Genomic DNA, 142,668 nt, shown 5'->3' with positions numbered 1-142,668 from the left:
TACAGGATGACATAACTTGAAGGTCCTGTAAGGGTCACCAGGCGTGATCCAAAGCTTGTGAAGTTTGATAGGTTTTGAGGAATAAAACAGTAGAAGCCCAAAGTGTGTTTTTGCTTTCCCTCTCCCAACTTCATTTACTTGCTCATTAAATCCAGAAGCATGTAGCTACACCCATAGAAAATTACTGCATTTCGTAACCTTTAATTGATTTGCGTATTTATGGGGAAACTGGTATTTCGGGACTATCCAACTGTGCCATCACTATCACCTTTTCATGGGTCTCTGTCTGTTTGGTTGCTGCAGTGAAGCCTTGATATATGTCTGCCTGGCACAGACCTGGCAGCTCCGTAGGGCTGAATTCTTCACTGCAGGTTACTAATACTGAAATCAGGAGAGCTCTTATTTGTAGATAGGGCAGATATTCGTTGCAGCATGCTCTGCTCTGCTCTGTTTGTTTGGCTGGGTGTTGGTATTCCAGCAAAGATTCTGAAATGCATAAGTGTGCTACATGCTGCTATTTATCTTCCTTTTCCATACCATTAGGAAAGGCAGGGACACTGCAGTGGTGGTCAGTTACAGAAGCCCACAGTTACTCACATGGGTGTTAATTTCTCACCACGTCACCACTGAGCTTCCCGAGTTTTTCAGCTGTTGTAAATCCAGGGATGCAGTAGATGTCCATATGAGATGGACATCATGGTTCCCTTGACTGTCTCAAGAGCATTATAGCTTAAAACCCAGTTCAGTGGCTCCAGCCTTTGCATTGCTGGTCAGAGCTGTGACAAGGCAGTGCATGACAGGAAAATGTTGCTTCATTTGCTCTGTTGATCTCAGTTTTAACTTTCGTTTCTAATTTCTGAGGCTGTAAAGCTGTGCAGATAATATATTGGCCATGAAGACTTTCATGTGTCCCTTCTGTATCTAATGCCCCTAGTTTTGGAGTTGGTTATACTGATGGTTATACTGCTAACCCTGCTGGTGTGAAAAATGTTGCTTCAGGCTTAGATGTTACCAGAGTCTTGTCCTGAATAAATAATGATAGAGCTGCCCGAGGTAGCACAGGACAAGCAGCATCCAAACCAGAGTTGAGGGTTAAGTCCAGCGCTGGCTAAGGGGTTTTGCAGCCACTCAAATGTGGTGGTGAGCACCAGACCCAGCAAAGCCCTCCTCAGCAAGCCTGGTGGCGCTGAGGAGAACACACTCACAGTGTCTTCTGCTCTGTCTCTGGCAGACAGAAGATATGACTAGTGTGACGCCTTCCATTTGGGATGCTGGGTGATAACAGTGTGATGATGGTAGGCCAGGCCATGGTTTCTGCTGTCAGCTTTGGGAACTAGTGTCTGGCCGTGTTGCAGCACTGGCAGGAGGACAACCACAACAGTCAGGAGGCTTGCCAGAGAGCTTAGGCAGAGAGCGGTGAGGAGAACCAGCTGCAGCCCAGAGGCACCTGAGGTCACTCTGTGGTGGCTGAGATTTACGGAGACTTTCTAACTAAGCTGGTTCACAGCAAGCTAAGGGCACTGCATGACCATAATGTGACCTGCCCTTCTTCTTAACCAGAGTGTGAATACTTATTCAGTGTTCTATGTTTGGTGGAAAGCGCCACTCTTCAGGAGTGAAATGCTTTGTGGAAGGTCATTGCATAGTGTTCATCTGTAAACACCCTGCCCATGCAGTGGGACCCTGCAATGCTGCTCGCCTAGGGCTGCATTGTAGCAGCAAACTGGAGCTATCAGATGGGCAAATGTTCGTAAATGCAAACCAAACAAAATAGACCAGAGAGGAGCAAGAGACTGTATTTTCTTCTATTTCCAAAACTTCAGTCTTCATCCTTTTTTTGTTCTCCCTTGTTCCTCTCTTATCACTACATCTGTCTTCTCTTTCATTTCTCAATCTCTCTCTCTCTTTCCCTGTGTTTTGAATGCAGAGCCATGCGTGTTTGTCCAACCATCTCTGCAAGCCCTACTCTGAAATTGTCCAAGAGCCTCATTTCACTCTATCCAATGGAGTGGTCCTCACAGGGGCCACGCTGAATGAGACCAGAGGATCTGGGTCCTCCTTTTTTTTTTTTTTTTGCATAGCCTAGTCTAGAGTCTATTGCTACATCAGAAGCCATCACACACCCTCTCCCTTGAGAAAAATGACCTCAGGCCAAGCCACCATCTCCATCTTATCGCCTGCTAATTGCAGGACATCCTGGGGAAGATGGTGGCGTTTTCACCTTTGATCCCAATGCTGCAAGGTTGGGTTCTCTCTTCTGCAGGCTCTGAGAGAGTGTAGGTGTTTGCTTTAGGCTACGATGACATGAGAAATACCTTAGTGAGGCGAGGCGTGGGTGTATTGGGGCGTGACTCAGAGGAAGTCAATGTACAGGGATTTGTTTTGTGTGCAATAGATCTATTCACTTCAGTTACCAGCATGGGTGTAATTAACTTTTCTTTTTACATTTTATTATTTTGATTATTAATCATGGCTTAAGAATGGCTGAGCCAATGAAGATTTCATATGCAATTTCAAAAAGTCCAAGATTCATAATACCAAGGGCTGGCTTGAGGGAACCAGGGAATTTGATGACAGTTCACTAGATTCTGATGAGGTACCATACCATCAAAGAGACTGGTAGCCTGGGGCAGGATATCTTGCTTTAGAAAGAGAGAAAAAGGACATACTTAAACCGGGCTTGGAGAAGTCTTGCCAAGACAACTTAGGGAGAGGATCAGTATGGGCACAGCAAAGCAAATTAAGTAGCTGTATTTAACTAGTCCAGATTTCTTTGGCTTCGGAGCTGGATCTTTTTTTTTGCTATTTGTTTTCATTGACAATAGATGAGATTAGTTACAGTTCTTACACAGGGTAAGGATCACTCTGAGGTTACTCAAGTTTGAAGTGTCTTTAGCCTTGACTTAAGAAGCCCAGAGTCAACTTTTCTATAGCAGACAAGACTACATAGTTCAAAAGTTTGTCACAGGTTGGGGTCCTGTTCTGATTCTGCTCATTTGCCAGCAAAGTTGCTGTGGTGTATGTAAAACGAATCTGAGTTGAATGCACTCCATGGCCCTGCTGCAAGGAAACTCTTCTTCGTCACCACCCTGCTGCATTCTGCAGTGAGATTGCCATAATAATAGAACAATTTAAGCAAAAAAGACCCTCAGTGAGCAGGTTTCAATTCCTATAAAAGTTAACTTGAAAAAAAAATACAGCTTCAAAGAAAATGACAATTCAATTTCCAAGAAGAGGAGGGTGGATTGATGTGAGAGGCACGTGAATCATACTGCCTCTGTTGTTCTGCCCTGATTCAAGACTAAAATCCATATGTCAAGAGGTGAGTCAAGGGAAACAGCTGGGGCATCAAAACCAGTAAAGGTTCCTACAAACTCTACAAACCTGTGATGGTCTAATCGTCAGGTTCAGAGCATTTCTTTATATAGGGCATTGACTGGATTCCCTTGTTCTCATCCCAGATTGCCTTGCTGCTATTTTTAATGAGAAGCACTTTTTAAGAAAGGTGTCCATTTTCCCAGTATCTAGTCAATTCCAAGTCCCAATATGCAGCCAACATATTCAGGTGACTGACAGTAGAACTGGAGAGGAAACATTTCTGTCCTCCAGGGAACTCTGAGATTGCATTCAACCTAAGAGGAAGAAATAGTGTCAAGATATTCAGGAAATAATTAGGTTTGGGTTATTTTTTTCAACCAAACACAGTATGCTGACCTTAAAATAGTGAATAAAATGTCTGTGATATGTTTGATTGAAATGAAGCATTTTTCTGCATCCACAGGTATTAAGTATTCTGAAGCAGGTCTCAAAAGTTGGTTTAAAATTAAACTTTTTTGTTTGCTTAGAAATTTCAATTCAAATTACATTCAAGCCAAGACAGGCAAGAGAAAGAGAGAGAAGAGGGGGACAAAGTAGTTTTGCCATAGTAGAGCATACAATGCGGGTCTGACAACTAGAGATGTGAATCAGTAAGTGCAGGCCAGACAAGGGCTGTTTCAGAATGCTACTCCTGTCCAGAAACAATGTGACTGGGATTGCACAACAGTGCCTGGAAATGTGGCCATGTAACCTCCAGACTCAGGTTGGTTTGTGTGCCATCGGCACAGGCATATCTGTGCTGTCCTCATCAATCCTGGTAATCCAAAGCTTGCCACGTGCAGAGCCTGCTTGCATATCTCTGCAGCTATTGCACTGGCACAACTTTGTTTTGGGAGGATGACAGGCTTAATGCATCCTAGATGGTTGTAACTCTCCTCCTATATCTTCTTTCCTCTTCCATTTCCAGTGTTTTCAAACGAGGTGCCAATGCTTTCCTTCTTGTGGCTGAAAGAGTGCGTGTCACTGCTGGTGTTGGATATATTCCCACAGAGTGTTCTCAGCCTGTAATACCGAAGAGGGAGAAAAGGCAAAACTCTCTTATCAAGGGTGAAAAAGGGAAAGAGAAAAGAGAGGCCAGTGGTGGTGAGTGTCAGGCACAGTGAAGACCAGGAAAACTTCCAAGCTCTTTCTTGCTGTTTGTCAAATCCTTGGTTGACTTTTCCACAACTCATTCCTTGTACCTTATAAATAATACTTAAGTCAACACAGACAATTGTGGCTACTGGTAAAACCCACAGAGAGTAGCTAAACACAATGGAAATTACTTATTCCACCATTTGTTTTTACTTTGGAGCAAGCAAAAAACTTTTGAAAAGAAGTGAGTCATTTTTTTCATCCATCTTGGCTTTTGTCTGCTCAACATGTCCTTTTTCTGTGTAGCTGTGGCCTTAAGGTTTCTGTTGGGTATTATTTATTTACTTTTTTCTGCTTTGCTTTCTTGGTTTAGGATTGTCTCCCAGTGACAACTGCTAGCACCACAGGGCTAGAACATGGTAAAAGACAAAGCAAAACCACCATGCCTTTGGGGAAATGACTTTGCTACCTTGCCAAGAAACATGTTTGGCAGGTTTATAAGCCAAGGTGGAGTTGGAGTTCTCTGAGCCCTTCTGCCCTCCTTGAAAGATGTCAGGTGGGAACCTCAGCAAAGCTACTATCTTGAGTAGCATCTCCAAGGTTGGGCAAACTGGTTCAGGTAGAAGAAATTGCAGCTCAGACTGAACCTTTGCCCATTTCTTGATGGGATGAGCCTAAATTTTTTTTTCTTCCACCTCACACACCTAAACCTTGAACTCAGCTCTGCCTGTCCTCAGAGCTGAACTTTCATGTGCATTGTGGAAAGTATGGCTGATATCCTAAAACCTTTCTCTTGCACGACTGCATTTCTACCTTCCCTTGAGGTTAATTATTTGAACATCAGCCAGTATTGGCTCCATGCACACTAATCCAAGGCTGGTGTGGGCTTCTGAGCTCAGTTAGAGACTTAGTTCCCACAGGACCACAAACCAATGTGTGTCTTTGGCTTTGCCAAGAGTGTGTTAGAAAGCAGGGGCTGTGTGGATGCATGTGGTTAGCCTAAGCAGCTACTTGTCATTGTTGGAGGGTCTGTGTGGTTTTTGTGAGGAAATGGATTGAATAGTCTTCCTCTGAGTTGACTCAGAAAAAACATAGCAAGAAGTAATAGAGGATACAGAGATGGAGGGGTTTCTTTTTGCCCTTAAGGCAACCTCTTAGGTCTTTGCACAACAAAGGAGCCCTACCATTTTCAGTTGCATTAGCATAACTCATTGCTGAAAGGGTTACCAGCTGTTCTAGGAGGAAAAAGCAATTAGCCTGGTTTTGTAAAAGGACATTTGGCCCTTTAGGGAAAGACGTTCTGAGAAGTACTTCCACAGGAGTAACCCAAATCCCACCCAGGTCATGTGGCAGGTGACAGCCCAGCTATATATAAAGAGCTCTGCTCAAGTGAAGGACCCTTTGGAGAGGTAGCTGAAGGAGGAATTACAGCATATATGTAAAAGGAATTGCTACAGGAGGCAAAGCAATGGGAGAAGGCGTGGAAGAGAAAAGATGCTTCAGGCAGGATAATCCGAGGCGTTTGCTGGCCCAGCATCTTCTGTTGTTTACCTCCTTTTGGTGAAGATGGTGAGTGATGAAAAGCAGGGATATATACTATATCCCTGAACTCTAAGATGGGCTTTAGACTGGGAACACCTGTGTCTGTTTTATCAGTAAGCCACAATTAGCAGGACATTGTCAAGATTTCTTTCAAATCAAATTAGAGATTTTGGTTTAAGGTGGCTCAAAATCCAGTTCTAATTCTACTGGGTTACCTGGCAGCTGAGCTGAATCTGTAAACTGTCCCCTCTGGCAGAGGCAGCAGGAGAGACACCGCTTTAGACTTGTTCAAACCCATAACATCACTAGCCCTTCTGAGCAGGAAAGTCCTTGAGATAGTGAAATATCACTCCTCTGGCCTTAAACTCAGCCGAGAAGATGCTTCCAGAGCTCTTCGTGTAGCTGCTGCCCTGCAGGAAATCTTCATAAAGCAGAGAGCCTTATGTTTATATTTTTCTTGTAATTGGCAGGAGTTGGCAGGTTATCTGGATACTCTATCTCTGTCTGTATTTGCCTACTTCTATATCTGTTGACAGTATAAAAGTGTCAATATTTTTTTCCTTGTAAGGCGATATAAGCAACTGCCTAACTGTTGTCTCAATTGAGGATTACTAATTTCAATAGCTAGTTAACAAATCAGCCTACACTCCAGGTAGAAGTGCAGTGCCTGCTACTTCTGAAAGGGCCCCGGGAAGCTAGGAGCTCAGGCTAAGCCAGGGGTGGAGATCAGTGATGTTCCATTCGGGCAGTGGTTCACCTGCCCCAACAGATAAGCTGGGCTGGCAGGGACACTCCATGGATGTCTCTTCCTCCAGTCCTATGAATGGTGGCTTCCTGAAATTTAGTTTGCATTTAAATTGTGGCAGGTAGCCATTGGATTTCTTTCCTTCTCTTAGCATTATTTTATTAAATGTATCCACCTAACATGGATCTCTTCATGCAGAGTGAATTGGTAAGGTCAGGCTGTAGTGATGGGCTTACCAGCTCAAATTCCACCCAACTGAGCCATAACTGGTTTTGGGGTGGTCTTTTTGCCATGCATCAGCTGCAGAGTGCATTTAAGAAATAGGTTTGTTCTGCCTTTCTCCAAGCATACAGGCATTAACACTGAATTTGCACAGTGTATAAAAAATTGTACCTACTGAGTAGTGCTCTATTCAGATTTCTACTAAGCCATTTCATGGTATCTCAAAGATGACTGAAAATAAAAATCAATCTACTCAATTTCCTTTAAAATGCTCTTGAGATGGTCATGAGAACATAGGGCAGGCTGTCTCTTTATCTGGCTCTACACTGCTTTCTGTTTGTTCTGCAATTATCTTGTGAAACACTGTGTATGCTTTTAGGCATTATTTTTTTTCCATCTCTGCTCATCCCTTTATTTTGCACATATGCATTAATAGTTCTTTTTTTTTTTTTTTCCTAATGGCAATAATATCCCAAAAATGTCTGGGAAAGGGAGGAGCTCTTGTGTCCTCTTCATTATGTTAGAAATGAGAGTTGATCAAGTTCCACTAGAGTGAATTTACTTGTATTTCTGTGTAACAAGAACCTAAAAAAGACTTTCTGTCTTTTTCATGCTTCCACCACGTGCATGCGTAAAATGAGCTCAGAATCTAAATAAAAGATGCTGTGGTTCAGGGAGATGTCTGTGCTTTGCTGTTACTCAGCCCAACATACAGTGTCTCTAATTTAATTAATGTTTTTGTCAGCTTCTGTGGAAAACAACCCAAATTTATCAAAACCTATTCTTATTCTCTGTCAGGGCTAAGGGGGCATCCCTTGTGCCTACAAAGCTTCTGTTTCAGCATCCGATTACCATCTGAATACAGAGTTGTATGTGAAAAGCTGCTTTAGTTACTGGTACCCCTGCACTACCAGAAACTCTGGCAGCTTTGATTCACAGCATCTTTTACACGTAGAAAGGCTTGTCATCTAGATGGAGAAGATGAAGAGTGGGAGAAAGGATATCTTCTTGGTTTTCTGGTGAGGAAACTTTCCCAGTTTCAGCCATGCAGACACCACCCCACACTCACACCCTCCTCGGGGGGTGGAGGACAGCCATGGTATATTGCTGTGACAGGGAGAGCCTTGCATCAGCTCTGCTGGTAGCTTCTTGAGGTCTTCTAGATCTGTCTAGAGATGAGAACCAGCACCTCCTGCTGACTGTCCCTAGGGCTATTTAGAGCACAGAAGACCTTGGTAGTTTGGACTCGTAATTTCTCTTTCAGCGATTAAAAAGCTCTTCTGGCTGAGGAGAGCACGTGCTCCGTACCTTCTTGACAAGAGTACGCATCTCCCTTCTTATCTCACTTGAAATCACCTATTTCACATTCATCATCTGAATTCAATTAAAAATAACCTGCAGCTGTAATTGTTAAGGGCTGTTTTCAACCGAACTCCCTTCATCCCAGAGTGTGTGGGATTTCCCCCTGCAGTTTCGAGAGCAGGTGGTCAGTGGGAAATTCCTACGAGCTCCTCAGTGTAGGGTTGCTCTTGGGGGCTAGTCACGGCATATCAGATGTGACTTCAGATTCATGGCTACAAAACAGAGGGCTGACTCCTCCCCCCTCCCCCGCTTTCTATCAATACCTGACACAAGCTATGTGAAAAGGGGGGCTGTGGGGTGCAGATCTGCTCCTGAGTTTTCACAGAGCGTGTGATGGCTGCTTGTGATAGAGCATCATTTCAAGATTGCCTGCAAATAAATTTGCAGTACAATGCAGGGACAAGATACCCCACAGGAGCTGTTTTGGTTCGTTTTGAACATATATAATACAAGTTCCCTGAAACACTTGTGTGACTACCACGGTTTATATCATAAAACAATTAAAATGAATGGGTTTGGAGAGTGTTTAAGCATTCATTCGTCATCCTTGCCTTATTGTTAATGGGAAGCTTCCTGTTAAGAACAGGGTGAGGCACTGCCTTGCTGAAACGTTTGCAAGTGGTGTGAGAGATTCTTGCTTTTGTTTCTACTGTGTGGGAACCGTGCAACGTCTGCAGCTCAGACTGAACTTCTGCAAAATCCACACCTCAATCACAGAAGCACAACTTGCTGTAGGAGAGGGCGCTGATTTAGCTGCAGCTCTCAGCGTTTCTATCCTCTGTCCCTGTTTCAGACACCCTGGTAAAATTTCCTATGCATTTTTTTCTTTTTAATTACACTGGTTGTTGGGTTTTTTTTAACTTAAGCCTCAGCAGTTTAACTCTCCTTTCTGACTAATAGCAGAGAAAAATGTTAAAACTTGTTACTCTTTCTTTTTATTCAACTTGGCACGTGAGGAGCAATAGTTTACCCAGAGAAAATTTGGCAAAGAAGCTATCTTGATTTCACACAAGGTCTTTGAGTGTTGTGGTGAAAATGGCTTTTGATTAGACAAAGTCAAAAGCCCTTGAAATCCTCATGTGTACAATGTAAGAAGTGGAATCCTCTTGCAGCTTGTCATCGCTGCATAGACATGAGCTTCTGGTACCTCTTTCAACTGGTTTTGAAAAGGCTTCTGCTGTGCGGTGGTTTATGTAGCAACATGGTCTTTCTCTGACTCATGGGCCAAGAAAGAAATCCAATGTGTGCCTTTCACCCCACTCAAATAGGAGCCTTCAGTGTGGAGTGGTCCCCCCCAGCCCACTCTGAATTTGGGATCTGCTCTTTGCACACTCCTTCATTTTGCACAGCTTGGGAAGCTGTATTTCTACTTCAGCTGAGGAATTCTGTCTCCTCCCCTGCTGCCTTTCCCTTAATGCAACGCTAAGAAATTAAACTAACTTTAAAATATACTTGGCATTCAAAATAACACACCCATACTGTAGCTTACCCAAATTTACACCTCCAAAACAACTAATCCTCCAGCCCACTGATGGCTTTTTTTTCAGTGATAGAGTGGGTGTCCCTGAAGCCCAGGGTACATCTTTGAGGCCATTCCCAGGATCACAGTGCAACACTCAGCCCCTATTCAGATACATGCCCCTCAAAAAGCCTGACGCTGATAGGTAGTTTCATTGCAGTGATGAGGAAGTGGTTGCAGAGCTGCAGAACCACTAAAAAATACCTTGTGTCACTTGGGTTTTGCTGGGCTTCCCCTGTGTATGTACATCTGTGCTGTGTGTCACCAGGCCAGCTCTTTCCTTGCAGCATGGGCTTGGGAGAATGAGCCCAGAGTTGCCTCCTTCTGTAGCAAAACCACCAGCACCATTTCCCTCTCATGCAAGTGGGAAAGAAATGCTTATAAAATGAGTGTGTTCCCAGGCATCTTCCTTCCCTGCAGGGACAGATCATGAAATTTTTCAATTTTAACAATAAGCAAGTGGGTTCTGTGATTGGCAGACAAGTAAAGTTAGATTTCCTAGGGGTTTGTCTGGTGGTTTATAAAGGCTTGGGTTGTTATGGGCTTGGTTTTTTTTTTTTTTTTGGTTTGCCAGAACTTTCTTTCCCTTACTGCATTATATATGCAATAATAAGCATTGTAAATCCACAGCAGAGAGATACCCTGATGAAGGAATGGATTCCCTGCTGTCTGAGAAAACGGTCTCCCTCATTGGTACTTTCCCTACATCCCAGTTTTATAAATGTCCTCATTAAAATGCTCTTAAATCTGGTAAAAGCTGGACCACTTCTGGCAGCCTTCCCTTCAAAAGAGCACAGAGCACTCGTGGTTTCTATCTACAGGGCTATGAAATGGCATAAAATTTATATGAATTAAATGTTTTTCTGAGCATTTGTCAGCAGTAATGGGAACTGGTCAGTTCCAAAAGCAGACAGTAGATGTTGCAGTGTGTTTTTCCTCCCCTCCCTCTACCAAAATATTCCTAAAAGCTTTCTTGCAAAGACAGTACCACCTTCTGCTGAAACCTTTGCAAGGTAAGATGGGAGTGCAGCATTCAGACACTGTTATAGTGAACCAGACCCTAAAGAAAAGCATTTTGACAGCAACAGCTCTCTGGACATTTCTGTAGATGTTCTACAGGGATACAAGTGGGAACACATACTTCTTTTTACTTATGCTTGAGAAAATGTTTCGGTTCTTGCAGATCTGCCTCTCTTTAGTGGCTTACCTTTCCTGTGCTGTTCCCCATGTTCTGGTATTCCTAACCACCATCACCACATTTATATCTTAAACAGAACAGTTTCCATTTGCTGATTTCCCAAAGATCTTAGCAAGTAAGATGAGTCACAGCATCTGGATGCAGTTGGTATACAGACCTTACCTGAGCCAAGGATTCTCTACCTAGTACAGCAATTCTCTGTCCCTTTCTATCTCCATCTGATACCTCTTAAGGGATGTTTGTACATCTCCTAGTGCTGCTTGAATCCCAAGCCACGAGGCTTTACATAACCATCCAAAGCAGTCCAGTAATGTCCCTTTACCCTGTGCTGACCACATGGCAATTTCAAATGACTTGAGCATTTCACATTTTTGTGTAATCTCCTTAATGTGGGTGCACTTTGGGAGCTCTCAGATTGCAGGGAGTTCAGGGTAATTTTAACTTGCTGGAACACTGCATGTTTCCACAGATTTGAGCATGGAGGTTTGGTGGGGTTTGGAGTTGCAGTACTTCCTCAGGAAAGGAGTGTTGGGGGAGGCAGCAGGTCCATTTGCCTTTCTTCTTGAACCTGCATTTACTGAATGAATATTGGTTGGCACCTAAGAGCAGCCTTGGAGAAATGAAGGTGCTACTGTGCTAGGGAGGTGGGCAAGTGCTTGTTTGCACAGGTGACATTTCAAATTTGACCGAATAGTGATGCTGTCTGTGAAAGTTGATGCAATTATTTGCTGGATAGGTGGACTTAATTTTATAAGGGTGGAGCAGCACATTAATGCACAGATTACTATGCAAACTCTCTGAAATGATTATCTGTGGGCTAACACCACAGATCTATAAACAGTTGTAATCTTTCTGCCTATGTATTTTTTCCTTCTCTTGTGATCTGTAAAATATTATGGGAGAAAAAGCTGTTTTGGTGTGGTGGTTCCCCACTCTGAGTTCCTTGAGCATTGTACTTCCCAGTGATTTTGTTGGAAAGTGTTTGGGGATCTGACAATTTGGTCAAACTTCAAAAGAATCAATGGATAAGCAAAGACATGAAGCTGTTTCCATAAAAGAAACAGCTAAGCAGGTGAGGACTCCAGCCTCAAAGTGAGGGAGAAGGGAAGTATGTTAGGAATAAACTAACTAGCGAGTGACATCAAGGTAATATAAAGTCTTAATGCTTGCTTACTCTCAAGAGCTGGAGTATAAAACTAGGCTGGTGGCTGCAAAGTGCAGAGCAACCCAAAGGAGACTGTGTCTGAAACCTGCAGATGTGCATGTTCTTTACCCTTACCTGAGTCACGGCTCTTGGCACATGGAGCAGTTGGATGGTGTAATTTGTTACCAGAAGAAGCTGTGGGTACAAAAAGCTTTCTCCAGAAGAAAATGTGGAAGGTGAATTGTCCTGTTTCAGCTACAGGATAGCGAGACTTGCGAGGCACGAGGTCAGCAAGAAAGATATTGCTGTGATTGAGGCCCCACCAACCTTGAGTTGTCATGCAGAAGGTACCCCGTGATGGAAGACAAGGTTAAACCCCCAAAAGGCAGACTTTTTTGGCCAGGATCAGTGATGATAGGGTGATATAAGAAACTAAACATCTTCCTTTGGTTTTGTTTCTTTTTTTTTTTTTTCTCTTTGTGGTGTTTGTTTGTTTGTGTGTGTGTTTGTTTAATTAGGAAGCTGTATTTGGCTGAGCATAACCTTCATGTCCTTCATCCTCTAGCTGAAGCCCAAGACATGGAGTTTTTTGGCTGCCCTTGGGGAACCTTGAAGAGGACAAATGCTGAACCAGGCTGAGTCTCCTCTGGTCATCAGAGAAAGAGAGTATGCAGGGGTACGTGGAACACCTGGGGCTGAACATACAAGTGACAAAAAGCAGATCATGCCAAAATGCAATGCTGAATGCGTGTAGTCTTGCTGCAGAGAATTTAGTTCTCCCTGAGGCATTAGTTCTTGTAACAGAGGACCTGAAGTCAAGGAGGTTTTCTGAGTGACATCTGCTCCCTGGGGCCTGTGGGCATCCTGGTCATGCTCCACGCACGGTGGGAGGGCCAGGGCTGCCGGTCGCTGCCAGCATCCCTGCCTCTGCTGATGCTTGGGAAAGATGCAGGGAAAAGGAGCTAGTTGCCTTCAATCGCTAGACTGTAGCTGATTGTCAAAGGCAGCCTAATTTAATTAGAGCTGAACTGGATCATTACTTAATGAGAACTGAGACTAATTAATTTTTGGAGTCACAGTACGAAAGATGCTTTGTTCCCTTTGAATAGGTAATTAAGTGAGGCGTATGCAGACACCCTATGCTCTGCTGCACTTGCAAAGGGTTTGTTTTCTTTCTTATCTCCATCTTATTTGTATAAGCACTTTGGAATTAGGAATTAATTGTCTTGTTGCTAATGATGTTGGGTATAATTATGTTGCTTTAGAAGGGCAGACTTTGTCCAAGTGCTTTTGTCCAAGGCTTTGTCTACCAGAGGGTACTGACCAGACCAGAATCACTCTGAGGTGTAGCTACTGGTACAAAAAAAGGATGAGCTGCCCAGGGATGATGAGTTGTATTTGAACTGCTCTGAGCTAAAGCCACTTCAGCTCAAGAACAGAGTGGCTGAGTGGTAGCAGGTGACAGCATTGCACAGTATCATTGCTTCAGTTGGTTTTCTAGCGTAGACAAGTTAGCTTCCATGTGGCTTATTCTTGCCTGGCACTGCCAGAGCAGTACAGTGTCACCACGCTGTTTAGCTGCCTGTCTTTGACAGGAGGAGATTTTGCCTGTTGTTTTGTTTGTAGTGACCCTGTGTGCACCACTTGGCTGTTTTCTGTGCTCCCATAAAAGCCTCAAGGGCTCCAACGTTTGCAAACACAAGTCAGCATTTCATTAATTGAAGCAACGTTCGTTTGCAAGCCATAGATTTTGAGTTTGGATGTTTCTGGAATAATCTTGTGTGACTCATTCCTCGTTGGCACCATCAATTAACCCACAATATCTAATACTTGGCAGGTCATTTCCATTAGAAAGCAAATTTGGTGTTAGAGCCCAGCATTTCTTAGAATGTTCTTGATGAATCCTTTCTGTTTGTGAAGTTCAATCCAGAGAGCTTCATGAGTTAGCACACAGCTGAGAAGAACTTCCTCCCTGATTTTTCTCAGGACCTTCCATTTTTGCACATTTAATGGGTTCTCTTTGCTCCCTCACTGTATGTCATGGAATGCCTCTGGGTGCATCTCTGTGAGTCTGTAAGGAACCCATGTGACGTTTACAAGACTATTCATCCATGCCCATGCGCTTTCTGTGGTGAAGCCTGTTGCAAAAGCTTGTTCTCTGAAGGTCATGGGGTTGATAGAAGATTGTGGCTGTATGCTCAGTTTAAGTCATTGATATAGCGTATGTACTACCACTTCCAACACAGCAGCACTTGCCCTCAGTGTGGCCCATTAATTCCAAAGAATTAAAATTGTAACTCATTCTGTGATCCAACTTTATTGGAAAGAAAGGGAGTGTTCTGGTAATTGGTAGAAGCTAGGCCAATCATCATGTGTGCCTGTCAGTATACTTGCCTGTCATATCTCTAGAGTGAATTTTTTCTTCTCCCATCTGAATCTTTGGAGATCTATTCTTACATTCCAATATCTTTCTAGGATGATAGCAGAGGGCTGTTGCAGAATGGTGCAAGTTTCAGATCTGTTGCACAAATGGGGAATACACTTCTGCCAGCCCCAGTTTCTACACCTACATATTTAGCTTTGGAGGAGACCTGCGCTGAAACACGTCTTCAGAGAGTTCCTATAGCCTTAAACCTGGGACTCCAGCCTATTCTGTCTGCTGGGGTCTGTCTGTGCTGGATGCAATCTCTCCAATAATTATGCTTTCCTATCTTTCATTGCTTTGGGGCTGCTTTCCTAGTCCATGACAGAGTCATTTTTTCCTACTTTTACACATCTTTTTCTACACCTTTCAGGTGGTCCAAACTGCTTTGATTTTCTTCAGAAGCCCCTAGCAAGGTGCATTCTCCTTGCAGGAGCAAGGTGTTCATACGTCTAGGGCTCTCTCTAACCACAGACAGTTGCCTATGTTAACTGGCTGCCAAAATGGCAAGGCAGTCCTTGTAGGATTTGTTTTGTTTCATTGTGACTGGAGCTCTGGGAAGCCATGCTGATGGGCACACCAGTTCTGTATGCTGGGTGAAAACCTTGCTCCATATGGTCCTTCCTGGGCAGGGGATACTTTCAGACAGGGGCTATTCATCCTTTTGGTCCTTTCCATATGGCAATAGGAGCAGCAACCACAGGACTCTCTGCCCTTTCTCTTACCCTTTCCAGCTCCCTGTCCCAGCTCTGCCCCTTTCCCTGCTCATGCTCCTGCACTGTTGGGAATTCTTGGGCTGCCCCAGGCAGAAAGAGGTGCTTCATACTCACCTTGATGTGGCAGCACAGGGAAGGTGAGGTGAGGGTGCTGAGGGCTAAAGCAAGAGAGCCTGAGAGCAGGTGCACTGCGGTTAAGGCAGATGACTCTACCCAGTTACTCATCTCCGAGCAGGTCTCCACTTATTCCTCCTCCTCCTTTTCTGGACAGTTACTGTAACTTGCGTATTTGTGATGCTTTCTGTCCCTGCAGGCAGAACGACTTGTTTACTACTATCCAATCACCTGCAAATCGCTTACTTTAGGTCAGCTGCATCATCTAAGGACAGGTCGAATCTGCTTAATGCCTTCTCTAGCCTGGCTTGCACAGTTCTTGGCCAGTGTGAAATGCAAGAAGTTCTACAGTTTATGGATGATCTGACCTGAGGTGATGCTGAATGAGGCATCAGGAGGGATGTGGCATGCCCTGAGCACACAGAGTCTTGCATGATCAGACCTTGCTGGATGGAGAGGATGGTAATGCAGTGCTTGCAGACAGATGTGAGCCCCTGCCCACTCTGGACAAAAGCCAGTGCTGCTCTGAGCTGCACAGCCGTGACTATGTTGGTGCTGGGTATATTGGTCTGGGCTTCCAGCCAGGCTCACATAACTGCACGGCTTTTGGTCCTGAGCTGAATCTCATCTGGTTAGGGCAGAGCTCGCTATGCATCTGCTCAGAAGAACAGGGCAGAGCAACTCAACATATTTATCCCACAGACGTGCCAAATGTGTCTACAGAAACTAGTAATCGATGCCATTCGGATTCCTCCCCATTAATCTTCATCTTCATCTAGCACCACACGTCTTGAGGTCAACAGTGTTGAGATCAGCCAAAATCAATAAAATTCTACATTGTTAGTGTACCCTCGGTGCAGTGCAGCTGTCCTTGCTATGCAGGGAGCATAACTTCATCTCCCAGCACGACATGTTGAATTTATTGCCTGGCGACGTTGGGTGAATATAGAGCGGTGGGTGGGGAAAATCCTGGCTTTTGATTCAGAATTTGTACTACGCCTGTGAGTAAAGACACACATCTGATGTGCTGACTCAAAGCAAAAGGCTCCTATTGGGACTGCAGTCTTCCCCTGCGCCGCTCCCCTGTCGCTGTGCATACAGTATTGATCTGTCAGGTTCTGGGTCACAGATAAGGGGAGAGGAGGAACAGAAATAGTGAATAAAATCGATCATTGGTGGGAAGAAAAGTAAACAGGTTTTTATCCTTTTGTGTGGGGTGTGTGTGTGGGGAATCATTCAAATTAAAGAGATTGTTTCCCTTTTGACTTATCTCTTGAAAAATGCCACAGTGAATTATTTAATCTCTTTAACCAGATCCCCTAATCTAGCTTCCTTGCAAGCATTTGCTGGCAGTATCGATGTCAGCCTCGTAGCTCAGGGTGAATTGCTCATGATGCTGGCTCCTGTGTTAAGAGGGATTTCTGAATTCCTGTTCCCCAGGCTGCTTGCTCGCTGAGTACTCCCCAGGGCATGGAAACTGGGGAAGTACCAAGGGGGAAAGAGGTAGCTGTAGCCTGTAAATTAAACTGAAAAGAATAACCCTGTGGCAAAAAACCTTAAGTTTGTGAGAATTCTGCTGCAACTTGAATAAGGACAGAGTTTCAGCCCAGATCTGATCCCATGTGTCCTGTTAATAATGTGAATCTCTACTAAAGGTTTGGGTTTTGAACTTCAGGCTGACTGCACTCTTGCCCATGGGCAGCCATTGCAGCTGCACTGGTCACTTCTCAGTTGGTTACTGAATGCAGCATCAGAGTGTAAACCAAAGAAGCATTTGTGGTAGAAAGGGAAGTCACCAGTTTTCAGGACTTTTGCAAAGATAAGTAAGACTCTGGCTTGCCTGAGTGTAAAGCTAACTCCATGTATGATTCTGGAAAACTTTAGTGGATCTTTGGAAAATACTGGACTTTGGTCTGCTTCTTGAGGTGGAAGCAACTGATATTATTCTGCTATTGCTTTTCTCAATGGGTTAAAGTTGAACTAGAATGACAAAGCAGGACTTTTTTGCTTTATCTCTGGGACTAACTTCAAGGAAATCATGGAAAGCTGCTTTTTTCCATGCATGGTGTCTCCTGCAGAGTTATTTTCAGTGTGCATGCTATCACCTTGTGTGATATATAATCACCCAGAGGCTAGGACATGCAAACACATGGTTATGAGTACCCACAGAAACACTGTGATCCCTTGCCCTGATGCCAGAGATAAAAGCTTTGACTCTGGACTCTATTATATTCTCAGAAGCAAACCACTCGACAAACCTGCCTCGTGATTCCACTCAACTCTATCATAATGATTTTAGAAGAAAACCACAAGAAACGTGGTGGTTTTGGGTTCTTGTCAAAGCACAGCAGAAGAGTGTTGGCTGATTACTTTTTAAAATTCATTTTAACATTACATTCAGAGTGAAAGTCTGGGCATATACCTAAATGGACTAAAATGTAAAGAGGGTCTTACATATGACTGTGGTGAGAAACCACTGGATTTAATCTGAAAACTTATGCTGGAGGCAGGAGATGAGATAATTTAAAATATAACTCTGTGAAATCCCACCATGGAAAGTGCATGCTTTGAGGTGCTCTACCCTTTCTTAGCTTTCTTTTTTTTTTTTTCTGTTTTTTTTTTCATTCTAATATACTAAGATATATAAGCATTCAAACTTCAGCTCTGAATTCAACGTTTTCTTCTCCTGTCCACTCTCTTCATGCTTTCCCTGGACACACCTACCCCATGACACATACCTGAAAAGGAGGTATTTTCCTCTCCATACCCAGGTACAACTGCAGTTGCTGACAGCCACCATGACACAAAATCTTTTTGCAATGAGTAACCTCTCTAGAGCTCACTGGGCATCTGACTATTTATTGCTGGTCAAGGCACTGCCTAGGTCAGTGGCGGTGTGTGCAATTACAAAACGCTGGGCAGCTGCCCAGGTTGTTTGTGTAGGCACAAGCACACCCTACAGCTGTAAGTGTGCTTGAAGCTCTGGTCTGGGCAGTGCTGTGGACAAGGGAGGTAGGAGGTGGTGGCATGGTCCAGTAGCTGCAGATGTGTCTTGTGGCAGTGGGCAGAGCTTGTTGGGAAGGTGACTGAGTGGCTCCAGAGCCTGCAGCAAGTTTCTCCTCTCAGGGTATCCACCAGCCTATGGGCAAGGGCAGAGAGTCCAGCTCTGCAGGGAGAGTTGGTAACAAGCCTCACACTAGGTTAGGGTGCTACCACACTTTCATCCAACCCTTCTCCATGCATGGCCACCACGCATGCACCATCTCCATGCATGCACCAGGCATGAAGGGGACAGGATGGGGGCTTTGTCCTCAGTTGCTGCTGTTCACAAATGTGCTGCCCACAATGTCCTGCCTTTCTTGGTGTTGATGAAGTGATACAGCTGAAACACTCAGTGACTCATCCTAGTAGGATGTGCGTGGGGCGATAACCATAGCAAGAGAAGCCAGGTGGACAGCTAGGGGTGGAAGCACCTTTAGCCTCCACAGCAAAAAAAGCCCAGAACTCGCCTGTCAGAGTCCTTCAAATGCTGTAACTGCTGATGCTCCAGGGTAGGAGCAAATGACGTGAATTGCTCATCCCCCTCTCAAGCTCTTGTGCTCTCAGTAACATCTGGGTTAGAGGTCACCAGCAGGTAGCACTAATTTGGCCCTCTACGCCCTGGCAGAGAGTAGTTTGCAGTCCTTCCAAGAAATGTGAAAGGTGATGTAGCAAAGGCCTCCTGCGAATAAAATTGCTCATGGGCAGAGTGTTCTTTTCTCTTCCCCAGCACCTTAGGAGTGTGAAGGGTCCTAATGAAGCCAACCTTGCACACCACGGACTGAGGTCTCTTAGATCTCTTTAACGGTTGGAATTGTGAAATATTTGTTGCATCTATAATTAGGGAGTAGAACAGATGGCTGGAGCTTAGTTATAATTAAAGTCTAATGCACAGTAAAATAACCCAATGCAGCCAGTGATTCAGCGGCAACCAAAGAATTTTAATTCTTTCTTTGCTGGGCTTAAGCTTCAATTGCAGGAATTGGGACTTCAGGGAAAGTCTGTTGCATCACTTATTACATAGGGACATGGCTCTATATTAAAGGATTGTGTGGAAATTTTTGATTGCTACGTATTAAGTTATATTGTGTGGTCTAGCTTACCTTAGTAACTTGAAATCATGTGTGGAAAAGGCATGTGAATTGTTTTAACAGCACAGAATCTGCATGTTGCAATCTGTTTTAGAAGAGGCTTTCTTAAAGCCTGTCTGCCTAGTAATTGATCGCTAATGCTTTAGGATAAGTTATTTAGAAAGAGGCATTAATTAGGTGCACTTAGACAGGAACATATTTTATTTATAAAGCCGTCTGTTTTAAATGCTGCTGTCGGGAATAATAATTTAATGCACATTTAACACTACTTTCAAGCACGGATTGTCAGAGATATCGTGATATTAGAACTGGAGGCAAGTGAATAAGCTTCTCATTTCCTGGGAGACAAGACTAGGAGTTGGCATAGGGAAATGGATTTTTTAATGTTTCTATTTAGTTTTTTTCATGGGTTTCTGTGTTTAATTTGTGGGTTTTGGGGTGTTTTGGGGTTTATTTCAACACATTTTAGTGCAAAGAGGGGGCTGTAATACAACCTGCCAAGGGTATGAGAGGCTAGCTCTCCTGCAAGGAGAACAAGCAAGTTCTGGACCATTCCTGGAGACTGAGAAGACACGAGAAAAAATGTTTTTATGAACAGACTATAGTCATTTTCCCTTACCTATCTTATTGGATGACTTGCTGAAAAAGATTCCCCTGTATCTATTTGGAACATTCACCAGTAGATTAGCAATGTGCCTGACAGGGCTACACTTTCCTGAGAGGTTTCTTATGCGTCCCCTCCTTCCCTTCCTGCAGGCTGGAAAGAGCTGTGTGAAGTGACAGGTTCTTCTCAAAGTTGTGATCAGCCTCAGGTGGCCCCTGCTTCTGCAAGACCTGTCCTATGAGGACTTGGGTGGCACCTTTTGCATAGTGAGCATGAAGGGAATGCTGATTCCTTGATGATTATTGTGGATTACAGGCATGCAGGCAGTCTGTAACTGCTCAGGGTTAATGGTGGCAGCATGTCATGCGTTTTGATTGTCCCTCTAGTGCTGTCTTAAGCTGCAGCAGAGTTGGGTGGAAGAGCTGCATGGATGTTAGATGGGCTCTACAGGACTTCTAAAAGCAGCTACTTTTAGCAGTTAATGCAAATTGTGGATGCTGCCTGGAAATCCTTGAGCAAAAGGCAGGCAGCATTAAGGTTTTCTGAATTGATGCTGTTTGAGCAGCTTGTGCCATGCTCTGGAGCCCTATCATTAAGAAGGTGACTTAAAAAAAAAGCCCACGAAAAATCCCCACAAACCAATAAAAGAACCAAACCAACCAACCACCAACAACAAAAAAAGATTGAAACAAACCAGCAATGCTTCCAGCTTTGTATTTGTCTCAAATATGGGTGTAGGGGTAAAATTCCCTGTTGTCCAGGCTGGTCCACCCCTGCAAGACAGAGCCAACCTCTGCTTCCACATTCACAGAGATCCATGGTCTCTATGTGAATCTGGAACAACCCCTGGAAAAAGGTATGGAAAGTTAAGGGGCTACAGGAGTGGCAGAATTTGGCTTGCTCAGCCTTTTGATGGATGGTCATAGGATGGGGGATGGAGGGACCCAGGTGAGCTTCACTAAAACTCGTACTTGCAGGACTTCTCGGGAAAGCTGGTGGGCAGGGAAAAAAAACCAACCCAAAACCCCAACCCCTCTGCTGTTATCCCTACTTCCAGACTGAGTATTCCTGACCCGCCGCCCCACGGGCTGACAGCAGCGGTGAGACCCTGCGGAGAAGTGTCCACTGAGCACCGCGGAGCTGGTCCCAGCAGGACAGACCGGGAGGTCTGGGCGGCTGCCGGGCCCCGATGGCAGGGATCACCAGGTGGCACTGTTACGTGCGCTCGCAGAAACTCCCTGTCCCTGCGGCAGATGTGCGCTGTCTCCAAACGTGTCGTACCGCTGAGGTGGCTTCTTGTAAATCAGTTGTTGGTTGCCCACCTGCCCACTGTGCTGCGCCTCGTACCAGCACCGCTGCCTGAGAGAGGTTTGATCCCCCCCAGGAGGAGGGACTGGGCTTCTAAAAGTACAGGATCGCCTGTGTGTTGGGTACCTCTTGTTTAGCTGGTGTTACCAAGATGATGTGATGCTTCTGGCAGGTCTGCTGCCTAGTGAAGAGCAATGCTGGCTTCTGCCATCCTGTGGCAACAGGGAAACTACCCTAGTTCGAAAAGCTGAAAGCAGAGTTGGGAGCTTGCGACACAGGGTTAAATCTTTTGGCTGCTTCAAGTGCAATTTGTGATGTGCTCGGGATGAGTCACAGCAGAAATTGTTGCACTTTGGAAAAAGTGAGGTGCAAAGTTTTGATCATATCACATGTGAGGTCCTGGTTGGTTGGTTGGTTTTTTTTTAAGGATGCATATATGGGCTATTAACATCAAAGTGTAAGGATAGGGGTAATGCAAGAGCCTCTTTAAGTCATTACCTTCTCCATAAAGACATGAAACACTGGCTCTTCAGCTTTCCTGAGCTTTGCTCTGAGAATGGAATAAAGGTTTTATTAACTCTCACGTGTTACTTAAGTGGCAGCAAACCTTTGCTTTATGCCCACGCACTTTACTGTCCCTGACTAAATGGGTTTGTGCTCTGTCCGGAGGAGGATGGACTGACTAGCAGAGCTGAGTAAGTCCTATCCCTACAGCTACTCAAGCTGTCAGCCTGGAAAAGGACCCCCTAAATGCAGGTGTTCTCAGGCCATATCTCCAGCAGAGTTGGGAGGACAATTATTACCTGTGCGAACACACCCATGTTAGTGGTAATCTCGGTGAGCTGGGTACTGCTGGCTGGGGAGGTGTGGAAGTGCAGGCTTCAGCAGAGGATGTGCAGGTTTGCACCCAAGGCTTCCACTGCTGGTGGTTAATGCTTTGGAGGATTTTTATTTTAATTGTTACTGGTTCTTGAACTGGCTCTAATCCCATTAGCTTGGGTATGCCTGCAGGAGCTCTGCTTGCACCTCAGATTGCAAGGCAGACATAGCCTTCATGCTGGGAACTAGAGCCCTGCCAGCTGAGCAGTGAGTTTTTGTTGTATCCTGTTTGGAAAGGAGAGATTCTTTTGAGACTGATGCTTTTGCATGGAGGTTTTCTTTCTGAAGCTGTCAAAAGGAGGGAGAGGTTTTTGCTTGTGAGGAATATACAGAAGATGGATAACAGCAGGGCATGATAGCTGCCACAGGACTCAGCTCAGCTTGCTCTGACTCACAAGGAAAAGTTAGAGGGAGTGGAAGATGAGTGATGCAACAATACTCAGTCTACTGCATTTCTGTGTCCTCTGTCCAGGCTGATGGTAAATGCCAGCCCTGCTAGTGACTTGGTGTCTGAGTGAATCACTCCCCAGACAACTTGCTGGAAGCTTTCACTTTGCTTCACATAGAGCAAACCTTTTCCTTTGTTTGCTTCTGGCTGTCGCCAGCACTTCAGAAGGTGAAATCCTCAATGCCCATGCAGCAATGCTTCTCATGTGAAAGCCTGGGAAATGGTAGCAGAGAGTGAGAAAACGCTGGGATGGTCTGGGGGGAGAGGATGTGTGTGAGCCTGTGGCAGAAAACTGCAGGGAGCAAGCAGGGAGCTCCCTGCTCTGCCCTCTGCCACCCACCATGGCACAGCAGAGCCAGGGCAGGCCTTCTCCCACAAGGATGTGGTCACCGAGGTTTCTGCCCCCAACCTGGGCTTGACCCCACAGAGCGCGATGACACCGTGTGTATTTGTGGCGCGGTTCTCACCAGAATGCCAGACATGTCGCGTGGCAGCTGTATAGGGAGGCCAAGCCTTCCACCTACACAGCTCCTGCCACCCCTTTGATATGCAATCCTGACCCCACGGCGGGGTGTTGCCACCTGTCCTGGGGCGCTCCAGCCTCCAGCCCAGCTTTAGCCCAGGCTGTGGCCCCGCTATGTCTCGGAGATGGTGCCGCAGCTGCACTGACGTCAGGGAGGGAAATTCCCTCTGCCCGGCAGGTCCATTGCAGCCTCCCCGCCTTGGGCAGCGGGAGTTTCCCACAGGAGTTGCATGGTGTCCTGCAGCTCTCGAGGACAGGGCAGCCTCTCATGGACCAGAGGACTGCTGAGAGCTGACTGCTGGAAGGATGTCTACTTCTGGCCTTGGTTTTGGTTTATTGCTATAGTCTTGGCTCTCTGCGCCTCCCTTTCTTCTGGTGTGCATGAAAACTATAGGGCTTCAGTGATTCTTTTCCATGGCATGACAGGGAGATGGAGCAAGCAGAAGCACCAATTCTGGCTTGGAGTGTTGGTGACCTGATGCTGGTCTCTGAGCTGGTTCCTTCTGCACCCTCTCTCTAGAGCCTTGGTGTTCAGGAATAGCTAAAAGAAACCCCTCCAGTGTTCATATCTGCTCTTCACTGCAGGCATTGTCCTTTCAGTTAGAATTTTCTTTGATTCCTCTCCATGGTGAGGAAATTAAGACTGCAGCTTCCAAAGTGCGTGTTCAGCTTCAAGCCTGCTTTCATACCATCTCCTTCCTGCTAGGTGAAAACAAGGGGCAAAACTTTCTGCTGTCACTATATTTGAAGAAAGAAAAGACCCACTACAGCCCTCAGTGGTGGGAATGTATCCAGAAGAGTGGACATCTTTAGCTGTACTTAGGCTTTACCATCAGACTGTGGTGTAGAAAACTACATCTCTGAGGGTGTTTGTGGGAGATCAGTGAGGTATAAAGGCTGGTGTATTGGAAGCAAAGCCAGCCTCAGCCCAGCTCTTTGGGTCAGAGCAATCCCAAGGAAACACACAGAGTTGGCAGTTGTGGGAGGCCCCGAGCACAGTCCCAATTAGCCAGAGATGGGGGCTCTGGACTTGTTGCTAGCACTAGTCTCTGCCCTGGAACCCAGGAAACAGGAATACCTGGCACAAAAAATGGGAGCCATGAACTGTCCTATAGGACCTGTGGAAGTCTACATAAATGTGTGGGACAACTGGAGAAGAGTAAGAAGTGCTTTGCTAGAAGCTGCAGGGTTGATATAGAAAGGGAAGCAGTTGGAAGCTCCTGTTGTAGCTGTTCTGGGTCACTTGGAAGTATTAATAGCTTTAGGGTTGCTCGAGCAGAGGACTACAGCATGTCCTGACACACAAAGACCACAAAGTAGGTGATAGTGAGGGGGAAAGATGGAAGACTTCAATCTTACAGTCCCTGTCATTGGAGTCCCTACTGAGACAAGATCCTGGGAACAAATGCTCAAGTGCATTGTGCCTCATGAAATAATTCATTATCCCTGCAAAGGAGAACACCAAACTATACTCTTTGCAGTAAGTGGATGATGCTCTGACACCAGAGGACACCAAAGGCAACCAGGCAGCTCTGAAAGTAGTTTATGTCCCTTTGAGCAAGGCTGGAACGGTGCCATTTCTTTTGTTTCTTTCTAGCTCTACGTAATAGTTGATGGCCAACATGAAGATAGTGCAGAGCTCCAGATGTGTGGTATCACTTGCAGACAGCAGCTTGAAGCTGATGTGTGAAGTCCACAGTTGCTGGCACTGATATGTTCTGATTTAGCTGGAGGAGAGGAGGATGTGGGATGTGGTACAGTGAGACACCTTTGTCAGCTTCTTTTTAGGTGTGCCTGAGGTTGTGCTGTTCTCAGCGTTGTCACTAGTCCTGAGCCCAGACTTGGGCAAGCATGCCCTGGACTGCTGGTATTGCAGCTGCATCCACACAGTTCTGTCCCATTGCTGCTGCCCAGGCTCATCCCCTCACAATCCCACAAGCAGTTCAGGGCTCCCTGAAGGGAGGGGCTGGTGTATGGGTACCCTTTTTTACTGGTTTATGCTTGCAGGAAAGGCAAAAGGTGGTGGGGGAATTGGGAAGATTTCTTAAGTTTGTTGTTCTCCCCGTCCCTTGTCTCTTGGCATGGAGGATGCAGGGAAAGGCTTGTATGAGCCAAAAGCCAGAGATTTGGCAATTCTGGAGCAGTGGGATCAGAGATCCCTGCTGGCTGGAGGGAAAATGTGAATTGTTCTAGAAGCTTTTTCCACCACCGCAGCATTTGGGTAGATCCCCCAAAGTCTGTGAGAGTCATGGTCCCATTGCCTCTTTCCCTTCATTGGAGTTACTGAAAAGTTGTCTTTCCTCTGCTTGATTCTGTGCCTGAAACTCCTAAAACCGTAATATTTTTGAGACCTTTAAACTTCTGTAATATTTAGTTGAAATTTGAAAATATGCTTAAAAGGGATACTGACATTGTGTATTTCTGTTCCCTTGGATCACAGAGTGAAAGGCAGTTTATTGCTGGTGAGAAGGAATTATTTCCCTCTCTTCAACTTTTTTCCTATCAAAAAAATCCCCAAATATCCCACAGACTACTTGCTTTTAAAAGAAATTCATTTTAACTTAAAAAAACCCCAAACAAAACCAAACCAAAACGACCACAACCACTCCCCTTGGAAACCCCAAGCTGCGAATGAAACCTTTCATCCCCTGGTGTGAAGGGTGGAGCTGATTCCAGGCAATTCCTGAAGCCAGCAGTTGCAAAAGTGGCTCAGAGCAAAGCTGGCATCTCCCCTTCCCTGTCTTCCTTAGCTCAGAGCCATTCAGAGGTCCTCAGGCTCATAGATCAGGACTGGAGCCACAGAGGTGTCTGGAAACTCTGTCTCTTCCTTTCAGCACTGGGTCCCAGCGCTCAGGCATTCTGGCACTGAGTTCGGGTGGCGGTGGGGAGACTTTTATAAATCCCCAGCAGTCTCCTCCTGAGGATATAAATGTTTGCCTCTGCTCAAACATAATCTCCTGGTTGTTTCACTGACAGCTTAACTTGAAGCTGCAGAGAGGGTGCACGGAAGGGTAACGGGAGAGTAGCTCACAGCTGTTTCTCTGGCTGTTTTTCTCTCCCAGACGTGAGCGCAGCAGTGGCGGAGCGATGCCCTGCATTCTTGCCCACCTACACACATGCTTCCTCCGCATAGCCCCGTGCCGCCTGCTTACCGCAAGCGCTACAGGCTGGGCTGTAAATCCACTAGCCAGACAGATCCCCGACACCCCGGCTTCCGCCCTGCTTCAGCAGGGCACGTGCCTGCTGCTGTTAGATTAGCATCACCCTCCTTACCAGCGAGGAAACCTCCTGGGAAGGGTAGTGAACACCGAGGACACCACAAGCCCCTTTTTCTCCTGAGCTGACTACCTTTGAGGGCTGCTAGTACAAGAAGCTCCCTTTTACCTGCTTTCCCAGGCTGCTGTGGTGAAGTTTCCTAGTTCTCCTATACCCACTCAGACTCCATCCAAAATCTTTGGCTCTCGAGTGTCTCGGGCTCCATCTCCCAGTAGATTTCCTTTCAGGCAGTGCAAGTGGGGTTGGCCAAATACCGTTGAGCCTCAAGAGCCTCCCAGCTATGCATGGGGTACTGGCGATACACGCCCTGTGGCTTGTGTTTCCACGGCAGGCTGTGCTATGCAAAGGAGCGCCTTGCAGCTGAGAGGAGTTGGACACTGTCTAACTGCAATGGTGGGTATCCCTGCCTAAATTCATGGTGAATCAACCTAAATGTTGACAGTGAGCCAAGGGGAGGGAGGAAGCTGGGGTTGAGGGAGAGAAATTGGGAGAGTTGCTGGCTTTTGCAGATGGTCTTTGTGCCCTGTCACCTGTGGGCTTTCATAGCTCCATTTTATAGCTGCAGAAAGCAAAAAATGGACCTTCTGAGCTACTTCAAAACCTGTTCCAGATGTCTGTGGGAGGCTAAAAATGTCCAGCTCTCTGAGAAAATCACCCAGGTGTTGGTGCACTGCCAAAACAAGCCAAACTGTGAGCCATTTGCATTTGTCCAGCCCCAAGCACGAGGACTGGTGAGGACTGGTAAGGACCTTCGGCAGTTGGTGGCCCCTTTTGAAGTCTTAATGGAAATGTCTTTGCTAGACACCTCCTCCCATCAGAGCCTTGTGAGTGAGAAGGGAGCCCTGCTCCAAGCTACTACTGCTTCTAACAATTATGTGGTGCTGCTTTTTTTTTAATTAATTATGGGTTTTTTTTGGAAAGAAGTTATTCTTTTGGTGTGAATTGCAAGCTGGAGACTAACTGCCTCTTCTTGACTGTGGTGCTGCTAGACGTGTTCAGCCCTAAAAGCAGGAATCACAGGCTCAGGCTCAGTAGCTTGGGCTGTAGCAGGTGTGTACATAATGTGTCTGAGGCACCAAGGGGTACGCTGCTGTGCAGAGTTCAGCTAGAGTAAATCCAGGGGTCAGGCTCATCCTTGAAGACTGAGGCAGCCCACAAGCATCAACTCCAGGAGCTGCATGTTGCACTCAACAAAGCCTTTGGCATGGGTAATCTGGCCACACATGTGCCAGGTGAGGATGCTGGCCAAAACCAGAAAAGCAGGTCCAAGTCTCCAGGTGAGAATCATCCAGCCTTCTGCTGCTCCTGACCTGTCACCCCAGGATTTCAAGTGGACCACTGTTTTCACAGAGCATTTATTTTTTGTGGGGTTTATGCCTTTTAGACTGAAACCTAGCAGGAAAGACAAACCCTTCCAGGCTGTCCGGAGAGCACACAATGTGAGGTTGCTCTTGGTGAAGCCAGGCCTGTGGGGGGTAACAGCCAGTCCCACCACGGGCATGGCAGAAGAAATCCAGCAAGCCTCTGTTCTGTCTCTTGGAGCAACCACATGAGGTCTCAGCCCAGCCTTGTGCCAGTGAGCACATCCCCAGCTGGTTCTCTGCCTCCCCTCCCATGGTTATCCTTGCTCACACCCACAGCTTTGACTGAAACCGGGTCCTGGAGCAAGAGAGCACAAACTCAAGCTCTTGCTCGAATAGATGGTGCAGGGAAAGGACTAACCTACTGTGTGCCCCTGCCTGCTGACCAGAGCCAGGCTAGTGGTGTGGGCCATACATTTTTGTTGGTCCTGGCCCTCCTTCTCCATTCCCTGGAGGTATTTGCTGCCGCGATAGAGGGGGGTGCACAGGGGGACACGCAGCCTCCACCTCACAGTGAAGGGTGTGCAGCTGCTCTGTAGTCGTGCTCCCTGGGCTGCATTGTGTGCACACAAGCTCTGGAAGCCCAAGTGTGATTTCAGCTCCATAGCAGAGGCTGGCTTAGATGTTTCCACGCTGCTTCCCACTGATGCAGGCTCTGCTGTTTGGTGCTTACGCCAAGGCTCAGCCCATATTTCATGTTACTGCTCCTCCATGGGCCAGGCAGGGGAACCAGTGTCCGGCAGCAAGGGAGCCCTTAACTTCAGTTAATTCATAGATCCTTCATTTCCAGCCTCTCTTCCTTGGTGAATGCCGCTTATCGTAATGAAAGCTGCTGTGACTTGGCCGGAGATCAGCCCTGTGAGTTTACAGGATTCACAATTCACAGATGTGAGGAACTGTCAGGCTGAGTGTGGGTGGAGAATGCCGAGTCTGAAATAGCTCCCCTGCCACCCTGGCACAGGCAGCAATGAAAATGTTTCCACATGACATTCTTCGAACCAAAATTTCCTACAAGGAAAACACAGAGGAGAAAAATAAGAGGTAATTGCTGCTGTCTCGGAGGGCTCCTGGCTTCCACTTGGGAGTTGGCTTTTTTTGCTGACATCAGCACAAATGATGCACTGTAGGTGAGCAATAGGGCAGCCCCTTCCCCTCTCTTCATATACACAAACATATACGTCTGCTTGAAGATGCAATCCCACTGGTGCATAGATACACGGACGCTATTTTTTCCTGCTGGAATCCATTTTAATTTAGCTCCTGATTCATATTTCATTCATTCTCCAAAACCACAAAACCAGGATAGGTTTACAGCCTGAAGTATTTGGATGAGCCATTGGGGGTGGGGGGAACAGTGGAACAAAACAGGGTGCTTTCATGAATGATTTCAGTGTGAATTAAAAAAAAATAAGGGCCAGGGGGAGAGGAGGGGGGGAGTGTGAATTAAAGTCTTCCTTCCTGGCCTTTATTTTCCTCCAGGAAAATCACATCTGCTTTTCATCTTTGGCAGTTTGTTTTGGTGGACTTCAGTTTTGTTTCTTCAAGCTTTAGAGGCCTGAAAAAAATATGACTCCTCTTTTCTTCGTTTCTTACTTTTCTTTTCTCAACAAGATATTTAAAACTATTGTTGTTTTTGATGTGGAAAATGTAGGTATTATTTACAGAACACTAAACCAATGAAAGACTTCTAGATCATCTCAATTCTCTTTGGAAAAAAAGGAGTCAAAAGTTTTAGAGGGGAAAAAATAACAATTATATTTTATAATATTTTTTTGGGGGGGGGGGGCAGGCAAAGGAGGCAGAGGAGCAAAAGTTCAGAGATAATTTTAATTGAGGAATTTCCCCATATTTTGTCATTCAGCTTTTGAAACTGTGACCACAACAGACTGTTCGAGCTGTGGTGCGAGAGAAACTGAAAATTTCCCCAGGCGACTTTACGCAGGTACTAGCCACGGAGTTGACAAGGAAAGCTTTTAAAGTGCAACGAAATTCAGCACGGGCACTGCACCCAGAAGAGGAAACGCCTGTCATCTGGAGACGAGGATGACCAGAGGCCACAGCAGTTAGCAAAATTGCAGGAGCTGCCAAAATTAAACTGTGAAGTCAGGCGGGAAGGCAACCAATGATCAGCGAGATCAGAAGTTCAGAGATGCCCCAGATGAGCTCCCAACAAGTGTGGCCGGCGTACACCAAAGTTTATTAAGGATGTTGAGAGGAGGGGAAAATATCTGTGCAGAAGATGCCCAGCTGGCGAGGAGGGACTGGTGGTGATGCTCAGGTCACTTGATGAATCCCATTGGCCAAGTCCCTGAGAGATCCCACCCATTCGCAAGTGTAAAATAAATCTCTAAAGTTGTACCTCGTGTACCACTTGACCTTATTGCTTTTAGCCTGCTGCCTTTATATCTATTTATTTATTTTATTTTGGTTTGTGCCCAAAGAGGGGCTCGGAGGAAATGAATTTTGAACCGGCACCTTTCACCACCTTGCAGTACTACCCTGATCCCTGCATCCAGCGGTGAGTCTCTAAGCGTGACGTAACCTTCTCCTATCGCAGGTTTGATCTGAGTGTCTTGTGTAATTGTTAACTTTTCTGCTATCGTCTGGTGGCAGCTGGGCTGCATGCGGAAAAAATGTGCCGCTCTCTTCACGCTCAGTGGAGCTTATTATTATTTTTGGCTTTCTAACAGGTTACTGTTTAATTATAGGCATCCGTTTAAGATATCTCCCTTTTCCTCTTTGGCATTGGAGAAAAAAATTTATGATAAATAACATGAAAGCTGATAGTATCGTTTCCCTGTGTTTTGGAGCAGAAGGTTACTCTGTGCTTTGGGTAGTGTAGGAATCGCTTTAGCTTTCTATAGTGTGTTTATTTGCTTGGTTAAATGAAAAAAAGCTCCTGGAAAGAACATGAGCTTAGCTATTAAACTTTGAGACTTTGAAATTTAAATGATAAATAAATCATTTAAAAGATTCAGAGTAGAAAAAAACCTGGCTTCTAAGAGACCATTTTCCGAGAGTATTTTTTCATTCTAACAGCCAGCCTCAGAGCCTGACAACCACTCTTATTTTAGCTTTGTTGTTACTCTGAGTTTTATAACTTTCCAGCAGATAAAAGAGCATGTCCGCGCGAGGTATCACAGTATCACATTGTCAGTTTGTTTGTTTCTCCCAATAGGAGGTACTATATTTAAGCATGTAAATGACATGTAGATGGTATTTTTCCAGTCGTAAAGTTCGGAGAGGTGAAATCCTCTGAGCAGAGTCACTTGTCGAGCTGCTTTAAAGGCTAGTTCCTGGCTGCGTTTTGAAAAAGCCCTGGCCGGTGTCTCATGAAGGCTTTTGATCCCCGGAAGGGTTAACTATTAACTCTACATCCTCTGCAGCTTGCTGGGGAAAGCTGCTTGTGTTGCATAGCCTGTCTGTTGAAGGAAGGGCTTGGCCACCGTCACCCAGCCCACGGCACTGCTTTGTGATCTCGCCTGGTGGGTTTTCTTTTCCTCCCTCACCGCTACGGTGATTTGTTGCAGTGTTCTCGAGGGCTTTTATCCCCCCCTTAATCCCCTGGGTTCTCGGTGCCATTGCTGCGTGAAGGTCCCGAGGAGGAGTGTGGAGACCTGGCAGCAAGGAGGAGCTGCATTTGGGGGCCAGCCGAGGGGACGGAGAGGAGGGGAGCTGGGAAATAGCGCACGGTCCTTGGCCTCGCTGCCGTGGCAGAGGAATGTGGAACGAAGCCGGGGGTATTGGTTTCCCCGGCGAGACCTTCCACAACACGAGCCCCGGGGCTGGCCAGGCACACGCAGCCAGGCTCTGATCTCCCGCAAAGCCCTGGGTGCTGTTGATCCATCAGGGATGTGTGTGTGTCCAGAAGAGCCGTATGAGAGCATTGCCCATCCAGGAAGGTGGATCTGGGTTGGCAGCAGTGTGGTCAATAGCAGACTGATAAGTTTCAGTGGCTGGAAGCCAAAGACAGACAAATTCCCCAATGGAAATTGGTAATAATAAAAGGAAAAAAAAAATGGAAGGCATAAAGATGCAGTGGGAAGTGTACCTGAGCTCTGGGACAGCTTCCCGGACCCTGTGAACTCCTGCCAGTCACATCCCGTGTCAAAGAACAGGATTGTAAAATTGGTGCTGCGGGTCAGGAAAAAAGCCCAGCTGGAGCAGGAATTGAAGAAAAAAATTTCCCTCGGCTGTATTCTGTACAAATTTCTAAATGGGCCTTTCTCCTCTTCAAATCTGCATCCTCCAGCAAGGCCTTTGATTAGAAATGCCACTCCTTGATGCATGCCTTAGCAGACTGATGAGTTTTTAAGTGGCCATTGTGGTGTGGGAAGCCTCAGGACAGCTTGGGACAGATACAGTTTGTGACACCCCTCAGTCATAAAACATGATCAAGATGTAGCTTAGAGTAATAACATGTCTCAGCTGTTATGCATGTCTGTTTACATGAGCTGAGAGTGGCATTTGTCCAATTATTAGTGGCTATGCTCTGTCACAGGGCAAAATCAGCGGAAAGCTGGTTATAGAGATACTTTCCTCAGTCTGAAGACATAGATGGTCTTCATCTTTAAGCTCTGTTGGTTGCATATTCATGATGTGGTGGATGACATCCGCCTGACTGATTTAACAGAATTGAATAGTTTCATAATTGCATTTATTTTACACAGTTTGAAACACTTTAGCTTTGATGTGGTCAGAGCACTTTATTTAGCTAATACCAGTGTGCTTCTTTGCAACTTTAAACTTACATCTAGTAATAATCTAAAAAGCAAACTGATAACATTGAGCTGAGGCATGCTGGAAAATTATCAGTAGTGAAAAGTGTTTGAAGCCCTGTTACAATGAGGGAGTGGAGGTGTGTCACACAGATTTCACTGCAGGTCAGTGTTGGGGGGAGAAGCAGTTAAAAATCCCAGTTGGCTCCAAGATCTGTGGCTTAGACTTACCCTCTGCTTCATGTATTAATCTCTACACTTTGGGGGTGTCCGACAGGCAGACAGCGTGGGAGCCAGCTAAAACATTTCCATTGTCAAGAGGTGAACACAGATTGTGCTTAGGAGCATTAACTAATGTGCCATTATAATGCCTGTATGCTTACTGCCTGTCATTTCTCAGCAGCGAAACTATGTGCTGCTGCTATGGTATATTCAAACAACGCGGTAATTCCGTGCCATGAGGAAAAATAGCTGGGTGCCCAGACTCCCAGGGCTGTGTGCTGTTGTTTGGGCCACTCTAGCCCCTCTCAAGAGCCCAGCCCTCTTGTTGAGGCTATTTATTTCTTTGTAAATGTGGGTGTCAAAGCAAAGCGGCCCCACATCACACGAAAGTACAGGCAGCTCAGCTGGGGTGTAGGACAGCAGCTGCCTCCTCTGCAGCCCAGCTTGGTTCTGTTGGGGCCTGGAGTTCAGTGCTGGAGCTGCAGCCCAGCTGAGAGGGGAGCAGAGGGGCACCGGGCACTGATGGGGCAGCACATCCCTGTGCTCAAGTGAGGGATGTAATGGCAGCATGTGAATGTCTGAAGTGAGGTTGGAAAGGTATATCCTGAGTATGCTCATCATTCTTCATTTGAAACAGAAAGAGTGAAGAAATAATGCAATAGCGGAGTTGAGCTAAAACCTCAAAGTTTCTCTACTTCTGCTTCCTTTTTAAAGGCATTTGCATGAAATGCTTGAAGTCATCGATAAAGCAGGCTCAGGGCTCTGGCTTCTTGGCCTGGGAAGGTGCTGCTGTGAGGACAGAAGCACCTGCGATAAAGTCTGTGTAACGCACCTGATGAGTCGCTGACCCCCATGAATTGCTTGTTTGGATGGTACCGTGGGAGCTCCTCCTGTGCTGTAGAAAACCCAGGCTAGCTCTGAGTCATAAAATGAGCTCTCTGAAACGGGTGGGATTTCCACATTCTGAGAAGTGCCCACCTAGCTGCAGTTAAAAGCCGCTAATGTAAGACGAAGAGGACGCTGTAATTATGATCAAAGTCCAGCTGTCAGAGCTGTGTAATTAGTGTCTCTCTCCAAAGCTGCTTTTTTTTTCCAGCTAATGCCTGGTTGGGGGAGTGATGTTTACAGATAAGTTACTGGTGTTCTTGGAAATAATGGTCATTAGGCTGTGTTTTACCCAGGAGCTTTCCTCTTTTGGGGCTGCTGGGGATGCACCTGCTGGTGCACGGGACTATGGTCCTGCCTGCTCTGCTCTGCTTGCCCCTTTCCCCATGCCCAGGCTAATTGCTGGCCTCAGGACTTCACATCACTGATGTGTTGGAGGCGTTCGCTGTGGCTCACTCCTCCCCTTTGAATGAAAGGCTTCTCACACAAGCTGCTCTTTCCTCTTTCATTTCTGGCTTTGTGTTCTCAGCACAATATGATACGGCCCAGCCTCCCAAATCTCAGTAATAACAGAGACTTGAGGAGTAACCCTGAAATCCTCTGTTTTCTGCAGCATCTGTGCTGGAAACATGGTTTCTCAGACACAGTTCTGGGGTTTTGGTGTGTTTGCAGGAAAAAAAGAAATCAAACAAAAAACCCTAACCAGGTATGTAGGAAAAAAATCTACTTTTAGAAGAGGATGAGGGAAATTGTCAGAAATTAGTGTGGCATGGGAAGGGACAGCAGCAGCATCATCTTTTGGGTGCTGGTGCCAAAATCTGGGTGGAGTTTTGGAGAGCAGGGGTCTAGTTCCAGCCAGCCAGAGCTTCTGGGTTCAAAGGGATCTTTCGTCGGGAGCATTGCACATGTCGCCTCGCCTTCCTTCATTGGTTCCCACGCGTATCAAACGGGGTGGGTGAGCGGGCTGCAGTTATCAGATAGGAGTCTGGCCAGTGTTAATGCTTGCAATGCAGCACAGAGGTGAGAAGCTCGCCGTGCCTAGTGCTCATCCTTGCTAACAGGCAGTAATGAAACAGCAGGTTTTCCTCCCTTTGGGATGGGAGGGGGCACACCAGGGTGAAACGTGCTGGCTACCCCTCCTGCTCCCAGGCAGCAGTGTGCTGTGCCCCTTCATGGCAGTAAATCAACGCTGGCGAAGCAGCTCTCCTTTCACTCAGGTATTAGCTGGGTGACATTGTGACAGGGCTTTGCTTACGCTGTCACAGGGTCAGGTCTTCTCGCAGGAGTGTTTCATCCCGTCTGCAGGCTCTGTAAAATCCTTGCATTTGGGCAACCGCAGACTATCTTTTTCTCTCCTCACGCTACACATTGCTGAAGAGCAACTGAACTCCTGCTGTGACAGCATGGACAAAAATTGTCTGCCTTCACCTTTGAGATGGGAGGCCAAATTTGCCGTGTTGGCAGAAAGACCTGAAGCCGAGTAAGGAAAGCCACATGACTTGGTATAGATCTATTTGCAGAAACAGCCAGTCATACAGCAGGTACTTTCCAAAGACTCAGAGAGGGGCAGAAATTGTTCTGTACAGTTTGTGGTGTGCTGACTTCTTGGAGGAGCAGAACTGGCTCCACACAGGAAGGTAAGGTGGAGGGAGCCAGAGAGGGCCTTTTGTAATTGGCCTTGGTGAGCTCTTCAGTGAGGTGGCGGTCACCTTCATGGCTGTGCTGTCACCCCAGTGCAAATCCCACAGGGGAAAGTTCCCCAGCCAGAGCCAGACATGCAGAAGGGGACAATGTGCAGGATGTCAAGATGTAGCTATCTCAGGGGGGCATTGTGGACAGGAGGGCTTGGCAAAGCAGCTCTGCAAGGACCTCTTAGACAACCCCTGGCACCCCACTAAGGACATGTGCTGCTTGTGGTGAGGGGAAGAGGGCGTTTATCTCGTCTTTGAGGTCTGTTCTTTGGTTGATCTCCTGTTACGCTGCAGTCCCATCAGAAGATGGGATTGGAAGATAGGATCTTTGCAAAAAGCTGCTCAAGAGCAAAACGTTAAACCCTCTGCAGATCTGTCCTCCTGGCAGAGCCCCTTCAGCCTGTTCGTCCCCACTCCTCTCCTCCATTTTGTCCCTGCTGGACCTCTTGGCTCCATGTCAGAGTGATGTGGTTGTGCTGAGGATATCACAACCCCTTCAGAGTCATTGACAAAGACAGCAGTTTTCTCTTTTCCTCATCAAAATGGTACAGGCCCCTCAGAGTGTTATAAGAAATTTGTCTGCTTGGAGGCCTTTTTAGTGCTGCTTAAAGGGTTAAAGTAGAACCAAATTAACTATTTTCTGTTTTTCCTAGATCTCAAAGGGCTGGAATGAAAATGTATGAAGTCTTTCATGTGGTCCTTTTTACTATAAGGAGAGAATATCTAATTCATAGGATCTTGCTCAACTTCAACTTCCAAAACCACTGAAGAAATTAAAGAAGCAAGTTCTCAACAGCTCATCTATTCAGAGATGTTTAGGGTATTCGTGATACATGTTATAAGTATAATCCCCTGCCGATTTGCATGGTATCTTCTGTTACAGGTTAACTCTCAACAAATACATGGATTTCAGGCCTGATACAGAGCAGAAGGGCTCAGCTTCAGTTCTGGGGAAAATGAAACCATTTGATATCAAACAAGTTACTAAAGGAGTATTGAACCCTTATTAAAAAATGCCCATAGGTGCCATAAAACATGGGGGAAGAAGGAAACTCTTAGTTTGAGGAAGAATCTCAAGGTAACTTGGTACTTAATTTGGTGTCTGGCTCTAAGGTAGTTATGCACTTATGTGAAAACCTTCATGGTAACTTGAGCGTTGTGATGGGATCTTGATGGTGACACTGCCACTCATATTTATATTTCCATTTAATTTAAAATTTTGTAGCCTGTAACCAAAATAATTTAAAAATAATCAGAAGGAAAATGTTTTGCTATAATAGATTTGAGTTCTATTTGACTAGGCTATCTGATTAATAGATAGGGAATCTCCTTCCATCTGCTTTGTGAAATCCGTATCTGTTCTTAGGGCTTACTAGGGAGTTTTTGGTGCCTGTTTGTAATCACTTACTACAGCATAGCAGACCATCTCACCACAGGATTTTGCTCTGAATCATTTCCAGTCAGGTGTTTGAATGCCACGGGTGGCCCGATGTGATAAACACCGATGCACATAACCAGGGGAATTTGGTTCGTGCATGGAGCTATAAAGAGCATGGTCACCTCCATAAGCGAGAAGGGGGAAACCCTGCAGCAAGTGATCGGCTGTTCAGTAGGCCATTTGCAACATAAAAATAAGTCTGCTTACAAAACCTTGCCCTGGGAGGCTCAGTGCTTGCCCAGGTTGGTAATTCTGACATGCACCTAAGCCAGTGTGTGCTGAAAACACGTGTGGAAAGGATCTCGCAGTGTGCCAGGGAGCTGGGTGCTGCAAGCAGCAGCCGCTCAGCTGTGAATTGCTGCAGTACCCTCTTCTCTGGTGGGACAAAGTGGTGGGAGTGCTGCGCCTGGCTGTCAGCGGGGCCTCTGACAGCTGTGAAATCGTAGGTCAGCTGGCTCTGAGAGTTAGCACAGGCATAAGGTGCTCAAATATTACAGGATTAAAAATCTTAAATGTTAAAGAGCATTAAGACTCTCACAGCACTCCAGGAGCTGCTGCTTTAAGGTAATCATGAGCAAAAATCACAAATCACATTAGGTGTGGCAATGTATTGATAAAATTATAGGGAGCCAACCCTGTAATTTCTTAGCACCAGGCATAGTTGCAAAAGCAAAATCCTGTGAGCGCTCCAGGTAGCGTTCCCTTACACCGCAGCAGTGTTTCTGACAAACAGTTTGCTTGTTCCCGTCTTCCAGGACTATAATCTGCTCTTTAAGTCTCTGTCCTTCATCTGCCCTGTCTTGCAGCTATTATGTGGCACAGGGAAAGGTGTTTCCAAATGCTCTTACTTGTGAGAGAAGGATTCTCTGCCCTTGGGCTTACTGATAGCTGACCTGCCACAGCGTTGCTACGTGATGAAAAATGCAGCCAGCACAATATTCAGCAGAAGGCTCCGTTTTCCCATCGGAGTATCGCTGGTGGCAGGGGTGGGGAAATGGAAGTTACGGTTTATCATGAAAAACGTGTCGGATTTAGCAGGTTGGCTGTGGGGGTAACAAGCTGGAGCTTCAACCAAATTCATCTTACAGGAATCTGTACTGAACATCTGCTTTGCTGGCATTTCTGTTTTGCATTTTAATTATTTACTGAAACACAGGATGTTGCTGTTTACAGTTTCCTGCTTCTAAAGCGTTTTGGGGACTTTCTGTATTATTGTGATGATTTAAGTCCCCTGAACAGTTCACAGAGAAAAGAAGTTGTGTAACTAAAGACTGAAGCAGCTTTCGTAAGAGGAGGTGCCTTAGGGAGCCAAGAGTCTTACCTGGCTCAACTCAAAATGTCACAAGTCTTTTGCAGTAGACAGTCTGAGACCTTCCCGTCCTAAAAAAGAATCACATATTTCATGTTCTCTGTCTCGGGAAGCTGTACCTCTCCTCTTTGGCTATATTTATATGTCTAAATACCCTGCCATGCATAGTATCCTAAGGCTGTAAATCAGTGTAGGGTGCATGGTATCTCTTGTTTTGCTTTCTCCCAGTGGGGGACCATGTTGAGACCCACGTGGGATGTCCCCTCACCAGCCTTTCCCTGATGCCTCCTCACAGCAGCCAGATTTGGGGAATGCCTGTCCTGTATGAACTGTGGCTGCAGCAACTGCCTGCCTGATGCTGGTTGTGCGGGGGTGCTCAGCACCTCTCCTGGGGCTGTAACTGCAGCACCCCAAGAGCTTGGTCAAACAAGCTCCAGGAGCTGCTGGGAAGACCCTGGCAGAGAGAGGATCTGATTCCTTCATGCATCAAAAAAGCTCACACATCACCAAATTTAAAAGAAACTCTGTTCTTGTCAGAGAGTGTGTTAGTGTCCTGAGGAACATGTGCCCTTACCGCTGCTGATGGTGATGCAGCACAAGCAGTGAAAATGCTGCTTGCAGTGAAAATGCTGCTTGCAGGAAACCTGTGCCAGGCTTTAAACAGAGCTCAGCACACGCTACAGGGCTGCAAGCCCAGCACAAGCAATCAGGGCTGCAAGACCAGCCCGAAAAGCTTATCCAGTGTGTTCCTCTGCCGTGCAGCAGAGCCTGGGTATTCCCATTGCTTTGGTCTGGAAAAGCACGTTCAGTTCAGTGGATGGCAGTTGTAGCAGAGTGAGGAGGGAGCTGAACCCTGCACCTCTTATTTTGTTTCTCTCGGGAGTGGGGGTGTTGGATGGTACTAGTTTGGTAGGAGTTGAAATTTCCTTACCTGGGAGAAGAGAGGCAGAAGCCCCTTATTCTCTCTTCTCCTGTCTGGAAACACCACAGAAAGTGTGTTTGGCACAGATAGTGAGGATGAGCACTCAGATCTGAGAGCACAGCTCTAAGCACCTCCCTCCTGACCCCCAAATATACACCCAACACCTTAATCTCAGGGCTATAGAGGGCAATCAGGCATCTGGAGACTTGAGCTGGGTTTACCTGGTTATCCCAACCCTGCAGTCCATGCTACAGAAGTCTCCTCTTTCTCTGCTACCCCTCACAGCCACAGGCACGTGAGGCACACGCGTCTCATGGTCAGGAGCAGCTATAAGCTGTACTGAGTGTTCACAGCCTCAGCCTTGTCAGGACTCCATGTAAATGCACCATATTTAACAGTACAAGTCACACCAGCAGTTCCCATACGCTATAGCTCTGTGTCCATCTGCCACTAAACAGAGAAAACTCTGCTTGTAATGACTCATTATCTGCTCAGCTGGATGCTACCTGTATGCCATGGTCTGGAGCACGTAAATCAGCAGCGTGAGAGTTCCTCAGCTGATGATTCATCCTTACACTCCCTGGGAGAAGCACTGAGCCCAATTTCATCTCTGCACACACGCGCATTGCACGCGAGATGGTGTTGGGTTCTGACTGTGTCTTTTAAAATAGGTTACAAATTAACGTGGGGGTTTTGTTGTTGTTTATTTTTATTTTTCTGGTTTAAGCCTGTTAGTCTTTGGGAGAAATACTGCCCTGAGTTCTGTCTCTAGACTGTAACAGTTGCTCTTTGCACCATATAATCTCATTTTTATTCTGTTAATGCCCAAGACACTGAGGAGCTCACAAAGTGATCTCCCTGGCAGCACAGCACATGTCCCTAGTTTGGGGGACTGGCCGTGCCCATGGCAAACCCTTGATCTGATGGTTTCTCTCAGGTTTGCTTGGTGATGTTCAGCCTGCAGCTCTGATGGTGCACCAGCCTTAGGAAGAGATGAGATCAGGACATATGGTGGTGGACTGGACTATAGGAAGTTCAGCCTTCCTACACATCCTTCCTAGGACCATCCCTAACTTGTCCATGCTATATAAAACAAGAGGTTGGGCTCAACAGAGCTCACAGTCATTTCCTGTCCAGACAGCCCAGAGCTCAGGCCAGGACCACATCTGAAAAACGTGCTTGCATGTAGATAAGTGTTAATACACAGACCAGATTTTGAACCTGAGCCAGACCAGCAGTACAGATGCAGCCAAGGTCTGCCCTGGCTGCTAAAGGAACTTTCCTGTTGGTGCCTTTTACTTCTGCCTTCCTGGGGCTTCGGTCTCTTTCAAAGACTTGTAGTATCTAATAAAAGCCGGTTCCTGACACAACCCCCTGCCTTTCTGAAACTCTGATGCGCTTGGCTGAATTATTTTACTATCTGTAATGAATAAAGTAATTTCTCATTCTGTGTTGTGGTCTCTGTATTGCTGCGATGGTGCAGTAGACTAGTGAAACATGAGAGATGTTGGTGGCCCTCAGCACTGCAAAATTTCAGTGGACAGTAGTTAAAAGCAGGAAAACCTAGGGCTCCTCATTTCCTGTGGGAAATACTGAAAGCAAGCTCCTGGTAAAAAAGTAGTGAAGTTCTGTAGATACTGTTGTTGGGTAAATGCTGTACTCACAGGATAAATGCTGATGAGCAAAGCTCAGAAGGGGGAATGTGATCCAGCAAGCCTCAGGAAGGTGAGATTTCTGGCCATTGCCTCTTCAGAACTTTTTTATTTTCCTTATTATGTACCTAAAATCACTGTGAAACAGTAGCAATGGTAGTGATGAAAGCCCATAATAGCTGTATTTTGTTGTGGCTGTCTTCTCTTGAAAATTACCTCGACCGCTCTCATTTCTGGGGTCATTGTTTTATTTTCTTTTAAAGTTCTCTGATGCTGCAGAGATCTGGATTAACTGGAAAGGATGTGGTTAGCTGTTTTAGGCTGCTTTGAGCATTTCACAGCTACCTTTCCCCTGCTCATCCTCCAGAAAAATGCGGGGTCTCCCCATACTGTGCAGCAGAATGCAACAGCAGAGATCTCCAGGTCGTCTTATTCTCTAGTAGTTTGTGGATGTGGCCCCAGGCATGCGCTGCAAATCATTACTAATGTTGGATGTGATTTTGGGTTAGGCAGAGCCCCCAGAGGCACAAAAGATGGTCTCTGTTCTCTTGAATTGTAGCTGTAGAGGTTGGTGTGAGGCATCAAGACTGGAGACCCTTCAGCAGAAGTCTCTGTGCATCCTCTCCTTTGCGGAGGGGAAGAGACATCCCTCTCTTTATCCCTCCCTAACACTACCAGGGCTGGCTGTCTAGCTGCAAAAAGTCTCATGTAAGCTTCGGAAGGTTGATCCAAATGGATGTTCTCAGCTGGGTCTCCTAAACTGAGCAAATTTATTATTTAGACCAAAAGGAATTTTTTTTTTCTTTTTAAATGGACTTGAAAATGTGCTGTGGTTTCTGAACAGTTTGCCTGCAAAGTTTATCTTACAATATTTATTTTTGGATTAGGCTCAAAAATACCTGAAAATTTTGAGGGCTGGGCCTGGATTTTCCACTCATGTTGCTTTTGAGAAGGCTTTCTCACATACTGCAGCAAAAGCTGCAAGCAGGAGGCAGCTCTTGACTCCTCCCTCTCCAGATGGGCACTGCTTTTAACCAGCGCTGCAAATACGTTGGGGAAAGGGATTGACTGGAAAAGTGAGTTATAAAATAATACAGTTGCATCTGCTTTTTAATTGGGTTTGGTTGTAATGCTTTTTTAAAAACGGAGGTGTAAATTGTGGGTTATTGCTTACAGTTGGAAAGTCTCGGGACCGGGTTTCCCTGGAGGTGTACCGATGGTCAACAGGTCTCTGTGTGCTTTACAGATTTGGTGGTATTGCTGTACCAGAGGAATGGAAAGGTGACGATGGACAGGTCACCCAGGGGTTGAGCTGAGTGTCTTGAGCCCCAGGTTCATTGTCTGTTGCTCTGGGCTTCCTGACGTGGGTTGTTCAGGCTTCTGGGTGCTTTCTGGCGGGTCAAGAGTGCTCTGTACCCCACACTAGAAAGTATCAATTGCAACGGGCAGGTGGGGGATTTGCTGTGGTGGTGCTTTCACCTTACCCAGAGCTCTATGTCTCTCGGCCCCTGCTGAGAAAGGGAGTGGGTGTCAGGGCTGTGCAGAAGGGGAGGGGATGTCCGCGCTTGGGTGAGGAGGTAGTTTCCAAGGATGGGTGAGAAAGGGAGGGTGGAGAAGGGGGTGTCCAAGGTTGAGTGGGAGATAAGAGAGAGGTCTGGGAAAGTTCACAGGATGCTGAAGGAATCTTGGAGGAGGGGAAAAAAAAAAAATCAGGCGTGACTTTGCTTCAACAATTAGGGAACAGTTCCTCCAGTGCTGGTGGATTGATTAGCTGTCTGAAGTCTTGAGGACAATGAAATGCCTCTGATATATAGAAGAGGTCTCTGCTGTTGGGCTGCTAAAGATGACGTGTAGCTAGGAGATGCGATGAGACGTGGATAGGAGATGCAGTGAGTTCCTGGGCTGAACCCATTATCCTTCCAGAAGCCATTCCCAGAAGTTTGCAAGGGCCAGCCATGCAGGCCCCAGTCTGGGACCCGCTTGGCACAGTAGTACTGGGAATGCAGAGGGAGCCTTTTTCTCCCAAAGGAGCTCTGCTGCCAGCACTAGAGCAGGGCACTGGTGTGGGGCCCAGGGCTGCGGTGATATAACGTGCTTTGAGGGGCCACTGTAAAGCTGCATCCACTGTGGGCATAGTCTTACTCAGGATGACTCTAACTGAAAGAAAATGATGAATGGAAAAAAATCCCCCCTGTGTTTTTCAGCATAGAGAATTAGGAGGATCATTCTGTGCAGCCAGTTTCACTTTCTTTGATACAGGTCAGTTTTGCCTGCACATTGAAGACTCGAGTAAAGAGCAGCCAGAAAGCTGAACCATCCCTTTCCAATCTGTTCACACACATACACAGTCAAAAGAGACATTTGGGTCAGAGGGAGATCAGGATGTACTGTTACAGTATGCTCAGCACAGACTTTTAATAAGCCATGCAGTCAGCATTCCTGAGACAGAATTGCTCAAATTCCTATAAATATCATATATGTCACAGTTGAAACAGGGTGTTCATCATACAAGTGTCATTTGCCTGGAGAATAGGAAGAAGCTAATAGTCCTCCCTAGGCTGACCTCAAAGAATGCTGTAGGACACGGGCCTGACCTCAGGGGATGCTGTGGGATAGGGGCAGCGTGGCAGAGTCCTTTGCCACTGTCACACACCTTCTTGCATTCCCCATATCTCCTTGGTTCGTGGCTACTTCTGAGATCAGGTTTTAACCCTTCTGGGCAGATAGTTGTCTCTGTGCCACTGGACCACACTTTCCTCAACTGCCTCCTACCCCTCCAACCATGCTGCCATCCACATGTTTTTCAGAGAGATTCAAGCCACATCTGGGAAACAACTGAAAAATGCAGGATCTGGGAAAAAAACAACCATTGAACCATGGGTGAAAGTTATATTCTGTCTCCAAAAAACCCTGTGTGTCAGTGTTATTCCTTACATTCACCCTTTCAAATCCATGCATCCATCACTCATGTTCTGGAGATATTTTATAGGAGTAATGCATAGGAGCAGTGTTACATGGGAAGAAAATCTGAAGGCTTTAAAGAAGTTGCTGGAAGTCTAGATTTTAAAAAGCTAAATCTGATATCTGGGCTGGAAATCTAAAGGAGAATAAGTATTTGTGAGTACAGTTCAGCACAACCTGCCTCTGCCAGGATGGGAATTGGTTTCTTTGGGCGGTCGTGAGCCAAGACCTTGGAATAAACGCAGGAGGAGGCACATACAGAAGTGTGGTACAGATCCCTGAAATTCAACAGTGATCTCTTCTTTGAGGGGTGTGAGACCCTGCTGTCCCATCCCTCCACCCCCATTTATGGCAATGAACCTATTTGGTTACCAAGGGTCTCTAACGGGGGCTTCCACGGTGTGCTTTGCTAGCCGAGGGTGGCTGATGTGGCCGTGGGGGACAAGTGTGTTCCACGCTTCGGGGAATTCCAGATGACATGGCCTGCCAGGCGCACGCTTGTCCCGTGCTGCCAGACCCAGCTTCCTTCTCCTCTTGCACAGACAGCTGTGAGCTTCATTAGGTAGCGATGTCTACAAATCACTGCAGTGTTAAAATGCAGAGTGGGGGAATTCCAGCCGGACGAGGGCTGCCAAGTTCCTTGAGTTTTAACAGTGCAGTCCGAAGAGGAGCCCCCTCCCCACTCAAGAACTAAAACTACAGCTAACACCAAGATTCAGGCAATTAAGTGTAATGCTCATGAACTTTAAGTCATTTGTTTACTGTCGCTTTTGATGGACTTCAAGGTGTAAATAGAGAATCCCTCATGGGTTGGGATTGCTGGAGCTGAGTCCGCAGACTGTGATTTACTTCTCTATCCAGCCCACGCCCTGTGACAGTTGAGGGCTAATATATTAATCTCTGCGTGAATTAAGGGCTGATACCAGGTTAGTATCCCATAAGCATTCAGTAAGAAAGCTTAGCTTTTAGCCTGGGCATCTGGGTTTGAATTCTCCTTCCATCCTGAACTCTGGCTGTGGCTTAAAGCCGGTCACAGCATTTCTGCAGCCATGACGATTCTCATCATGGGGGCATCAGCATTTTGGTGCCTGAAGATAAATGAAATTTGGGTGTTTCTTGCCCTAGGAAGCACAATACATACTCTACCTGAAGAAATTAAGGCCTTTTTAATTTCTCTTTCTAGACACCCCAAAATCACTAGTTTCTCTTTGAGCAGCACCAGACAGGGACTCAAGTCACCACAGTTGTATTTCTGGCTGTACAACTGGCTTGCTGAGTAATGATGAATAATCCTGTGACCTCCTGGTGCCTTAGTTTTCCCACAGGTAAAATGGGAGTAATTATACTGTCTTCTTTTGTAGAGCACTTTGAGAGCTATGAATGAAATGAGCCATATTAGATATCATTATTTAGACATTAGTAATTATTCTTTGGGTTCATTTGTATAATGTGGAAGTGCTTTCTTCACAGGAGTAGATGTTCTTCTCTTTGCATCAGTTTCCCAAGTTCTCTGCTAGCAGGTCCTCTAGAGGAATGTATCTTGTGAAAAAACAGCAAAATCTGTAGCTGACAAAAACAGACTTCTCCAGTCCCATCTGCTTGTCCACGGACCTAGAGACAGAAAATTGTACACCACTGATAGCCATTTGGTGGGAAAAAAGCAGAAAGCAGCATCCTGTAACTTTGGTAACAAGCAGAGAAAAAGCTCCAAATTTTGCTCATCCCTACTGCAAAAGATTTCATCTCACAAGATTTTGCACTGTGGCTTTATACCGTTATCAAGCCATGAAGTCCAGGAGCTAGAAACAGCATTGATGTTTTCCAAGAGTTTGCACACCACACAGGAGAAGCACAAACCACCCCAGAGCTGCAGCTTCAGAAGGAAGCTAAGGAGAACTGGAGGTGCTTAAGCCTCTTGAAGCCCAGGACAGCAGCTTCATTGAGATACTTATTAACTTCTGTTTTCCCCATAAAGTCTACTTCAAAAAGTCTCTTCTTCCCAAGGGAAGTTCAGAGTGTGGAAGCTCCAAGCCGATTTTGGATTAAAACCCAAATAAATCCATGCTATATCTTGGTTGTAACAGTCTGTTTTTAGAAGGAGTTTCTGGACTCACACATGCACCCCAGTGGTGCTTGAGCTGTGCCCTGCATCAGACCCTGTATTAGTGAAAGCAGGTGGCATCTGCCTGTCAGGTTAAAGCTGCAGAGGAGGGGCTGTGCATGCTCCCTATCAAACCTAGGTCTACCTGTCCTGAGGATCTTGTGTCTTTTCCCCAGTGGTAAGTCAAGCCTCAGTTCTTTGGGTTTAGCCCTTTGTAAGAAAAGTTGTTTGCAGTGAGAGGTGGCTTCTTGTGTGAGAATTGTTCCTGTGTTGCAGTTGTTTAGATTACTAGTGATAGGTCACTGTTTTCTGATGAGGGAAGTCGTTTGGATTCTTTTGTTTTCTTGTTTTTCCATAATGTCTTTGATGTGAAGGTAAGAAGGCAGTAAAACATGGTGAAGAGTGGAAGCAAGTGCTTAGAGAGAGGCAGTGGGATCAGAAGCATCTTGTCTTCTCTCTGCTTTGCCATCGGTCAGGGCTTTTTTTCCACCTACGTTAGGATCCTTGGACCTATGAAAGGCAAAACTGCTTGCTAGGGCTTGCTTGGTTGTTGGTCTTTTGGTGGGGTGGGTTTGGGGTGTCACTTTTTTTGGTGAAGTTTAACACTCCTAGCCTTCTAGGAGATTCTGAAATTGTGTCAGTGCAGCTAGAGGGGTGTGTTGTCCTCCTTGCCACGTTTTTGTAGAGGTCCCATCAGTGTGATGACAAACTGAATCAGCTGGGATGTGGTCCTGCTCAGCCACAGCAGGGGAAACGATCAGGAGGCAGCAGAGCAATCAGTGTGCACAAGGCTTCACCCCCACAGTGAATCTGCAGAAGTGTTTTCACCTGGAGCTGGGGCTGCTCTTGCTTCGGCAAAATAAATAGGATGGAGCTGAGCTGGGTCTTAGTAGGAGTGCATGTCTTTTTGGCTGAAGTTTGTCCTGGGGTTCAGTGGTTCAGGAACAGTGTCCTAGAGCTGTACCAGGAAACTCTGTGCTCTCCGTGAGGCGCTGCTCCTCAGAGGAGGTATTTAACCTGTTGTTTCTGTTAATAATTCCCTGGTGGTTTTTAAAGGAGGGGCTTGTGAGTGCGATGTACCCTTCAGCTTGCAGTTTGATGGGGGCTGGAGATCCCTTTCCAGTTCCAGCCTGGTGCAGTCAGTGTTCTCTGCTTGTGGCAAGCTGCCTGCCAGCTATTTGAGCAGTTCAAGGAGGGAAGTGGATTGTAGACTTGAAGTAGAGAGCAAGCTAGGTGAGGCTTACTACTTACAAGCTAGGTGTTTTGTCCTGTTGTAGGTAGTAGTTTGATGGCTGTAGGCTGTGTTATCACCTATGATGTGCTTTGGGGTGAGTGTTTGTGGGTAAAAGTGATATTGTTTAAGTGTCTGTCGATTAAAAAAGCAGCTGGTAGGAGCAATGTGAACAATGTAAATTCCTCATGTTTTGTGATCAATTTTAGGCATGCTTGAGGGTTGTTTTACTGAAGGTAGAGTATTTGCTGATGTGGGAAAATACAATTAACTGGAGTAATGAAATTTATGCACAGGTCTTGCTTAGGCTTTTTCTGTTAAGTGCCCAAATTTGCTCTTTTACAAGAACATAAGTATGCTGTTCAGTAGACAGGCTGCTCCCCTATTTTGAAAGCTGTTTCTGAAGGAAAATGACACCAGTTTTAGTTTCTTATTAAGATCACAGAGAAGGAAACGGTTTAGCTTGGTTTGTGCTGAACTGCAGTTGGTGTTCTTGTGCCCTGATAGCTCTTTTCCACCTGAGAGCGGGATGCACCAAACAAAGAAAACTGCACTGCTTGCTGCCTCTGTAACACTGTAGCCTTCTCACAGGTCCTTTGCCAAGGTTGGCCACCTAATTTTGCAGCCCTCTGTTAGAAATAAAGCTATCCAGGTAGAAAAGGCATTGCATAGAGAGTTGAAGGAGTCTCTCAAATTTTGATTCCATGAAAGCATTAGCCAGGGAGCTACTCTTGCTTGATAATAGGGGAATGTGCCCTTTTGGCCACCAGATATACTCTGATAATGCTGTTCTTATAAGCAGCAAGATAAGATCTTGGTTGGGTATAGGGATAAAGATGACAGAGCTAGAAAGTGCCTCTCTGTGGAAATTCCAAGTTGTGTTTAGTACAGGGATAGCCTGGTTGTGTCCTTAACTGGAGTGAGTCTTTCCAACAGCTCTGTTCGCTTCAGAGGTGTAGGATAACAGAGTTGGCTTTATCAGTCCATGCTGCTCTATCCTCTTCCTCTGCTGTGCTGCAGACTGTGGACACTGTAAGGAGTGCTGGGTTGGGGTAGGCTTATGAGCAGCAACTCTTGCTCTGCTGCTGAATGTGACTGTGAGGGCCAGAGCACACAGGGTTGCTTTGAACCAGTTGCTTTGCCTTCTTGAGATGTACAACTTTGTGCAGCTGTGAACTGAAGCTGGGGCATGTCATGGCATGCAGAAACCTCACTGCACTGAGATTTTTTGAAAGAAAGAAGGTTTCTGAGAAGGTCTCTTTCGTAATAACTGTTTTTGGTAATGCTGGTTCCCGTATATGTAGTGATAATCTGGTGTGGACAGCTGCTGTTGCTACCTTTGCACCAAATCCTTAAAAAGTGTGTTTTACTGCTTCAGTCAAGAGTAGTTGATAAATGGTAAATGACTGTTAACAGCAAGGGATTCAGTGGTGGGGTTGGCACCCTGCATGGGGTCTGTGTTTAGGGGGACCTGTCCTGGCCTCCCAGGAACAGGCAGAGTGGGTTGAAGAGCACCAGCTCCCCATTGTTCTTTTCCAAAGCTGGTGTTAGCATTGGTTGCCAGCTTATATTGCAGGCTTTAGGCTAGATTGGCTCTTCTGAGCTTCAATATAGCACCCTTGAAAGTGCCTTACCAGACTGAAAGTTTGAAAGGAGTAATTTCTGGCACTTTGTGGGATAACTGCTGTTCTCAGAGGATTTGTGATAATTTCTTCACACATGGTGTGGGTATGTGCTCACATCTGTGGGGCTCAGCTACTCGCTATGACACTTCTGAATTTTATTTTTGTCTCTGACTCTCAGTGAACTTTTAAAGGATGTCAGGGGGTGTTTGTTCATCACAAAAGTGATGAGCAACTGCAGTGGTACTCATCCGTTTTGAGGTGTGCTCAGCCATGGCTCTGGGGGCTGAAACTGCTTTGATTCCTGTTAGCTGAGGAAAACTGTCTGCTCTTGTCAAAGAGCATGCAGCTCTGTGGGCGGTAGAGGTGAGGAAAGCCCTGCTTTCTGCACACCAGAGTCATCCTCAAAGCATATTCAAATTCATGAATGCAAACTCAGCCAAGAGAGCTAGATCCCACTCTGACAGCAGTCAGAAATAGATACTTCAAGAAAAAGTAGAGGAAAAGAATAATTGTAGTTTGGTCTTCCTCCTGAAGCACTCTTTCTTAACTTGGGCAGCCTGGTAAGTTAGGATCTTCCCTGCAATTTGTTCAGACAATTGTGTTAAACAGCACCAAAATGTGCCAAACCAAATGTTAATCCAATTCTTTCTGAGTCCATTTATAGCTTGCCTCCTGAGTGGCTGTTCCCCTGGCAGGGAGTGTGGCTGTTTGCTTGCGTTGTGCCAAAGTAACCTTTCATGTGAAAGGTCTGCAGGATGCTCCCATCCTTCCAGTAGGAAAGGTGCTCACCTGCCTCATGCTTTAATGAAATTGAACTGAGTGGCTTTTTCAACTGCAAATACACTTGAGAAAAATCTTCCCTCCACTCCTTACATCCCCACAGCCGCTGAGTGTTTTGACATGGGTGTAAAAGCTGCTGTGTTTGAATTTAGAAATTGGCCAGTGGGATGAGAATGTGCAGCTGTGGAAGCCGTGAGTGCTCCGGCTTCGTCACTGCTCCTCTTGGGCCCACCTATTTCTGTGAGGCTTGTGAGAGCTTAAGGGGATAAAAATGGCCAAGGTAATTAGCAGATCTGGTGGAAATCAGCCGGTTGGGCTCAGAAATTATTGCAGCAGACAAGCAGATATAATTAGATGTGATGAAATTTATTTCTATAAAAATAAAGAAGGGGGAAAAATTAAATTATTGTTAATATCAAAAAATGCACCAAAACCCCAACTTTATTTTAGTCTAAGACCTCAGCTACAATGTCTGGGTGTAGAAGTCACCTAAATCATTCAAGGGTATGTAATTTGGAGAGGCAACCAGCCAGAAAGAAAGGAGTTGCACATCACTTCAGTGCTTCACCTGCTGCAAAGGCTACCTGCTTCACATGGGAAGTTGATTATTTGGGGGCAAAATAGAAGGTGCCTGTTCTTACTTCTATTATTATTTTTTCTTCCCCTTCTGGGATTCTTATGACACGGCATCACAGTGGACTCTGAGGGGTATATAAATTATTGGGAAGGGTGGACAAATTCTCTCCCATCTAAATACAGCATCTGCAGCAGTGTGGAATGTGTGTTGTACAGCTGTGAATGTTCCAGGCATTCAACGTGTCTCCTTTTTCACACAATAGCTTCTATTTATGGGTTTTCATCAAGTTGGGCTCATGCATTCAACATATCTTTGTGTGTGTTTTTTCTTTTTTTCTTTTTTTTTCCTTTTTTTTTTCCCCCCTTTGCTTTTGTTTTTTAAGGTTTGTAGAAACTCCGAGCCACTTCTCCTGGAAGGAGAGTTACTACCGATCAGCCATGGCCCAGAGCTCACAGCCCAGGGAATTCCTTAGCCCAGAGGTTCTCCAGCATATCTGGGACTTCCTGGAACAGTAAGTATTCCTTATGTGGAGCCTGCAGAAGGCAATATTTTGGGTCAGGACACCTCTATGGTTAGGTTGTTCAGGGGACTGATGCTGGGGGTTTTGAAGTCTTCTGTACCTGTTAATTAGAAGGCGTGGGTATGAGTCTGTGACGACTGACAGCTCTTGAGCTTTCAAGAGGTTCTTCACTCTGGAGAACAGATGCAGAGACGGCTGGTAACGCTGACTCTCTTCAAGACCTTTGGTTGCTGAGCTGACTGCTTTCCAGCACATGGTCACTGAAGGTGGATGGTTGGCATTTTCCCCTAAGGAAATGTGGTCATTACTCTGTCCAGGCTGCATGTTTTCCTCCTTTTTTGATTCCAGGGAGGGAGAGTAGGTGGAGATGGTGCAGAGTTCGTTCTGTCAGGTCCCCTGAAGGAAAAAAAAAAAAACTGACACTGTTCCCATTCCTGACTTGCCATGACCGATGCTGGGATAGTTACTGCTATAAATCCTCCATGAATTCTGTCTATGTGAACTCCTGTGCCCTTACCTCATTTTTCTGGTTGGGCAAGTGAAATGTCCCTCCAGGCCCTGTCCTGTTCAGGGGCTGGTGTTAGCATAGCAGGTGATGAGGTAGTTGTTAACTAGTAATTACTTACTTCGTCCTGAGTTTGGTTTGTGGTCATGGCTGTATCCTGGATGACACCCTGGCACGTGGCGAGTGGACAAAAACACAGTTTGGCCAATTTTAACTGCATTACTTTATCCTTTTCAGGCCAATATGCTCAGTTCAGCCAATCGATCTGAACTTCATCGATGGCCCATCTGAAAATGGCCCAACAAACAAAATAGAGATTAGCATGGACTGTGTCCGGGTGCAAGACACGGAGCTGAACGACCCAATGTGGGTGAGTAGCAAAAAAACCTTCATTAACCTTTGGGGACAGTAAGGAGTATTTTCAAGAGCTATTCTTGCTGTACTGCCCCAGGGCTGACTTCCCTCTCTTGGTGGAGGAGCTGTGGCTTCTGACTGACCAAGGAAGCTCCTTTGCACTTTGTCTGTTGTCCCACCCACAGAAGCCAGTTGGGAGCATGGCTCTGCCAAGTGACTCTGGTGGCAGTGATGTACATGCAGCTAAACCAGACAGCATGTGACCCATGAAAAGGCATCACTCCTCTGTGCCTCCCTGGAGCTCCAAGGTGAAGCAGGCTGGCTCCTTACCTGCTCCTCGCCTGCTACAGCAATGGCAGGAGAGAGGGATGGGGCAGCGAAACTGGCACAAGAGCTCTTGCACTGTCCTGGCTGCGCAACATGGTGTTCTGGGCACCATTGTCATTTTGATGACCAAGGGGTAGGGACTGAGGATGTTCTTCACTGGATTTTCTTTTCTTGAAGGTCAGGTATGAATGGAGACTTGGTTTAAAATCATAGTTGGTTTTCTTGGGCGTGTTTCCCCTCCTCTCCAGAGCCAGAGAGTGTTTGTAACAAGTCTTGATCATGACTGTCCCAGCAGTACAGTTCGAGACTGGAGTGCAGATGAGGCACTGGTGTCTGTTGGGTCATTGCCCGTGGCACAGACTGGCCAGCTCCTCCTTGGCAATAGCTCTGGTGAAGAAGCCAGATGCTAGTCTTGGAGGCTGGAGCAGGAGGTATTTTCAGGAGTTTGAGCTCTGTTCACATGTCCTGTTTCTGTTCTTCCTTGGTTTAGTATCGTTTGGGGTAAAAATCATGTGTGGTGTGAAATGTGTGTTGCTATCAGTAAACTTCCTACTCTAAGTGCACAGGGAGATGTAACAGATGTCAAGTCTGGTTATCATCTGATTCTGCACTGAGTTTGGGCATGGGGGGGGTGGTGTGCAAGCATTCAATCAGCATCTGGTTTTGAAAGGCCACTTCCAGCTTCTTCTACCACTACAGCACAACTCCAGTAAAATGTTTCTTCAGTAGCTGTTCCAAAAGATCCTCCATGTTTGAGGGGCTCTTACTTTTCAAAATAGATGCTAATGTGCCGTTTGAGCTAACTCTGTCCTCTTAAAAAATAAATCCCCAACAGTTTAAAGGTCAACGGCAGAAACTTTGCTCCTTCCATGCCCAAACCTGGACTTGCTGCTCTGAGTATTAGCAAAGCCTCCAGTTCCTCTGAGCTGTTTGCAGAGCACTGAAGTAGCTGACTGGCTCGCTTGAGACCCTTGTTCAGAGTTTCTTTCTCCTGTCTATGGTACAGTGAAACATCAGTGGAAAATCCCTTCCTCTCGCCCTCCCTGAGCACTGCTGAAGTAAGCACTGGGGATGGGAGAGACAGGCAGGCAGCTCTTGTGCAGTTACTTCTTGGCGAGATAGGTTGGGTCCCAGCCTTGCAGGAGGCATTTCTGGAGAGGCTGGGATGCACAGTGACTTCTTAAAGCAGTGCTTGTCACAGATATGACAAGCTGAGGGGGAAATTCCATCCCATCCTCGCCCTTACAGTAAGGCAGCAGCTCGCAGCACATTAATGGATGTACAACAATAAACGTTCCAGTTTGTCTTCAGTGGAAGACAGCACCTTCGCTCAGTTGAGGGCTGCACAAAAGCCTTTACAAAGCAAAATATGTGTCGCAAACCTGTGCAAACAGCCCATCTTTTAAAAGGAGGAAAGCTCTTTTTTACTCCCCTTACCACCACCACCTCCCTATAAATTTGCAAACATCCCTGACAGGGGACAACTCCCCCTTGCAGAGAAGTCTGTGTTTGCTTTGCTGTTTCTGGGGCTCCCAGCCTGCAGCTTGCCTTGGCAGGGAATGTGTAGCCTGGGGCAAGGTGTTTGCTGTTTGTCGGCTTTAATCTGAAATACCTTACAACCCTCTTCCCCTCCAGCTCCTCTTTTCCTTTGGATAGCTTCAGGGCAAAAGCTCCCCTTGCACCTGTCTCTCCTGTAACCTCAGCCATGTCATTGCTAGACACGAGGTGCCGCACGCAGCTGATTGCAGCACAGGGTTGAAGAGGGCAGATAAACACAAAGGAATGCAGCAGTAACAGAGGGGCCCAGGGAGATGAACAGTGAGATCAAGGCAGAGTGCTTTTTATTATTAGATTTGGTTTAGGAAAAGAGCAAGGCCAGCTTTTCTCCAGAAATGTTACCACCACGTGAAATTTCAATAGGTGCATCGCAATTAGGATGGACTTATGTAAAGCAATTGTCCTTCTGTGGACTTTAAAGCAATCTCAATCAGCCTTTAAAGTAAATTCTGCAACATGTGGCTGAAGTGAAAGTTCCAACCTTAAAAGATGTCTGCCTTTGATCCCAAGAGTTGTGTTGGTGAGAGCTGTGATGATTTTTTTAAAATCAGCTTTCAGGGGTACAGTTGCTTGCTCACAGCAGAACTGGCAGTGGAAAAGGAACTGCAATGTTCAGAGAAACACTGGGGAAACTGTCCCACTGATAGGCTGGAAAATGACCATGAGTGCTGCCCTGCTGAACACTCATCAGTTGTGTTTGTGGCCTTAAAAATGTAATTCTCTAGAGGGAGAGCTGGAGGAGAAGGTTCAGTGACAAAGAAACCCCTCTCCTCTGAGCTACAGCTCTGGCTCTTCCTGTGCCAAGACCTTGCAGTTCTCATGTTCTTAAAGAAGAAATATTCTTCCTGTGTCCCATGTAAGAAAGGGGTGAGAGAAACTGGTGATTGTCACAACCTTGGGATGAAAAGACCTGGAGGGGACAGGAAGAGGGTTTCTGGGCCTGGTGTAACATTAGACAGTCAGCAACCTTCCCTGGTCATATGCCTTGTGACCAGCTCTTTCACAATCTCCTGGGTGTCCTGGCTGTGAGGTTGCCTGCTGTGCCCCTTCCTCTCCCATGGCATTAACCACAGACAGGCTGGGAAATCCCAGCAGAGATCTGCCTTTTTCTGTAGCCGGAGTGAGGGGCTGGTGGTCCCTGTGGTGTGTTTAGTCTCTGCCATGGCCCTGGAGTGGGAAGGAGCTGCAGATGGCTGGGAAGGTAAGCTGACCATGTCTCCCAGTGGGCCACCAGCTGTTTGTTAGGCTTCCCCAAAGAAGGTGGTCCCCAGCCTCTTCCTTGACCACGGATGTAGCCAGGAACTGTGAGGTCTTTGGTGGGGTGGAGGAATGCTGGTCTCAAAGCAGTCTCTTGCAGTGCTAGAAACCAGGTGATGTTGTAGGATTGCTTTTTTTTTCCTAACTGATTAAATGCCCTGGAGCTATGGGAGGAGGGGTCTGGGGACCTCTCTCTAGGAACAAGCATGTGGCTGTGCAGTAACCCCTGCATTGCCCTGAAGACCTCACAGCATGCTGTCAGCCTGATGTACCAGGTGTAAAATTGCTTTCTTTCACCATCCCTCAGAAGTCCTTTAAACTGCTCACTGATGCTAAGAGATACTAGTTTGGACCCAAACAAAGCTGCTTTGGTCTGAGGACTGCAGCAAGCAGCAGACTGATACAAGTGTTGTTTGAAGGCCTTGTGGAGTCTGGAAGTCTCCTGCCACCATCCCGGCAGCATGTCCAGGGCTCTGGGGACTTTATGAGTGGGAGCAGGAGTGCTGTCATGAGTGATGGAGCAGCTCATCCCCCTCCCCTATACATACCTTCCTTTCATGCCCAGAGCAAGCTGAGCCGTCCTCCCGCAGCCCCTTGCCTAACCAGTTCAGTGGAATGCCTTTCCCTGCGTAGTCGATGTGGTCAGGGTTTTCTTAACCTGGATCTGTCCTTCCCTGTGAAAGGGAGAGAGAATTCCTTGCCTTTATTTTATTTCATCTGTCCTTCCTCATCTTCTGCAAATCACCGTGGGGATTTGCTATGTGTGGCTGGGTTAGGCACTGCTCAGAGCCCTGTGGGGTGGGTTTCTGCCCTCCAGATGGTGGTGTAGGTGCTTCACAGGGCTGCATCCTTTCAGGTTTAGGTCCTCAGCTTCATTGGTGTCCCAAACCTAGTGGCTACAAAAATTTTGGAGGTGCAACATGTGTTTCACAGCTTTCAAAGTGACAGCTTCAGCTCTAACTTTGTTTGCCTCTATACTCAGAGGTGGAGGAAAAAGTAGGCTGTAGGAGAGACTGGATGTAGGGCATGAAGGTGGTGAGGCTCTTGACCTCAGCCTACACACCAAGGACACATCTCAGAGTTGGTATTTGCTTCCCAATGGGAACAAGAAATGTTTCCCAGGTTTAACCTGCTGTGGATTCGTTCAGGAGCCATCCCAGCCACCTTGAACAAAGTAACTTCCCATGCTGCAGCCCAGTGAGCTGGAGAAGAGTGGGATTGAAGCCCCTACAGAGCTGTCCTCACCCAGGTTCTCAGCCTTGGCACTAAATCAGTTCACTAAATCTTATTTGGTGCACGCACTGAATTCCTGGGTCCCCAGGAGTCCACCACCCGTGCAAGCTGGGAGCTGTGGATCAAGTAAGCAAAAATGACAGACATAAAAACCCAAACCAACCCACTGTTCAGAAGGGACATCTGTTGTCTCCTAGACAGTGCTTTAATATTAAAATGCAGGCTCTGATCTCTGTTAAATTTTAATTGCTTGATTGAAAGTGTTTTGCTGGGTTGGAAGAGAATTGTACTTGCTACAAGGTAATGGCTGAGGCAGCAGATGAAACCTGATTAAGGGCTGGTGGGACCACAGGACAGGGAGGACATCGCTGTGTACTGACAACAGGGCAGGGAGCTGGTGTGGCTGAGTGGTACAAGCAGAGTGTCTGGGTTGATTAATGCATAGTGTGTGATTCCAGGGGCTCTGGCAGGTGCTGCAGCCCTGCACTGTGTTGTGAAATGGTTTTGCACCTGGAGTATAAGGCCGATTTGATAAGTAGATGCTTCCAAAGTGGCCACCTGTTTTCATGCCTAGGTATTCCCAGATTGACCAAGGAAGGAAGGACTTTGTAGAGCACAGGGATGTGATCAAAGCCTTTATTACTGTCTGGTTTGTGCTTGAGAGAGTTTAAGGATTGCCAAGTTTCTCTTCTTTGTGGGTATTTGTTCGTTCCATGGCTGTGCAAAGAAAGTTGAGATTATGCAAAGGCATTTCCATAATGAGCAAATGCATTATTCTGTTGGAAGCTTCCCTCCAGCACCTTTCTTGTTTGCCATTGAACTCATAAACTCTGCTAATTTAGGCTTGGCTTCATAATCCTGATGAGTGTGTAATCTTCTGTAGTGTAAATCCCTCCAAATAATCTAATAATCCCATTTAGGGCTGCAGATCCAAGTCCAGCAATGATCAACCCTTTCAAATAAAGGAGGCAGACGGGGCATGCATTTGTACATTCTGTCTTGCCAAAGCCTGAAGACTGCTCTCATTTTGTGTGTAGTAGGGCCTAAACACATAGTTATGGTGTTTTGAAAATATTTTTTCACTAACACCTTTTCCTGTGCTGCTTCACCCATACCCTGGCTGCATTTCTTCTGAATGTAGTCAGTCAATGTACCCCAAATGTTTTATTTTTCATGCCACTTCCCTGAATTCTCTAAGAGATTGCCCCTTGGTTTTCTTCAAGGCATCTGCTGTGCCATAGGTCACTCTGGAAGCATCTTTAAAAGAATTTTAAATGTTTTCCAGTATTTTAGTATCTTGCTTTGCATTCATTTTAGGAAGGAATAAACTGAAAAGCACAAACTTCCTGGAAGAGAGCCCTGTGTGATGGTGCACTTTGTGTTTGTTCTGGCCTGGCTCTTCTGGAGGGCTGGCTTGAAGTCCCTGGCTCATTGCTACAAGCATTTGGGGTGGAAGAGTGTTGCAATTGTGAATCCTGTCATCTGCCTACATGCAAATACCTCCAAACAAAAGAAGCGGTTGCTTCAGAAAACATCTTCCCAAGGCAGCTAGGCCTGTCTCTAAAGGCTTCCATGGTGCCACACGTGCTCCTTGTTTAAGTGTAGTGCAATAATGCATTAGCACTCATTTTCTATCTTGAAAAGGTCTGTGCAAACACACAATTAAAAGGTATCTTGATCTTGGAGCAACAGATCATAGGTGCCTCCACCTCTGGTGCAAGTGTAAGGTTTATACTGTTTTATGGCAACTTCACTGTATGTTGATAAGATACCTTCTCTCCAGTGGTCAGCCCCAAAACTTATATTTTTCTAGACATGTCTTTTAATTTTTAATCCAAATTGGTGGCAAGAGGGAAATGAGGCCCTTCTCTCTTCCTAGCTGGAGGTAGGGTGATGAATTGAGCTGGTTTTATCCAGTTGAATGAAAACGCTATCAAGCTTTGTCATGCCCCCTTTTAGGGGTGGGTAGAGAGCACCTCACTGTCTCCTTGCAAGCTGCAGTGCTGACCATACCTGGGAGGGGTTGTGAGGCTCATTTCAGGCTAAGACAATTTTGGAGCACAGCCCTGGGAGTGTCCCGTTCCCCTTCCTTGTGCAACAGGACAAAGTGTCTGCACCGCAGCAAGCTGTGGGGTGCAGCTTTTGTTTATAAAGTCTTCACTTGCATTAATTCAGATTCTTGCTTTGAAGAAAATCTTATGCATCCAAAGTCTTGCTATGTATGTTGCTTTGTGGTTCTGCAGATCCTGCCCACAGTCCTGTTAATAACTGTTATTTTTTCCTCCAATATTTTCTGAGGACAGTTTTGGACTAGGTAATGTTTTCTTCTGAACATCTGCCATCTGCTTTCCACCTCACTGTCACTGATTTGATAGCATTTAAATTAACAAGGGAGTGAATAGTCAGGCAGTCACAGAAAATTAAGTCAGTATCCATGAAGCGTAGATTAAGGAGTGGTTTGTGGCCTGGGTTAGTTTGCTCACTGCTGAACAAACCCTTTGCTAATCAGCATTTGAATTTGCAGAGAGTAATGAATGATCAAAGGAGCTCTCTGTAATGAGCATAACTGTTGGCTCTAAAAGCATGGATTTCTATCTCCAGCCTGCTTAAACACAAGGAAATGGTACCCTGCAGCACTCTGCCTCTTTAAGGGCATAAATGGGTATAGTGAACCTCATGATGATGTCCAGACTGGATTAGAATTAAACAAGTCAGAAACCAAAGTGATCAATCTTCTGAGGAAGGTCTCCAGCCAAATAACTGAACCCCTATGGCTGCTGCCATACCAGTGGTGGATGTGGTGTGTGAGGGGAGGTAGAGGGCACCCAAACTAAGATCAGAACTGATAGAGTCACTGTTTCTGTACAGGAAACAAGGAACAAACAGGCTGCTCAACTGCCTCTGCATATATGTTGAGTCCCAGCACACCAGGACAATATTGGATAACAGCGATGTGCTCGTGTGGGAAGTGTGAACAGCCATTGGTTGTACAGGTTTTAACCAGAGGTTTGGGGAGCTGTTCTTGAATTATTGCAAACTGATACCCGTTTTTCTGAAATACTGGTTTATGGTACAAGGGCTTGGGTGTGAGGCAGTTGGCACTGTAGCAGAGGGTGGCTGGAGAGAGCTGCTGTGGTTGTGTATTTGTGAACAGTTGCGTGTTTCCCAAGAGCAATCTGTAGTTTATACAAGATAAGGGAAAAATAACACTTTCCCCTCAGCTGCTTGTGCAAGAACTAACCTGGTCTGCCAACAGTTGCTCCTCTCTTGTAATTAAAAACAAAGACTCTAATCTGTCACTATCTCCTGCTTTTCCCTTTCCCTGGCTGGAGCCCTTTGTCTCATACCAGGATGCTGGTTTGTGCCATCCCCTGTCTCACCTTCTAGCTGCAGGGATGAGGCCGCTCATGCTGCTGAGGAGTAATTCTCATGCACTTTATTGTCTAATTTTGTCTTTCTCTGAAAAAATGTTTCACAGATGTGTTGAGGGAAAGTCAAGCATGCTGTGTTAGACATCCAAAGGTCCTGTGAACTGCAAAAATGCAGTTTGAGTATTAAGGGCTGTTACTCCAGCAGGAGTTGGAGTTGCTGATGGCTGAAGCCTGAACCTCCAAAGTCCCTTAGTTGTATCTCTATGGTTGACAGTCATCTGACATGTGGTTTTCCACTCATTGGTGCAAAAGTGTCTGCTCGAGTGCCTGCTGGCCAATGGTTTAGCAAGCTCATCAGCTGCCTTGCAAAAATCTCTGTCCAGACCGTAATTTCCTTTTATCCCTAAGCATCTTTGGTGAAAGCAACCTCTCTTTAAAGGGAGTAACTAGGGTGCAAAAAAAGTGGGAAAATTAGAATAAAGGACCACCAGGAATAATCAGATAATGCTTTTTGGTGATAAGTCATCTATATGCCAGGTGTCCATCCTGCATTGTACCCAAACTGTGGGAAATGTCTCCATGCCTGCACTTTGAAGGGAATGACCTCACTGGATGGGGTTGGAGTAGTTCTGGTTGTGCAGACAGTAGGGAAGGCATTGGGACCTTGCATCATCTTGGCTGGAGAACTGAATCTCTCCAGAGGAGTGTTTTGTTCTTTTATTAAATGGAGCTCGGCAGCCGGAGGGCAGAGTCCCCAGGGGCTGTGTGTGCCCTTCCTAAACCAATATTGCACAGCGGTTGTGAAGGGAACTGGTTTTGTTTCACAACTCCTTTCCACCTTCCCTCTCCCTGCTCCCCCCACATAGCGTTATCTCCTGACATGATGCCATTAACTCTCTAATTAGCCCTAGGGGTGTTCTGGGGGAGATAACGAGGCTGTAGGAGCTCAAATAAGCAGCGTGCGCAGATGTTTACCCAGGGTCGGAGGGCAGGGCTGTTGTGACAGCCGATTGCCTTGGGGAGGGCATGCTCCTTGAGGGGGAAGGAGAAGCTGACCTGTGCCTGGGGCAGCTCAGGGAGCTGGGCTGTCTTCCTGCCCTTGGTGAGTCCCTGTCTTTGCCCCACACTCTTAAAGTGGGGGAAAATGCGGTTTGAAGTCCTTGAAAGAAACGTTTGATCCTCAGTACCAAGCACTTGCAGAGAGGATGGTTACTGGCTTGAGGGCTCAATATACTTGAGTATTCTCTAAGGGAAGTTCTGGGCATCAGACCCCTGGGTCAGTGGTGGGGAAACCAGGAGGACACTGACTTTTTGTTTGTAGGCACAGCAGAGCACTTAGTCCTGAAATAGCTGGGGGTGCCCATGTCTCTCTTGCATATGTGTGACCCATACATTCTGTGCTCTGGAACAACCTGCCTGGGATGCACACAAGGCTGTAGCTAGTCAGCAGCTGGCAGGAGCTGCCTTTCTGCAGCATCTCTTTCCTTCTTTATTTCTCTTTGTTTTGCTTTACCATAGATGATTTTTGCCTTTTGAAAGGGGAAAGCCCCTGTTTCAGTATGTGCTGTGTGCTTTTTCCCCTCTTCCTTGTGGTTTGAGCAGTGAAGACCAATTCTGCATAAAAGGGGGTTCTTGTTGGTTTTTTTAAAGCATTTTCTTTTTGCTCTTTAACCTGGTTGCCTGCTATTGCAGTCTACACTTCTGTCCCTGTAAAACCTTCATAGGGAAGATTTTCAAAGCTAATGGACAGACACTTATTTTTTGAGCATTCAGCAGTTAGTCAGATGCGACAAAAAAAAATACACCACCAAAACCCCAAACCCTGCATTCTATTTTTTCCCTCCTCCTCCTGTTATCTCTGTCTTAATTTGTAAACATTTCTGAGCTGAGTGAATGTCACAGTCTGTGGTGACGCAGTTGATCCAGATGCTATTTTTAAAAAAGTAGAGAGGACTGAGCTGACTCTTTTTTTTTCTCTGATCTGCAGGAAATTCTGCAGGAAATTCTGCATGAATTACCTAATGCCCAGGTGCACACACCCCCTTCTGCAAGAAATTACACAATCTCCCATTAATACTCCAATTGTGGACCTGGCATTTTTAACTGTTGTGATTTTAGCTTAACTTACCTTGCATCCAGGAAGGATTACTGAGAATTTCTGAATGGCACCAGTGAGATAGGCTGGGATGAACCATGAAACAATATGGTGAAAGTGCAGTTGAACAAAGAACTGAATCAGCGGTTTGACTTGGCTGGTGGCTCATTTTAGGAACTTAGGGGTCTTGTTTGTGTATTATTTTGGTTTTTCAGCATACCAGCAGGAGCCACAAAGTGTCACCAGAAGCTTTCTGGAATATCTGAGTCAGACCTGGAAGGGCTGCAGCTGAAACTTTCAAATCTAGTTAGCAATTATTATTTTTAGCTTTCTGAAATATTGGAGGTGTAAATTACTTTAGAGAGTCCCTTTCCCAAGGCTGACCTGCTGTGGTATTTGGGGTGTTTTTTTTAAAATTCAATCCAACTGAGCATCCAAAGTGTAAAGTGCCAGGCTTTGCACAACTCATGCTTTGGGTTGATTTCTTGATTTTTCTGGCTTGTTCTTTCCTGTTTGTGTCAGGGAAGAGTTTGTTGGACTAGGAGAATAGAGCTAAACCTTGTTCACCTTTCCTTAATATGAAGTAATTCTTTCTAATGTGTGAAAAGAGGGCTTTTCTTCTTTCTGGTTAGATTAACTGACATAATAAGATATAATCATCTCAAGCTCCAAAGAGTGTCTTGCCATGGATTTCAACCTTCATAGTTGCAACAGGACTGATGCTGGTGTTTCCCTTGGAGACCCGTCCCAAAAGCTCAGGCACACGGTAACTGTCACTGTCCTGTTGCTGAAAAGCGAGTGTGCAGTTCGAGGAGGTGCAGGGTATCCCTTTGGTCTTGTGATTCAGCCATTTAAGCATAATCTATTTTGAGGAGCTGATTTTCCCTTTGCAAGCCTTAAGAGATGCTGCCTCGCTGCTTTTAGGCTGTTGGAGACTCATCTATGAAATTTTGTATCTGCAAAAGGAGGGAATCAAATGAGGTTCTGTGAGCTTTTCTTATGGTAAGGTAGAAAGTCTAGGAATCAAGCCTTTACTCTTCCCTTGTGCTTTGGTCCTGTATGAATATTCAAGGCATGACACCAGAAGGCGTCTTAATGAGGTGGGTACATTCAGATCTAAAGCCGGAGAAACACAGTTTGGAGCCCTAGGGTGACCTGTGTCAGCTGCAGGGTGGGCTGTGTCAGCGTTGGTGGGGGCAGTGTCTGGTGCATGTTCTGTTTACCTCCTGCCATCCCTATCAGGGTAGTGGTGGCCTCCTTTGTGTTGCTGATTTGCGTAAAGCCACTTGTCCAGCATCCTCTTCAAGGTGACCACATAGGCTAATGCCTCTGAAACACTGAGCCAGGTTGGGGCTGTGTGTACAGAGGGCAGAGATTTGTGCTGACATGTCAAATTATTCATGCCACTTACATTTCTCCTCATGTTTGACATGCAGATCTCTTAGGATAAACTTCCACATATCTCTGTGTAGTGCATCTGGTTGTTGCTTCACCCACAACCACCTCCAGCCACCTGTGGGACAGAAGATAGCAGGTACCCAACACAACAGTGCTGCATTAATGACTTGGAAAAGGAGGATCTTCTGAGTTTCTTAGCACAGCCAGTAAAAGAGACTTTTGCAATGACTGGCTGAGGTTGGGAGATCTATGTATGTACCACCTTCTCTTTTTTTTTTTCCTCTATAACTTTTGAACTCATGGGTCAGTACCAAAAAACCTGAGTCTACAGGGCTCAGAACAGTCCCCTGAGCGCAGTGTAATTTTTTTCTCCCTATTAGCAGAAAATCCACAGGAGACATCCAGCTCCATGCAAGCTTTGCAGTGGTGCTGTGAAGTGGCCCGTTTGTCTAGCAGTGCTGTGGCTGCTCCCAGCAAACCTTGGCTGTGTCTCCAGATTAGCGCATTGTGTGGCTTTTTGGCTTGTACCCATCTCAGGTGAGATCAGGTAAATGCATGAGGCGTAGCCCCTGGTGTTAGGTGGTGCCAGGAAAGATGGTGAGGAGAGGAAGGGGCTGTGGGCTGTTGAGTTGTTCCTGTGATGTAGGAAACCTGCTATGCACTCAGCAGGCTGGTAGTTTGGGGGGTGCTGGAGATGTGTGTGGCCCCAACCTGAGCTGGGATGTTGGTGATAGGTAGGGCCCTCCTTGGCTGGGGAGGGCTTTGCGCTCCTCCCTGCAGCTGGTGCCTGGAAGCACCTCCTCCCAGCAAGGAGGAATTGGGAAGGTGCACTGGAAGTGCTTGCAAGCTTTTGTGCCCAGCTGTGCTCGCAGGGTTCAAACTGAGACACCTACCCTAATTCCCCTGGCAAGGGGCTGCTGCAGCAAAGGGAGGGCACTGCCATCCTCTGCTCTGTGCTTGCTCTGGTGTGAATTCCTGCACGGAGATGGGTTTTGCACCATTTTCAGTGACAGTTTTGTGAACGCTCTGCATGGCTCCTGCCTGAGAGATTCTGGTGTGAGTTTGCAGTGTCCTTGAATTCACTGGTCGGCAGAAGTCGGTTCCTTCTCTTCCAATGTGCTGGAAAAGGCAGCCTGGAGCCGTTAAGACCTTGAGCAGTACAGGCTTTCTTTCATCTCCCTGTGAACCCGGAGTCCCCACCCCCTCTCCCCCCCCCCCCCCCCCCCCCCAAACTGTGCCCACAGAAGTTTGGGCTAAATGATGCCCGAAGGCGAGGGCGTCGACTTGGTGGGGAGCAGCAGCAGCAGCTCCTCGGCTCCAGGGAGGCACTAAGGTCACGAGTGGGCTGGAGACCTGCTGGGGACCCCAGGCCCACCGCCGCAAAAGCACCCGCGGGGGATGGTCACTCCCCACCCCGGGTTTGCGTTCGCGGTGGGTGCTGCGGGTACGCAGCAGGTCGGCACCGCTCCGCTGTACCCCGGCCCCTCCGAGAGAAGCCCGAAGCGCCGTCCCCGGGCTGGGAGGGCAGGCGGCCGCGCTCCGATCTGGATGTTTGGTTTCCTCTCCCATCCCCCCACCCCCTGGAAAAAGGTGTTTTGTTTCCCCTTGGCTCGATGGCGCTTATCCTGCGCTTTGGGAGCCGGCGAAACCAGCCGGCTTTTGTTCTCGCCGCGCATCCCTCTCGGCCGGCGGGGCGGCGGCGGACCCCTCGCAGCGCGGCGGCTCGGGCTGAGCCCGCTCCGTTGCCGGAGCCTGGCGGTGCCGGAGCGGTCCTACCGCCCGCAGGCTGCGGCCGTCGCCGCTCGGGGCACCGGGCCGGGGGATGGTGCCTGCTCGTTCGGGATGACGTCCCGGCGGGGCCGCTCGGTGCTGCCTGTCTCTCGCTGCTCTCCGGCAGATCGGGGCTCGGCTGAGCGCTTCTCCGACCCGTCTCTTCAAAACCCGAGTTTGCTGCGAGCCCGGAGCCCGGGAGGCTTTGCCCACCAGTACCCGACAACTTCTCCCATATAATTATTCAAAGTCACGAGTCCCTTTGGAAGAATTGCTCTTTTTTTAACGTTTCCTGTTTTAAGCGAGATGATTTTAAGGCTTATTGTCGTGGTGTGAGTGAGAAGCGACTGCAGAGGAGGAAAGAAACGTAGCTGGAGTTGATGTCCTGTGAGCACAGGACCTGTTGGCTGTGAGTGCGGGTGAAAGCACACGGATGCTGCAGCATGTAGCTAGGCTACAGTGTGTGAAACAGTGATTGCTTCTCCTAGAGCTCGTTGTGGGTTTTGTCCAAAACCTGCATCCTACAGCAGCCAGAGGCTACACTGTATGACTACGCTGCTGGTCTCCAGCAGTACATCTTTATCTCTTCCCCAACATTTTGGACTTTTGGTAGTAGCAAAGACCCTGCCTGAAGAAAACCCCAGAGTTTTCTCAGAAAGTAAATAAATAGAACAGTTTCTTGGAGCGGCTCCTTCGGAGCAACTCCATGGCTGTCTTTTGAGTTCTTAAACTTGTAGAAAAGTGACAGGAGATAGTTATAGTTTCTTTTCTTTATCTCCTTCTTCCCCCCCCTTTCCCCCCCCCCCAACTTGTTTAAGACACTCACACACCCCTTCCTTCCCTTTGCTTTTTAGAGATTGGTGATAAGGAATTCTAACTACTTAATGAGCTGGGAGAGGCCTCTCTCCATTGGAGTGGAGGACTCCAGGTGGCACTTTGACAGATTGGACAGGTAAGGCAGGAGAGCCCCACCTCCTCCTCCTTGCCTATAGTTAGGTGTATATAAGGGAAACTTGAATTATGCAGAGAGGCACACTCCGAGTCCTGTTATCTTCCAAATAGCATCACATATTTTTAGGGTCTTCTAGGGGGTGGGAGGTGTTTGTCAAAATCCTGGAGCCAGAAGAAAGAACAGCAGCATTGATCAATTTGACTGCTAACATGTTGTACCTGGAAAACAATGCCCAGTCCCAGTATAGCGAGGTAAGGATTCTAGGTTTGAGCTATCATGTCTTTAATATATTTTTATTTTTAGTGAATCTGTATGATTTATTCACCCCTGCAGTCCTGAAGTTAGGTGTGGAATATACTTTTGGGTTTTGAAACTTTTGCCTTTTACGATGGGAAGCTGAGTTTGCTGGGCTGGGTACTGGAATGAGAGCAGACTCCCAGTCTTTAAGTCTGGTACAGCAAACTTTGGGAACCTGGATCAGCTGAACATAATTTTCTTTGCTTGGAGAAGTAACCCAAGGCAGTTGCTTACTGCGGGCAATGCATACGGCTTGCTGTAGCAGTCTGAGCGGTAGCTGTGGTGACTGCCTTAAAACTCATTTGCTGGTCTTTTATTGCCAGAATTGCTGCTTATTGTTAAAGGTGGATGGTACCTAGGAAATAACCAAAAACACACGATAAAGCCTTTCTTAGGTTACCTTTTTAAGTAAAATAATATGCAAACAAATGTTCTCTGCTGCAAATGCTGTGTTAGTGTCCACACCAATAAGTCTCTTACTTGGAGCTGTTAAAAAAGGTATTAACAGCCTCATGATGTGCAGCAGCAGCGAGATTCATTCTTTCTAGTGGGGTGTTTGTCTAAACATATTATATGAGGATGGATGCGCGTGCAGTGGATGCATTTTACTTTCCACAGCCCTGTGCACCGCATGGGTGTGAGCGGAACGCAAACTTCAGATGCAGCTTGATTTTATTATCATTATTTGTTTTATTTATTTAATTGCTTGTAACCAACCGGTTCGATGCTTTGTAAGGTGGAAGCGGAGAGAATTGCCGCCCGCTGTGCAAACCTTTGAGGAAGTTACCTGGGGTAGAGGGAGATCTAACGACAATATTGGCTTACATTCCAGTGGAGACAGCAGCTGTGTTGACACTCGTCAGAATGGCAACACAGCAAAAGCCCTGTGTGTGTGAGAGAGAGAGAGCGTGCACACGTGTGTGTGTGTGTTCCTGGTGAAAATGCTTCAAGTGGCAGGGTATGGGGTGCGAGACCTGAAGCAGACAGAAGCTCAGCCACTTGGAAAAGAAAACAAAATGGGAACTGGGAGGCTGAGAGCGCAGCTCAGATGTGTTAGCTAGCGAGGAAAAGCCTTTCAAAAGCACGCTTGGGGCTTGCACGCCTGGGATGGTGGGTCTGCAGCTTGGGGAGAGCAAGGGGTAAGCTGAAACCAGTGTGCTTCCCCGTCTGCCTCTCTGCCGGCAGTGCAAACACCCGTGTGCACGCAGTTTCCTCACCGCTGCGCAGAAGACCTGCATTGGTGGCTTCTCTTTTATTTTTTCTAGGTTAATTATAAACTCTCAAATGTGGAGAGAGCACTTCTCAGAGTGTTTGCCTGGCGTTATTTGTCTGCTGCTATCTGATCAACTTTCGCTGAATAGCAGCGGTGGGGCTGTGGAGTCCCTATGCTTGACTTACTGGGCTCATCTGTCAGAAGCAATGCGCTCAGGAGCGTTCTCGCTTCGCTTAAATGCCGCTCATCACCCCTGCTGTCAGGGGAGGTTCTTTTAAAAGGCTTTAGCTCTGATTTCTTTTTTTTTTTTTTTTCTTCCCCCACCCCCCTTTCTCCTCCTTGGGTTTGAACGCGGTGTGCTGCCTTTGTTTCATCCCGCAAACGGGGAAAGAAAACTCAATTAGAGTTGACTTGGCTTCATTTCTGAGAAAGAGCAGACTTTCTAATGACCTGTCTCCAGGGATGGAGACTTGTTAATGCTCAATTAAAATATATTGGTGATGGTGAACCTTGCCTGTCCTAAGCTTGAAAACAAGATGTAGGCTTTGGCAGCATCCTTTCCTTAAAGAAAGGAAGGGGTGTGTTGGGGGAAACCCTCTCAGTGTGGAGATGAAGTAGCACTTTGTTGCAGCTGGTGCTTGCTGGAGTTTAGGTTTTAGAGCTGTTGCTGGTTTGGGCAGAGCCAACACGTGAAAAACTTGGTATAGACTTCAGTTTGGGTTTAAAAAGAGACAAAAAGATGGAATTCAATTCCCTCTCCCCATCTCCCTCCCCTCCCCATTAAAATAAAACTTAAGGCAGAGACCAGGGAGTTCCCTCCCACCCGAAGTCTGTTTCTTGGGGTGGTCTGCCCAGGCACCCAGGATGCTCACTGCCTGCTTGCAGATGCTGTGCTCTGCTCTCCACACCCACTGGTGGTGCAGCATCCTCCACCCTGGGAACTGGCCTTTGTGCAAGCCCCATGGCGGCTGCACAGTTAGGGTGGCCAGCTCCCACCATCACCCATGGCCCTGTGGTGCTCAGTGCCTCTGTGAGATGAGGGCTTCCTCCCAAATGGGTAAACCTGGTTGAGAAAAGCTGCATGAGGGGAAAAGGGTGTTGAAGTGAATCACAGCCCTGGAAAGGTGGAGGTGGAACCTGCCTCAACCACTTTTCAAGCTTAATCTAACCCAACATTTGATCTGGGTCGACTATAAGAACGATTAAGCTCTTTGTTGGCAGAGCACTGGACTTGATGACCCTGGAGATCTGTTCCTGTGTGTTTATGAGTAGGAGATGTGAAAAGGAGAAAGATGTTGGGGCAGTTATAATGGTATGATGAGGTGCTGATGATCCCTTTGGTTCTCACTGCATCTTCCTACCTTGTCTCCGCATCTGGAATTTTAGATGTTGTACACAAATGTTTGAGGAGGAGCATGCACAGAATTGGTTGTGAAGAAGGTATCTGCAAGTTTGGCCAGTCTTGTCCAACTTTTCTGGGCACTGGGAGGGGAAGGAGGATGAGAGCAACTCTGGATTACTCTGCAGTTTGGCTGAGACTATGATGCAGAGTTCGGTAGTGCTTGCTAAAATCCACTTAAAGCATTGCCAAAGGAATAAATGTTCAAACACTGATAAGTAATATGGGCTGTGAGTTGTCATAATATCCTTCAGCCTTCCCAAAGATCTTCTTGCTTTTTGTGGGAGAGAGACAAAGTAAAGAATGTTTCTGTTGAGATTTTTATCATAGTTTGGAAGATGAGTGGGGGAAACTAGTTTTATGCTAAACCATCTTTTGCTCCACTTTTATGGCTTTTTGGCAGCATTCCCTCATGCTGGAAACGAAGAAAAACTGTGTATGGATTGCTGCAGTTATCTTGAGGGGGCAGAAGGATGGTTTTGGGTTTTTTTTTTTTTCCCCTCTTAGCTTTTTAAATAATTCACATGTGTGTGTTTGAGCTGTAGTGCCCTGGATGCGAGTCCTTCCTCTTTGCAGCAACAGGCATGTGGCATCTTGGGTGGCCTGAAAGGATGTCCTGGGGAAGATGGACCTCCTCAGTTCTTGCACCTATCCAGAGCGTTGGTTCAGCAAACATTAGTTTACAGTTAAGGAATCTGGGAACTGAGCTGTAGCTCACTTTTGAGCATCAGCTTCTGGTGTGCAGAAGTGTGGCTGGGGTTTGTCTTTGTCAGCCTGGATTTGGCTGTGAACCACTGAAGAAGACAAAGTTGTGGCCACTCTGGTGCTTCTTTCCTTGGCTGCTTTTACCACATAGCAGTGGTAATCCCAGCTGCATTCAGTAAAGACTTTTCCGCCCTGCCATGCCTTCCCTGTGGCCCTGTGCCAAACCTGGGGTGAAGGGAGCTGCCTCTGAGGGACACTGCCTGGTTGCTACCCAGCAGAGCAGCCCACCTGCTCCCTTCCTACAGTCTGTAGATGTCATGGAGAAAGGCTCATCTGTGCATTACCCCTTGTACCCCACATCTCATCCTATGAGAAGATGAAAGCACTTGGAAAGATGCTATATGAAGCCTAATGAGTTTCTCAATTAAGGCTTTGACTAAACCTGACCTTCTTTCCTGGTTCTTCTTCCTCCTGTTTCTGATAATGTCTCAGGGTTCTGGTGGCTTCAAGCAGGCAAACAACTCCCAAACCTCTCCCTGAGCTGTGCAGGGTTCAGGTATGAGCATTGTACCTTCCAGAGGCCTCTGCTTATACAAATTGTATCAGCACCACGCATTTGAGCACAGTCCCTTCTTAGAAGAAAGAAATAAGGGCATGCACTGGGGCTGTGTTCATGGATGGTACCCAGCTGCAATTCCAGTTATGCTTCTTATGTATCCAACCTTTGTAATTGCACTTAAGGGACTAAAGGTTGTGTCATGTGATGTCTTCTGTGCAGGCTTGTGAGGCATGTGTCTTATCCTTGGGCTGCAAAGATCTTCTGCAAAGATGGAGAGGCCTTGTATTGTATTACCAGGCGCCTTTTCCTCCAAGAGGTTTTAAATCTGCAGTCCAATTGCAAAGGTTTAACTGGAGATAGAAAAGCCTATGGTTAGATACGCCCTTGTCTTTTGTTTGGCAGGACTAATTAGATACTATTGCCATATTTGGCTCTGCTAATGGAGTGAGGTAGTCTAGAGATGGGCAGCGGGAAGCTGAGACCTGCCTCTTCCAGTGAGCTCCAATCTTCCTCCCAGCTGAAACAAGAGGGCTCTGGGGAGAAATGCAGGGAAGGGCAGGAGTTGAGTGTGTTTCCAACAAAGTTCCAACCGCTTGTTACAGAAGGTTTGTCATCCCATGGATGCTCTTCTGTTACTTCATAGTATGTTACTGAAAAGTTTTGGGTGGTATCTGTCTCGATAGTAGAGCTAATGTGACCTCCACACTGAGCAGTGAACTGGGGATGTCACCTGGAGGAAATCCTCTCCTTTCTTTAGATGGAGGGACTGGGTGTCAGCAGTCTGAGCAGCACCGGCTGTGGGTGTACCCCAGAAACAAGTAATGGTGACCTGCATGTGGGTGGAAAGAATGAGTGTCTTTTAATAGACAAAAAAGAAACAGGACGATGTTTGCACAGCTTTAACTCCTCGGTGTGCAGCGTGTAATACTTCTGCAGAAGTCAGGGTGGTTTGGCTTTGTGCAAGGTGTCGTTGCTGCTCAGTAGCACACGTGCCTGGCAGTTTGCATGGTAATGCAGTACATCAGAGATCAGATAGGAAACTGCATCTCCATTATACAGTTTTCAGTGCTCAAAACAAGGGTTAATAAGCAGTATGAAATTAGGGACAGGAGGTGCTGGCAAATCGTTGCCTTGCTTCATTTGTCAAGAAACTAATAGTGGGTGTTTTCTAGAATTAAAAGGCTCTCGCTGAGAGAGATGGAAAAGAGCCTTTGCAGTGCAGTGAGGATGTTTTACATGTTGAACTGGTGTTAGGAACTGATGATCTGTTTTTGTTTGCTGTAAATCGGCCTCAGTTGAGACGGGATGAAATTGTCCATCTACTTTCTGTTCCTTGGGGAATACAAGAACTGCTGTTTTGACTGGTTATTTTTACCAGTCTGATGGTTGGAAACTTTCACCATGTCACCAACACCGGAGTTCTCTGATTTCTGCTGACACAAGCCTGGTTATGTTATTGCCTGGCTCCCTCAGGAGCTGTTTGCTGGTTTCTTTCTTTTAACTCTGTCTTATTTTTAATAATGAAGTAACGGTTTAAGTGAAGTGAAACTGCTTTTCTTTTCTCCCCATCCCTGAGCACAGGGAAGCAACAGAAAGAAGCTTTGTCTGCCCTGTGTGGTGACCTTTTGGGTTGTGTTTGCTAAGTTATGCTAAACAGAAAGGTTTCTTCCCAGTTATGGCTGTTTTTTCTGTGATACAGAAGCTTCGCTAGTTCCATGAGGAAGACATGGCATCTGCAACAGGAAAGCTGTGGATGTGGGAGGGTGTACACCTTGTGTGTTTTTCCTCTGGGAGATGTTGGCTATAACTAGTGGAGAAACTACTTATTTCATTATCGTGAAGGGCTGAATAAAAGCGGGTGTTGCCTGGCTCAAGGCAAATTTTAAATTCTATTTACAAAATGTTCCCACTGGAAAAAAAAGTAATCTGGAAACGCTTCAGAAAGGAGCTCTTGCACCGATGGATTTGCACTAGACACTGTTAAGCCCTGTTATTTTTCTGGCACTGTCTCCAACGCCTCTTGAGAATGTGCAGAGTAGGCAATAAAATGAATGCAACTCTTTTTAAAGTGAGGTTGCATAAATCATCAGAAAGGAAAGGAGCTTCTCATATACCAACAGCAACACTCCACTCCATCCTCTTCAGCAGAGAAGTGAACTCGAGCTCTTCGTTTGTGGCACTTGGCCTGGATTAGTGTCAAGCCACTTTTGGTATGAAGTAGAATTAAGAGGAAAATAATTTCTCTCCAAGGATGTTGAAGTTCATTTTTTTTTTTCCATGTGTATGCATTTTCTGCATTCCCTGCAGTCTCAGAGCCACGATTGCCTTGCAATCCCTTGACAACCAACCAAAGCCATGATCTTTAGAGTGATACATGAGCTCAGCTGTGATTAGGCACGCGGGTGGGTCCTCTCCGAGTGAATAAACCTGCTGTTCTTCAAAAATGTCCCATCTTGTTTTGGTTTCTTCAGTGATGTTGAATGATTTCTGAGAAGTCTTGTGATATCTAGGCTCCCAAATGGACCTTCCCATCAGAGCTTTGCTGTGCTGGGAGAGGATGCTGTAACTGTTGGAGGTGTCAGAGATCTGCTTTCCAGTTGGGGCCAAACATGGGATAAAGCCTTGACAGGGCAGCGCAGGAGAGTCTGCAGGTTGTAATTTGGCCTCAAGCTACTGAGAAGTGTAATGAAATGTTGGGGTGACCCTATTTCTTATGAGCAGACTTACTTCTGGGGGAGAGTCACAGCTCTCCTCTGAAGAAGAGACTGAGAGGCTTTCCAGGCTTAGCTTAGCTGCTTGAGCAAGGAGCAAATAGAGCAGGCTGAGATTTAAGACAATTGAAGTTTGTTTTCTGTAAAATGTCTAATATACAGAGCAAAATTTGTGAGATGTGACTTCACAGGTGGTGTCAGGTAGAGACATGTGAATGCTTTGGTTCCTTGGCATTGACAAAGAGAACTTGGATCCTCTTTGGGGAGCTTGAATCTAAACTTGAAGAATTTGTTTGTAATTAATGACCATTGTTATGAGTTCCATGCACAAGCAAGCAACAAAAAATGGGATATGTTGGTTGCTTTTTTTCATTTGTACTAAGTTTGAGTGATTTGGGAGTCGATCCAAGAATACTCAATGATATCTTGTATTTTTGTAAATCCCCCGCCGCTGCTGTTTCCCCTGGAGTCGTAATGGTACAACTAAAGGAGCAGTGTTTGAACCAGGATGTGTGTGTTGGTATCTAGAATAGGTGGCTCGAGGTGTGATGTATTTCTGGGCTCGTGCTCAGTCGTCCTCTCTGTTTGGAAGTGGACCCAAGTGGCAAGGCTGAGCATGCTTGAAAATTAATGCATTGATTGGGGCCCAGCAGCCTCTTGGGATTGATTCCAGAGTTTGGATCCGGATTAAACTTCCCCCCAAGGACTTTGGGAAGCTGTATACAAGGGGACCTGGTGAAATTTGAGATGAGTCCAACTTCCTCAAGATGGCAAGAAGATGAATGTTTTTACCAAGGGCAAGAGAGTGGGAGGAAACGCCCAGTTTAGGGAGGGAAGGGGAAATATTTTATGGTGGGGTAGTGTCTGGGAATGAAAGGGATGGATTGTGTCTCAGCAGATATGAATCTTTCAGTTTTAATCCACATCTAGGAAGTAAATACAAAGAATCTTACCGACTTCTGGGAATGGGGAGAGGGGAGGAGGTGCAGCGCTGGGGTTTTCGGCTGTGCTGCTGAGGGAGAAGGCCCTGAGCTGCAGAGCTGCAGTCCAGCTGCGTAAGGGATCTGGAGCGCAGGGCTGGCGTGCGATGCCTCGGGAGCTGGGCTGAACAGAACAATAGGAATAGGTGGATACACTCTCTCAGCCTGTAGCTTTATAGGACAGAAGCATGCTGCCAGCAAAGTGTCGAGTCAGCAAGCGGATCTCTCAACTGCATGGGAAATGACTTAAAGTATTTAATTATTTTGCTTGGGTGTCTCTTTTGAAGTGATGTCGTGACGTCTCTGTGTGCATCACCCAATACTTCTTGGGGGTGTGATTGCTCAAAGAAAAGGATAAAATTCTGATAGCTCTGTAAAATTTGGATTCTCCAGACTTATGTCATGCCTCTGAGTTCCTCAATAGCCTCTGCAAGCTTTTAATGTGATTTCTCACTGCTGCAGTTTTACTCTGTTTTTTTGGTCTGTAACGTAAGAATCGACTCTCTCAGAAGGGCTGGTGGTGGCTGGCTAGAGCTAAATAGATGAGTGAATGTCCCTCCAACCTTTTTCAGCAGCAGCAAAATGTGCAAGAAATTCTTAAAAAGGAGATCAGAGCACACACCAGCTAGGTGTGATCTCCTGTTTTGCAAACAGGAAAGTGCTGGGAAAGCTGTTGAGATGAGACTTTGTCAGTCCAGCATGCTGTGTGTCTGAAAAGAACTGCAAATGTTCAGGAAATCTTAATGTGGTATTGGACAGAAATTAGCAAGCATGTTGTTACTCAAAAAATCTAGAAGAAAGCCTTTCTGGTTTTGGCTATCGAAATCACATGCAGCCAGAGCAACTGTGGGGGGGAAATTACTAGAAACCCCTTGCAGTTAGCTCAGCCAACTTGCTTATTGCAAGAAGTAACCACTAAAATCACTGAAGGTTTGTTTGAGCAGAAAATCATTCCTGTCTTGCTGATAATGTGAGCAATTCCATATAAAACAATGAATAGTGAAAGGTCTGTCAGCTGAGTGCCTCGAATGTGACTGTGGCATCGTGTTTTAGTGTTTGCCGAGGTCAGCAGTATTGGACAGGGAGGGAAGTGCTGAGAAGAAGCAGTTTTGGTTCTGCTGGTAGACATTGGAGGGTCCATACCAGAGAAGTCTGTGGAAGTCCTAGGTGTGTGGAATATGTGATGGTGTGATTTAAATGTTTGGGGAAAATGTGCTTGATGGGTGTAAGGCTGATGGAGTAGTCACTGTGGAAGAAGCACTGCCTTGGCACACACATTGTGTCTGCACACACATGTTGTTTTCAAAGGCCAGCTTCTGGGACTGGTGTTGGCACAACCTGGTAGCTTTGGAAAACCACCATATAAAGCTCCAGCCATGTGAAGCTGTGTTTCTGACATGTACTGCAGAGGGAATGGGGTTAGGGTGATGTCCCAGCTTTGTGCATGTTGCTGTACTGAACCCCAACAGATCCTGAGTGCAGGGAACACCAGCTTGGTGCAGATCAGGAGCTGCTCTAATGTATGAAATAGTGCTGGAAGGTAAAGGCCCTTTGTTCTTTGCAGGTGGGGCATAATCAGAATTTGACAGCCAGTCCTCTTGAATCCCTACTCGATCTTGAAAGCTTCTCAGTCCGTTTTTTGGTGTCTCAGGTTTTTGAGAAGGTCATCCAGGAGTTTTCTTGCCTGACTTGGACAGATCAAATGGCCAACTGCAATAGAAAATCCAGCAGATCTTCCTTTTGCTCTATAGGGACTCCCATGCTGCAATGTAACCCTTTTTCCTTTGCTTGCTCTAACTTGTTTTAATTTGCCCTTTGCCCTCCTATAACTCTTCTTATGAATTCTTATATTCTGCCGTTCTACCACGCTTCAAAGAGTGGGTGTGGGGGGTTTATGTGTGTGGCTGCTTTTTTTTCTTCTTTTTTTTTTTTGGTGTATGTTTAACTGCTTGACTTATTTAACTTGCAGATGATCTGAACTTCTTGTTCTGACTAAAATTCTGCTTAACTGGAGTATTTTACCTTGGTGCCTGAAAGCTTGCATACTCTGATTTTGAGTGTAGCGATGAATTGGAGAGCTGATTTCAACTTCTGGTGCTATTCTGGCCCTAATTATTCAAGGTCCTTGTGCCCTGTGACCATATTTTGGTGGTTATGGTGTCTGCAGCCTTTCACTGTGGATGACACGCAGATATCCTGTCCAGCCTAATGCTGCCCTGTCAACACAATAAAATGCTGCATGTCTGAAATAGCAGATAACCATCGACGGTTACTGTCCTGTAAGGAGTTCAAGAAACAAGGCAGCCTTAATTGACTACTGGAGCTTTTCTCTCAAGCTCCTGCCTCTCCTCCCCACCTTCCTCTTTGTATTTCAATTGGTTCCCCTTATTTTTAAAGCCTTTTTTTTTTTTAAGTCTGATTTTTCAACGTTGCTGTACAAACTCAGCACGCAAAAGATCTGGTCCCGCTGCCAAGCTGTAATCCTACAGCTGTTCTCAGCCGTTGAAATCAGGCAAAAATGCCTTGCTGAAATCTGGCAGTCTTTTTTTCTGTTTTCCCTGATGTAGGTCTTTGTCTTCAGTTATGTTTACATCTCTTGGGAGTGTGAGGGGGTGCCTTTCCAAATCGTCTGTACTTTATGGCTCTTCAGATCTTTGTTGACATTGTGTTGTCCAGCTGGTAATAGGAGAACATAGGAAGTTCTTGGCCTCCCTTTTAGTTTTAGAAAGCTGAATGTTTGGGTTATTAATCAATTTGCGTTGTTATAATGGAGTTATGAGGTCTCATGATTTCTGGCTTCTCTTAGAGATGATATTGTATGCTTTTCTTCCTCCCTCCTACCCCCCTTGTTTATATGTTTTCCAGTAACATGCCAAATAAGTTGCTGAGCAGAAGCTCGGAGTAAAGAAATGACTGTCTGTGTGCAGGGGGGTGGATCTTGGACTTTTTTCCTGTTTAAAACGGTCTGAATTTTCAAAATAAGTAAGCATAGCCTAGATACTCTAATGAGAGCTGGCATAAAAAGGCCTTTCAGAAATTGTTTTCTGCACAAGAGCCTGATTCAGAGTTTATTTATCTTTTTTTTGTTGTTGTTAAAAACCTAATGTACAGCTCTAGGGAAGTCATATTTTTATATGCATTGGAAAAGAATTAAATACACAATGTAAGATGTCCAGACTTAATATTTGTGTGAAGTGGGATGCACTGTCATTCTGATAATCCTTGAATTAGACAAGCTCTTTTACATGAACCTATGGCAGGTGGTAGGAGTCAGGAATTACAGGCATTCCTGCTTTGGGCTGTGCTTGTTTTAAAAGGCACCCTGCTTCTGGCTGAAAAATACTTCTTGCTGAGTTAGTAAATGAATTAACCAAGGGGCAAAACTCAAAGTTTGGCTAAAAATGAAAACAATTACTGCTGGAGGGAACAATGCAACTCCAAAGCTTACAGCCTTTCTGGGTGGACAGAAACTTGCCCTCATGTTGCTTTTAATAAAACTGTGTTATTTTCCAAGCCTATGAATACCTGTATATGTGAATTTCAACTTGGACTAGATTCCAACAGGATTAATGTCTGAGTGGAAATACATGAGCTGCAACCTCACTGCATATGGCTATTAACATTTTGCTGCTGTGTTAACCTAAAGGGTGTAGATGTGGCCTGGTGTGCACACTGGAATAGCAGTGAAGATCACCCAGACTCTCTTCCCTTTCCCCAGTGTATGCACCATAACGTTTTCCAAGTGTGGTGGTGTGTGACTGCACACTGTGTGCTGATTTCTCCTATTTAGCATAGGTAGTGTGTGATCTACTAAGCTGTGGCCATCGGGCTGACTGACAGCTGCTGACAAGGAGGGATGCTGTGTTAATTAGGCAGAGCAGGCAATTTTTTGATCTTGCCTATCTGAACCTTTAAATGTGGTGGCATGATTTCAGATGGTCACTTGTTTGGGGTTTTTGACTTTCTGATTTGTTTCATGTTTGTGTCTTGAACACACACACACACACACACACACACCCCTGCCCCTTTTTATTTTTTCTTCCTTCCAGCTGGGTGAAATGAAGAGCCCAGTTTTCTTTATGTTGTGCTTTGTGTGTTTAGGTGGTGTTGGAAGGTGTCCAGACAACATGCTGGGGTTATCTTAATACTTAACATGAAATACCTGTGCAGGACTAGATACATATAGTCCAAGATTATAGTATGTGTAAACACTATTTTTACAGGGGGCTTGCCACCTCTGGAAAGGAGCATTCTTTAGTTTGTTTAATATTCTTGTATTTAGTTTCTTAATATTGCCACAGTCATGATTGTTGCATAGTCCAATCAGTCCCAAAGGGTTCCCCTTGTGAATAACACAGGAGAATGCAGAAATATCTTGCTCTCTAGTTACAGGTAGGATTGAGTCAAGGAGATGTTAAATGTTTGGTCATGCTGCAGCATAATAGCCAGACAAGAGTTACTGACTCCAGGGCCTCTTCTAGCCCAACATACTCCATCATGCCAGGAACCTGTAATGCTGCTGGGGTGTGAAATAGTCTTTTCTCTTCCTGGAAAAAGTGATGACCCAACTGTAAGATTACTCAAAGCAGGCTGACTTTTTAAAATGATTTTTAATAGTGTGCCGTGACACACGGTGATTAGCGCTTAGGAGCTGTAGTGCCTGGGAACCGATCTTGGTGATTGTTCATATCTGTGGTTGAACCCAAGTTGTTTGCTCCCTTGCTCTTTGTATTGAGCATGTGGTGCACGCTATCATTTCACCTGTGGGCTTCCGAGTGTTTGATGCATTTAGCAGCACAGTAACTCTGGCTTAAAATCTCTCTGAAATAGGCCGATGGGATTTGTTTTCCCTTTTAGAAACGGAGCTTGGAGGGGGTGCAGAGGCAGTGAGATCTCCTGCCAGCACCCCAGCTTCCCGCAGGGATCTGGTCCTGAGCTGGTGTTGAAATGACTGTGTCTTCCCCTCATAACTTGGAGAGGATTAGAACAACGTCCAAACTGAGCTCGTTCCTCCTGAGAGGGGTACGGTCCAGTTGTGTGAGCTGGGTGGAAAGGCTGACGCATAGAGACGGTTTTCAGTTGTCTGTCTTTTTTTTTTCTGAGAAAAGAGGCCAGAGATGCGAACCAAATCACACCTTTCATTGCGATGAGTGAGTTAGATATCTCTTTCAGCTTCAGCCCTGATCTTAGCTGAGGGGCATGGGTGGAGCTCTGTACTTGGCATTTCTTCTTCATGGCACAAGCAGTGCACCTACATCAGGTATTGTATCACCTGCCTTCTGAACACCTGGCAAAGCTGTGCAGTCTTGCAGTCAGCAATATCTTGATTAATAATTGTAATAGAAGCATTTCTTGAACTTAGGTGCTTTATTTCCACCTACTAAAATCCTGTACTAGGGAGGTTTGGAAAATCAAGTTGGTTTTAAAAAAAATTTCTTCATACATTTGAGGTGTCTTCTGATTTGGGTAAGGATCAGGCACACTGGAAAACATTTATCTTGGTGCTCTTGAGAGCTGTTCTCCAACATGAATCTAAATCTCTATCTGGTCCAGCACTGAAGTATCCAGTAAGCTGCTTCCTACTAGTCCTGCAGCTGTTAGCCCTGATGCATCAGTTACACAGTTAAGGACAAAGCACAAAATCAGCACTGTGCCTTGCAAAATCTTCTGGCTGCTAACCACCATGATAGTGTGCTAGTTTAATCATCTCTTATCTTTGGAGAATGAGCACAAGTGGTGGTGTTCTGCAAAGCTCTTTGGGTAGCTGGACAATGCTCTCTAGCTGTATAGATACAGCGGTGGAAATTCAGACATGCTTGCATTTCACAGAGCTCTGAGATCTGGAGAAGGGGCTTGACAAGGGTGGAGGCATTGAGGTGTTCTGCATCTGAAGATGGCCATTTTTCCTTGTTTTCTCAAGAGGAAAAACTCTCAAAACACTTTCTGGGAGGTTGATAACTGGGTAGTTAATAGCTGGAGCTGTGTGTTAGGGGATTTTTGGTGTGGAAGTCCCCTTGAGAACTCTACTTCCCTCACGCCTTTGTACTGAGGGGGTGTGTATGTGGGGGGGGTGTCTCTTTGCTGATCTGTCTCATACCCTAATCAATTAACGTGATGGGCTTAAAATCGGGCTGCAGCCAAAGAACCGGAGGCAACAATAACCCGTGGGTTATTGCTGCAGGGCAGGGTGAGAAGGGCCCCGGTTTGGGAGGGTTGGGGAACATTCCCTGGCACATGGGCTCTGGAGCATTTGCATTGCCCTCTTGTGGCAAGTGCCCCGGAGCCAGGAGGCTCTGTCTGTGAGCAGGGCAGGGACATCTGTCCCCCAGCAGCAGAACCGCGATGAAGCAGCGCTGCCTTTCCAGCCTGGCTTAATCCAGCAGCCCCTCCAGTGATGCTGGGGCTCCCCTCGGCCAGGGCCGGCGTTAGCCCATAAACCCGAGAATGAAACTGGTGGGACGGAGGAAATGAAACTGATAGATGGAGATACTGCAGTGAAACAATGTTTCCAGAGACATTATTTGGTACAACAGTGAAACACTGTTTCGAGGGGCTTCCGCCACTGGATACATTAGTGAAACAATGTTTCAAGATCTAATTGTAGGGCTCTAACTTCTTGCAGTTAAACTCCCCAGAAAGGTTTTTTTGCAATGCCTGGGTGATGTTAGTGGTTTCTGGAGCTGAGGGAACAAAATAGAGAACAAAGGTGCTAAAAATTAGATAACCTGCTCTTTCAGTTTTGCATGTGTGTGTCTTCTCCCCACCGAACAGCATCCTCCTCCTCCTGCCGGGAAGCGCTGGTGGGGCTGCATCCTGCAGTTGTGTAGAACACCCCCGCAGCGAAACATGAGCCAGTGCTAAATTCTGGGCTACCTGACCTGGCAATAATTAATTTCTGAACTAAATGTCTCTTTCTGTGAATGGCGGTGGGAGGCCGTGCGGGCGTGTGTGCAAACACGCGCCCTGCAGCCCCCTCCTGCAGCCCCCCGCTCCCCTTTGTTCTCGGCATCCCCACCGTGTCTGGGGCGAGAAGGGGTTTTATTGTGGCGGCGGTGGGTGAATTCCTGCGTGCGCCTTCCCCGGGCCTGCTGCCCCTCTAATTGTGGTGTTGTCAGAAGGCGTGTGCCTCCCCGAGCCTTATCTGATTCCTCCAAAAGCCTTGCAAGCAGTTCAGATGTTGACCCCTTGAGCGCAAACAAGCCTCCGCTGCCTTGGGGCATGGCTTGGAGGAGAGGTTCAGCGCTGGAGTGTGCGCAGACCCCTCTTGCTGGCTTTGTCACCGGGATGGAGCACCTGCCCGGGGAGGGGAGCGAGGGGCCAGGGAAGGTGAAAGGCTGGTGGGACTGGGAAGGGGGAGAAGGGGAGTCTGACAGCTGCTTGTGTCAGCACGGGGATAAGTGCAAGGAGATTAATAGTTATTTAAAGAGCAAATGGGGACATGGCATTCAGCTGTGGCATGCGAGTGTATAAATGCAGTGGAATGGCTGCTCCACTGGTAACATTTAGACAGATGGCCCCTGGACTGAAAGGAATGAAAAGGATCTTTGATTCTCTTAAGGATATCTTAAATTTTAATGGGGTGGTGTTTTGTTTGGTGTTTTTTATTGACTTCTAGGCAGCATCTTCAGTGTTTGCAGGCTGTGCTGTCTTGTTAACACCAACTGCCCGTTTGGCCATCTTTCTCCATCATCTTAAGTAGCCTGGGATTAGAGGATAGTTTTTAAGTGAAAGCTGAAACACTATTGTTTTGCTGTCTGTATGTCTGAGCTGGTTTAGGAGACTGTTTTCATCACAGCTGTCTTTTCATCATTCTGCTGGTTAGGGAGTGTGTCTGATGCTAATCTCCATGAGAAATGAAACAACCAAATGATACCTCTACAGTTTTAAGAAGTCTTTAGGTCTTATTAGGGTATTCTGGGTCAGGAGGGCAAGGAGAGTTTTGATTTCTTTATTACGTACAAAATATTGAGTGGGAAAAAGACTGTTCCTGGTACAGTACACCAGTATTCTGGCTCTTTCACACAGAATTAGCCTCAAGGGAATACAGGTACCAAAAGTCCATTGAATAGGTCTTTAGTTGACTGAATAACCCACAGAAGAGGAGACATAACTGTCATCTGCATTCCCAAAGCTGTGATCTCCTCTTAGAGGAACCAGTCTGGGTCACTCCTTCAGCTGTTCAGCATGCTTTGAGTACAATCACGGTTCCTTGCCCACATAACTGGGGTGCTGGGCATCATAACACCCCTGCTATTATAGATGGGGAAACTGAGGCAGGGAGGGTAAATGACTAACCTGAGGCAACACAGAGAGTCGCTGGTTCACCTGGGATTAGGACTCAATATGTAATTGCTTTTATTACTCTGCTGCCTGAAGGCCTCAGACAAATCAGAGGCCCATTAAGCAGAGTGCTTTTTACATAGTGAGGAGCAATCCTTGCCCTGCAGACCTTGCTGCCTGAAGTAGGCTGAGGGTGGAGGGGGAGGTGAGGCGGCTTGCCCAAGGACATGGCACGTTGCTGGTGGAGCAAGGGAGGGAACCAGCTCTCCCTTCTCTCTGTGGGCCATCCCAGCACTGAGTATGTTCTCCTTTCCACCACAGCTTGGATTAACAAACTGGTCATTACTAATGTCTGATGTACCTTGCAAGACCAAATAGTACCAGGCTCATCTTGGGCATTTGATTAAAACCCTGTAAAATATCAGCCTCTTCCAGTGAGACAGAAACCTATGAGTTTTATTTAGTGGCTCAGATTTCCCTACCTCCTCCTTTTCTGGAAGCACAGCTAAGAGCATGAAGTGTTTTGGTGTAGGGAGGGTACTTCATCCTTGCAAAGGGACCAATCTGTATTCCTACACAGCTAAAATAACAGGAGAAACTGGATGTTAAATGGCTTCTCCGAGGTCTGTGGGAATCTCAGCAGGTAGCTTATGCTATTCTCTTTCTAGTCCTTGGAAGAGTGAGGATGTGGCTGAAGTTTCATCAGGGCTGCTGGGATTCCCTGTATTGGGAAAGCTTTTTTGTTACAGACCTTGCTGGTGGTGGTCTAACTCAGGGGACCTTTTGTGCCTTGGCTAATAATAGAGTTGTCTTTGGAAAAGGTTCCTCTATTGGAAAGAGGGAAGTCTGGAGCAGCTTAACTGAAGCACTGAGATAAGTGAGCTTCGTGGTTCTGGGTGGGATTGAAGATGTGGTATGTGGAGGGATGTGAGGTACTTGGATTCCTGAACAAGGGGAAGAGCCTGAGTCCCTTCTGCCATGTCAGCTGCTCACTGCAGAACCAGGTGTGTGTATTGCTGCATGTTTCTGCATGACCCCAGACCTGATAGGGCTGGGTACCATGAATCCCTTTAGATGCTGCTCACTCTAAGCTGGGCACAAACAGTGCCCTTTGGGGACACACAAGGATGGGACTGTGTACCTGGCTGAACACAATATCCTGTTTACCTGATGCCCTGTCTCCACAGCCAATGCTGGGTCCTTTGGAGGAAGAAAAGATGGAGGGAGTTGTGGAGCTGTCTCATTCTGGAGAGCACTCTTGGCTTTTAACTGTGGCGCAGAGTTTTTAAAATTGGATAATCTGTCTTGATGGACTTTTCTCCAGCAGAAATCACCTGATGCCTTTTTGAACATTTGTAGGCTCTTAGTATCCACAGCATTTTGTGGCAGAAAAATCCATGTTTATTTGTGGTCTCTCTGAAGAACCACTCCGTGTATGTTTAAACCAAAATCCTGCGCTCTCCTCATTGTCTCTTTACCAGGCTGAAAAGTTGTCATCTGCTGCTGTGTTACAGGAAAGCATTGAAAGAGTTTGCTCATTCTTGTCACCTTTCTCTGAAATTTGTTCCCTTATCTCTTTGAGTTGGGGGACAAGAGCTGCACACAAAACTTAAGGTATTAGACATGAGATTTTTCTGCTAACCTCTCCTTGATCTAACCTTTGCCTTTCTGTACTCCATCCTCTAGCCTTCATTTTTGATGTCTACACTTGTTCACATGTTGTTTGTACCTGGAGGCTACTTTTGGGGCACAATCACATCTGCTGATTGAAGTGCTACACACTGTGCAACTGCTGCTGCTTATGTATGTGGGGAAATTGCTTGTGCTGTGAGCTACCATGCTGCTTGATGAGACTTTCAATTCCTCTACTACTGTCTGTGCCCATTCACTGGGAATAGAGTGTGTGGTCCAACCTGGTTAAGGGCTATGAACCTCTTCTCCAGTGAGTCACGCTTCAGTGCAGTTACTACTTGGGCTGAAGGTCCTAAATGTTACCATGCATAGCAGGGTTGGATCCACAAGAGGAGGAGCAGTCCTTGTGTAGAGTGTGAGACCATCAGAGCTGGTATTGCCAGAGGCAGATGCACTGTGATGAACCTGGTGATTTTTTGAAAGGTTATAGCAGTCTCTTTAAAAGGGTCTTGTTGTGGGTCATGCTAGACATAGGGAGCCTGTGTTCTCATGCTGGCCTGATACCCTGCGAATCACCTCCTTGTTATGTGCAAGCTCTTTTCCCATCCCGACAGTAGATCTGCTGTGTGGTTGTGAGCAGCTTCACGTAGTGTTCCAGTCACCAATGTAAAATGGGGTGTATTCTTTGCAAATCTCCCTCCTCTTGGTGTGATGCATGTTTGATGGTGCCAAGATGATGTTGTGCATCCTCTGTTGTGAAGGCCATGCCGTGGCTAACTGGCCTGTGTGAGCATTGCCTCTGTAACCCTTCTGTGCATCTCTCTGCCTCTAGCCGCAGTACACAAACCTGGGGCTCCTGAACAGCATGGACCAGCAGATACAGAATGGCTCTTCCTCCACCAGCCCCTACAACACGGAGCATGCGCAGAACAGCGTCACAGCCCCCTCGCCTTACGCCCAGCCCAGCTCGACTTTTGATGCCCTCTCACCCTCCCCAGCCATCCCTTCCAACACAGACTACCCAGGACCCCACAGCTTCGATGTATCATTTCAACAGTCCAGCACAGCAAAGTCAGCGACGTGGACGGTAAGGACACAGAATCCCTGTTCTCTTTCTCTGGTGCTGGTCCTGGTGCCTGTGGTGACATTTCTCATGTGATACGTATCCAGGCTTGTGCAAGAATGGAGTGACCTGTGTCCTCTTCAGTGCGTGACATGTCACGCAGAAGGGAGAGATTTATCTTGGCTGCTCTGGGAGGGTGTGGTGGGAATTTAACCCTCAATAATATCACTAAATCCCAGGTGAATAAAACACCTTGCAAACAGTCACCAAAGGCCATATGTGATGAATAGTAGCTCTCCATTTTGGTTTAGCAAGTGTGCAGGAGCAAATCATAGGGTGGTGCTCCTTGCTCTGACCCATGGAGCATGGGGTTTTCCCTTTCTCTCTGTCCCTCTTGCAGCTGGTGAGGGAATTCCCATGTCACCAGCTCAGGTCAGTCTTGTGGTATTTGGGTTGTTTGTATATATTGTTGGTTTTGGTTGTTCTTTTTTTTTTTTTTTTTTTAAACTTAATGCTTTGCTCTTGCTGTTACTATAACTCATTGCTGGTTTAAAAACCAAAAGTATGGAGCTTAAATCTTGAAAGCCAACTCTTGATTTTTGGTGGAGCTTTCAAGCTGTAGAAACTTTGTAGCCCAGGTCACAGCACTGCTAGAGCTGTACATCCTGCTGTGGCTCAGGGCTCTAGAGATGTCTACAGTGGAGAACATCACTGTCTTAAAACTATTCAATGTTTTCCTTCCTCTTCAGGCATTTGGAGTAGGTGCAGTGAATAATGCCCTACCTTATGCTACCTGAATGAAAACAGGGACTTGATTTTTTTTTTCCAAACTTTTTTCTTTTTAAAAAGAAAAAATACATTTTGTTTAACAAAAGCTAAGAGCATGAAAACAGTGTGGAGTTTTTATCTTTTTTTTTTTTTTTTTAATTTGAGGTACTACTTCAGTCTCAATTTGGAATCAACCTAGCAGGAACTGCAGCTAACAAAGTCCCAGCCACTGCTGCCAGCAAAGCAGCAGAGCCTGTGTGCTCTACTCCAGAAAAAAGATGCCATATAACAATAAATCACTCTGTTTGCATCCTTTATATTTGAAAACAAGTCTTTGCCAGAAAAATTTGTCTAAACCCGATAACAATAACTTCAGAAAATTGTGCTAAATGTGGTTGAAATACCATATGTCTGCTCAAGACTCAATTTTCATTTGTTTATGTGTGGAAGGATGAAGGATTTTTAAGTGAGGTTGAAATCACACCAGTTCCTTATCTGCTTTGAAAATGATGTGCTGCTGTGGTTCATGCCAGTTTTCATGTTCAGCTTTCCCCCTGGTACCCTCCACACAGTATTTACTTTCATTTTCCTTTAGGGAAGGAAACGGTTGGTCGGTTCTACTTTCCATTTCTCAGAATAACACAGTGCTGCCCTTGGATTTTGGCAGGCTGCTCTGGAGAGGGTCCTTTGGAGGAGATAAGAAAAGACGTTCTCTTTTGATACATACAATACAAAGAATTATCTAATGCAGCTGTGGGGAATCAGTGTGTTTGATGCTGTCCTTTCAACTGTGGAAAGCGGTCTTTTGAGATGGGGTTTGAACATGTGCAGGAGGTTGTTCCAGCAGGGTTGAAAATGAGGGAGCTACTTGTGAGCCTATGGTTAAGCAAGTGCTTGGGATGTTTCACTGCAGTGATAGTGGCTTTCTGGGATAGAAGTGGTGGCTGAGGTTTAATGTAGATCTGGGTAGCAGTCAGTCAAAGATCACATTACATCCCTGCTTTAAAAAAAAAAAAAAACAACACAAACACAAAAGAGAAATGCTCCTTGGTGACTACAGTTCCCAATGTGTGCATCCTGGGGACAGGCACCTTTAGCTTACTCTCCTTTTCTTTTGCCCTGGTGTGGTCCATGATACCAACAGATGAAGGTATGGTCCTGGTACCTGTTGCAGTCTGTCTAGGGAAAGGTCTGTGTATCTTACTAAAGGAATGGGATCCTGAACAGCTCCCTGATTGGGGAGGAGTAAGCAAGGTCCAGGTGTCCCTGTGCTGAGCCAAGTGACCTAGATTTAGCTGCCCGTGCAGGAGCTGGCAGTGCAGGGTATGCTTGCAGTGGGTGATGACAGTCTTGTGGTGGTGGCTGCCGACCTTCAATCAATATGCCTTGCACAGTAGAGCATCTTTCTATCTTCAGAGCTCTGCCCTTCTGCTAATTAATCCACCAACTCGTTTCACATGGGCTCTTGCACGGTTGGTAATATGCGTTCGACAGCTTTATCAGTGGGGTGGGTGGGGAAGGACGTGAAGGCTCTTTCCTCCTGCCATCCTGAGAAATGTGGAAACATGCGTGAAATGTTGATGAAAGGAGGAGTGATTGCCCCATCCTCTCAGCAAGAGCAAGTTCTTGGAGTTGCTCACACACACACAGACACACACACACCCCCATGTGACTTTGTATGCTTTGATTAATGCCTGTTGTCTTTTTTAATGATGGATCAGGAACTTACCCAACTGGAAGAGTTTCTTCCACTGCAGTGACCTATTAAAAGTTTAATTACTAGATGGCCCCACCCTTATTAAGGATCCAAAACTTGAAAGCCTTGTTTCTTCTTCCCCCCTCCCCCCCTCACCTCTTGCTGCTCCCCAGGGCAACAGTAAGTAAGGAAGCCCATTGTATCCCACTTTCCCCTGTTCAGGAGTGGATGAGCCAGGCTGACCCACCTTGCCCTGCTGGGAAGGCTTGGTGGTGACTGGCAGGGGATCTGCTGTCCTGGTTGACAGCACAATTCACTGAAGCTCCTCTGAGCTGCTTCTGGGTTGAGTCATGTCAGATTAGGTCATGGGAGTGAAGGCTGTGGGCTTGGTAAGAGGACTGGGTTATTTCTCTAAAAAGCAAGAGCTGCTTTGATGGGAGGATTAGAGAGCCTCAAAGATGCCTCAGACTTCACTGTCACTTTGTGTGTTTGCTTCCAAAGCAGGTAGATTGGAGCTAATAATCTGAATGATGTGTAGAACTCCAGGTTACTTCTAGAGGTGGGGCAAGTGAGGGACTCATGGAGTACCTAAGTGCCATGTCTCTCAAAACAGCTCTAAATTTATTTTTTTTTTTCCAAACCCTTTTCCTCCCCCAAGTTCTTTGGACTTTCTATGAGGCAGTCTTATTGTCCTAGGACACTGGATGCAATTTGCTAAATCAAAAGGCTGGGGGGAAGAGAGAGAAGCATAATATTAGGACTGCAGCTCTGCTCAGGTTTGCAATGGGCTCTGAATGAGTGGTGGAAGAAAAAAAAAAAACCTGGCCAAAACTGCAGAGAGAAACACTTGCTGCTGCTGGGTGAGAGGGTGATTCCATATGTATGAGCCCTTCGCTTTGAAAATATTACAATTTTTCTCTCTGATGTCTTCCATGACCTTAAGTAGGAATTCCAGTAAAACATGCTGTCTAATCAGGTTTAGCTCTTCATTTGTATGCAATGTTGAACTAATTAATGATGACAAATTGAGATTGGATTGCAGAGGACTTTATAAGCATCCTTGATGATTTTTTTTAATTAATGACCTGAGAACACAAGTAAGAATGTAAAGCAGGTTGATCAGCCTTTTCAGAAGGAAAATTGAAACTCTACTGAAGTGTTTAAAAACAAAAGCCTCAACAGTCAGAACTGAACAAAGTTTCTCACATGCACACTCACAGTACAATAAAGCCTTCTTGAAAACCACACTGTGAGAGATCAGGCAGTTATCATTTTGTAATGCTGAGATGGAGAGTAGGTAGTTGAGGTTGAGTAAGAAGCCTTGTGAGTTGGGTGAATTAAGAACTTCTCCAGAGCTGTGTTGCTTATTGTAGGATATTTCCTCCACAAGAATTCCCCCATTCCCATGCCTTGCAATATCTTCTCTGTTTCTGCAGCAGAAGAAAGTGAGGCATCACAGAAGTATGTCACCTCAGATTTTATTTGTGGAAGGAAGTTGTGTGCCAATTTTCCCCACCTACCCTGAGTGCAAATAAATAAATAAACAACAGTGCTGACTTTTCTCCCTAAAAAAAAAGCAACAAGAAAAAGGTTTGGCAATCACCTGTCACTGGCAGAACCTGTTGCTTGGGGAAGAACACGATTGCAGTAAGCAAGTAAAAATTAAAATTATATGTCAAGGTAAGTAAAAGTTAACATTACTGCCAAACACAAGCTATCAAAAAATGAATCAGATCCACCCATCCCCATTAGCAAGATACCACCTTATAAGTCATGAGACTCTCTTAAAAAGACAAACAGGTTCTTCTTATTTTCCCCTGGGATTTTAAGCCTTTAGGGTGCATCTACTAAATCTTTTTAAATCTTTTCTTGGTAGTCATGAGGGCTAAGGAAAAAGAAGGCAGAAATAGCTTTTTTTGTTTAATGAAAACTGAAATTTACTTGCAAATTTTTGATTCTCCTGAAGACAAGACCCAGCCCTGCAAGACTTGTATAATTCAGGTGTCGGCAATACCTGGGCTTAGCAGTTTATTCTCATGCCCTGCAGTAGGCTGGAGGTCCTTGCAGGGCTTTGTTAAGAAACACAGAGCTCTGCAAGGCTGATCTGTGTTTCAGTGGGGCACATTGGTTCTGTTCAGGGTAAACTCGTCTGCTCCTACAACCGTAAGGAAATGCTGAGATTTCAGACTCTCAGCTAGCAAACCTGGGTAACAGCCCCTGCAATGCACATGAAAGCAACTATATGGATTGTGCTGGCTGGGGTTAGTGGATTTGGGAAAGCTGCATGTTAAGAAAGGTGGAAGGAATTTACTTCAACTAGGCTACATGACCAACAGCAGGTTTCTGTGGTTCAGAGTACAGATTTCTTGTCTGAGGCATCTCAGTAGTTTTGTTTCCAGTTGATTCATTCCATTTTCATTTTAGATATGCTCAGTGTCCTGAGCCACATTGCAACATTGGGAAAACTGTTTTCCCAATCTCTATAAAATGAATTAGAGGATGGTGCACAAGAGAGGGCAATTAATGTGTGCATTGCTTTGACTCAACAGTCCTTAATTACCTTTTCAGTGTTCTCTTAAATAATCTGTTCAAATAGCACATTGTTATGGTAACAGCTGCTTAGGTCCAGCGTTTTTCTGGCTGCTGATTATCTCTGCATCATATGTGAAAACTTATGTTAAAGGCTGGTGACTTTCCCAGTGAACATACATGTGGAGCTGGGCCAAGTGTTCATGTGAAATCTAAGCTTTGCTGTTCCTTGGTGGTGTGCTGGTCAGTGTAATGTGAGCTTTCTGATTTTACCTTTTAATGTTATTTTGAAAGGTGCCAGGAGAAAGGGGAGCGGAACTGGTTTCGTTACAGGATTTTGAATTTCCTTGTCATCAGAAACTCCCAGTCAGCAATGACATAGGCTTTAGCTGTTTGCATGGGACAGCTGAGAAGGGTCCTTGTAAGAGACTCACTTATGCAGAGGGTCTGCAGACCTCGCCAAGCACTGAAATCAATCACCTGCTGCTCTGCTAATCCTTTCACATCTCACCAAGAAGTGCAGGCTTCCTCTTCAGCTCGGCTGGCGGCCCAGCACAGCGAAGGGTGCTGGTGATTACCCCCCTTGCTGCAAGAGTGAGGAAGGGGAATAATGCCTGTAAGCAAAAGAGAGAGAAGAGATCTGGAAGAAGAAGGCAGCAGAGGGAGGAGCTGGGGTCGCAGCCTTCGGGTGCGCTTGCCGCAGGCTGCAGGAGCTGATGCAATGGTGTGAGCTAAGGGCTTGGCTCCCCACTGATCTCGGCAAAGCAGGAGCGTTTCCTTATTTGGGCATTTGTTTCAGGTGAGAAGTGGTTCAGAATTTGGCTTCCTCAAGCTCTCCACAGCCATGCCTGCCTGTGGAGACTGCTGCCAGCAGATGCGAGGCAGGGCGGGCCCTGGTTGCCACCATAGCTCTGGTGTATAGACGGGTGGTGGTTGCACTTCCCTGCTTGAGGAGCTTGTGAAGTGTGGTATTACAGGGCTTAAGCTAAGGCTGTTGAGGCATATGTAACTTGTCCTAGGTCATCTACCTGGAAAGAGAGGAGCCGGGCTTGTTGTCTTTGAAGGAGGTGCCTTTCTCACGGCAGGGAGGTGTGTTGGAGCTAGCGAGGCTGGGAAGAACCAGTTCACCTGTGAGAACCAGCCAGGAGGAGCCTGCTGGCTTCTGTTTGGGTTTTTATGCTTGAGTAGAAGGAGATCTGAGTGTGTTAGGTTCCCATTAGAATGTAATTGTGCTTTTTGCCCCTAATCTCTTTGTCATGTATATTTTGTTTTTATTAGCAGTCATCTTCTGTTACTCCTTACAAGCAGCACTAAGATCTAGGTAATGGCTTTCCAGATGTCTTGTGGTATAAGCTCTCTTGGTTTCTTCTTTTTGTATCCTTTATTGTTTCCTAACATCTACCAAGGTCTTGTAGCCCCGGTATATGACCTGCTGTCACTGTAGTGAGGAGCTTTGATACATGCTGTATTTGGTGCCCTCTATGATGGCAGAGCTGTGCTGTGGTGTAAGATAACGCTGTAAGGGTCAGGCTGTGCCCCAGGTGGCTAACTATGCCTGGGAAGGATGAGAAGGGAAGTTATTTGCTTACTGATTGTGTGGAGTGGCAGAGAATTTGTCCCTTGACTTGCAGTGGGATGTGCTCTGCTCTGCAAACAGCACAGGTAGTGTTGGGCACCAGCATGCCCGATCTGCTGAGACACAGCAGGCTTCAGGTGGTGTGAATGTCCTCTTTCAACTAGGGTTTAGCCTCTTGGTTACTGTGTTTGTGGCTGACTCCCTACCAATGTAACAGGAGACCAGTTAGAGCTTGCTACGGGTCTCCCAGGATCTGCAAGTGAAAACCACAGAGACATTAGGGTCAGACAGGAGACATTGGGGTCAGACTTATTCAGATGGAGAAAGTAGTAATGGAGGGGAGGGTTGTGTATTCCACAGGGGCAGAAGATCCCTATGCTGTTTTGCACAAGCAATGTCCAGTTGCACTGGCATCACGCTTTTTTAAATTATATTTTCCTTCAGAAAGTTTGTATTAAGGTTTTAATTCTTTTTCAGGAAAATTCAGAGAATTAAGCACAAGAAACTTTTTTCATTCTTAATGAGAATTTTTTTTGTCTATGTTAAGAGGAAAAAGTGTTAATTAAACATAATTTTCATCATTGCAACTGGCACAAAAAAAGCCCCACCTACTTTCATGAGAAAGGAATAAAGAGAATCATAATCCTGGATTAGGTATCTTTCACTACACATATATAAAAACAACACCGTGTGAAAAGGGGGAAAATATATGTATACGCACACATACACACACCAAACATACCAATGTGCCTCCAGCAGTATTACCAAAGGAATTAACTTTACAAGAAACAGCCACAGCCTGGAAAGAAGCCACTTTTCAAATAAAAGCGGAATGAGACTTGTGGTTTCTGAGAACTATGAGAAGGAAGGGTTAAAAAAACACTTACAGATAAGAATAGCTGATGTTGGGAGATGAGTGAACATCTTGAAGTAGGGGAGGGTCACTATTTAAATCGCCTTTGCTTTCTTTTTTTCTTTTTCCTCCTCCTGGTTAAAAATTGGCGTCTACTAAGAACAACATGTAGGATTAATGTAGTACTTTAAATCTTCAAAGTGCTGCACAAACATTACTTCCCTAATCAGCAAACACCTTTGCTTAGTAGGCAAATCAAGAGTGCAGTCGCCATTTTAAACAAGGTGCCAGAAGTGCCAAAATTTCTGAACTAGAAGGTTTTTTGAGTGGTGGTTTAGGGTTTTTTGGGGTTTGGGTTTTTTTTTTTTTTAGAGGGTTTTTTTTTTTGAGTGTTGAGCATGGGGACTGTCTCTAAACTGGCTTGTACAAGCTGCTGAGCTCTCCTGGATTTCACAAGCCTTAAGCATGCAAAGCAGCCCAGCAGACCTCAAAGGATGCATCAGCAGCTTCACCTCCTTACCTTCAGAGGTCACGGCAAGTTGTGCCAGAAGTGAGGTAGCCCATTCTGGGGCAAGGAGGGTTTTCTAAAATGTTGCCAGTTTACCCCATGCTGTATAACTTCAACTGTGTCAACTGAGCCATGTTGGAAGCTATTTCAACCCTTCAAAAAGCTTTTAGTGAAATCCCACCTTTGCGTGACTGCTTAAGTTACTTTTGGATCAAGGTTTTTGGGTAGGGTGGTGCAAGAGGTATTGCTCACCTTGCAGCCCAAGACCGCCCTTGGAGATGATCATTCTTTTCCTCAGGTCAGCTGAAATATTGCTGTTGTCATAGATACTATTTCCTTGCCGACCTGATACAGAACAAGCAGCAGCTCAGCAGTGGGCTGAAGCAGGGTTAATTTTTGTCTGTGTGGTGTTGGCCGTGCTCTGTACACTGAGGGTTTGGCTCCAGTGCCTGGCAGATCATATGCTGTGAAGAAAAGTCCTTCTTGGTTTAAAAAAAAAGTGTCCTGGGTAGGGATGGCTTCTCTATAGAAAGAGCATGAACTTTATTATGCAATGGAAATCTTTCATGAGGTTTTGCTATGTGCAGGTGTGTCAGACTTGTTGTTGCAAACACAATGGGATAGCTACCTAAATAAGAGCTTAGATCCTCTTGCAAACAGACCTGATTATTGATACAAACTTTATTCTTTCCAGTTGTTAAAGATAACACTTAAATGTTGGAACAAAACTCAATGGTGCCACAGGAGGAAAGTGTTGTTTCTCCCTTGTTTTTTTCCAGCCGTGTTCTGTGAGAGTGGTGATCTTAAGGAGAGCAAAATATTACTTGTCTCATAAGGAGTGGTTTGTGATCTGATGATATGCTGCTTAATTTTATTGTTCTAGCTACTGAAATTCATCTAAAGTCAGCTTTACAAAAAGCTGGAAAGGGTGCCAGAGGAAACAGGAAAGCAACACTCGAAGGCTGACCTGTCTTTCCCAAGTGAATGAGAAGCGACTTGGGTCTAGATTTTCTGGCTCTGTTTTCCCTGTTAGCCCTGATGGTCATGCTGCCTTGTAGTGCTGAGGAGTGCAACATCCTCTTGAAAGAAGAGGGGAGCATCCCTGCAGGGCCACCCCAGGGGCTCTCCTCCCTGCTTGTTGTGGTGCACCCCAGGGCACATGCTTTCCTCCCAGGTGAGAAGCCGTGCTGCCTGGAGATGCCCTGCTAGGGACCAGTGGTGAGGAGTGTCAGAGTTGGCTCAGAGCCCAGCCTCAGAGCTGCTCCTGCTCTGTGATTTAGATGTAATCTGGGTAACATTGTGCAAGTCATTCCCTCTGCCTCCATACCCTTTCCACACACCCACCCTCAAGTCTGGGACTATGTCACCATGATCCCATGTTGTGAAGCACTTAAACCCCTGATGTGAAATGCCTGGGGTGGACAGCTGAGGACTGCTGCTTGTGGTGCATCCTGTGCCTTTAGCCTTAGCTTTCAAGGTGCCTCTTTTGCCTTATTTACAGGACGCTGAAGTGTTTTTTTACAATCTAACTTTTGAAAGAACCAAAACAGGCAGGATAAAACTTGAAACTGCCCAAGTGTCGGTTGGGTTATTCCTTCCCCTGCTTGAGATCTCAAGCTTTACTGGTGTCATGTCCACCAGGTCAAAAAATCACTGGTGCAGAGGCTGTTTGAGGTCTATGGAGTGAGGGAAAGCCTCTTCCTGTTATGTAGCCAGTGCACAACACTGTACCAGCACGACTACGTTAGCTGCTGTGCCCAGCCTCACCAAACTCACTCTGCCTCTTGTCAGGGCTTATTAGCTCAACTGTGTGAGCTGTGGCTGGGAGCTGACTTGATCCTGACCCTGCATTGGGAGCAGAATGAGCCCAGGTTCGCTACCAAACCTGCACCCGGAGCTCCTTGGATCCCCCTCAAAATGAAGGGCTGGAAGGGATTCCCGTGAGGAAGGGACGGGAGTGGTGCTGCTGGGCTCGGTGCCCAGCCTGGAGGGTGTTCATGGGGCAGGCAGCACACCCGCTCTGTTTGTGTTTGAGCGTCAGCATCGCCATGGGTGGGAGAGCAAAGCTCTTCCTGGGAGATGTTTGTCCGGTGGCTGAGCACTGAATGACACCTGTTTGTTAATCAGCAAGGTGGTGGCTGGTTTTTTCTGATGAGTTCCGTGTCTCCTGTCTCTGCTGCTGCAGACTGCTCATGTTACCCGTACTCAGTAATTTTTTCTTTCTGACTCATCCTCGGTGGGTTCTTGGAGGAGTATGGGCAAAGGAGACTCACCAAAAAACCCCAGGCTCTGCCTTTCTAGCTACCCTGCTGAGATCTCTTATGATACTGGCACCTGTAAAGGAAGTGGTGAGGTCCCTAGGAAAACCTTCAGAAGAGTCATTGTTAGTTCTGTAAAGTTTGACAAAGGCAGAACATGTGGACTGTTCACTTTGTGATACAGTTTCTGAGAGGAATTAATGAATTTGCGCTTTATTTGGCATCCCCTTTGTGTGCTCACCTCTCTAAGTCAACTTTGCCAGTTTTCCTATGCCTCAAAAGGGCTACAGAAGTTAGAGTCTGTCTTTCTAGGTTTGTTTTTCAGCAGGCTGATCCACACAGGATCTGAATGGGGGGAACTGGGTTGCTCTGGTGCTGCTGGTGTTTGGAGGGAGTGCTGCAGCATAGTCCCTGGCCAATGGGAAGAGTGGTCCTTAGGTGAGCAGGCTTCCAGGTTGGATTTGCTGGAACACACTCTGGAAGAAAACTGATGTTGTGAGCACACAGCTGCCTTGATGCTGTTAGCCACCTTGCTAATTGCAGTCATCTTAATGGGGCTATCTTCTTTCAATGTGCTGATATTCTGATTGATGTTGTGCACCTTGTCTCAGGGAAGCTTCCTAAACAGAACTTGTGGGGTCTTTCTCTTAACCGGGGTAGCTTGATGGCATCTTAAAGGTTGATAAAGTACATGGCTGAGATGGACTTTGTTGGTCTGTGACTGGAAGTGACTAATTTGTGACCACTTCCCTTTCCACCACACAGGTCACAGCTGTTGCCAACCACCACTTTGCTTCTGAGAGTCAAACCCCTGGGGTGCATCCTGCCTTGCACTCCCCCTACCCCACATCATACTGCATCTGCAGCATGACCGTAGCATAACCTGCTTGCTAGGAAAGTGATCTTTTCCTTTCCCTGCTCCCAGGAGAAGCAGGGCTGAGCATGTGGGCAGGCATGGGAGTGCCAGGGAGTGGTGCAGGATGGGCACCCTGCATGCTGGGGGCTCTCCAGTTCTGTGCCTGGCATGGCTCTGCAAGGGTGTAACAGTTCACTCAGCTTTTTGATTTTTAATATATATCCAATTATTTTTTTCATTTTCTACTGGCCATACCAATCTGATTACACCTTCGAGGGATCATCTACCCCTAAAGCTTAATTAAGGAGCTCTTGTCTGACTTGTCACTGACTCACCTGCCCCTGTATGAGCTCATGTCTGACTTGTCCTAGGAAGATAGTGAAATATGTCAGGCTTCCCTGAAATATAGCAGGGTTTTTTGTTTTATTGCACCCCTGACATTGCTGTTGGCTGCTGCAGAGGTGAACAGGAAGATGACTGCCCCAACCTGGTTACATTTATCTAAACTTAGTCGCTTGCCTCTTTGTGCCTTGAAAAACCAGATGGGGTTTTGCTTGCACAGCTGTAGGTATGTTAGAGTTAATAAAAAAAATAAAATTAAAAATTAAATAACCCTGGAGTTTTGGCTTCAGGCAAAGTAGGTGAAATGATGTGTTTTGGAGATGAATGCTCTTGCAGGAGGCAAGATGTAGCTTGCAGGAGAACATCTGCAACCAATCCATTCTGTATGAGATGGGGCAAAGACTTGTTTGTATCTCGGTGCCTGTTCAAACATGTTGTAGCACAGCAAAAAGAGGTTTTGAATGTGTTGAGGAAGGGTGGGTAAGAAGGGAAAAAGACATCAAGTTGAATGTTTGCCTAATAACTTTGATTTCTTCATTAAACTTTTAAGCACTTTAATAATTTAATTAGCTGCAGAATTCTTTTTTCCTTTTTTTTTTCCACCTTCTCTTTTAAGGAAAGAGAAGAGAAAAAAAAAACCTTAGTTATCTTCATGCTGCAAAAGGAGCTTATTTTCTGGCCTGGAGCAAGTCTGGTAACCGTTCACTACCTGTGTGTACCCACCCTGAGGACTCTGTCTCTGGAAGGATGCTCTGTAATACACTGATCAAAGGGTGCTCAGAGGTTCAGTTACCAGGCTGACTGCCTGGACTCCAGAATGTGGCTTCCCAGTCAAATGCTTCTTGCTGGCTATGCTCATCCTCTTTGTTCTGTAAGAACTGGATGTGGAATGATCATCTAGGAACTGCAGTCTGCAGAGCTCATTTGCCTGCCTTTAATAGTGCACTTGAAATGCCTCTTTCTCAAGGCTTGTGGCACTGAAGAACAGTTATATGACTCAGGAGCTGCTGAAGTGGTGAGGCTGGTAATAGAGGCTCTCATATGGAGGTTCTCATATCATCATACTGATATGGCTCTCATCATCATACTGAGCTTTGTGGGTTCTTGGTTTTTTGCTGTTGGGTTTTGTTTTTTTCAGTAGTTTTGTGTTCTTTAGCTGACCCCAAAGATGCACATGCAGCTGTATTTTTGGCTTACACATATAATTAATGTGAGTTTTGAATGTGCAGGCTGTGTGTGACTGGGATATGCTGTCAGGGGAGTCTAGCAACTGTTGCTTAGATCATCATCTTTGTCCTATGGGCTGAATGCCTTTCTGGGGAGCAGGGGGACCTGATTTGGGCTGAACAAGGTGAAGAGTGTGCCTCGAATCCTACCAGAAGCAAGTGGCATTCATTAAAAATGCTCTACTTTATGTGGACAGGGATGCAATGCTGCCTGGGTAGAATTTGCCAGTGCTTGAGACCAGCAAGCTACAGTGGTTTTTTTTTTCCACCTTACCTCACACCAAAACCTGCAGTGACTTTGCCAAAAGTGCTTGCTAAAGCAAGGCAGCCCTGGTCATGTGTTGATGTTCTTCAAGGTCCTGACACAAAAGCGGATGAAGGACCTGCAAGATGCAGAAATGCCAGTCCTTTGCCTTTGTAGAAAGGGCTCTTCCACTGTGCATTTGCTCCCCACTGTGAGGTTACTCATGCTCCTGTGTTGGCACATGCTTGTTGAGTCCCCAGTGACTCTCAGTGCTGTTCACCTGCATTCCCTGGCTGGCTACCAGGAAGGCCTCCTATGGCTTGACCACATGTGGCAGGTGGACACCCATGTGAGGGATAGCCTCAGGCTCCATGCCACACTGCACAGGCTTGCCAGGCTGCACCTAGAAAGAGAAATGCCCTGTCTGTGTGGTGCTGCAGCAATGGGTCAGGCTTGTTAGGCTTCTCACATCAGTCTGGGGGCTGTGCAGAGATGGCTTGGCCTGTTCAGAGCAACTTTCTCTTGCATGTCACACACTGGGCTAGTGTGTGGCAAGCCAGCCGTCCCTGCAGCTGCACCACAGGCAAGGCCACTAGTTGCTTTTGTGTTGCCCTGCACAGAAGCATCCTCATCTACAGAAATAGTCAGAGCTGTAGGTTGTACGTCAGATCCCATGCTTGGGGCTTTCAGACAAGAGAGCTTTAGGTGGCTTTCTAGTCCTTCCTCGAGTTTGCTGTCCTGGACTGTGTGAGAAGCCTGACATGTCTGAATGGGTCTCTGTCCTGATGTGCTGGTGACTCATGCAGTATCTTTTTCTGCCTTCAGAGCTGTGTTACCATGGCGCTCTTGAGCAATAGCAGAGCTCATCTGTGGAGAAATCTTCTTTTGGAGAGTTTCAGAAATGGTTTTGTTTCAGAGGTCCTATCCCAAAATCACCAAAGCTACCTGGTGGAAATGACACTCTCACTTAAGTATTGGCTTAATTCTGATCTTCTTTTTTACCCTTTCCTGTGCAAACACTGCCTTGTCCCCAGGTTCTCTAACCACCCTGTGCCACCTATCAAAACCTCTTTTCCTCCTTTCTCTGAATTGTGTGATGTAATTGTTCCTCCCAGCCCACTACTGCAATGTGAAAGTGGGTCCTTCTTGCTTTTGCAAGGACTCTCAAAGCTGCTTTCTCTTAAGAGAGGCATTGCATGGAGAAACATACATCAGCCTGTGTGGGAATGGGGTGGGGGTGTTGGTTTGTTTTGGTTTTTTCCCCTTGGCTACATGAGCAGCTAAAACCTGTAACCTACAGGAGTTGGAAGCTCCATGCAGAAAATTAGCTTAGGCTGGTGGAAGAGTTGAGATCGCATTTTTCTTGGCTAATTAAAGGATTAAAGGTGCAGAGATTTAGAGTGAACTGACAGTGTGCTACAGAAGAGAGCCTTTGATGATTGAATCCGACTTGAGATTAAACAAATTGCATTTAAATAAGAAATATGTGGCAACAGTTACAGTCTACCTGGGCCTCTATCATTTGCTGTCCTCCAGGGTCAGGAACCTGGTGTGCTGTGACTAGGGCTTCTCCCCTTTTACCAGCTTCCTTCTTCCCAAATGTCTCCAGATTGAAACAATCTGTTGCCTCCATGCTGAGTAAAACTGAGTTTATTTCTTCTCCCCCAGTGCTTTGTGCCTGTCATGCTACCTTACATGATGATGATGACGACCCTGCTACCCATCGTAGCAGTATCATGGCTGCATCCTTGTGGCATGTTTTGTCATATCTCTGATCCTATTTTGGGGGTGGGTTGTATCCTGGTGCTTTGCTGTCTGCAACTGGAAAGCTATAACACTTGTCTCCCTAGGACTCTTATGTTCACTTTTGAAGCTGGTGGATGGAAAGGATCTTCTGGGTTATACTGGTAGTTCAATGATGTCTTCCCCTGGTGCCTGATAAAATCCTGGAGGGACAGTTGTCACTGATCTGCTTCTGCCTGTCCATGCTTTGCTTGCTGCTAGTTGACTGTCTTCAATAGGCTATGCTTGCAAATGGCTTGCCAGAGTTGGTCCCAGCTCTCCTCCCTGCCTTCTCAATTAGATAGCAATAAACTCAGACAAGAGAAGGGGACGGTTTTAGGTCCAACCTTTCAATAGCACTTGTAGTGCTGCAAGCTCATGAGATTCATGCTTGCTATCTCAGGACAGAGCTTGCTTTCTGCAAGAGCAGGAATTCATCTGCACAGCATCATGATGTTCTGTCCACAGAGGCTTTACGCCTCTCTGATGCATCATGTATGAGCTGTAAGGAAAACGGGAGTGTCATCCAGTGTGAGCCAATAACTTCTGATGTTGCAAGTCTGTCTTGTTTTGCTCCATTTTGTTTTATCACACTTAAGGGAGGAAGATGCTTACCTCTAGTTACCTTCAACCCATATAAGATTGTGAAGGGGTTGTGGGGTTTTTTCCTGTTGTTACTGAGAAAATGGAGGAAAACCTTCAAATGGGTGAAAAATCTGCTGGGATTCCCATATGGCTCAAAAGCAGGGCATTGCTTGCTAATTGGGTGTGGTTAGTTGGGAAACCTGACTTTTAAAATTATATTTCCCAGGGAACTATTCCTGTTCTCACCCTTATCCTGTAACAAAGGCTGCCTTTTATTTGGGAAAGGAGCCCTGCTTTGGATGGTATAGATCTTCTCGCAAAGCATCTGTGACTTGGGGTCTTCAGAGCTTGCAGTTTGCAAATGGAGCAGTTGCAGAGGTGGTGAGGTCTGTAGGGACAGAGCAGTTTGGTGTTTTTCTTGGAAAGCCATCTTCAGATTGTGGTCATGTGGATTTGCATCCAAATCCACATTCATTTCTGATATGTTTCCAGTTATGTCATGCAGATGACATGATTATCTTTCAGTTACCAAGTGAAATAAATCAATTGCTAAGCATTGAGAGACTTGCTGTAATCTGTTTCCAATAACTCTAGACCTCTAACTATGTCATGGAGTGCTTGGGCAATTATTCCTGATGAGTTTACCTAGCAGGCTTGTAGATTTACTTGTAAAGTGCATCCAGGCCCATGCAAGCTTGCTTTATGCACTTGTGCATTCTTGCTGAAATTATAAAGCAACCTAAGATTCGGGTAAAACAGGTGTGGACTGTGCTTGTGCTGTGTTCAAGCCTTCTACTTCTCATGCAACATGTTACTGCAGATCTTCCTTTGGCTTGCATGTTGACTGGGATGTGGTTTTCCATTCTTCTCTTGGGGGTAGAAGATGCAAAGCAGATGATTTTGATTTCTATAGGAAGCGTAAGAAGGTTTGCTGCTAACAGTTCCCAAACTCATTGCAAACCTTCCTCCCTTTCTAAATGTTCCTCTGCAGAATGGGTGTCTTCCACTGGCTGCTGCAGTTGCATAGCTTCAGGGCTGCTGGTGAGCATGAGAAACTGGAGGAATACCCCAAGCCTGGGATGGGCTTGTTATTCTTCCTAGCACAGAAGATGCCACAGCATTGACCTCGCTAGCTGCCTGGGGGTGAGAAGCTTTGTTCTGGAGCTGGGCACATCTTGATGGCCTGATGGATGCAGCAGTGATATTGCTGTGTTCCTCAGAGTCTGTCTTGACAAGCTGTTTCCCATAGTATGTAGGAAAACCAAGGTCCTGGTTCAGTAAGGCACTCCAGTGAGTGCATAACCTCTAGCACGTGAATATTCCCTATGAAATCTATTTGGAGTCAGCAAGGCTGCTCCCATCCTTAAAGGTAGGCATCTGCTTAAACACCTTGCTGAATCATGTCTTGACTTTGAGAGTAAGCTCATGGGAAACCACATCAGTTGACTCAAGGACTGTGCTTAGTTAGGTCATTGAGGATGGAAGAAGAGAGCTGGGAACGAGGAGGATCTGGGTAAAATACAGATCTTGGATCCTTGCAAATGCTGGTAATAGACAAGAACAGTCACTTAGCTGACTTTCTGGCCATTCATCCTCAAAGCTTAATTGTCTGAATAAAAGGTTTAAAGGTTTGACTTAGTCACCATTCATCCTAAGTATGCTGGAGCTGCTGTCATGCTTTATTGATCTAGCTTAGATCTGAGCTTTATTTTCTCAGTAAAACTATGACTTGCTCAGGTGTGATTTTTGTCTTTCCTAATCCTTATGTTTTCTCTGTGACTCAGGATTAGAGTGTGGCATTGTCCAGTCACTAAATCCAGAAAACAGAGGGATGGTTGCAAACAATGGTTTGGTTCAGTCTCGAGGAGGAGAGGGCCCTTATCAGAGGGTCTTCACAGAGAGGAAGAAAACCTGTCCCAGCTCAGTGTGTGTGTTTTTGGTTTGTTGCCTCTCTCGCCAGCTACTCTGGCCAGAAAAGTTTTGCTAGCTTTTCACTTTAATTATCAATGAAATGCTCTGCAAGCAGGAGAACAATATTTGCATAGATGTAATTCTGGAAATTGAGTGTAATGTGATCAGGAAATGGGACAGGCCCTGGCTGTTATCATGGAAGAGACTTGCTGGTACCTGCACTTTGTTTCAAATGTAATAAGATCTGACTCAGGAAAGTTTCCTGGACGTTAACAGAGAAAACTCAATGCCCTCTTGGCAAGGGACTTGCACTAACCTTTCTGCACGGGAACAAAAGAGTTTTCTTGCAAATTCATAAATCTGCTCTGAAAGGGCTGCCCACAGTATGCTGAAGCTGAAATGGTCTCTTTTTGGAGCAGAAAGGTGGGCGGTGTGTGTGTGTCTGTGTGTTCAGGGCTTTCTTTTTCTGAGATAGAAGCCAAAGAACAAGGAGCTTGTGTGCACTGCCAGTGAAACCTCAGTGGGAAGACATGATGCTACTTGCAAGGTATGCACAAGACAAGACCAGAGGCGCCGCAGTGCTTGATTACTGTCAAGGGCTCAGTTGGAACTTGCCTTTGCTCTTTGGCCTGCAGCATTTATGTAGAAATTGGGGACGCTGCTGCTTGCTTCCAAAGCTTTGCCTTGATGGGTCCTGCCCACATCTTAGGTGGGGAGGAAGGGGGGGGGGGGGCACTGCTCAGAGCCTGTGAAGTAAACAGGAAAATTACTCACCTTAATGATGCATTTCACTGGCACTGCTGCTTTGAGGGCCTGTCAGATTTAATACTTTCTGTCTTTCCTCCCATTGCCTCCCGTAGGTGTGATTTAATACTTTATTAGAAGGATGGAGATGTATCTGTACTTTCCCTCAGGTGGAATAAACAGGGGGGAAAGGAAGGTGAAGAGGAGAGAAAGGGGATCACCTTTTCCCATCAGAGCCGTTCAGCCTTTATCGAGAGCACACATACAGAGGAGAGCTCATTGACTCAGCTGGTTGCCTTTATTCTGTCTAAGCATTCAAGTTCACAGGTGAGAGAGCCCCTTGGCTTCCCAGTGAGCTGCCAGCCCTGCTCTGTGGGGTACAGTGGCTGATTTCTCACTCGAGAGAGCAGTCCTGCACTTGGTCACAGAATGACACTGAAATAGGCACGCCCAGCCAAGGAAGTACCCATGCAGTCATCAACCTGCTCAAACTGCTCAGTCCACTGTAGAGAGAGTGTCCTGTGCTCTGCTTGGGAAAGACCTACTGCATCTTGGCTGTGGATTTTAGTACAGGTAACAAACCCCATGTTTCGCAGGGGGCGGTCTCAGGTGTTTGTGGGTTCTCCAAGTTGGGCTGGGCTGTGGTGTCCCAGAGTGCTCATAATGGCTCTGTCTGAGCTGTGTCTTTGGATGGAAACTTTGAACGAAGAAAGGAGCTACAGATGGTTACTGGGGGAGAGCCCTGAGCTGTCATGTGCACAAATTCAGGATCTGAAGATGTGTGTTGTGTAATCTCAGGAGACAAGAGGTCTCAGTCAGAACTGCCAGATTTCCCTCTGGATGAATGTTGCTGAAAACTGCCCCCTTGAAAATAAATCTGGCATCCCTTACTTGTGTTGAACTATGTTGTCTGGAAATGTCCTGCAGTTTGTGTTGGTAGTGTGCTCACCATCAGGAGGGTTGTTACTGGGTCATCTGGGATGAGTAGGAGAAGCTGATCCTTCACATGGGTTATGGGGGAACATACAAGGGATCTTTAGTGGACATGTGTTTAATAGGTAACAGAAATCCAGCTGATTCTTCAGTAGTGCTTAAGGGGAGGGAAAAATACAAGTTATATCTACGTAAATTTCTTCAGGGATTATTTGTCTTTTAAGTAGTCTCCATTGAATCTAAACCCTATGTCAAGAAAGAGTGAACAGGAAAAAAGATGTATCTGGGCAAAGGTGTTAAGTAAGAGAGTTAGGAAGATGTTAAACCTGGTTTTAGCTTTGAATTTTCTTTCCTGTAGCTGCCTCTCGGAATGAGTGTGTAAAGACAACTAACTTGCATATTCCCTGAGCCTGTCAGTGACCCAACTAGGAAGATGGGCCCGTATTTGACACATACTCTTACCCTTGCAATACGTTGATCCTGTGTCACTTTGCAAGTAGGTCAGCCATTTGACATGAGCCAGAATTTGGGTGGAAATCTGTCACCATCTAGCAAAGTGTCCTGCTTTCCGAGGTGTTGAATGACTGATGCTGTCTGTGGCAGAGTGCCTGATACCTCCAGGTCTGACTCTGCCCCTAAATTGCAGGCTTGGGATGTTGCTGATTGAAAAGACTATGTTGCCACAACAACTTTGGTTTGTTCTTTTTTTCTTCCCCCCCACCCCCCACATGTTCTGTTGTCCAGCTTGGCTTCTCTCTGTTGTTACCAGATACTGTATTAATAACTCATTTACTTTCTTCTGAGATGTTAATGGTGTGCCCTTGTTTGTAGATGAGGGAACTAAAAGAGTTTTGGAGTTAGGTGTTAGATCTGGCATTTCACTGTACCCTGCTTCTTACACCAGATGAAAATCAAGAGTGGAGCTACCTGAACCTGTGACATGCATCTACTGTCTAGAGTGCTGCAAGGCTTAATCTGGTTGCCAGGGGTTCTTAGAGCTGATTTTCATTGAAACTGGGCTGGATTTGGTAGGAGTGGGTTTATTTCGGAGAGCTTTAGGATTTTTGCTTTGCCACTTGCTTATCTTAATTGAGCGTGCACAGAAACAATTGATAGGGAACAACCTCGATGTGCTGCTGTGGTTCTTCCATCCTTATGGCTGAGGTCATCACCCTTTGACTTCCAGCAGGGAACAAAAATGACTGGGAGATGCACTAAAAGTTGTCATCTTGTTACTCCAGACAATGTTTCCTCTGGCTGGTTAGAGGCTTCTGGTGTTAGGCTGGTAGGATGGAACATTCTGGAACGTGTGGATGTGAAACAAATGAGATTTGGGGGGCTAATAGGAAACAAACAAGCTTTCCTCTTTGACTGAACCTGAGACAAATGGTTGTTAAAAGGTTCAATCCTTCACACTAGGTTAGGAGGAGGCTTGAAATGGCCAACCTAGGCTTTCCTTAAAGCAGCCCATGAGCAGAACAGGCCCGTGTTTTATGTAGATGCAAATACTTGTACCTTCAGCATAGTGGTGTGTTTGCAGTGGATTCCTTCCTGCTAGGAGGGTGTGAGACAGTCAGGTGGTTTTGAGGATAATAAAGCTGTGAAAAGGGGGAAGAAATGTGATGAAGTTGGAGCTTCCTCAGTCATTACAGTGAATGCAAAAAATGTTGCTGTCAAATTTTGACTTGCTAATTAATATTTAATAATTGAAGCTGATGTTTTTCAATTCCCATTTTAACTAATAGTTTAGTCTAACTTCATTTACTCTTCAGTATTCTGCCAACCATTAATACTTCCCAGCCTTTAGGTGAGTGTGGATAGTATCAGAGTGGGCTTCCTCAGTGTTTGCTTCTTGGTGTTGCAACTTGATTAGTAGTCAAATGGGTTGCTTAAGTTCGTGTGCATTTGTAACACAGAAGACACTGGGAGCCAGAGATATCAACTTGAGAGATAAAAAGAGCTTGTGTCTATCCCACCCAGCCCCCCTAACCCCAAAAATAGCCCAAATGTTAATGCTTGACATGTAACAATGCAGTGTGAAGCCCAATGCCTGGGAGATGTTATTTGCAAAATCATTTTGATCCTGTGGAAATCAGCACAGCATCCAGAGCCTGGTGTGCTTGTAAAGCACGTGTGCTTTGGCCTGACATTGGGACAGAGGGGACTGTGCTATGGTTGGGATAATTCTTGAGTGATTTTTGTCTGCATATAAAGTCATGTTTGCAAGAAGGTACCTGGGAGTTTACCTTGGATTTTGGGTCATAACGTAAAATAAATGCTCCCTGTGGAAGCCCCTTCATTGAGGGAAAATTCCAGCATTATTTTATAATGTGAGATCCTGCCATCAGTGGGCATTTACTGTGACCCACAGGGCAAGACCTTGTTCAGCAGTGGAGTGGCTCAGCTTTGGCTTCCAGAGCACTCACTCTCATTTTATACCTTCACCTCACTTGCAAAATTTCCGGCGTGAAGTACTCTATCAGAAATGCAAATTACCAGACATTGTTAGCATCTGAAACTTACTCAGTACTGCTAAGGTTTCAGTTTAGAAACTGGCAGGGGAAATGGATACGATGCGCAAGCAGAGTGTGAGCCATACCATGCAAGGTAAGGTCATTTCACTGCTGGAATCTTACGGGTTTGGCTATTAAAGAAATTCATTTCAAAAAGATAAATCAGATTAGCAGGGGAAGGGAACTTCACTTACAAAGTCAAATAGTAAAGAGTTCTGTGATGGCTATCAGTTTGTATCAAAAAAAAAGTCATAAAATAATTCCCAGCTTCCCTCTGAGTTTTCAATCAGAGTTGTGTGGGTATTTTTTTTCTCTCCTGAAACAGGATACTTTTCAGTTCATTCTTTTGTTGTTCATTTCAAGCCAAACCTCAAGAGGTCTTCGTTTGTTGATGAAATAAATCCGTAGATATGAAGCTGAAATGCAAATGCTCTTTAAAGTTTTCAAATTTACCAAGGTTCCGCTGTGCAAAAGTAGTGTGGGGAAACGAGTGTTCCTTCTGCTGCAGCTCTGGCTTTGCTGGCAGCGTTAGGCAGGGCTATTCCTAAAGCAGGTACTATGTCCTGATCAAGGAAGTTTTGAATTAAAATCTCTGGGGAGCCTCAAGTGAGCTGGTGACGTGCTGTGTTATGAAACATCGCCTTTTCCTAAAGGTGAGAGATTCGAAGTCAGTATTTTGGGGAGTGTCAGGGGGTCTCCTACGTGACTACTCGCGCATGTCCCCATGCGCACCACTCTCAGCCCTCTTCAGCGCTGTGCTCCGAGGCGGGGTTCGTGTTTGAGGGGTGGCTGCTTGCGGGGCGGTGGCGGGGGGCTGGATGGGAGCGGGGAGCCGCGGATAGCGCGGGGGGTTTGTACGGGGAGGGGCTTGGGGCGCGGCGCTGGCGCTCCCTGCCAAGGTGAGGGGTGGTCGCGCACTCGGCTACGAGCGGCGGCGGGGGGAGCTGCTTTTCTTTCCTCCTTTCGTTGCACGGAAGCCGTGCCAGCTCAGCCGAGAGCAAGAGTCCCTTTTCAGCGGCTCGGTGGGCAGCACCGCTCCCCACAAAGCCCGCGGGCTCAGCCCCGCCGTCAGCTGCGGCGAGAGGGCGAGCGGCTCCGCGGCGGGGCTGGGCGCGCAGAGCGGATCCGGCGCGCACACACGGGGCATCGTCCCGCTGAATCCCTGTCCGCAGGCTACGTTTCTCCGTTCTCCTCCCTGCCACCCCTCCCCTTCCCCGTTTACCTAAGCAGGTCAGCACACACGCGATATATTTATTTCTTTCTTTCACGAAGGCATCTGAGGTGCAGCACCAGCTGCCGCCGGCGTCCGGTCCGGCGCTGGGAGCGCCGCCCGCCCCAGGGCAGCGCGGAGCTGCACCGACACGCTCCTCGCCGCTTCTCCCGTTTCTCTTGCGGTTTCCGCGGCGCTGCCAGTCCCCACACGGCTCGTGGGTCGCCTCGCTGTGCCCCCTCCCTCCCCCCCCTTTCCTCTCCATCCTCTACCCCGCACCCCCACCCCCCCTCCCGCCGTCCCGTCCTCGCTGCCGGCCGGGGGGACGCGGGGCCCACCTGCCTGATGTCAACATCTCGGAGGGTGAGGCCGGGGAGGAATGTGCCGCTCCCAGCCCGGCGCAGGTAATTAATCCCTGCGACTGACAGGTGGCAACAGGCGGCCTTTGGCTGCGGCTCCTGGGGAAAAGCGCTCGGAGGAAGGATTTTAATAGCTTCTCAGCACCGTTCGTGCGCGTCTGGCGGGACGCGCGGGGATGGGGATGGGACGGAGGAACTCCAGGGGAAAATGAAGTTTAAGTCCCTGCAGAGGTGGACGCCCTCGGCTGAGTCGCTGCCCTTCCCCAAGGGAGAAAAGAGGTTGACATGACTGGGTTTTCTTTTCCTTAGACCCGGGGCTGAGAAGTCTGATAAATGTCTGCAAAGCACTTGTAGGGCTGCACCAGCATCCCACTGGTTCTTATCCTTTCCGGCCATCACATGGTGGTTTACCCTTCAGGTGGGGGGATGCTCACAAGCACATCTCACTGGTGCAGTGGGCTGTGGGGGTTGTCATCATGTGTGCAACTGTAGACACATTGGGGCTGGTGATTGCTGGACCTGTCTGTTGTGTCCTGTTGTTCGAATGTCTGCTGCTTCTGCAGTTACTTTTCTCTGGAGCCTGGTGAGACAGAAGACCTCAAACTGGAGCTGCAGCAAGTCAGCTAGCAAGTGGTAGGGGTAAGGTTATGCTGAGCTTGAAGGTTAAATCTGGCAGGAGATGTCCATGTCGGCAGCATTCCTGACAGAGGTGATCTTGGGCTTCCCCACTGAGTGGCTTCTGGGTACAAGTCACTTCCTAACGGTGTATGTATGCATGAACATGTATCTGGTGTCCTCTGCCATGACCCCAATGGTGGTTTTTGTGGATGAAAAGTTAAATCAGTGCTCATCAAAACAAAACATCTGAAATCTAGATGTTTATTCTTAGTAGATAACTTACTTCCTTTCTTCCCCCTGCCATTTTTCCTCCTAAATGAGTAACTTATGAAGGTGACTTTTTTTTTATTTAGTGTTCCAAATTCTCATTTGCAAATTCTTTGGTGCAAGTAACTGATGCTTTCCCATTCTTCTAACCTGGTTTTCCTCTTCCCACCCCCTTTGTGGAGTTAGTTTGATGGGAGAAAGCACAGCTGACCAACTGCTTTGAAAACATCAAGTAAAATGACTGTAGTGTTTAACCGAGTCGAACTAAAACGTGACTTACTGAAAGAAGTTTGCAGAAAGGTTTGAAAGACCTGTTGATCTGAGCAGAAAGGGCTCAAGGAGCTGTCATGACATAAGCCAGCCTCTGGGATCACCTTCAAGTTGACATCCGTCAGCATTCGCAGAGCTGGCTGAACCCTGCTCCTTTTAAAGACTTAGGGGCTGTAATCCCTCGGCTAGATCAGATGGGAAAACCAATATTATAAGTAGATTTTCAAAGTAGTGCTTGGGGGATTTCACTGCATCAGAGTTTTGCAGGGGTACTGAATGCTCCGTGGAAAGCCATTGCACCTTGTATTGCACCCAGAACTTCTCTCTCCTTTTTAGCAAAAATTACTCATTTGAGATGTGAAAAGTATTTTGTTTTCCCCTTTAAACCCTTTGTTGACACACCTTCTGGAGAAGGGGCTTGCTGAGAAATCAGACAGGTGTTGCCTGATGGTAGCTGGCGTGTGTATTGTGATACTGAATAACCAGCCAGGGTGCCAAGAGTGGGTAATACAGTATGTCTGCACAGGCAGGTGGGGAGGGCAGGGCTGCAGGCGCTGGAATGTTTTCTTCTTTCCTTTTACAACATATTATTAAGCAAAAAGCTAAATTCGCTGTCGTTCTTAGGAATCTCTTAAAGTCTGCTTATTTGGGCATGACGTGAAGCACTCGAACCCCAAAGAAAAGTCTGAGCCAAAGCTCTTTCCTCTCTCTCTCTCAAACGGATAACATGTAGCCAGGCTCTGTTCTTTTGTTTTAAATAACTTTCTGGTCTGTATGTCTGCTAAAAGTAGTGTTCACACCCCTCAGGCACAGCTTTTGTCCTTGCTGCTAGGTCACAACTATTGTCATTTCACTGGAGGACTCAACTGTTGATTGGGTGAAGCTTGCTTTTGTTTGGTGGTTGGTGGGGTTTTTTTTCCCCCATTCCTAATTAATTTCTCTTCATGAGCAAGTAACAGAAGTATGTTGATTGATAGCCATGCTCTAGATTTCTGGGAATTGCTGGTTGTGATCTCTACCCCTCATACAGTGAGAGTCTGTCAGTTCCCATAGCAAGACATGGGGTTGTGGGACAATCACGTTGGCTAGGTGGGCAGTTTGGGGACCACTGAGGAGAGGCACTTGCACTGAGAGGGATGCCCCTTGCTTACAGGCACTCTTTGGATGCACACAGAGCTCCTGCCTTGGGTTTTTTGTTCTGTTTGGTTGGGGTTTTTTTTCTGGTGTGTATTTGCTCTGAAATCTATATACAATATCCTGTCTTGCTCCATGGATATAGCGATTATCACTGATCCACTACGAAGTCACCATGACCTAGTTGTTCACATCTATTTATGCCAATAGATGGTTGGGCATCAGGTTACCCATGGTTGCGGCAAAGTTGGCAGGGTGGGAAACTCAAGCCCCTTACTGTCTGACAGCAGGTACCCCGTGGACAGATTTACACCGGTGTTAAATGACTGGCTGTGCTCAGTGGTTGCACAGTCGCAGGCAGCTGTGCCTGAGGTAGATGTGAAATCATGGCCATGTGCCATGGCCCTGAGCACTGTGTAGTGCCCATGAGGTTTAAAGTTCTCTTGCAATCAGGTGACAAAAAGGCAGCGCACCCTCTTGCTGTCCCATCTGCCTCTGCTGTGTACTGCTGCCTGCCTCCCCATGCCCTGTATCCCCAAGCACAGGTGGGATCCTGGTCATGGTCCCTCTCTGCCATGCCAAGTTCAAGGTGTTAGACCTTTGAGTCTGCCCTGTGTTTTGGGGACATATGCCTACATATATATTTCTTTGGACAGGCTTATACTTTGTAACCCATTAGTCCTTGGCTGTTCACTTTCTGTGAATTGAAGTGGCAGGTCCGATGCCTTCCTTGGTGGATATAGCCAATGGTTTCTGACAGTTGGGGTGCTGAAGCGTTGGTGAGGAGCAGATGCTTCCCTTTGCTGGCAGAGGGACTGCATTGTTTGACCTGGAGCCTTGGCATTCTGACTGGTGATGGGCACCTCTCCTGTCCTTCTTGAAAGCAGTGATTTAATTTAAATTTTGTTTTTCCTTTCTCCTTCCTTCCTTCTTGCAACTTCAATGTTCTGTCTTTGAAGATATTATGCATAAGATTACTGTCAACACTTCTGATCTGTGACTGGGGTGGGGGGGGTGGGGGGGTGGGGGGGCGTGTATCTCCTTCCACTTGTTCAATTCTCTGAATGCCTGCAGACACCGGACACGTTGGCTCCTGGCGTGTGCCGTGCCCTTCCTTTGCCATAGCACTTCCATATCTGTGCTTTCATTTCAGCCCATCGCCTTTGGGTACCCAATTTCTTTACGCTTCAATAATGTTAAGGCATCCAAATGATTAGTTGGCTTTTAGAGATTTTTAGGCTTTCCACCCTTGAAACCTTCATGATGCTATTGGCAAACCAGGATGTGGAAGGCAAACTGTGCTTTCTAATTTTCCTCCTCATTCAAATATAAATGATTCTTTTCCTGCCTCTCGAGATGGAAAGACAACATAGTGAGCTCACCTTTACTTTCAGTAAGGCATTGCTTTTTAATTAAAAAACAATAAAGAATTTCAGGCTAAAAAGATACACGATACAAATCGCCATCTAGATCTTTCGCAACTCTCTTTTTTGTAATTGTTTGGCATGTTCCCCATTTCCGCAGGCTGGGTAAATCCTTTGTGGGTTTAATCTCCGGCCTCAAGGCACATAAAATACATTGCACAATTTGGCCTTTGCATTTTAAAGATTTTTTTTTTTTTTCCTGTAGCTCAAATACCTGTAGCATCTTCTCTGCCATATGGCAGGGTGGTGGTGAGTGAGGAGGGAAGGGACGAGTTTGGCTTATTTTTAATCCCTCTCTCCTCCCCAATGTGTGTCTCTCCCAACTTTAGTTTTTCCCTTGTTAGCAAGGCATACACTTTGAAATGCAAATAATCCCTGAATATCACTAGCTAATCCTTCTCTTGCCATGTCACACGCCACCCACCCATACATGCGCCAGCTCTTCCCACCCCAGCAGGGTGAATGGCCAAGTCGTGCTCCCAACCTGTATGAACCTGCCAGTGCTCTGTCTGAGCAGTTGGGACCAGGGCTGTATCAGCCATGGCAGCTAGAGGTGGTTTTTTAGAAAACATCTACCTTGGGGCTTTCACTTTTCTTCCTCTGCAAGAAGCAAAGAGATGGAAGTGGGGAAATGCCAGCAATTCCTGTGGGTTACATGGTTAGAGTTACTGGGAGAGCTCTGTGCTCACAGATGTCTGAGCACCAGGAGAAAACTGAAAGCCTTTGGAGTGGAGTACTGATGGAAACGGGTGGGTTTTTTGGAACAACCATGTACAGCAGAGGAGATGGGAAAGTCCCATTCACAGGGAGCATCTAGAAAAATGGGTTCAGGTTGGACTGTACTGAACCATCTGAAAGTTCCCTCGTGATTATTTGTGTTAAGCACGTGCCCTTGTTTCAGCGTGGGCTTTTCAAACAGAAACCAATGACTTCAGTCTGAGCCTTGATGTTCTGCTGTGTAAAGGTTTCCAGATGTGAACACGCTTCAAAAAAATGCTGCACAAATGTTACTGCTTTAGGGGGGAACATCTTGGAAGAGGAAAACTAGTTTGCTTCAAGTGAGCACAGTGAATAAATGCATATTGTTCTGCTCCAGGTGTTCATTTCCCACCCCAGGATGGTCACAATCTCCCTTCTGCAGCCAGCTCTAGGTCCCACTAAGGACCTAGTCTTTGGACTCTTCAACTCTTCTGGACTTTGCTACTTATATGTTATTGTACGTCATTAAGACTGTTGCTATTTTCCTCCCTTACTTCATGGACACAAAGCTTTGAGTTTAGAGGTGGGGAGGTTGCTATACAGATGATCAGCAGAGGTATGAGATGTTTTTGAAAGGTGACTGAATCATCAGATTTGGCACAACTTTGCAAAAGTTGGATGAAATGCTTTACGTGTGTGGCTTCCACTACTTCCAGGATTGCAGAGTGGTGTGAAAAGAATAGTGCCCACTTTTTTAGGTGGGAAATGTGTGTCACTTGAAAGAGGGGGTGTGTACCCAAGAGAAATAAGGATTGTATTTGTGTAAAAACAGTGGTCTTTAGATAAAGCTTTTTGCCTTTGAGAAAATCAAGACGTAGATCTATACTCTGCTGTCCTGAAACAGCTAAAGGTGGTCTGGGGGTTTTACCACTTGTCTGGAAGTGTGGGTGTTGTGTGAAAAAATGCAATGCCCATGTAATAGCTGGTGCATTCAGCTGTGTGTGCAAACCCAAATCCATTGTTCTAGCATGCCTCTGCTTTTAGCTGAACACCCTGACTCTCTCTGCCTCTTTTTCCCCATCCAGTATTCCACTGAATTGAAAAAGCTGTACTGCCAGATTGCCAAGACATGTCCCATCCAGATCAAAGTGATGACCCCCCCGCCTCAGGGAGCTGTCATCAGGGCTATGCCAGTCTACAAGAAAGCCGAACATGTCACCGAAGTGGTCAAACGCTGCCCAAACCACGAGCTGAGCCGGGAGTTCAATGAGGGTAAGGAGGACAGAGCTTTGCTGGCAGTTCCTCTCCGAAACTGGTGGACTGATGACTAGGAGCAGGGAGTTGGTGGCAGCTTCACAGCAGGCCTGCTGGAAGCAGACCTCCCTGCAAGGTCTTGTGCAGCTCTTTATTTCCCATGCCTAACAGGAAGCTTTGTAATATACTATAGCTATCCCTGTGCAAGCACATCCTTGGAAGAAAGTACTGAAATAAACTTCACGCCTGTTCAGGTTGGATGGATGTCTGTCCACATGGCAGGCAGTGCCCTTCTGGCACCCTTTCCCCACTCCTCTTTTGCTCCAGCAATGAGAAGCAGCTGTTCTTGTGCTCAGGAATGAGCTTCCACATCACTGGGACAGGGATCCAGTAACAGGATGCAATATCATCTCCAGTCCTTAATCCACACCTCAAAGATGGAGGGGCTGTGTATCTCTGGCAGGATAACACCAAGTGCCAGCATCAACTGTAGGCAACCTTCCTGTGCATTTAACACTATCAGTTCAGTATTAATGTTTTAATCTTCTTCTTTTTTCTCCTTATGTTAGTGAAGTAGCAGCTGTTCAAAAAAAATGTTCTGGGGTTTTCTGCAAACTCATGGGCTGGGCTCTGTTTTGCCCTGACTGCTTAAGTTCACATAAGTTCAGATGAGCATCTGTTTTATTCTACGTGCATTATTTTATCTCCTACTGAAAAAAGAAAGAAAAAAAAAAAAAGCTGGTTGGTGTCAGTTAGCAGGATGTTTTAGGAGCCTGGATCTCTTTGCTGGTTACAGTGCAGCCAGATAGACAAGCCCCAAAATAAGCAAGGACATGGGAGTGTAAAATCAGAGTGGAGCGAGGCAATTTTTGTAGTAGTTTTTAATATTTAAATGCCCTTCTGACACAACTAAGGCTTTTGAAGGTTGATACCTGGTTCAGTGATGGAGTTTTAAGAAAGAAAAAAACAAGCATGCCCATAAATTCTTATTCTGAAAGAATTACTTCTCTAGAAATTTGCTGTGCCTTAAGGAAGTGAACATTTCAAATGCAAACCAAATTATTTGGAGGAACCTGTAATAGGCTTCTCTCCTCAGAATTCAGTTGTATGTTGTAGAAACACAGAAGAAAATTTCCAAGAAGGAAGCTCTTGGGGTTTTTTGGGGGTAGGGCTGGTGGGGTTTTTTAATTATTGGAAAGGGGGCTAAACCCAAAGATGATCATGTTCCCTCCTGCTGCTGCTGAAAGCAAGCATGATTTTCCAAGCTGACTATTAATTAAACGCATATTTCTCTAGCTGCTTGAATCTTTTCTAGCTCCATAAGATCAAGACTGGTGAGAGGGAACAGAAAAGCACTAGCAGATGACAGGGAGAAGAGTAGCAATTGAGACTTAAAGGAATTTGCTTTGTGTCCACATTATGGGGTGGAAAAGAAAGGCTTTCAACTAGTGTGAAAATACACACGGAGTGATCTGCTCAAAGATTTCAGCTCACAGTTGGCTGTGCACTGCCATTAGTTAACATCTGGGCTTGCTTAGTCTGTGACTTTTGGAAAGCCCATGCTCAGGTGTTCAGCTTGAGAAAGTCTGCACTGCCTTTGGTGGTGGGGACCTTGGGAAGGTATGCTTTAAGGGCTGGGAGGCATGTGTATGCTCTAGTAGACCTCTGGGACCATGTGCAGGTGTTTCCTTTGGTGGAAGACCTTGCAGCCATACACATGAGCTTACTTTGCTGAACAGTGTCTCTTTTTTTTTGCTTCTTTATCCTTGCAGGGCAGATTGCACCTCCCAGCCACCTGATCAGAGTGGAAGGGAACAGCCATGCCCAGTACGTAGAAGACCCCATCACCGGGAGGCAGAGTGTGCTGGTCCCCTATGAGCCGCCCCAGGTATGTTGTGAACTCTGGGCGGTGGCATCCTAGCACACCAAGGGGTGGGGGTTGAAATCCTACTTGAAAGAGTTGGGATCTTGTGCTTTCCCCACCCTTTCATCACACTGAATTCTTTCTTCGTCTTTATCAGAAATGAGCTTTTAAACAACCTCTTTATCCTTTGAGAGCAGGACTCATTAATTTAATTAATGAAGCTTTGTGGTGGGGCCTATTTCGTACTGGTCTGACTGCAGCACAGCTGTGGGAGTACAAGAGGAGAGCCTGGAAAGAGCAGAGCTTTCCATCTACCATCTCTTCTGCTCATCCTCTTTGTCTCATCCAGGTTGGCACAGAGTTCACAACAGTCTTGTACAACTTCATGTGTAACAGTAGCTGTGTGGGAGGCATGAACCGTCGCCCGATCCTCATCATTGTGACACTGGAAACCAGAGAGTAAGTAGTGCAAACAGTGCATCAGAAGTGTTGATGCTTTGCTTGAGAGGTGGTCACCTTGCTCCTCTTCTGCTCAGGGCAGCGTTGCACATCCTTAGGGACAGTTTGGTGCAAGGAGCTGTAGGATATTCTGAAATCTTTGTGGGTGGGAGCTGCCCAATACCTTGGACATCCTGACTGGGAAACGGGAGGTTTGCAGTGGTCTGTGTATAGTGAAGCTGGCAGATGTTGATGATGTTTTCCTCTCCTCTCTCCTTCCAGTGGGCAAGTCTTGGGCCGACGATGTTTTGAAGCCCGCATTTGTGCTTGCCCAGGCAGAGACCGCAAAGCAGACGAGGACAGCATCCGCAAGCAGCAAGTGTCCGACAGCACAAAGAATGGTGATGGTACGAAGCGCCGTAAGTAGCTGGCAGAGCTGGGCAGATTGCAAATTGCACTGTCACCCTGTGTAGGTGCTGTGAGGACAGAGCAGTGCTGTGCATGGGCTTGGAGGCAGGAGGGAATTAGAAGTCTGTGTTCCTAGGTGATCCCAAAACAGCATTTGACAGTCTGGGTTTACGGGCTCCCTTGCAGAGCTGCCTGTGTTAGATAACCCCTGCCAGCAGTGGCTGGAGGTGTTGTTTATTTGCTGCCTTCAAGGTACGTGGCTAGGACTCTAAACAGTTTTTGAACCTTTGTCTTGTTTGGGACTGTGCTGTCATCCTCTGCTCCTTCTAGTCACTCTCAAGCTGTGGCATATATTTTCCAGCCACGGACATCTAGATTAAGACTGCCTGTGAACCCTGATGTGCATCAGAGGTGTTCTTGCAGGTGGCATCTGTGCTTTAAAGGGTGCGATGCACTCATCAAACATTCAAGATATGGAAACCCAGCTTTGGTTTCCTGTGTACACTCGGTGACAGTGCTAGGCTGAACAGCAAGGCAGCAGGTTCTAACAGGAGGCACATTGGAGGGGGGGCCTTGGTTTTCACAGTGAATTCTGCATACTCCCTGCCTGTTCTCTTACCTTCATGGGTCACTGATCCATCAACAGCTCATGATCATGGTAATACCAAAGCTCACAGACTTTCTTGCAAAGAGCCAGTGCTTGTCCTAGGTATGGCTTGCTGGGGTTTTGCTGTACATCAGCGTTCCTTGGTTCATGCGTTTCCTCAGGCAGTACAGCCACCCAACACCTGTGAGTCACATCTGCCTTGTAGAGCCGGGAGCTCCAAGTGCAGTTCTGCAGTGGCTCAGGCAGAGACCCTTTCAGAGCACTGCACATCCGAGCTGGCCATGCACTTCATATCTCTCTTGTATCTTTTTCTCTTTATTTTTCTCTTCCCTGCCCTTGTTTGTTTGTTGTGTTTTTTTATGGGATGTTTTGGGGTTTTTCTTCCAGCTTTTCGACAAGGAACTCATGGCATACAGATGACATCTATCAAAAAAAGACGTTCCCCAGATGATGAGCTTTTATACTTACCAGTGAGTTCTCTCTGTATTTGCATTTATCTTATGTTCAGTATCTTCCTCAGTGATGTCAGGCAAGTCTCATCTAGACTTGAGGTCTGTTTGCCTAGGCCAGAGAGAACTGAGGATGGCAATGGGATGTGGAATATATTAAAAAATTTTTTCCATCCCCAAAGTCACCCATTTTAAATAGATATTCTAAACAAAATACATGAAAAAGCTCATTAGCTGCTGACTGAGAGGGGTTTGTGTGAGGTATATATGAATATCCCAAGGGATCTGCATGTCCTGGTGGAAACGTCGCCGAGACATAACTGGGTTTCCTCCTCTGTCATTTCTGAGTTGTGGCACTTGAGCTTTCTCTAGAGATAATGGGTGCTGTCTTACTGATAAAGGTGGATGTTTCTGTGGCTTTTGTATGTGTTACTATCGTCATCAGTGATAGAAGTGATATACACTGAGTTAAGTGCAGGATCAGAAAGGGAAAGATGTATCTGTAATTGGCTGTTTCACTGCTTCCTTGTGAGCTACGTTTAGTTGGATAAATCACAAACCATGGTGTGTGTGTAGGGGAAAAGGGAGATCCAAACCTGACACCCAAATTCAAGTAATCTTTATTTTTGTGCCTTTTTTTCTGCTTACCTCTGAGGCAGATGGACACATTTTCTATCTAACAGATTGGATCAGAATCTTTCTTTTGGCTGGCATAGATTTACATCAAGCCAGATGACAACCCTGAGATGCTCATTAGCCTGTGGTGTCAAATTATCACTCCTCAACATTATCTGCTGTACCCCTAGCACGAGGCTTAGCAGTTTTATTGCATATGCAGAGCGTAAACTGAGTATTTGCATCCTGCTCTGGTTATTTTCTTGACTTTAAAACCTGTGAAGGTGGCTGTCACTCTAGATACAATCCTTTAAAGCTTTTCTTGTCCTCCTTTTTCCCATGATCCAGGTGAGGGGTCGGGAAACATATGAAATGCTACTGAAGATCAAAGAGTCCCTGGAACTTATGCAGTACCTTCCCCAGCACACAATTGAGACCTACCGACAACAGCAGCAGCAGCAGCACCAGCACTTGCTCCAGAAGCAGTGAGTATGAGTGTGACATGCAGTGATCTGTGCAGTGAGTATGGTGAGGTGGGGAGAGAGAGGAGAGACACACAGAAGGTTTCTGTTCATGGGGATGTGGTGCTCAACCAAGGGCCAAGCACTTGGAGTACGGTGTTGGTAACACCATTTCCAATGGCATAGCTGCTTGTTAAGTCCCTGGTTAAGAAACTGAGCATCTTGCCAAGTTTCTGGTCCAGATCATGGGGGATTATGAGTGTGAGATTCAGGTTTCCTGACCTGTGCAATGGGACAAAGCAGTCCTTCCTCAAGTGCAAAGTCCCTTTCTATTCTCTTGTCCCACACAATTCACCTCTTGGCCTTGGAGAGTGTAGGAGCACAGGCTTGGTGCCTGATTTCTGACCTCCAGCTGGAGCCCAGGGTGCACCAAGGCAATGCTCTTGAGCAGCCTGTGGACAGCATGTGTGCCCCCAAGCTGGGGAGTGCAGGGTGAGGATGTTCTTCTCTTGTCTGCTCTGTGGGAACAGCAGTGACCATAGAGCATCTCCACACCTTCTCCTGGGTGTCTACCTGAGCATCTTGCCAAGAGCATATGGAGCCAGGACTGTGAGCAGCAGTTCAGCCAGGTTCTCACCCCACTGTTGTGTATCTCTGGTGTTGTTGGAGGGCTGCTGTCTCAGTGGTTTATACACGTTACAGGCTCTTCAGCTATAAATTGGGAAGCTGAAAACCTGACAGCAAGGATGAATCATGTAAGAATTGTGTGGTGACCAGTGGGCACTTCAAAAGAAAGACTCGATGCGTGTACTTCAATTTGTATTTAAAAACTTTATTCTGTCCCTGAACTCTCCATGTTGAGCATGAGGAACTTTCCATCTGGGCAGGCATAGTCCCTATCTGAACTTGGCTGGCAGGGCTGTGCCAGGATTACTTTGTGTGGTGTAAGTGGCAGGAGGATGGGGAGCAGAAGGGCCAAATAAGTGTCTGGTTTCCATTTTCCCGTCCGTTCTGAAAGCTTTGCAGTTAGAGACTGGGTCAGAGGATGACTTCCCAGACAGACTGTAAGCAGTGTCACTCATGGGCATTGCTTCACCTGCTGTATCAGGTGGCAGAAAATAGCTGCCCGGGCTGTAGGTAGCCACCATCGGTAGTGCTTCGGATCTTATGCGTTCCAGCTGGTAAGCTCACGTGTCAGGAGGCTGTGGGTATAGCTCGTTCCTCTGCAGGGGTTAGCATGAGGCCAATGCACCACATAAGTCCCACTTGAGCCTGTAGGGATTTATTTTGGTGCCTTGGCCTTGTCTCAGGACTTCTGCAATACCATGGCTTTCTGCCACATCTCTGCATGTGTTCGCATTTCGACCTGTGTGTTTTTAGTGTCAGCTGGAGTCTTGTGGAGGTGTGAAAAAAGCCTTGTGCCAAAATGGCTTGAGCATCCAGGAGCTCTGGACTCTTCATCGGGGCACTCAAAATTCTCGTTATCATTTATTTTTATCGGTCATCTGTGTTGTTTGTGCATACCATACCCTGTATTTACTGGCTTCTAGGCATTGTGGCCTTTGTGCACTCAGCTGTGTGGCTTCAAAGCTCTACCTGAACTACAGCCGTGTCAGTTGAGAAGCGGTTTTGTAAGCAGAAATGGACGGCAGCAGATGACAGCTTTCACTTGGCGCTGACAGTTGCTTTGCCATAATTACTGTTTTCATTCTTCCTGTATCAATAGGATGGCTTCCTGGCAACTGAAGTTGGTATTTGTGTTACCTTTAAGACCAGTGTGTACGAGTCCAGCCATTTCATTTAATGAAACTTCTTTTGGCACGTCTCCTGGCACTTTTCCAGTTATATGCTCATTTTTCTCAGTTGCTGAGTGTGCTCAGATACTGGGGAGAAAGATCAAGAGCTTTTAAGGATGCCAGAAGTGGAGAGAAGAATAACTTGCAGTGTTTGTCCAGAGCTGCTGCAGTTGTCTCTGCCAAGAGCTTGCCACCAAGCAAGGCCCTCTGTGCTGAAATACGTGTTCAAGCAATAGCTTCTTAAGTGCAGTTGGATTCTGGTCTTTTTAGTTGATAATCCAGGGTATGAATTAATTTCTCAAGGAACATGTTCAGGGCGAAGAGGCACTTAGGCTGAAAAGACTCATAGACACAATTGCATGCATACACACTTATCCCCTCAAAAAAATAAATGTAAAGGAGCTTCAGGCACCTATGAGAGAATGAGGAGAGAAGAATTGGTTTGGGTAAGAGCAACCTTGCATGAGACCAGCATTGCATTTGGCAGGCCAGCAGATATAACTGTCTGGCTATTCTGGAATGAAAAGGATTAATCTGGTGACAACCAGAAAGCTTTGTACGCCCCAAGATGACCAAAATACTTCTATGCTTCACTCTGTACCAGACCACAACCTTTCTCTGTTTCATCTCCTCTCTCTGCTTGCTCCCTTGTGCATGGTTTTCTCTTATTTACTGTTATGCCAAATACCTTCATGATCATAGGTGGGAAGGTGGGTGTGTTTTCTGCAGTTTCTAGTTTTCCTTTTTCACTGCCAAATCCTGGGGCCCATATTTCTAACAGCAGTGTGCATGTTTATTTAGAAGACTTCCTTTTCACTGCCTGCCACTGTGTAAAATACAGATTTGCCAGGAGATCCCTGCTACCGGAGACACCAGAGCTGGCCTGTGCTTTTGTGGGCTCGTTATCTAAATGAGAAGGAATTCACCTCACAAGTGAGGTATTTTAGAGCTGAGCTACCCAGTGTCTTCAATCTCCAGCAGAGATGGGAGCTGCAGGGATCCTGGTGCTTGCTTTTGTGGGGAGGGAGCTGGTAGGGAAGGTATTCTTCATACCTCCACCTAATTATTCTCACTAGTGGTGCGGAAGCGAATAGTGGGGTGTTTGCATGGCTTGCCTTTGCAGTGCTACCATGCATTGTGAGCTCCAGCCACTTAGGCAGTGTTCTCCCTAGAGAATTGCAAAGAAGTAAGCAAGGAAAAGTGTGGGCTTAGGTATATGAAGCCAGCTTTGCTGACTCCAAGGATGCAGTGCTTTCTCATCAGCGTGTGGCCCCAGGGACCCCTTGGCTGCAGTGCAGGGGGTCCCATGGCTGCTCTGAGATGTAATCAACACAGTCCTTTCACAGTAGGCACCATTCTCTCTCCCTAGCACCAACTTTTGTTTTTTATGTAATTAAAGTTTGAAGCTGGCTCAACAGAAGCAGCTTTGCTTCTTTTCCCCTTCAGCTGGGTGCTTTTTCTGTCCTGAATTTGTCACTGGGAGCAGAATTGGGACACTACTTGCACCTGTGAGACTGGGACACAAGTCGGATTTCCCTATCAACTATTTGCTTCCTCTTCCTTGCCAAGCAGTCACTTGTACCTGGGGCTTTCCAGCTTTCTAAAGCTCCCTGCCACTTTCCCTCATTGTAGGTGCTAAGACAACTGCTTTTCCCCTCCTTCAAAGCCTGTACTGTGATCATGAAGGTGGAAAGTGACACTTCCTCTCTTGGTGGCTGGTGCAGGGTCCTGTACATTCATCTTTTTCTTTTCTCTGATTCCTTCTCTACAGTCTCCTTTCGGCCTGCTTCAGGAATGAACTCACGGACTCAAGGAGAGACCTTCCCAAACAGACTGATACCATCCTAAAACATTCCAGCCCCCCAAACCCATCAGTATATCCATAAACAGAGCTGGTGGTTGCTTTGCCCAGCTGGCGGGACTAGGAACAGTGGGGCAAATACACAGCCTGGTAGCAACCAAACAAATAGCAAGAGCCATCTCCTGAAGGGACTCAAGCTTTGCAAAAACAACAGACACTTCTACAGACCTCTTAGCTGTAGTCTGTAGTGTTGGGAGGTCAGGAACCACGATGTCCTCCGTCTTGGTGTAATGTTTTCTTCCTGTTTTTGTAACCTGTTGATATTCTTTCCTGTTACTTCTGTATTTGTGAAACTCGGTGGGGTTTCTCTGAGCAGGTCTCAATTTTAAAATGCCTCTTGTCTTGTTTAAATTAAGTGTCCATGGGCTGCAGGGTGGGGTGGGGGTGGGTGGTGTGGAAAAGGGTTGGGTGTGTTTAGACAGTCAGTGATAGTCAATTTGGCCTGGTTTAATGCTGGTCATGCAGTAATAGCACAAATGGCTGAAGTGTTTGTACTGCTGGACAGAGGGAGGTAATAATTATGTGAATTGGCACTGGTAAGAAATAATGATTTTTTTTTTTCTTGTAGAAAGGCCTGCTAATTTGGCATCACAAGCTGTTTCCCCTTATTTCTAATCATACAGGGACTGATCTAAAACATAAACTTCAGGAAAGACTGGGGTGACTTTGACTGTACCAGAACCACTGGCGTTAATCCAGCTTTGCTGAGCTTGGGAAGGTCCCCCTGACTCCGAGTGGTGGGCTGAGCAGCTCGAAGTTAATGTGAGGTTGGAGTGTTTCTGTGTGATGATATCCATGTGTGCCTAGTTTCCCTGTCCCTTTGCAGCTGAGGGTGTAAGAGTAGGGTGTCCAAAATTACTCATTGACCTACCTGTGTGAGAGGGTTGGAGCTTGACCCTTTCCTGGCAGACATTTTGCAGATACTAAATGTTGCTTTATTTCATCAACCCTACCATGTTTTATCCCATCATTAGAAACATCACAGTTCAAAGGAAAGTGGTCCCAGTGTATGTTGCAGTTGACTCAGACAAGTGGTCTCAGGCCATGCCAACCTTGTCCACTAATTCTGCAGCCAGGGGCCTTTGCTTTTGCTTGTGTCCATAAGGTGCATTCTGGCTTAGGAGTTCCTCAGGAGACCATTTCTCAAGGGCTTGTAAATCTTCACATGGTTTGTATCAAACTCCAGCTTTGAAAGCTGTTTGTATGGGGCTTGACAAAGTGGATTTGAATCCTAGAATGGTTTCTGTTGGAAAAGACCTTCAAGATCATCTAGTCCAACCATTTGTTGGATCTACTTCAGGTCTTCCTTACAGAGCATTTAGTTTTTTCTGTTTTAGTTGTTTCAATTTTTATACAAAAGCAATATTCACTCAGCAGATATCCCACCTGATCAGAATACTTTGGAAACATTATCTCTAAGCCCAGACCAGCATGAAGGAGGAATGATCAACAGGAAAGTAACATGTCATGGAATGACCCTGGCATTGTGGATAGCATTAGGTGTGGATACTGGCAATGAGGGTGGACATGATGCTTATTGGTGGCTCTCCCCACCAGGAGGTGTTCAAACATCCTTATGTAAAGAACAGCCCCTATTGCTGGTAGAGAAGTGTCCTTCAGCCCACGTTCTGACAATGGCATCTCTCCTGAGGAACCCTCCAGTGTTCAGTGGCTGCAGGAGATAGAAGTATTACTGAAGGTACACCAGGAACTGTGCTCCCTGCAGGCTGGTGTCTGCCAGGATCAGCAGTGGTTGGGGAGCAGAGCTCAGATGTAAATACCAGTGATCAGCAGCCCTTGGGAAACACAGCCTGGATCAATACTGATGGGGACCTCCCTGTACCTGCAGCACAGTCCATGCTGGATTTATCTGGGGCAGGTGCGTACCCAGCTCTGACACACTTGTTAGGCAGCCTGAAGAGAAGGTGACTCCCAAATGCTGAGCAGGACTCCTGGCCACCCACCAAGCAAAAAAAGCCTGATGCAGTGGAAGAAGATTCTTATCTCTGAACATCACATCATCTGCTTCCAGGCAGCAGAGCTGTGATCTGAGCAGGTGATGACTCGTACTAACACCAGCTTTGAAAACCATATCCCATCTCTGGGTATCTCCTTCATTGTCTTAGCAAGACTTGTTCTACCATAGGAGTCTTGAGGAGGGCTGATGGAGCAGAGCCCCAAAAACTATGATTAAATATAAATAACTAATTAAGCATGAGCAGTGACTGTTTCATATGGTTGCAGCTCTACCATTGTTTCTTGTGCAAAGCTAGCCAAATCAAGTGCCTCTTTGCCTGGAAACTCCAGGAAGTACTTCAAGATCTCAAGGCAGATAACTTTTGCTCTGTGCCATCTCAAAAGAAAGACAATACTATTCCGTTCTCTGTGAGAGGTGGGAATCCAAACTGCAAATGCAGTTCAGATATAGGATTATGCTCAGTGCTGTCAGTCTGTCCTTTCCATGGAGGTTTATTCCTGGATCTTGGCTTGTCTGCTTGTGGGTGGCAATACAGGAATACTGCAACAGGTACCTAAAGGTCTGCTGCATGGCCTGTCCACTATCAGGTTTGAGGAGGGAACCCACCAGAATTTACAAGGCATGGGCTGCCTGCACCAGGAGATTCCAGTTTATGCTCCAGTTCATCACCTGGTCTGACCTATAAACAAAAACCCCTCATGTACCATGATGGGCAATACAGCACCTGGGACTTGCACAAAACAAGAACGTAAATTATTTGGATCCCGTTCTGATTTATTTGCCTTGCCTGTAAGACAATGATGATTGTGAAACTGGTCTTAATGGTGACTTGATTTGCTCTCCATCTTACAAGGTGGTTATCTCAGAGGATGCTTATTTTTTTAAACAAATAAGCTGGAGATGGAAGCTTTGTAGTCTGTCCTGTGCAGATAAAAAGAAAAAATTTTCCCAGCTGTCTTTTGTTTGTTTTCTGAAGCCCCAGAGATGACAAAGCAAGACTTTTTCTTTCGAGGAATAACCAAGTGGACTAATTGTGCCTTATCAGTCAGTCAGGTCATATCAGTCTATGTCAACTAGTTAATGTGTATCCACTCCCTGTATTATAGCTCCCTTCCCTGGAGAGCAGATTGCATCCACTACTTGCCTTGGGAAATTCCCATAATTGAAATCTAAGGGCAGGAATTATCACCACCCTTGTCCCTGTGCTGTAGTTGCTGTCTGCCTAGTCACCATCAGGGCTCCTCCTTTCCATGCTCCCAGTTAGTTACCAACCTTACAAACCACTTGTGTGGTTGGAAAGAGACTCCACTGCTTGCTTCAGAATAGCAGCTGTTGGAGATGTGAAGAGAAAGGGCATCTCCCTGCTGCTCAGTTTCCTGCTTCACAGGTATTCCAAGTGGCACAGTGCAATTGAGTGTCATCTGTGTCCCTTGTGTGCCACTACTAGGCTATGTTAGTGACATCCCAGCATTATGCAGTCCAGTGGGGAACCTCACTTGAGGAAAATGTGGTCAGTGGGCATGTTGACCATGTGTGAATGTGGGATGGAATCCTTGCTGCACTTGCTGTGGCTACAATAAGGACAGGCAGGCCCAGGATGGGAGAGCTTTGATTCCACTTGGGTCTCTACATTGTGTCTCTAGGTCTTCAGGGGTAGCAAACTGCTGGCACGGGGCCTTGGGTGAGATCTTAAATTCTCTTGACTCTGAGCTGCCCTATTCTTGCACTTAATGAACCTTTGATATAACTTGCATTAAGGCTGCTTACATGATGGTAAGCTCATCTGTGAATGAGGACTTGTCTACTGAATCAGGTAATTGATCTATCCAAGCACTTTCCTACCTCCAGTGAAGGGCAGGCACATAGCAAGCTGGGAAAGCTCAGAATTATGTGTGACCTCTGAAACAAACTGTGCTTCATATGTGGGAGAAGGAAGCTCCTTCCTGAGCTCTTGAGATGATCAGTACATGCCTTGAAGCATGCGAGGCAATTGCCCTCATGGGAGCTTGCATAACTGAAATTGTCATTGGCTAAATAATTGCATAGTGTCTTGGAGAGAGAAATCAGTTGCAGAATGTGACTCAGTGCCTTTCTTATCAGACTGTTCCAAGAAGTATAATAGGCTTTTAATTGAAGTCCTTATACCTTGATATTAAAATGCATTTCATTGGCATTGATATCAAAGAAATGTTAATGCTCCTACTTCTAATCTTTCTTGAGACATAGTAAGTATAATTTTAATGAAAATCACTGTGCATGACATTCTTATACCTGTTTTTTAAACAAAGAGAAAAAAGCAATATATTTTAAACGAATCCTCAAACACCATGTAGTCTGTGTGTTTAATGCCAAAACCATTTTCTTGTGTTTCTGAGGCTGTTGCTATATTGATGTGTGACATTAATTTTCAATAAAATTTTGCATCTTGGTTTATCTTGGGACTTTTCCTTGGCTAGATGGCTTTCTCTAGACCTTTTACATGTCTGCTTGTGTGATGGAATAGTTGGTGGGTATGAAGAAAAATACTGCTGTTTCCTGCTTTATTTACTTGAGCTTGATTGTCTTAATCTTGATTCTTGTGAGTATGAGTAAGAACAGAGTCCTTAAGGTCTATGCTATAGTATGCATTTGTTTTGTATAGGATAGAGTGCTTTGGATTGGCTTATGTTTGCTTGTTTCCTGTTTTCTTTTTCTTACCTCCTAACTAGGTTTGCTGAGATCATGGCTGGTGGTGCAGAGTACAAGGGTAGGCCCTCTACTGACCTCCCGGGAAAATTTTGTTTCATAACAACAGTGAACCTGGGGGGGGTAAAGCTTTGAGTTGTGAGCTCTCTGAACAAATCTGTCCTAAGCTTAAACAATGCAGCTAAATCACTGTTGATTTGATTTGGACTTTCACTGTGTATGTGGTGACCTCCTCACTTGCATATCATGCAGATTTTGCCCTGGGACACTACTCAGGTGTGTATTAATTTCAGCTTAAGCTCAGGTGTCTGAACCTGTAAAGTAGAAACATTAATTTTGATCCTAAATCCAGAAGCCTCTTAGGTTAAGGGTGGTGTCAACCTGACTTGAATTTCATGGATGGCCTAGACTTCTATAATTGGTGAATTGAAACCTCAGATCTGAATCATTCCCTTCACCCTGAAAAGTTGGGTCTAAAATTCATGGCTTGGTTTCATTTCCCCTTGGGAGCTGCTGCCAGTGTTAATATTAATTTGTGAAGCTTCTTGTGCTTTCCACTTCCTTGAGTCTATGAAGTTTGCTGGATCTTGTCCTGCATCTTCACTGCCAAAGGACAGTTCACACCCTTCTGTACCTCCTGTAATTGTGTAATTAGGTAAGATTTCTTCGGGGCCTTAGATACTCTAGCCTGTTAGCATAGATGTTTTCTCCACCCAACACTGCAAATCTTTAAAGTGCAGGAAGCTGAAGACTATATAATTGTATGAAACTTGACCTTAAGTGCTAAAGGCTTTAATAAATTATCTAGGAATAAGCCTTTTCTCTCCTTTACACTTTGCTTATTTGAAGTAATGAACTATTCTCTTTGCATAGGAGAAAAGCCAGTTCCCAGGAATTGGTGTAACCAGTTATACTCAGACAAAAAAGTTTCCCAATGGGAAATAAGAAGGGAATGTGCCCTTGCACGTTCACTGCAGGGTCACCGTGGTGTGGCTGGGCTCTGGCGAGCCGGGTGAGCACAGTTTCCGAGGGTATGCCATGTTGGGAAGCAGGTCTGCTTCCACGGTGCCTTTGCCCAGTCTTGCAGATGCCCCTGGTGTCAGAGAGAGAGAAAACCTGGTCTCTCGGGGCATGATGGTGCTCTGCCAATTGTGCTGTTGGACCCACTTTAATGATCATTTTCTGCATATCCCACATAAGACCCCTCTCCAGATGGGATACCGCAGCCGTAACTCGATCTGGGAACTGGGCTGCCGTTCAGAAGCTGTCTGGTCTTCAGGCTCTGGATCACTTACGAGGCGGGATTGCAGCTGGGACCCTCGGGGCTGGGCAGGGGGGAGCTTGCCAGCAAGCTGCTCTGGCCCAGTTCATGGATATGCTGGATGGAGTTTGGGGCTGTCTGGACTTGAGGGAGGCTAGGGCTGTTGTCGAGTGGTAGTAGGAATCTGATACTCTTTGCAAGCAGTCTGCATGGTTTGGATACCAGTTTCTCCTTAACACCAACGAAAGCTGCATGTCAGCATCCCAGGCACCTCTGACCATCTCAGTAGTGGTCTCTAAGGTGTATGGAGTCAGTCTGGAGCAAAGCTCCTCTGGCTACCTGATAACAACCTGATTATACAAGTAACTAGGAATCTTGAAGAAACCAAGGTGATAAGTGTGATCGGATCTGAAAATTATTTCTGCAGTCAGGCTTTAGGGGTAGTTAGGATGGTTTGAGATTATTTCCTTAGTTCTTGTTCTTATGAAAAAGGCCTGACCATAAGGAGAGCCTACCTTAAAAATACTCTGAGTTTTGGTAGCTGTTTGCTGGCTTTGCGTATGTTCTTTTCAACTGAGACACTTACATAGAAACTTTTCCTTAAATTAAAATTTTGATGTGTAAGTGAAGCTTTCCTATGATGGTATTTCACCACTTGTATTTTTTTTTTGAATGCAAACAGCTGGTATGATTCCTGTCCTAATGCTTCCTTGGTTTGCAGGACCTCCATGCAGTCGCAGTCATCCTATGGCTCCAACTCTCCACCACTCAGCAAAATGAACAGCATGAACAAGCTGCCTTCGGTCAGTCAGCTAATTAACCCCCAGCAGCGGAATGCCCTGACCCCAACCACCATCCCCGACGGCATGGGAACCAACAGTAAGAAACCCTTGCTCCTTCTCCTGATCTATGCGTGCTTCCTGCTAGTCTGGGCAAGGAGACTTGGCACCTCCAAGTGACTGCTGTTAGTCTGAGGAGCCTGGAGTTGTTTGCAAGGAACCTGCAGAGTCAAATACTGCTTACTGCTGTGCCATGGGGCAGGCCATCTGCCTTTTCCAGGCTGCAGTACTCTGCCCTGAACCTCACGGGGTGAGCAGAGCTACTTTTTGCTGCAGACCTGGCTGGCTGCACAGTTGTCTGTCTTTCAAGACTTTTTTTTCTTCATCCTTTCCCAGCAGAAGAGATGCAAATGTTGACAAACTTGGTTCAATCAAGACATTTCTTAGTTTCAAAGAACATATCTGCCTCTCGCAGTTTTGGAACTTGCTTCTTCCTGGCTGCTGAAGAGTGCCCAGCAGCCGTGTAATTCCAGGATGACAGACATGGTTTTAGGGGCTGAGTTTGGTACTGTGTTTTGGGGATTTTAATTTTTTTTTTCTTGGTGTGTGTGTTTTTGTTATTTATCTATTTCAAAAGCACTGGGCTCTTGCCCACACCTGTTGCTGATCCCCTTTGGGTGCTCTTGGTGTCTCTGAAAACAAAGCTGTTTGGCTTCTGTATTGGGTTACTCTGCTGGCTCCATCCCGCTCCTCTCCCGTGGCAGGGAAAGCCGAGATGCCTGCGGCTTGCTTAGATTTCTCCCCAGCCTGCTCGTTCGGGAAGGCGACACGGCGGCAGTGCTGCCGACAGTTGCCCCAGCAAGGGGAGAGCTCCTGAAGGACTGTCTGTCCTAGTGTGGTCACTGCAGCCCTGCCTGAGATACCCCGTGAGCTCATTCCATGCGGTGCTTTGCAGGGGATTTAAGGCTGCTTCTGCTGCAGGTGCTGTCCCTTGGTGCTGTGCTGAGGGGTTAGCAGGGGTCCATGGATGCCCGTGTAACAATGTGCTGCTCCTTCTCTCCTCCAGTTCCCATGATGGGCACCCACATGGCCATGACCAGCGACATGAATGGCCTCAGCCCCACGCAGGCGCTGCCTCCTCCTCTCTCCATGCCTTCAACGTCCCACTGCACTCCCCCTCCTCCGTACCCTACAGACTGCAGCATCGTCAGGTGAGCAGGAGCAGGCTGCCTGGCACACCTTTCCCACCCGCAGGGAGCGGTGGCTTCGCCTCAGGAGCCTGAAGGGTTCTGCCAGACCTCTCACCCTGTTCTCCTGGAGCCTCAAACTCCCACCTCTGAGCAGCTGAGAGAAATGGGGACATTAGGACTGCAAGAAAGATGTGGGATGCAGCATCTGTCGGACTGGTGGAAATGAGGGCACCAGGCAATCTTCCAAACATTTCTTTTCTCCTTTTTGTCCCCTTTGGCCACTCAACAAGCCGTGGCTGGGGTCAGAAGCCCCTCTGCCCTCCATGAGGTTGAACAGGTTGAAAGATGCTGCCTATAAAGGAAGAATCTTTTACACTTAGGGAGGAATGTGTTGATTTGAAGTATGTGTTGTGTGCATGATGTGTTTGAGCCTTGCTGAAGCCCTCTATCTGTGCAGCAAGCTGATCCACCTTCTGAGTGGAGTGACATAGCAGAAGGGTCCACATGAGCCTTCCTGCCCCAAGATTCAGGTGGTGTGGCAGCAGCTTTTGACTAAGGCAAGGTGCTGTCCTGAGGGTTGTCTGCTAGGAGCCAAGCTGAATGACTCCCTCATTTGTTTGATGTGGTAGTGATGTGGCTTGCTGGCCTGGGATGTCTTGGAGAAGGTCAAGCCAAGGGTGAAAGCTTTGGTTCCTGTTGCTGCAGGTTGGCTGAGTATTTGGTTTTTCTGTGGTTTGGGCTGTTGCAGCCAGGGTGATCCTTTTTTCTTTCTCCTTCCTTCCTTCCTCCTCTGCAGCTTCTTAGCGAGGCTGGGCTGCTCATCCTGTGTGGATTATTTCACGACCCAGGGGCTGACCACCATCTATCAGATTGAGCATTACTCCATGGATGTAAGTAACTCCTCACCATTTCCTTTGTTTGCACTCTTGGCCCTGCTGTAGGAACAGGTCAGAAATCCAGACTCAGTCTTTTTTTTTTTTTAATTTTTATATGATTAGTTTAATTTAAGACTGTTGCATGTAGAGAAGACTTAATGTGAGGTGAAGAGAGGCTGGACTCAGGGCCAGCATAGTAACCGCCTTGCCTGGCAGAGAAAGTGTATCCTCCCCACCACTGTCCAGTTTAGCCCCTGAAGTGGCCCCAGCCCACGTGCCTGTTAATTCTGCAAGGCTTGGTTTCAGTTTACTGGCTCTGAAACACCTCACTTGCCTGCAGACAAGTAGGCTGTCGGGAAGTGATCTGCGTTTTTCACTCCCTGCTTCTGTTCTCTGGCCTTACCTTAACAGTCTTCCCTTGCCACTGGCATCTCAGCCCTGATTTATCTCTTGCATGGCTTTTACTGTAGGGTTGCTGCTATCTCTCCTGTGCCGCTGCTCTCCTTGGAGCTGGCCATCCCATTTTTTTTTGCCCTGACACTTTGCAAGGCTGTGGTGCTTTTGCTTCCTAGCCCAGGCTGCCTTCCTCCTGCTGCTGGTCTAATTAGAAAAGCTGACCCAAATTAACCAAAGCTGGTTGCTAATTTTTTTTTCAGAAGCTGATAGGACATTTCCCAGTGTTAGGTAAAGTTACACCCAGGTGCTGTACCTGTGCAGAGATGGTGGGGCCTCAAAGTCCTCGTTTGCTAAGGCTAGGTTTCTGTTCTTAAATTTTGGTTATGTTCAAGCAATTAGAGGGCATTCCTACAGAGTCAGGCCCAGAGCTTCAGATACTGGAGATCAAGCTTTGATTCTAAAATCAGGCTTGGAAATAAACATGGAAGTTTTCAAAGCTGCTGAGTTTCTGCAGCCCAGTGTCCCCCACTATAGACAACCAGTAGATCTCCCTGAGGTTGTCTTGGAGGCCTTGAATTCCAGCTAAAACTCTAGCTTTAGGTCACCTTCTCTTATGCATGAATGTGTGTTTTGCATAGCTTCCAAACAGACCTTGTGTCACTAGTCCTTACTGCCTCTTGGCTGCACATGCTTGTCCAGAAGTGAACCATCACCTTTGGGATTAGTGGTTTGTCTTCTACAGTACAGCATGACCCTCTGGATTTTAGCAGCTTTTTGGGTTAATGGGCATTTACAGGGTGGCCCAGAGGTTGCTTCTACTCCTGGAACCCAGGTTACCCGGAGTTTGCCCTGTTAATCCCTCCCCCTTGCCTTGCAGGATCTGGTGAGCCTTAAGATCCCGGAGCAGTTCCGCCACGCCATCTGGAAGGGCATCCTGGACCACCGGCAGCTCCATGACTTCTCCTCCCCTCCCCACCTCCTGCGCACCCCCAGTGGCGCCTCCACTGTCAGCGTGGGCTCCAGCGAGACCCGGGGAGAACGGGTCATTGACGCAGTCCGCTTCACGCTCCGGCAGACCATTTCCTTCCCACCCCGTGACGAGTGGAACGACTTCAACTTCGACATGGATGCCCGGCGCAACAAACAGCAACGCATCAAGGAGGAAGGGGAGTGAGCTCCGGACCCTGCTCCACCCTGCCTTGGCCACAAACTGCTCAGCCCTTCATTTGTCTTCCTTCTGCTTGGTACTGCACCCCTGGACAAAGGGCGGTGGGAGTCTTCTTGTTCACTCCTGCTAGTTATGCTCTTGATGGTGTCTAGGTCATGCTCCTGGACTGTGACCTCCACCCCAGCTCTTGTGAGGGGAAGATCTGAGCGAAGGGGGAAGGCGGGTGGTGTTCCCTTGAAAGCTGTTGACCTTCTCGAGAAGGCCACGTTCTTGTTTCGTGTTTTTTCTTTGGGGAGAGGGCTTCTTTTCTTGACTCTTGAATTCTAATACACCTTGTGGGTGTCTTGACCTGCAAATGTGTATCTCTCATCCAGCAATTCCACTTTGAAAAGTAGGAAGGTTAAAATATTTTTTTTTAAAAGCCAAAAAATCCCAAAACCCAACCCCAAGAGCAAAAAGCTTAAAGCTGCCAAACCCTGAACTCTCAATTCGTCCGAAAAATAAATGGGAATCGGTCTGCTGAACGTTGCACTTAAACAGCCTCTTCCCACGGAGCTGAGTGCTCTGTTCATGTGTAATATTCTCCAGCGGAGACAGCACATGCACTTTGCTGGGCAGGCCAGCGCTTAAGGGCCACCTGCAACCCACTTTCTCCTTTTCCCTTGCCTTCTCTGGGCGGGGGGGAACCCAAACTTGCTGTCTCTTCTTGTTTTTAACTCACATACTACATCCTGGTTTGCTTGTTTCAGGATATAAACACAAATACAGCCGTTGTTCACCCTTGACTTCTCTCCCCCACCCAACCTTTACTCATTCTGTACTACTACTGACATTTAAGGTAGAGAATTTGGCTTTGCCACATATGCAGCCTGGTTAGTTTAGCATAAGGTTTTGCCTGCCTAGCCTCTAGTTGAATGGAGGACCAACTGAGAGGTGCACACTTATTTCTAAGGCGTCAGCTATCTTAAACCCAGACAGTCTTTAACTTAGACCAAGCTAGATTGGATTCCTGCCAAGTAAAGTAGAACCATCTTTAGATATATCTGTAATAGGCTGGAACCTGTTGTGGTTTGTTGCTGGTGACTATAGACTAAGTGACAAGCATCTAGAAGTGGAGAATAAGAAAGAAAAATAAATTTACAACTGCCTTGGAACTAAGGACCCACCTCCTGGTAATATGAGCATTGCTACTGCAAAAAAAGTCATGTTTACATGAGAAATCGATTTTTTCTCTGTTTTTTTTTCTTTACTGGTTCTACAGCAGCTGTGCTCTGAGGCATTTCCTCTGACTGCCAGTGGTCCTGTGGGCAAGTAACTAAACGGAGTGTGTGTTTCCACATTTATATTGACCAAGGTAGTGAGACTCTAACATATATAACACAAACCTAAAAGGTGAGAAGCTCAGGTCAGCATGGGCACTTCCAAGTTGGCTTTCTTTTTTTAACAGTAAGCCTGACTCTCTTTTTTGGTTGGGAAAAGATGGAAAAAAGCAGCTTAAATGACTTGTCATTATACCTTACTACAAGCAAATAATCTCGTTTCAATGCAGTGGCTGTTTTCTGGTCCCTGCTGCGTGTCACGTATTTCATTTAAGTCCGATATTGTTAGCATCCTCCTCCATCTGTCGTGCCAGGTCTATATTGTGTTCAAAGACTGCCTTTTGGTAACTGTGCAAGCCTATTTTGGATAGCTCTAAAAGGTAATGCAAGATGGTTACCCTGTAAAGAGTGTGTATATAAATATTTTTTTGTATGTGTAATTTTTGTTTCCTACAGCATAACACGCCAATTTTTATTTCTTCTTGGGCTACTGGATCTGACAGAACCACAATAAAATGTTGTTTGTTTTTCTGTTTTTTTTAATTATTATTTTTATGCAGAACGCTTGCAGTACACTTTGTAATGAACGACTCATCGGAACAAATATATTTGTATTTTTCATACTGAGGTTCCTGTGTTGCTTTGCAGTTGAGGGGGGGGGAGGGGGCAGGTACTGAAAGCCTGATTTATCATTTTATTTTGTAACACTTCAAAGAGCAGCGTCCTAGATTTCAAAGTATTTAACATGCTCAGTGTGAAAACTTCATGCATATCTCTTTTTTTCCCTATATGCTACGAAAGTAGTAAGTCATCCTACTCTGGGCTCCATCCAGGACTCAGTTCAGCGGGGCACTGTTAGTGCAGGTAAAGTGTCAGTGCGGGTACTCTGCAAATCCCTGGAGGTGTGGATTAGGTTGTGCTCTTCTCGCCTGCATGGATCTGCATCTCCATTGTGTAATCCTTCTGAGCTGCTTCAGTATTGTACGAATATTGATGCAAAAATACTGTCATTTTTAGGAACTAGGAAGCTTCTGACTATAAAGGTTAATGCAGTTAATGCCGTGCCTGGAGTCTGGGTGCAAGAGCTTCAGTATCTGCTTTTCTACTCAGCAGTGAGATGGAGCTCTTCTGCTGCATCACTAATAATTAAAATACATGCTGTGAAAACCTTATTTCTACTGTATACCACTATGGAGCCCACTTCTGTATAACTGGAATCTTCAAGTGAGTTTGAACTGCTGTAGCTTTTACCCTCCCCTGTAGAGCTGTGATTTTTTGTTGTTGTTTGTTTTTGTGTTTTGTTTTGATACATCAAAGCATATGGGTTAATTGAGCTGAGAATCTGCCAATGCTTGTAGCAATGACAGTGTTGCCTGCACCAGGACCTGTGTGTTTTGGAACACCTTGTTGTTGAAGTCAATGAAAATAAAAGCCAAACTGAAAATAAGACTGAATTCCCAAGCAGCTTCTTTTCTTCCCTTTTTCTTCCCGTGCGCCTTCTGGGAAATGAAGAGGAGACTTTGCTGCTGCTTTCTCCTCTGAGCATCCAGGGCTTAGCGTGGCCTTTGCCTACATGTGCAGTTTTTTCATTCCCACACCATCCATGTGTGTTCTAAGGTGCCATCACACACCCATCTGCCTTTTTACCAGCAGATCACATGGGTGAGCCCCTGTGAGCTTTCTTGCTGCAGCCCCTGTTTCTTCTGTTTCTGAGCAGGGCTTTAGGGAAGGCTCAGTGTTCAGTGTCCTGCTCAAATATGATGAAGTGACTGTTGTGTGCCCTGGGTGGGAGAAGGGAATACGTGTGGTGAGCAGACAGCGTTGGTGCTGCCCTTTCCCACCTCCACACTGGTGAAATAACCTTGCACAGCCATCTCCTCCATGCACTTGGATCTTAGAGAGGTTTGTCCCCCTTATTTAACTTACACCAAAGCCTTCATGCATCACCCATGCATCTTCTCCCCTGCCAATGTAATTTCCTTTTTCTTTGCAACTCAATGCTTTTTCCACAGATTTGAAAGAAGAGCAGCTGAGTGGCTGCCCTGAAAGTGATGGAGTGGCCTCCTCCAACCAGAACCTTCACTGTGTCACTGGACAGCTTCATTGGCAGCCCAGCTTTGTCAGTGGTTCTTGTATGGGGCCCCATGTGTGTCTCCTACGGTTTTCCTGGGTTATGGTTGGGGGAGGGGGCTTGGAAAGGAGGCAGGGGGGTGGGGGGAAGGAGTAAAATAAAAACCAGCAAAAAAAAAAATAGTCAACCAAACCCACAAATATCTTAAGAGGAGAAGATTTTCCTTGGGAGTTAAGTTTCACGTTTACTATCAGGGTTCTTTAGTTCTGGTCACTGTTTCTTTTCTTTTCTGCCAAAGGATTAGAGAAGTATTTGTCCCTGGATATCAATATCCAGAGGCATCAGTCCCCTGATTCCACTCTGACAGTCAGGCATTGTTGAATGTGATGTTAAAAACTTGTATGTTGCCCTTAAAGAGAGAAGTGCTAACAACTGCAAGGACTTGCTGCTGCAGCTGCTGGACTCCTTGCCTTCAGATGAGCAAACTGGATCAGGTAAAATAGGATTCTGGTTTCCATTAACCAGGTAAGCTTAAAACATGTTTGCTGATGGTTGTAGTTGTTGTCTTCTGTGATCCACTGCTGGAGTAGGAACTTTTGCATTGCTTATCTTACAGCAAGGGGTTCAGTGCTGAGGAATCCCAAGCTGGCATTCCCTGTTTTGCCCTCCACTCATACCCATTGGAATTTTGTCTTTGGATATCAGGATGTTTCATATGCAGGCATGAAGTTTTCAGGGCAGGGATCCATCACTAGCTTCCAGCTGTGTTTTGCAAGCCTGGGTGGGCCCCTGAGGACGTGCATGCCCTACTATGCTGTCTTCTGAGTGTGCTGAAGCTAGCAGTCTCCTGGAATGAAACTTATCCGGACACCACAGAACTTGGCAAATGTCCGATTGGAGCCTGTGAAGGGTGTCTTGCTCATCACGTTCTTCCTGTCCTGTGTGGTTTAGCAGAAACCCCTTCCCTCTTGATGGCAAAACGTCCGTCTGCACTATGGTGGGAGGATTGCAGGACCTGGCCTCCCACTCTGGTTCTTTGCATATTGTTTCTCAGCAGGGAAAAAAATCACATGGGCAGCTGAGCCGTAGCACCGTGCAGGGACCTGGGCTGTGTGGCCGCCTCTATAAAACGTGTAGCTTACATCAATCGCTGTGCGAAGGTTAGGGAGGAGCTACACTGGGCCAGTGCTTTAATCCCACAAAGCTCCCTTGCATGATCTGCTCCATGGGGCAGTGATGCGTGACAGCTATGGAGACACGGAGCATGGCTGCCTGGGTACGGGCTGTGCCTATGCTGGGCCTTCACCAGGCAGGTTTGGCAAACAGCCTTGCCTGGCTGTCCGGCTCAAGAGGGTGGTTTCGGGGTCCTGTGTAGTTTTGTCTCTCAGAGACCCATGGCAGCGGTGAATCATCTTCCTGAGTGCACAGCAAAACTGGAGGCTGGAGTTTTACAACCAGATAGACAGTCCATGAAGGTGAAATAAAGTGGAAGGAAGTTAAACCTTTATGCTCTGTTGGCAAGGGCTGGCTTCACCCCAGCTTGCTTCCCTAAGATTAAGGAGCCAAAATTTTGCTCAGAGGCATATGGCAGTAGTCATTTGCTACAGCTTTGCTTTCCTGATCTGGGCCCCGTGGTCCCTTTTTCTTCTGTGCTCATCCCCTCCTAACTGTGTACCCCATCCCTGCAGCACAAGGCCCTAACATCAGTGCTGTGGAACCAGGTGGTTTTGGGTTCTGTGTGTTTCTGTTAGTAGGTGCCTGCCTTTCAGAAGAGAAGTTGTAGCCTCTCCGCAGCCTTCTCCATCTGCCTGTGGATGTTGCAAGGTGCTGGGCAAGAGTGGCCATGTGCTTCCTTGGCTCAAACTGGAGTGAGTCCTTTTCTTGGGGGGTTGGAGGGATAAGCTGCTTTTGTTAAAATGCTTTGACTTCCTTGTAAACACTCGTACAGTGTCACATGTTTTGTTCTTAGGAAACACCAGCTCTGCCTTCAAGAAGCAAGCCAGGTGTCTGGGACTACTGGTGAGTAAAAGCAAGGCTACATAGGAGTTGGGGTGCAGGAGACACAGGATTCAGGGCAGGGGGTGGAGGGGCCCGAAGCTGCTGCCTCAGCACACAGGCAAGCACCGAGGGCATCTCTGGGGACAGTGTGCAGTGCCTGTGTACCTGCAGCATTGAAGCTAAGGGCTGAAGGGTCACAACTGTATCTGAGGATGTTGCTTATGCACGGCATGTTTCCACCTGTGGCTGCAGTCACAGAAGTATCACACCTTGCTCCCCTGCCACAGCAACTTCGCACAGGTCCATGGACAACGGGATTTCAACCTCATAGCTCCCTCCAAGATGTAGTGTTTGGTGAGGGTCTCCATGCACCATTCCTCCAATGGTCTGTCTGCCATTGCGTGCACTGCCCTTTGCATGCAGTGATAACATGACCATGGCAGCCAGTGGTTTTTTTTTTGGCTGTGCCACTTCCCTGGATGGACAATGGGGATACATGCTACAACAGGAGGTGGTTGCCTTCTGACATGCTCAGCAATTACTCACAAGCAGCTGGGCTGATACCAACCATTACAGCATGCAAGGGAGATGCTTACACTGTCTCTCCCAAATGCCTGGGGTAGGAGATTAGGCTCCCTGCATCATCAGTAGCAAGCAAGTCCCTGGGGAGCCATTCAGAGCATATTAGCTTCCCACTTTGACTCATGCCCTGGAAGATGTGGTCTCATTATTGCCTGCATCAAGGCCAAGGGAAGTGTGTTAATATTAAGCAGGACAGCTCTGTCCATGCAATCAGCCTTGCTGAGTTCCTATGGCTCATGGCTGCACTGAGAGAGACAGGGTCACGGCACAGCCATGTGCAATCCAGTGGGAAGTAACTGGCCGCGGGGCTCCGTGTGTGGCACAGGAGCTGATGCAGGGTCTGAAGAGAGAAAGGGAAGAACTGAAACAATAAACTGGCAAGCCTGGGGAAGAAACGGTGCTTTTCCTTTCCTGCTTCAACTGCCAGCGCTCTCGAAATGAGTGTCTAGAAGCAGACTCTAAAAAAAGAGAAAGAAAAAAAGGTACAAATCCAATCTGGCATTAAATAAAAACTAAAAGCTGAGACAACGGGAGAACTTGCTGCGCTGTAGCCAGGGCGCTTCCGAGTGCGCCATCCCCCACCCGCGCCGGTTCTTTTGTCAAGGGGATTTTGCCTTCGTAACAAAGAAGAAGGATGAGGGCGGCGGCGGGGCCGGGCCGGGCCGCGCTGCCCGGGGAGCCGCTGCCCTCTAGCGGGACCCGCTCGGGCTCGGCGCTGCTCCAGCGCGGGGGCTGCTCCGCCGCCGGCGGCGCGGAGGGGATGCGGGGACCCGCCGCAGCTCTGGGTGGCTGTGGCCGCTGGCCTGGCTGATGGTGCTGACCCTCTCCCTGCCGTGCTTGCCCCCACAGGCGGGGGCAACGCGAATCGCTGAGCTCTCCGCCTACAATTACCTGCAAGGAAGGTGTGGAGAGGTGGGCGATGGTCTCTTCAGACAGGTGGCAGGTGATAGGACAAGGGGAAAAGGCCTCAAGCTGTGCCAGGGCAGGGGCAGATTAGATGTTAGGAAAAAGTTCTTCACTGAAAGAGTTGGCAGGGCCTGGAACAGGCTGCCCAGGGAGGGGGTTGAGTCACCATCCCTGGGTGTGTTTAAAAAAAAGGGTAGATCAGGTACTTAGTGATGTGGTTTAGCATAGGATGGGAATGGTTGGACTCGATGATGTTAAAGGTCTTTTCCAACCTTGTGATTCTGTGTGAGCCCCTCAGCCCCCCGCATGGCTCCTGTGCTCACAGCGTGGGTGCGAGTTTTATCAAACTGCCTTTTTCAACACCTTTCCCCTTACATCCCACATGCAAGAGCAGTGCCAGCAAGTCTCTGTAATTTTGTGTGGCTGGAATGAGCAAGTGATCTATTGGTGTTTCAGGCCAATTTCTACTCTTGGGAAAGCTGCTGCTCTCCTGCCCTTTGCTGTGCACCTAGGGAAGCCCCAGTGTTGTGCCCATGCCAACCAACACCAGCACAAATGACAATTTCAGATGAAGACCAAAAGCCATCTCCTGCCAACCCAGGAGACAACTGCTGTCACTCCAGCCAGCTCTTGGGTGCAGGAAGTGTGAAGCTGTGCCTTTGGCTGGTGAGCTTCTGCACAGAGATATCTCCAGAGCAAGGGTCTACCCACCCCAGAAGGCTGTTCAGAGATGCATTTGAGGCATGAAGCTCTGCATGGTTACCCTGTGCTGCAACACCCTGCAGCCACGGCCAGCGTGCAGCAGCACCCTTGCTCTCAGCACTGTGCCCGAGGTACTCCACCTACCTACCCTCCATGCACACAGAGCCACGGCTGCAAAAGTCCTCTCTGCCAAAGCGATGCACGTCTTTTCTTCCAGCCGAGAAAATACCACCGTGTATTTTGCAGGGAGCACACACCACAGCCAGGAACTCCCACAGCAACACCTGGCTGGAGCATTGGTGGCCAGCTCTGGGCTCCCACACTGCCAGCCAGCTCAGCCAGTCTGGGTGGGGAGCCCGGCACCCTGCCAGGACCGACCCGCCTGCGGCACCCAGCACCCTGCTGTACACCTGCGTGGCTCTGCAGGGTGCTGCTCAAAGAGGGGGGGCTCTGCCCTGGGGCTCCCCACAGGCTATTGGCTCAGAGACCTTGAGCTGACTCTGGTTCAGGTTGCTGGTGTGTACTTTAAAGGCTCGCCCTGCTCAATTGGCTCATGTGAGGTTCTGCCTGGGGTGTGGGGGGGCAAACATGAGAGCAGCCCCCCCCCAGCGCTGGGCAGGCACCTGCTGCAGTTCGAGGCTGTGCCATGGAGAGAGGTTGGAGCTCCCAGGGAGAAGCGAGGGAGCTGGGGAGGATGTCAACTGCCTGGGCTCGCAGTGGGGAGGGGTATACAATGCTGTGGGTAGTGCTTGTGTGGGATGTGGGCTCCAGGGCTGTGCTCTGCCCACACTGGCTCTCTGCATGACACCCAGGTGTCCCAATACTTACCCCTACCCTGGTTTCCAGGTCCCAGCCCAGCTTTCCTGGCTGGGCTCACCACGGTCTGCAGAGAGACCAGAAAGAAGAGTGCCCAAACAGCTCATTTGCACACAAAGGTGTGGGCTGGATGCTTGGTTCTCAGGTGTGGTCAAGTGCTTGCCAGGTGTTTCTTTTTGGCTGTTCAGCATTCAGTCTGAGCATTTCCAACCACTCTACAACCTGGCTGCTTCCACTCTTTATCTGTGCTTTCCTTTCTCCCATCAGCAGCTCCAGCAGGTCTGAAAGGGAAGATACCAGGGTGGCTCATAGTTCCTTTGGAAAGGTTTGGGTTTTTTTTTCCAGCCCTGTCCTGGGGTAGTGAACTCTGGTAAGATGTTTTCAAGTTTTTAAAGAGAGCCTCTGATTTCATCCATTTTTTTCCTGAGCTTCCTAAATAGCACCCCAGGGAATCTGCTGACTTCTTCCTACTTTCTTCCTGAGGTTGCTTTTATTTGTTGGCTGTTGTTTTGCTATGTTTTGTTTTGCTTTCCCAAGCCCCTCTGTGAGCCTCTTGATTAATTCAGCTTCTGAGTCCTTGGAAATCACTTCTGAAGACATTGCTGAAGATTTCTACACATGTGATCCATCTTCTTCTTGGCTGCACAGCCCTCGGTGCTGGAATTGTGTAAGAAATGTTACAACAGAACCTAGTACTCTGTAGCAGGAATGTTAGGAAACAAAATATTGCACAGTGCTGTGTGAAAACCTCTCTGATTAATTGGAGGTGTGGGTGGCTACACAATTGCATCAAATTATCCATGCACCATGGCGAAATGCAAGATAAATGCAAGATAAAGGCATTGATTTCTTATTCCATGGACATGGTCAAACAGACCATGCTGAGCCTGGAGAGCATTGCCAACCTGAAGGTGCGCACAGGTATTTTTGGGGAAGCGTTTTTTTCACAGAAACAAGAGCTAATGGGTCACCTCCAGCACAAAGTTCCTAGAAGATGCTGTAATGTCCGGCCCCAGACCAGAGTCCAGCACCCTTCCCCCAGGGCAGTATTTGGCCCTCTGAAGGCTGTTGCAGAGCTCCTGCACACTGAGCAAATGCCCATCCCTGAGCACAGTGTGGGGAAATCGGTCCCTTCCCTTCTGGAATTTATGCTTTGGCCTGAGCTCAACCCCACATCATCCTCTGAAAGTCCCGAGCGGGGCTTCCACACTCTGGAGGTGGTACCTGCCTGCCTCTGAGGATGACAGCTGCAGGACACAGACCTAGCTGTTTGCTCTCCCTGCAGCAAAGTTTTCTTCCAGCTCTAAGTGCCACGGGTAGCAAGACAGTTACTTCTAGCATAGTTTATACTCTAGCCTTTATTGCTGCTTAATTAGTGACTTGAACAGAAGGAAGCCAGTGTTTAGGAGCTATCAGTGGGTGGGATTGTGCTCTACATTGAAGGCTAAGGGCTCACATGCACCAAAACCACACACAAACTCAATCTGCACACCTCTAACAGCAGTGACTCAGCCTGCCCCAGAGAAGAGATGGCTGAACATGTTCCACCTGGCTTTGAACCTTATCATTTCACCCAAGGGTAAAATATTAGCAAGTAACCATTAAAGCAAGTGTGGTACTGTCATGCCATGGGCAGCAGCTGTCTCAGATTATTTCGGCCTTGACTTGGAGGTGAGGAGGATGGACATGACTTAAAGCCCTGCCAGGGATGCCAGCAGCCAGCTGAAGATGAGCACGTGAGAAGGTGAAGACACTCTGTCCCACACAGGGTGTAATGAGCTACTGTCTGGAGAGGTCTCAGGAGCAAAGAGAGCTGGCTGAAATTTGATTTATTCCCCCCCCACCCCATTGTTTCTGTAGCTGTGTCCCCATGGCCAGGAAGCAGCACAGACTTACTGCAGAGTTACCCAGGAAATGAAGCCCAGCAAGAGTCTGTCTAGGAAGACATGGAACACAGACTGCAGTTATTTAACTCTTTTTCACATCTTCATGAGGAATGAGTAGAGCCTTCCCTCTGCTCCATTCAAAATGAAGTGTTGCTGGGCACACAGATCACACTGGTAAACTCTTGCATGCCTTGTTTGGCCAGGGCATCTGGAATACCTTTGAGAAGGCTCTCAGCTAGTTGAGACAGATGAATCAAACCTAGGCTTCAGAAAAGGGTGCCCAAGGCAGACACCTAAACTAATACAGGCAAATTTCCCAAGCCTGACTTTCTTCCCATTCCCCCTGCTTTAGCTGGTTTTGAGTGTACCCATTGCAGGAAAGAGGAGAGCAATTCTGGCCTGGTTGGCCAGGCATGACAGGGAGGGAACAGTTCCAGGTGATGTTCCCAGAACTGCCCTGTTGTTTCCAGTCAGCACTCTGCCCTTTCCCCCTCCTAGGTTAGAACAGGAGGATCTCTCTGGTGCATTTATCCCTCTTTATACTGAGCACATCTGCAAGGCAGAGCGGCCTTCAGACTGCTGTGGCCTGGCAGCATGGTGTCTAACGACTCGCAGAGCTGACAAGGGAGGGGAAAGCAAAGAGTCCTGTTGGCTTTTCCAAAAATCTCATGCATGTTTATTTAGGAGGAATCAGCAGCAGCCATGTCATCCCGTGGGGAGAGTGGAATGCTGGAAGTGAGATG

General features: G+C 46.5%; 1 protein-coding gene across 7 annotated transcripts; it reads left to right on the top strand.

Annotated features, from left to right (window-relative positions):
- Nucleotides 1-30,421: 30,421 nt before the first annotated feature.
- TP63 (tumor protein p63) lies at nt 30,422-131,651 on the top strand (the record flags this gene model as incomplete). 7 transcript variants are annotated; one of them, XM_084267647.1, is made up of 14 exons in its annotated part: nt 30,422-30,483; nt 50,460-50,588; nt 51,340-51,472; nt 84,025-84,279; nt 112,646-112,832; nt 114,587-114,702; nt 115,028-115,137; nt 115,399-115,523; nt 116,519-116,601; nt 117,544-117,680; nt 127,959-128,116; nt 129,083-129,227; nt 130,003-130,096; nt 131,355-131,651. In XM_084267647.1, the coding sequence occupies 14 exons, from the start codon at nt 30,422-30,424 to the stop codon at nt 131,649-131,651; spliced, it is 2,031 nt and encodes a 676-aa protein (XP_084123773.1). The 7 variants fall into 7 exon arrangements, with proteins under 7 accessions (XP_084123773.1, XP_084123772.1, XP_084123777.1 ...); XM_084267646.1 differs by having other exon boundaries at nt 115,399-115,535; XM_084267649.1 differs by lacking the exons at nt 30,422-30,483; nt 50,460-50,588; nt 51,340-51,472 and adding an exon at nt 65,626-65,667.
- Nucleotides 131,652-142,668: the final 11,017 nt, after the last annotated feature.

Source organism: Gallinula chloropus (genome assembly GCF_964237585.1).
Source record: "Gallinula chloropus genome assembly, chromosome: 8".
NCBI classification, from domain to species: domain Eukaryota; kingdom Metazoa; phylum Chordata; class Aves; order Gruiformes; family Rallidae; genus Gallinula; species Gallinula chloropus.
This window is presented reverse-complemented; position numbering and strand designations above follow the sequence as displayed.